At 39.8% G+C, this 144,179-nt stretch overlaps 3 protein-coding genes across 5 annotated transcripts; all 3 read right to left on the bottom strand.

The window, feature by feature from the left end:
• Nucleotides 1-9,147: 9,147 nt before the first annotated feature.
• Nucleotides 9,148-16,271, bottom strand: RPS15A (ribosomal protein S15a). Its single transcript, XM_045994346.1, has 5 exons — nt 16,179-16,271; nt 14,978-15,115; nt 14,275-14,354; nt 10,507-10,592; nt 9,148-9,280 (listed from the first exon to the last, which is right to left on the bottom strand). The coding sequence occupies exons 2-5, from the start codon at nt 15,108-15,110 to the stop codon at nt 9,187-9,189; spliced, it is 393 nt and encodes a 130-aa protein (XP_045850302.1). The 5' UTR covers nt 15,111-15,115; nt 16,179-16,271; the 3' UTR covers nt 9,148-9,186.
• A 6,792-nt stretch (nt 16,272-23,063) lies between these two features.
• Nucleotides 23,064-31,607, bottom strand: ARL6IP1 (ADP ribosylation factor like GTPase 6 interacting protein 1). The gene is made up of 6 exons (XM_045993906.1): nt 31,453-31,607; nt 28,948-29,081; nt 28,350-28,469; nt 25,834-25,951; nt 25,187-25,271; nt 23,064-24,788 (listed from the first exon to the last, which is right to left on the bottom strand). Exons 1-6 carry the CDS (start codon nt 31,486-31,488, stop codon nt 24,670-24,672), a joined length of 612 nt encoding a protein of 203 aa, XP_045849862.1. The 5' UTR covers nt 31,489-31,607; the 3' UTR covers nt 23,064-24,669.
• A 2,640-nt stretch (nt 31,608-34,247) lies between these two features.
• Nucleotides 34,248-139,707, bottom strand: SMG1 (SMG1 nonsense mediated mRNA decay associated PI3K related kinase). Of its 3 annotated transcripts, XM_045993957.1 has the most exons (64): nt 139,306-139,435; nt 115,556-115,613; nt 111,841-112,004; nt 111,212-111,367; nt 108,864-109,000; nt 107,598-107,656; nt 106,358-106,571; nt 103,032-103,157; nt 102,576-102,648; nt 101,328-101,425; nt 98,635-98,808; nt 96,468-96,692; nt 94,948-95,049; nt 93,442-93,711; nt 91,704-91,834; nt 91,381-91,542; nt 90,804-90,922; nt 90,265-90,352; nt 90,076-90,177; nt 89,256-89,396; nt 88,505-88,704; nt 87,898-88,094; nt 87,579-87,740; nt 86,623-86,777; nt 83,636-83,778; nt 83,292-83,493; nt 79,981-80,090; nt 79,166-79,313; nt 78,636-78,795; nt 77,502-77,622; nt 73,939-74,187; nt 73,331-73,615; nt 72,087-72,231; nt 71,815-71,953; nt 70,417-70,647; nt 70,137-70,314; nt 69,446-69,607; nt 68,669-68,886; nt 68,212-68,366; nt 65,721-65,943; nt 63,437-63,683; nt 62,813-63,042; nt 61,041-61,289; nt 60,414-60,552; nt 60,219-60,328; nt 59,879-60,097; nt 58,899-59,089; nt 58,012-58,184; nt 57,584-57,863; nt 56,842-57,114; nt 56,380-56,614; nt 55,888-56,114; nt 53,010-53,160; nt 52,721-52,910; nt 52,084-52,553; nt 50,090-50,227; nt 47,387-47,539; nt 46,110-46,289; nt 44,160-44,387; nt 43,277-43,488; nt 43,006-43,112; nt 41,803-41,982; nt 41,613-41,719; nt 34,248-38,750 (listed from the first exon to the last, which is right to left on the bottom strand). In XM_045993957.1, the coding sequence occupies exons 2-64, from the start codon at nt 115,567-115,569 to the stop codon at nt 38,673-38,675; spliced, it is 10,905 nt and encodes a 3,634-aa protein (XP_045849913.1). In that variant the 5' UTR covers nt 115,570-115,613; nt 139,306-139,435; the 3' UTR covers nt 34,248-38,672. The 3 variants fall into 3 exon arrangements, with proteins under 3 accessions (XP_045849913.1, XP_045849911.1, XP_045849912.1); XM_045993955.1 differs by lacking the exon at nt 115,556-115,613 and having other exon boundaries at nt 139,306-139,707; XM_045993956.1 differs by lacking the exon at nt 115,556-115,613 and having other exon boundaries at nt 41,803-41,979; nt 139,306-139,707.
• Nucleotides 139,708-144,179: the final 4,472 nt, after the last annotated feature.

Genomic DNA, 144,179 nt, shown 5'->3' with positions numbered 1-144,179 from the left:
TCCTCTACCCATTTTTTAACTACCTTGTCTTTTTGTTGTTATTGACAGCCCATAATATATTCCGGATACTAAACACTAATCAGATACATGACTTGCATTATCTTTCCCCATTCTGTAAGTTGTCCTTCACGTTCTTGATAGTGTCCTTTGATATATAAAGATTTTCGACTGTGATATAGTCCAGTGTATCTATTTTATTGTTGTTGCCTGTGCTTTTGGGGTCGAATCTAAGAATCCACTGCCAAACTCAAGGTCATGAAAACTTACCATATTTTCTTCTATGAGTTTATTTAGTTTTAGCTCTTATATTTAGGTCTTTGACTCATTCTCAGTATTAATTTGTGTATGTGAGTTCAAGCTCCAACTTTCTTTTGCAAATAAATTAACACTTATCTTGGCACAACTTGTTGGAGACTATTCTTATCACCCTTATCACCCTTGTTAAAAATTAATTGACCATAGATGTATGGTATTTGTGTGTTTATAGATTCTCATTCTATTGACCTACGTTTGCCTTTACTCTGGGACTCCCATTTATGCATGTTACATTCTTGGTGTACCACAGGTTTCAGGCTCTGACCATTCTTCTTCCTTCTTGTCTCCTTCTGCAATGTGGGCTGAATAATCTCAACTGACATGTCTTTAAGTTCAAGAGTTCCTTCTCTTACCTGCACAAAATCTACTACTAAGCCCCTCTAGTGCATGAATGTTTCATTTCCGTTACTATACTCTTCAGCTCCAAAATTTCTATTTGGTGTCTTTTCTAAATTCCTGTCTCTTTACTGATACTCTCTACATGCTGACACATTGTTCTCCGGGTTCCCTTTAGCTCTTTGAGCATATTTAAGACCACGAGTTTAAGGTCCTTGTCTAGAACTTAGCTAGACACCTTAGCTAGACACCTTAGCTAGATACCCGGGCTGCCTCATGGACAGTTTCTGTATTTTTCTTTATCCTCTGTGTAAAGCCGTAATTTCTTGTTTCTTCGAACAGCTTGTGATTTTTGTCGTTGTTGAATACTGGCTATTTTGAATACATGGCACTTCTGGAAGTCAGATTTTCCTTCCTCTCCAGGTTTACTGCTGCCTGTTACGGGTTCCTGGTGCTTGCCTGCATGCTTACAGACTTCTCAACTATTTGTGTGAGGTCTGTGTTCCTTCAGCTTATTGGATAGCTGGCATCTTGGCAGTTACCTTAAATGTCTGGAGCCAAAAACAACAAAATTTTTTATTTTTTTTAAGGAAAGAAAAAATACTCTCCTACATCTTTGCAAAATGGAACTGTGTCACAGCTAACTCCTTGAACACTTAGCATGGCTGCTTAGAATTCTGCCTTAGCTTCACTTCCTTCTCACACAGAGCCCGAACGCCAGCAAGAAATGAAAGCTTAGGGTCTTCTCAGGCCTTTGCTGAGTTTATGTCTCACTCTCTTATTTGCATGTGGCTCTTCTCAACTCCCAGGCATACATGGAAGCTTTGAAAAGCTGTATTCCCAAACATGGCTCTGTCCCAACTTCTTCCCAGGCTTCTTGTCTATTACTTGTCCCAAGTGTTGTCCCAGGCTGCTGAAGCCAGTACCTGTGCCTTTAAATGTTTTCAGCAAATGCCCTGGCCGGTGGGAATGGCCTGAATGAAGAAAGAGGAAGCCTTTCCACCTATCCTTGAGGGAGAAACCAGACAGGCAGACACCCACAATCACATTCCTTGAAAGTTAAGCCCAATCTTGCTTCTTCCAGTACCAGCAAGCAGCACCAGACATTTGGGTGACCACCCTCATGGCATTTAAAATGCCACAGCACTCTCTCACCAAAAGCTGCAGTGTCTCTCTTCACCACGTTTCCCATTTTAAGTTTTCCACTAGATTCCGGAGTTCTTCAAAAGATGATTCTGACAATATTGGTCAGTTCATTAGTTGAACTGGGAGAGGGACAGATTTCTCTATTCTACCATTCTTGGTTGCCCAGCACTTCTGGAGCACTGTGTGTGTGGAGAAAATCCCTACAGTAAAGATCCCCAGGGTGGAGGCCAGGGACTTGTTTTCCCATCTCCCTCCAGCCAGTAGTGCACTTAGATCCTATCAAGACTGGCCCTGCAACTCAGAATATATCAAAAAATGAATGTATTAAGGAACACAGAGTGCTCTTGTCACTCAGGATCATATGCCCAGCACTGGCTCAGCATGACCTATAATCCTAAACATCTCATTTCATAACTAACATTGTTCGGGCCCCAAGGAATGTTCTCACCTCTTGCCCTAAAATCTCTCAACAAAAGGCAATTGTATCTGAAGGTCACAAAGGTTTGTGGGTTGCAGCCTCTGCCAATGTTGTAGACAAACATTCTTTCAGAGTATAAGAAGGAAGTGTTGAAAACACTTAAAAGAAATGACAAATTAATTAACTTCAAGTGGCATGCATGCAACAGATTATAGCATAACAGCAATGCTGAGCATCCATTTTTCAGCTTCTCCTCATGTATTATACGCTTATTGTAGCTGAGGAACATTCTACAATCTATTAACATTTATACCACTAATTTGTACGTAGGAGACCCAGACACAAGACGTGTGAGGTGACACCATTTCTTTACATTAACTAGACTGACAATGAATACTAGAAATGCAAAGCTATGTAATTATATAAGATTATTAATAAAGTTTTCAAAATATTTAAATTTTCAGCTTTAAACAATTCTGATTTAAAACTTTGATACTGTACTTTGTTTTGTCCTATAATTTTACTTTTGAATATTTTAGAAAACTTTAGTTTTCTAAACATTAAAATTTTTACATTAACTCACATTTTCTATAAAAATATATTCAAAATTCTTTATATTCTGAAATTGTAAATTCTGAAAACTACATTTTCTTTTGTCCTTTAGGTTGTTACTGCCAATAGAACATAAATGACACAAAACTTTTAAAACAACGTATGTAGTGATTTTATTAAAGTGAGGGCAAGAGAAATAAATTTTAAGGAATAAATATATAATAGTTTATAACTCATGAATGTCTTCATTTTATTTCTCTTGCAACTATTGCTGGCCCATCAACTTACTCAGATATATACAACCATTAAATTGTTTTCTTGATATTCTGCCAACTTCATCACATAAAAAGATTTTGTTTGGGGTTTTGTTGTTATGAAGCTGTCAAGGTAGGAGAAGAGAACATATTTTACTAATAATCTTGTTAGCTTGAATTGTACCTTTTAAATATATGGATATATGGCACATAGGCCTATTTTTGAACTTGTGCCCTGGCACTGTCTGCCTGCAATTGGAGTGTGAACTTCTGATCCACAAAACACTGCTTCTCAACCTAGGGTGACTGCTCCTGGCAGGGGTATGTTACCACGCCTGGAGACAGTTCTGGTTGTCTCAAGGGCATCCCGTGTGGAGAGGCCACGAATGTTACCAAACATTCTACAAAGCACAATGATAGGTCCCCCTCCACTCCTACCCCAATGAAGAATTATCCAACCCAAAATGTCCATAGTACCAAGGTTATTCTAGTAAGGGTGACAGAGAAACCTCAGGCTTCTGGAAACAGCAGGGGCAAAGAACTCAGGAGCATGTGAGAGATATGGGACCACAGAGGGAGCGGTGGTGTCTAGACAAAGCTGCAGCAGTTCTGCCAACAATGGGCCAGAGGTGGGAAAGAAATGCCATGCCTAACCGCAAAGCCTCCAACCAATTCTCTGGCCCTTCCAGAGATTACATCCTTCAATAAACTAGCTTGAGGGGCTTCTGTTCCTTGCAACAGAGACCAGACTGCTAAAGCAGGTAGAACCACTATCCCAGCCCCCATTTAAGAGATGACAAGATTGTGCCCCATAACATCCCAGAGCACAGTAGTCAAAGCTGGAACTACAGCTCTATTCGTTTGTTTACAAATGAATGCCTAGATTTCAGCTCAAACCAGTACTTTCAGCTCAACCAAGTACTTCTTTTTACGTAAAAGAGGAGAATGCTATTTCTTGCTCACAAAATACAACATAGGAAGAGGTACACCATCTCAGGAAGAGCCCAGCCTCCAACACATGAAGATCTGCTCTAGGTTATCTGAGCTAATCTAGACAATCCTCTTTGTTATCGCCCAAGTAACTTCTTCCACATGGCAGAAATTATGACAACCAGGAACACTAAATATTTTGATCTTACAATTTCTACCATTCCAGAGAGAAAAACTTCACATCTTCCAAGTTCAAAATGTCCCCCAAGGCATCTTCGACCTGGTTTGAGGTAGGTGCCCCATTCAGGACTGAGTAGCTATCAAAGAGCTGGGGGTTGGGGGTATTTAAGATCCCTGTGGACACTTTGGAAAGTGGATAGAGGTGGTTAATGGGAATAAACCACATTCAGAGTGAGTGCTACAGTCTCTTCATATCCAGCCAAAGAATCCCTTTTGTTATTCTGTATCCCATCCTATTCCTTTTTGTAACTCAGCAAACCCTTACTAAATCTCAGAGATGGCTTGTTATCAGGTGAGTAACAAACCCAAGTCATCGGGTCACTTTTTGCTCTTCCTACCTCTTACTGCTGGATGGCTGGGTCTCTGCATTGCCACTCTGAGGTCTGGAATACTGGAGCAGCTACTCCTTGGTACAGAAGAAACAGACACTGAAGTCTCCCACTAGCCACTAAAGGCTCCAGCTTGGAAGTAACAGACATCCCTTCTGCTCACAGCAAATGCACTGGCCAGAATTGGTCACATGCAAACTGCACGTGTGCACCAGGGAAGAACCTGAGTGTTTTTGCAAACAGCTCCAATTTACCACTCCAGCATTTTGCAAGCACTGTATGTCATCTTTACAACCATCACAGGAAATATTACTATTACCCCCTTATTAAAGATGAAGAAACACACACATGAAGGCCAACTGGCCAAGGTCACACAGCCAGCAACTAAGGCCAGCATTTGATTTCCAAATCCATTCTCCTAAGCACCCATTTTTTTTACTGCCTCCCTTGGCTTGTGTTCTGTGTGTTCAGCAATTTCATTGCTCATTAGATAACACGAACATAAGAAGCGGGGACCTGGATGCAAGGACAATGACCTTGTAAAGTGCCACATCCCACTCTATTCCGGATTCTTGGGTCCAGGAATTCTATGCACTCAACATAGTATAGCACAGGCGGGAGAAAGGGCTCCACTTAAAAAACCACATGCTCAAAAAAAGAAAAAAAAAAAAGGCATAGTCTCCACAGCTGTGAGGGTCAGAGAAGACTTTAAAACACGCCTACATCCCCCTTGACAGACTACATGCTGGCCACACAGAGATGGTCATGCACATCTAACCTCTGTGTAGAGTTCAGTCTATTACAGGTTAACAAGCTCCAGTGAGGGCAGAGACTAGATGTTTGTACACCCTTGTACCCCAATGCCTACGTACAGTAAACATCTCATACTTACTATGTTAAAGACCACAAGGCATGACAGAACTTAAGGGTCAGGCAATAGCCTGACTTTGCCACTTTGTAGCATCTTGAACCAGTGGCTTCACAACTCTTGTGCTTCACTTTCTTCACTTAACAACTAGAGCCAGTTAATAGTAGCCATGACATGGAATGTGGAATCATAAAGGTTAAATGAGATGGTGTATGTAAAACTTAGTTCCACACCTGGCATACAGTAAACATTCAATAAGCACTAAAAACTATTACTCTAAGGCATTCATATTTTTAGGAGAAAAGATCAAGTTTAACAGCACATGTTCTTGTGGAGGAAGATTCATGGCAGAAGTGACTTTTTAAGCTGGCTTTTAGGAACATCTTCAGGAACACGCACTGGCCTAGGAACTTTAAGCAAAGGCTGAGATGGGGCGCATAGGGGTTCAATTTAGAATTAGGATTGGTGGGTGTTTGGAAAAACAGCGGATTAGACTGAAAGCCTAGTGAGAATCAGATTTGGGATCTCCCAAAGCTTGCTTTCTTTGGGGTCAGGAGTGGAAACCAAACTCCCTAGCCTTCAGTGAAAAAGTCATCTCTCCAATGTTGACCAGACCAAGAAAGACCCTCTCCCTTGCCCAGAGAACTCAGTGCTCTTCTATCTAGCATGTTAACCCACATTGCCCAGAGGTTAAAGCAAAACAGGCTTTAAATAAGAACATAGGATTTAATGACCATGGACACAGATGTCCTAGGAGGTCATCTTTGGTAGTGATTCTTGTGACTTAATTTTTTAGTTTCTCATCAAAGGCTCTATGCTCTATGGAATCCCTCCTGAAAAATGCATGGTTATCAATTTGCATGTTCTTTTCAGAAAGTTCATCTCTCTCTGACATCTGTCTATAGATTTTAGGTTAAGAACACAGGGTCTGGATAGGTGCTGAGGCCCCTTTTAACACTGCCTCAAAGTGCATCCGGTAGGCCCAGACGATGAAGATGCTGTCACTCCTCACCACCCTAACGCCCCTAACCATGCCCTACCTGTGGCAGTGGCAGGCTGGGAGGGAATGCTGGGTTCACACCACACCAGAGGCAAGTCTTCCTGCCAGGAGGAACCTAAACTGTCTCCAGACCCTCAAACCTTGGAGTCTAGCCTGGGCCAAACAGCCCACAGGTCATATTTACTGCATCTATTTACTGGGTCTCAGAAATATCGGCTAGAGCCATCTGCTTCCCCATAAACACAAGGGACCTGTGCTGTTAAATCTGTTAAATCCATCAACTGGCCACCCAATTTTCCCTACCTCAGCACCTTTTTTCTACTGCTGACCACTTCAAAGGATACTGGATCCCCACTAAATGGTGGGGACCATTTTCTTGACTATTTTAGTACCTAATTATCAGTGCCCAGGAAGATGAGGATTCAATCAAGATGTACTTACCCAACCATCCACTGTGCCAAGCCAGTTATGGGAAAGATACAACAGTAAACAAAACATGACCTGTCTTCCAAGTGCTTAGAATCTTAACATTAAGAGATCAATAATCAGCTTTTGAAAATTCTCCTGGATTCATTTCACCTGTCTTGATAAATTCAACTGCATATGATGGTCAAATGCTAATTAACTGTACTTTACATAATTTCATCTTTCCCCTAACAACTATTAAGTAGGTTTTCTATTATTCCCATTATGCACATGAGGAAATCAAAGCTACTTAGCAGAAAAGCAAACTTCATTTCTGGTCTGTTAAACCCCTAAAGCCCATGTTAATTATACACGGTCAGGGGCGCCTGGGTGGCTCAGTGGGTTAAGCCTCTGCCTTCGGCTCGGGTCATGATCCCAGGGGCCTAGGATGAAGCCCAGCATCAGGCTCTCTGCTCAGCAGGGAGCCTGCTCCACTCCCCCGCCCTCTGCCTGCCTCTCTGCCTACTTGTGATTTCTGTCAAATAAATAGATAAAATCTTAAAAAAAAAAAAAAATTATGCATGGTCATCTAAACAGAGCGCCAAACCCAGACACACTTGTCTACTGGCTTTCTTCTAACATTTTACCAAGTAAGGCCTACTAATCAGGGCCATTTCTTACACCTCTAAGGCCAGTCTTGGCATTCCTAGCTAGTTTCCACATCTTAGAGTAACCCATTTCAGAAAGTTACATTACTGAATGCCGGCCATGCCCCAGCCCTGGGTTATTTCAAGTGTGCTCTCATTGAGCATCACCATGGAGTAATTTCTCTTTTTACCTAACATGGGGAGTCCCACAGAAGTTGTCACATGCCAGAGAGGACCTTACAACCAGGGTAGTACTAATTTAACATCCTTACTCAGACTGAGATACCGGAGTGTTAAAAACTGACCTACCAGAAAGTCAGAAATAGTCTTCTAGATGAGTAATCAAAACAATCAAATCAGTGAAGTGTCCTTTTCTGAAAAGGGGAAAAAAAATATCAAACCTATACATCCAACAGCTTTTATCCTATATTATATCCTAATATCCTAGGATATTATACATCCTATTTGACGTTAGACTTCCTGGAATCAGGGCTGCAATCTGGCAGTCTCTTTTTTTTTTTTGAACTTTTCCTCACATGACTAAAAGACAGTAAGAGTAGTTGCTGTCTTTTTTATAAGGCTGTGAGCTGACCCATTCATCCCACTCCCCTGCCTGGCAAATTTGGCAGACCAGGTGCACAATGACATATCTAGGCTCTCATCCAAGCTTCCTTTCTCCTTGGCCAGACTCAGTCCTTCCAAGAATCAAGTCTAACCAGTGCTGTCCAACATGAACACCAGCTACATGCAGCTATGAAAGTGGCTAGTCCCAATTAATTAGCAATAATCGCGCCTCGGATAAACCTCATTGGCTACGATACTGCCGCTAGTCCCAATTAAAACGTGCTTTAAGTGTAAATGAATGTCTAGTATACATAATTTCAGACTTATTACAAAAATTCCATTATCTTAATCTTATTAGCAACTACATGTTGAAAGTATATCATTTTGGGCACTAGTGTTATTAAAAAAAACAATCCAGTTGTTTAATAGTTTTACATAGCCACTCTAAGGTTAGAGCATGCATGTGGCTCTTGTTCCACTACTGGACAGCAAGGCTTACAGAGGGGCAGTGGAGCCCACAGAAGCTCACCGAAGTCGCCCTCCCCTCTTCAGTGGTTGAGTTGTTACAAGCATCCCTCAGGTGAAGTGGCCCAGCAAACTAGTTCTTCTCAATTCCATGAATATATCTGTGACAGGTTTACAGTTAAAACTAGTTTTTAAAAGAGGTTTCATTTTTCTAACTGACATCTTACACATATTACTAAAATGTTACTAATATGCCATCCAAATTTACTGAGATGCAGCTTAGTGACCTGTGGGCTCTGTTTCCTGCCTGCTTCCTTATGAGCACTTACACAGTACTATAGCCAGGTCTTATTTTTTGGGCAGTTAACAACAGTGCAAGAAAAGTGTACTGTCAAGCTAAAAACAGGAAAGGCACCACTCCTTTCAGGGTTAATCTAAGACTCCAGAAGGGAAAGCTTCATCACCTGGACCCCAAGCCAGATTCAGCCGTCCAGGGCTAGATACAATCTCCTCTGGCGAGCCATGAGCATGATGGTGTGAGTTAGCACAAGTCAAGACTTCCTCCTCCTTCACTTCAGGGAAACAGCATTCCTCAATTAACACAAAGGCTGCATACTGTTCCAGACGCTCTTGCTAACTTTGCTGTAAGGTTCAAAACGACCGAGTGAAGCACCAGAGTCCACTGAGGCATTTTATTTGCACATATGTATTACATCCCTAGAAAAAGAATCCCAGGATTTTCCCTCCTGTGTGTTTTCGTCTTGCTTCTTCATGGTCCATGATGCCAGCTGAAGTTGTCAGTACAATGAAACTATGGAGAGTTAAAAAGAAAATGCTGGTGAGTTTTTCCTAAAAATAGTTCAACATAGAGCGGCTTTCTCATACAGAAAAAGACCAACATTCCTAAGTGCTTAAGACGCTTTCCCATAACAGGATGCAGAGACTAATGTTGCCTACTCAGGCTGGCAGTGCAGGCATGGCTCCTGGAACCCAAAGACCCAAATCCGAAGACCTCAGCTACACAACATACTCACAGCCCTGCCCTGGGCTAACACTGAGAGACACTGTTAAGCTTAACAGAAAACAAAGACAACTCCTTTAACCTCAAAATGTCACTTTCTGTTTTCAGGTAAGGAGACGGAGTTTAAAGCAATGAAGTGTTGATATAAACTTGACTCAATTGTTTCTGCCACTTACGTGATCACAGGCAAGCTACCTGTAAAGAGACAGTCAGATGGACAATGGAAATGCCATTTGGCCTGGCTACCTCATAGGTTACTATGGGGATCAAGGTAAGACCATAAGGTGGTATGCCAACTCTGAGGCATTAAAATTAGTATCATAAGTACTATCAAAAATGACTCACTTATAATACTATACCTGTAACGACGTAACCATGAAGTGGGAATAAATTCAACCACATCACCAACCATATGATTGGGGTGGGGGATGCTAACTTCTTAACCACAAACAGATAAACCTACTGTGTTGTGTCAGATAATAAAGTTCTTTATCAGAATTATACCACGTAACAGAATTTAAGAGAATTATTACCATTTTTACAGATAAAAATGATATGTAAATATCAATATGTAAATGATATGAAGAAACCAAGGCCATGAGATACCCAAGGCCTCACAGCTTTAAGGTACAAAACCAAGGATGTGAACTCCAACTCTTACCAAGAATGAAAAAGCTGAGTTTCTCCAGAGGTCTAGGGTTCAGAAGTGATTCTAACCATACAACGGGATCATAATGAACATAAAGTACCAACTATAAGCACTGAGCCAAAAGAGCAGACATTAAAGGGGACATAAATCTGCTGTCTCTGTTAGCCTGGACTCTCACAGGGCTCTCAGAACCTGAAGCCTAGTGCATGAACACCTAAGAACTGATCCTTGAGTTAAGATGGCTGGAGATGGAGACAATTACTACTGCAACAGTAAAAACCCAACAAACAAAAACTCAGCTCAAGTCAAACTACACAGACAGCAATCTTTAGCATTAATTTCTTTTAAATGAGGAAAACTGACTCACCCAAACTGGCGGGACGGGAGCAGGTTATTCTGCCATTTTTCTAGATCTTTCAGTTGTACATCAAACCTGGGGCTGATCACTCCACACTATAATAGCAAAACAGAAAACACTGTTCACGTCTTACCAGTAACAGAAAACCTTAGTACACAAACAGCATGTACATCTAAATAGTATACAAAGCAGCCAAATCAACATTTCATGGATAACTATTCTGGGCCACCTTGATATAAATGTCATCTGAAAAATATACTGAGGGGCGCCTGGGTGGCTCAGTGGGTTGGGCCTCTGCCTTCAGCTCAAGTCATGGTCTCACGGTTCTGGAATCGAGCCCCACATCGGGCTCTTCACTCAGTGGGGAGCTTGCTTCCCTCCTCCCCCCACCTACCTCTCTGCCTACTTGTGATCTGTCAAATAAGGAAGTAAAATCTTAAAAAAAAAAAAAAAAAAGAAAAAGAAAAATATACTGAAACAGGATTATGCCTGCCTAGGGAAAGAAATAGTATTTAGAAAGTCACTACATGATGTGATGAGCACTGCATGTTATACTGAACTACTGAATCACTGAACCAATGATGTACTCTACCTTGGCTACTTTAAATAATTTTTTTAAATATGCAAAAAGGAAAAAAACGGTCAACAGTAGGCCCGTCTGGGTTGGCTAAGTTGGCTAAGGGTCTGCCTTCGCCTCAGGTCCTGATCCCACGGTGATGGGATCAAGTCCCCTGTCAGCAGAGAGCCTGCTTCTCCCTCTCTGCCTGCTGATCCCCCTACTTGTGCTGTCAATAAAATAAAATCTTCAAATTTAAAAATATAAATAAATGAAAAGTCAACAGAGGTAGGGAGAACACAAAGCAATGCATGGAAAGGTCAGGTTCACAGTGTGTATCTCTATAGGCTAGGGAGCTGTCCCAAGACAAATGCCCAGATTTAAAGAGGTAAGATACCAAGCGTTCGACAAAACTGTAGTCAAACTTTTTTTTACACAGTAAGCCTGAAATGAATGTGCAGGGTCTCAAAACCTTCACCCATACACCAAAAATGCAAAGTATTCAAAGTATTAGAATTTTTAAAGAACAAATTCTACAGACACTAAACTAAAATCTAAGAACTGGCTGGTATACCTCACCAGCAAACTACCATGATACAGTTACAACCCCAGGCCAAATTTTCAAACTAATTGGGCAAAATTGGTGAAAGGCAGAAGGAGCAGATTCTTAGTTATCCCACCTGTTTGCTACCGGGACAAAGCAACAACTATCTTCCAATGTGAGAACTCTCCACAAGAGCCAAAGTACTCACTCGAATCATTGAATTATACGAAAAGCCTAAAACACAATAAATGTTCAAACATCTACCAACAGGCTATCTGCACTTACTCTAGTCTCATTCAAAGCTCTGACTAGATCAACTGGGTTTACAAAGTCAAAGCCAAGGAAATCAAGACTCCTTCATTAGAGGTAAACATGACCCCCGCCCCCCGCCACAGCCCTACTCTACAAATCACTAATATACTTCAGAAGTATCAATGCATAAAGGTTCCTACTACTTATATACCAGAAATGGACCATGTGAAAACACTCAGGATTAGTACCACTGAAGTGTAAACTCCAGAGAAGAAAGCAGGTATGAGACACTTGCGTGCCCACATTCACGCAAGTCCAAATGCTTAACAAGAGACTATGAGGTTAGAACTTATTCAAATCTTTAAAACAGTTAAGACGTCCACAGGCAGATGTGAACCCAAAGCAACTGAAAATGGCCCAAATCCCCTAAGTCAGGAGGTCCATTCAGGCTCTCCTTTTCATAACATGATCTTAACAGCTATGGTGTCACTTAATTGTCAAAGGCAATCCCACAATACAGATGTAGGAATAGGGAAATGCAGTCCTTTCTCCAAGCAAGTTAAATGGTAGACTTTCTGAGGCCTCCACTCCACCACACCCCGGCTTTTATTTATTCCAGCAAAATCCCTCACTCAGCTAACAGAATTAAACCTTTCCCAAACCAGAATTCTTATCTAACTTCTAACACTACCTTACTTCTCAGCACCACTAAATTTCCACAGTATGGGGTGTATCCATCTCTTGCATGAAGGTAACTGAGGAAACAGTGTCCTACAAAGGAGGAAAACTCAACTTTAGAGAAACTGAAAACTGAAGTTTGTTCTGGCCAACCAGAGTCAAATAGCCAGGGGTGCCGGGGTGGCTCAGTTGGCTGAGCATCTGCCTTTGACTCAGGTCACCTGAGATGGAGCCCAGAGTTGGGCTTTCTGCTCAGCAGGGAGCCTGCTTCTCCCTCTGCCTCTACCCACCCCCCCCCCCATTCTCTCTCTCCTCTCAAATAAAATCTGCATGGGGGGGGCGGGGGGCAGGAGACAGCTAAGGAGCAGGGTCTGGATTTCAACTACCTCTTAGCCAGAATATTTCAAATTACTTTACCACAGAACAAGGATGCCCATAAAGGAGGTCCACTTGAGAAATACTCTGCTCAAACTTATTTCTCATGTTTTACATATAGTTGAATGGGTGCACATGACTTAGCCAACTTAAGTTTTTTGGGTTTTGTGGGTGTTTTTTTTTTTTAAACATCAAGTCAATCTTCCCCAGGACAGATTTAAGATGATCTATCAACTACATACTGGAACCAGCTCCTCCACTGGTTACCAGCTAGTTGGGAGACCTTGAGGATAACTCCTATCTCAGCATCCCAACTCCTAAAATTCAGAAAAAAACACATCCTTTTCTACTTCAAGAACACACTGTGAGGGTCAGAGTGAGAAACAAGGGTGAATTCAAATTCTACATTGGGGCTGGAGTCTAATAGGTAACAACTAGAACAAAACAAAACACAGTCTCATAATTAACCTGAAAACTCTTCTAATCCCTCAGAAAAACTTCACACCCAGTAGTTTTCTCTAACATTAGGTATCAATCCACACACCAACAAAGTTCACTATACAGGGAAACAACTTTGTAAAACAAATTGGTGGACCAGACAGTAACCTTACCAATCAGTCTGGCCCCTGCCACTAACCACGACTCATTTCTGGGCCTGTTTTCCCCTCATCTGTGTTGGACCACAGGATGTCAGGCTCCATGTAAATCTGAAAGCTAGAAACCTGAACACAAAAAGCAGGGTAGCAATTCAGGGACCCTAACTTGTTAGAGACACCTATCCCCAAAATACATGCAGTAAGTTTAGCCATGAAGTCAACAGATCAAACAGATCCACTAGGTTATGCTGACAAGTCAAACTGAAAGGGAGTACAAAACACCCATACAGACAGCAATACAGCCCACGACAGCAAAAATTAAAGTATTAATATTGTTAGAGAACCACATTCTGTTCAAAAAACACAACATAAAATCACCAAGAGGAGGAACGAAGTTATTTACAGCTAGGATTAAAGCGCCACCTCCCCCTCGCCCTGCCACATCACAAGTTCAAGCCAGTGGGTGAGCAGCAGACCATCCAGTATTCAAACAAAATCCTTTCACCCCACCCTACAGCAACTCCCTTCAGATAGCCCACACTCCACAAACATTAGAATGTCAACTAACAATCTGGAGCAAACACAACCCTGGACAACCAATCAGTTAAAATGTGATATAAAGATTAGTGATTTTAATCAACTCCCTTTTTTTTTTTCACCCAGACAGAGCTAGCACACCACTAATTTGGTTTTGCAAGGGAAATTACAACATGTTTAATACCATGAATGATAATTCTAAAGAAGAATCTTCTATGTGGAAAATAAACAATTCTTACCTTGTTCAACCTGCCTGTGAGGTTCACAACAATCTTCCCAGCTCTGTGATCATCAATGATTTCAAATTCGCCAATGTAACCTACAGAACATAAGTGGTTGTATTAAAGGCAGACAGAAATTTCAGAGACCTAAGTATCTATGCTGTAGTATTCCCACTTTGCCTACTTGATGCTTTCACATCATCTCAGTGACTGTTTCTCTAACTGGTTTAGGCTAAGACAGTTGCTCCAAACCAAAATTGTATAGCCTAGTATTTTAAACTTGGGGGCCAACACCCCAAAACAACCCCCTCTGCAATTCTAACGGGGATTATTTTCCCCTTGCTCCTCCCAAAGGCTGCTTTGTGCCCAAGACATAGAACAATTCTCCTTTCCATTCCAAAGCCCTTAGAAGAGCTCAGGACACATTTAGTGGCATGTTGCAGCCACAGTATTACACAAAAGTGGCCAGGTTAGCTCTCAAACTACTAGCAGAGTAACAGTCACAAACTTCCTCCTCCAACAGTCCTAACTTCCTTGGTGCTTCCTGAATAGCTTCTGTCCAAACTATCCCACCTACAGTCTAATTCACCTGCCTTAGTTCCCCAATGACTGCCATCGCCCCCCCCCAATCTTCCCAGACCTCTCCTGCACACTTCATTTCTACAAAACTGATTCCTTTAATATCCTCCCATGAAAACACAAGACACAGCAACACACTTACCGTGCTTCATCATCACAGTAAGAAACCGGACGATGACTTTGGAGCACGGCCTAATAAGAACCTGGCGTTTGCCTCTCTTTTCAGCATTGTTGATGCTCTTGAGAGCATCTGCCAGGACATTCATGCGCACCATTATGGCTGTTCAGGGAAGGAAAAAGAATGTTTTACCAGCATTCTCAACCTCAAAAAGCACCCCCAATCATTCCAGGGCGAACGCCTCCTTTCCTTTCTGCCTCTATCATGAAGATTTCCTATCTCTAAGCAGGCAGGTCCCCGAGCGCAATGGCAGCTACCAAAACAATATAAGCTACTACGGTCGGTCGGTTATTCGAAACGGGCGCCTGAGAATCAACAGGGCACGTTTTCCCAACTTCTCAAATCCGGCAGCACCTGTACTATTAACGTTGTCCTCTAAGCTAACCAACGCAACGTCAGCCTTGTCCCAACATCCAAAAGACACCACTGTCACTAACACAACTAATAAAGCGCCCGTTCTGGAGCCAGCGACAATCGTGCCCCGACGGCAACCGTACCACAGTGGCAAGGAGGAACTTTTTACGTGCACCGGATTCGACTCCACCCTAATGGGCACCAAATCCAAGATACTCCGGTAACGCTGGGAGAAAAAGGATGGAGACCCACGCATGCTTCAAGCTCCAACTCTATGGATCCAACCTGCTTCCTCAAGCCCAATCAAGTACCAAGGGAAACCCTGAAACCCACGAGACCCAGGTTAGTTCCCAGCAAGCTGCCATCCCAGGCAGAATGCAGTCTTCCCTGCTGAGTGGCCTCAGTATCCTAAACAAGCTCACAGAGCGGCGACGTAAGGGGAAGCTGCAGAGACCATAGGGGCCCCCAGGCACGATGCTTCCCGCCGCGCGGAGGCAAGGTGCTGCCTCAACCACTGAGAGGAGGTCCTGCAGCCGCCAAGTTGGGGCTACCGCCTCTCCGAACGGTCGATAGCGCTCCGGTTCCCGCCAGTGCTGCGGCCTGCACTTCACAGGCCGGCCTCCCCAAAGTGCAGAGCGTGGGGCGGACGGGCATGACTCTCCCCTACGCCCGCCCAAACCCCCGCAATGGCAGAATCCTCGGCCCAAAAGGACCCTGACATCATCAGAGAGCACCGAAATGGAGGCTTAGACCGCAGGATGGCCCAGATAGCCAACGGATGATGCTGGGTCCCTCAGAGAGAGACACTCACCGGCAAAGAAAGATGGCGGAAAGAGGACGGGAGGGGCGAGCGCACGGAGTTATGGGAAGCAGGTGGCCTATCGCGAGACTTTCAAAGGAGGGCCAAAAAAATACTTCGCCTGGTAGAAGAAGGCGGATGAAGGGGCGGAGCCTCTTAAGGGGTGAGACGTAGAGAGCCGGTAGAATCAATCGCTCCAGGAGAGACCAAGGGAAAAAGAGGTTAACTTCCTTCTGGCACTAAATCTGTAAAAATGAAACTGAAAAGGGTCTAGATATTTGCTAATCTCGGTTGTAATAAGCGTTTACCATTTAGAATAAATTTTTATATTTGGGTTTTTATAGTTGCGGTTCTCAAAGACCCGCACAAATCGGTAACTGCCTCTGCAGGGGGCGTTTTAGAAACTGAGACTTGCTTTTCTCCCCACACAATTTCGGTTTGTTTTTTCAAATCTGTGTATAGATTATTTTTTCAAAGTCAAAAATATATTTTTAATTCTGTGCTTCCTTTATGACTCTCTCTTTTTTTTTTTTTTTTAAGATTATTTATTTGAGAGAGAGCGGGGGCAGGAGCGCAGGTGAGGGCAGAGGGAGAAGCAGGTTCCCCACCAAGCAGGGAGCCCTGGGGCTCGATGCCAGGACTCAGGGATCATGACCTGAGCTGAAGGCAGACACCCAACCGACTGAGCCACTCAGCTGCTCAGACTCTCCGTAACTGTTACAAATCATTTACTGGGGTTCCAAAAGTCTTCTTTCTCCTTCTGGGATACAGTTTGGAAGGAGCTGCAAATGTTTCCAAATAAACACTCAGGATTCTGAGCCAGTAGTTTTTAACTATAATAATGCACCCAGACAAGAACTAATTTTGGTAAGTCTCTTATCTTCTCTGAACCTTTCCTATATGTAAACTGAGGGAGGGGAGTTAATAATAATAATGATAATACTTACATCTTATAAGTTATTGGGGAGGGGCACCTGGGTGGCTCAGTTGGTTCAGCGTGGGACTCTTGATCTCAGTTTAGGTCATGATCTCAGGATGGTGAGTTCAAGGCCGGCATTGGGCTCCACACTGGGCGTGGAGCCTACTTTAAAAAAAAAGTGATTGCCAGGATCAGATGAGATAATGGGGCAAAGGGCTTGCACAGTGTCTGACATGTAGAAAATACTAAATGTATTTTGACACTGGAAACAACAAGGAGTTTTAGCTATTACTTGAAAGCCAGGTTCTGATACCCTGGACTGGAGTAAATTCTGACTCAGCCCTCTCTGGAGCTGAGTGATCTGAAGCTAGTTACCTAACATCCGAAATACTTGCAATAGTCTCCTTACCTGGTGACTTTCGCCCTTGACCTCCATCTACCACCCCTGTTTTTCCCACATGGTAGCCAGAATCACCTTTTGAAAACCTAAGTTAGATCACACACTCTCCAAGGGTTCCCATTACCCTCATCCAAATCCAAATTCCATACGAAAGCCAAGATCCTCTGCGATATGCACACCTGCCTCTTAGCACCAGCACACCAGACCATTCCCCACCATTCTCCCCTAGCTCGCTTTTCTTTGAACACTCCAAGAATACTCCACCTCAGGGCCTTTGTGCTTGCTTTTCCTTCTAACTTGAACATTTCTCCAGTTTGCCAGGAAACTTGCTTCCTGACTTCCCTCAGCTCTTTTACTCAGTTACACACTCACTCATAGAGCCTTCTCCCCATTCTCCCTAACTCCATTGTCCTGCTTAAGTTTTCTCCATAGCACTTACAACCTAAAATATTGGAAGTATATTTACCTGTCTCCATTAGGTTCCAAGCAAGGACAGATTTGGTCAGTATTGTTCATGGCTGTATTCACAGCTTCTAGAAAAATTATCTGGTATACAGTAGGCCCTTCATATAGATTTGATGAATAAATGAATGAGCAAATCAGTCTCCCCATCTGTAAAATGGGAATGATGCTCACAATCAGCTGAAGTTGCTGTGAGGATAGACGAAGTAATTCGTATAAGAGGTTAACACATTATAATAATGTCATATGGTGACAGTAACTACACTTACAGTGGTGAACACTGTGTAATGTACAGAATTGCTGATTCGCTATGTTGTACACCTCAAACTGATATAACATTGTACATCAACTGTACTTCAATAAGAAAAAAAATTAATAAAGAAATTAACACAAAACCTGGCAGAGTGAGGGCTCAATCAACATTAGTTATTGGTGTAGTCACCCCACCACACCCCAACCACTTCTCAAATCCTAAGTGAACCTTGAGGGGTGCCTCGCTGGCTCAGCTGGTAGAACATGTGACTCTTGACCTGGGGGGTTGGGAGTTCAAGCCCCAAGCTGGGTGTAGAGATTCCCTAAATGAACCTTAGTAAAGTAAAACTCTCTGTATATCTCCAGGGTATAGAATTCTCTGGTTATAATTTACATTACAGGGCCGCCTGTGTGGCTCAGATGGTTAAGTGTCTGCCTTCAGCTTGAGTTATGATCTCTAGGTCCTGGGATCATATCATGTCAGGCTCCCAGCTCAGTGGGGTGTGTGCTTCTCCCTCTGCCTCTCCCCCTGCTTGTGCTGTTTCTCTCTCTGTCAAATGAATAAGATCTTTTTAAAAATTTACGTTACAAAAGGACCATTGGCTTATTTATATATTTATTTTTAAAGATTTTATTTATTTGACAGACAGACAATGAGAGACACAAGCAGGGGGAGTCGGGGAGGGAGAAGCAGGCTTCCCGCTGAGCAGGGAGCCCCGATGCAGGGCTCCATCCCAGGACTCTGGGATCATGACCTGAGCTGAAGGCAGATGCTTAACTGACTGAGCCACCCAGGTGCCCCCCCCTTTTTTTTAAGAGAAGGGGAAGGAGGAGGGGCAGAGGGAAAGATCTTTTTTATTTATTTATTTTTTTTTAAAGATTTTATTTATTTATTTGACAGAGAGAGATCACAAGTAGGCAGAGAGGCAGGCAGAGAGAGTGAGAGGGAAGCAGGCTCCCTGCCGAGCAGAGAACCCGATGTGGGACTTGATCCCAGGACCCTGAGATCATGACCCGAGCCGAAGGCAGCGGTTTAAGCCACTGAGCCACCCAGGTGCCCCAAGATCTTTATTTTTTATTTAAATATAATTAATTAACATATGGTATATTATTAGTTTCAGAGGTAGAGTTCAGTGATTCATCAGTTGCATAGGACACCCAGTGCTCATTACATCACATGCCCTCCTTAATGCCCATCAGCCAATTACATCAAGGAGAAGAGAGAATCTCTCTTTTTTTTTTAAGATTTTATTTATTTGACAGAGACACAACGAGAGAGGGAACACAAGCAGGGAGAGTGGGAGAGGCAGAAGCAGGCTTCCTGCCGAGCGGAGAGCCCGATGCAGGGCTTGATCCCAGGATCCTAGGATCATGACCGGAACCGAAGGCAGACGCTTAACGACTGAGCCACCCAGGTGCCCCTAGAAGAATCTTTTTTTTTTTTTTTAAGATTTTATTTATTTGACAGATAGAGATCACAGATAGGCAGAGAGGCAGGCAGAGAGAGGAGGAAGCAGGCTCCCCACTGAGCAGAGAGCCCGATGTGGGGCCCGATCCCAGAACGCTGGGACCATGACCGGAGCCAAAGGCAGAGGCTTTAACCCCCTGAGCCACCCAGGCGCCCCGCCCCTAGAAGAATCTTAAGCAGGCTCCATGCCCAGCCTGAAGCCTGACTTGGGGCTGGATCTCAAAACCATGAGATCATGACCTGAGCCAAAATCAAGAGTTCGATGCTTAAGCAACTGAGCCACCCAAGTGCCCTGTTTCTTTTTTCCTATTTGCTTTTTTTTTTTTTAAGATTTTATTTATTTATTTGTCAGAGAGAGAGAAAGAGAGAGAACAAGCCCAGGGAGCAGCAGGCAGAGGGGGAAGCAGGCTCCTAGCTGAGCAAGGAACCTGATGTGGGGCTCAGTCCCAGAACTCTGGGATCATGACCTGAGCAGAAGGCAGATGCTTCACTGACTGAGCCATGCAGGCGCCCCTCCTATTTACTTAATGATAATTATTATGATTAACTGATTCTCTGTATACTTGTTTTGTTTACTAAAAATATGGAGTTCCCCTTAACTTAGGGAATTAGCAACAGTGGGGAGTTAACCCACTTTCCTTCAAGAGCCTTCCTGTACGTAAATAGAAAAATAGCACCATCCCCTATCTCTTTATATACTTCATTCATTCAATATCTGAATGTCTTCCATGTGCCCTGTGTTGTACTAGACCATGAGGGGACAAAGATATGTTTCTGACCTTAAGAGGTTCAGATCCCAACAGGGAAAACCTCTAAGAATGAAATACCAGGCAAGTTTGCTATATGGGATGCCATCGTGAAGTGCTGTGGGGATGGCATTGGCCTGGGAAGTTGCTAAAGATTTCACAGAAGTGCCATTTGATCTGTCCTGAATGGTACTAACACTACCAATTCAAGCCTGCTATATGCTTCCACGAGATGTACTCATAGGATCCTCAAAACAAATGTATAATGCCCCTGTGAGATCTTTACTTTTACCCCAATTTCACAAATGAGAAAACTCAGTCTGAAACTAACTTAATATAATCTCAATTTAAGAAGTCAGGGGCAACTGGGTGGCTCAGTCAGTTGAGTGTCTGCCTTTGGCTCAGTCCATGATCCCGGGATCCTGGGATCAAGCCCTGCATCAAGCTCTCTGCTTGGCAGGGAGCTGCTTCTCCCTCTCCCTGCTGTTCTGCCATGCATGCGTTCTCACTCTCTGTCAAACGTATAAATAAAATCTTAAAAAAAAAAAAAAAGATTATCTGGGTGGCTCAGTCGGTCAGGCATCTGACTCTTGATTTCAGCTTGGACCATAGTCACAGTCACAGTAAAGATCAAACCCCACATCAGGCTCTGTGCTCAGCAGGGAGTCTGCTGGAGAGTCTCTCTCTCTCTCTTTTGCCCCTTCCCCCACCCTCGCTTTCACTCACTCTAATAATCCTAAAAAAAAAAAAAGAAAAGAAAAGAAAAGAAAAAGGGCAAAGCAAAAAAGTGGTTTCTTGTTTAAACTACTGGATAAATTACTTAATGGGGTTTGAATCTAGGACTGCCTGATCCCAAAATATTAAGGAGCGTGTGTGGGCATAGATATTCTAGGCTTCTAACAGCTTCAAGAGCTGTTAGAGGGAATGGAATCATGTAAAGAGCAATCGAAATCTCAGAATAGCTGGGCTGAAGTTGGAGAACAAGGCAAAGGAACGGCAGTGGACCAGAGGGCAGTTGTAAATTGCCTCACAATTTTGTGATTTATGCTGCAGACAAATTGGAACTTGCTTGCTCAGAGATCTTCATACAGGACTAATCGTGATCTGAGTGGTTAAAAAGTCAAATGTGGAAGATAAATTGCTGGTAAAAACCAATTGCTAAAAACTCAAAAATCCCTCCCCCCGCCCCCACAGGGCACTTAGAGTGACTTTTTTTTTTCTAAGTAGGATCCATGCCTAACCCAACCTTGAGGTCAAGTCACGTGCTCTACCAACTGAGCCAGCCAGGCAATCCCAATTCTCTTCATCCAACTAACCCCAGGTGGCCTCCTCTCAGTATCCTGTGAACTCTTGGATGATAGAACCTCCACTGGTGGTGCCAAGGCAAATGTTAAAAAGGGTTTTTTGTGTGTTTTTTTTTTTTTTAACTGGCCAGAGCTGGTGCAAGAGTAGCCAAGCTGGCCTGGGAAGCCAGGCAAATGAGACTGGCCTGAGAATGAATCACAGCTGCATGGTAGAGGACCAGCACTTCAAATTTCAGGTGACCATGGGGAGAGCTACAGTGACTGGGTTAAAATGTCCCTTTTCTGGTTATCACCAAAACCCCAGGAGGCTATAAGGAAGCCAGATTTGGGGGGAAGAGGCAAGGGTCAGCGGGATTATAACCTGAATCTGTTCTCAAGACCCATTAAGTATAAACAGTGAGGCCCATGGAGAAAATATCCGCTTTTTAGGGGGCGCCTGGGTGGCTCAGTGGGTTAAAGCCTCTGCCTTCAGCTCAGGACATGATCCCAGGATCCTGGAATCGAGCCCCACATCGGGCTCTCTGCCCAGCAGGGAGCCTGCTTCCTTTCCTCTCTCTCTGCCTGCCTCTCTGCCTACTTGTGATCTCTGCCTGTCAAATAAATAAATAAAATCTTTTTTTAAAAAAAATCCATTTTTTAAGTAAACTCTATGCCCAATGTGAGGGCTCCAACTCACAACCCAGGATCAAGAATCGAATGCTTTACCGACTGCGTCAGGCGGGTGCCCCCCAATTTAAAATTTTTTATAATTAAAGTCCAAAGTGCAGACAGAAGTCAACCACCAGTAAGCGAGCACTAACTCTGAGCTGGGCCTCGATGGAGAGATAATCTTTTTTTTTTTTAAAGATTTTATTTATTTATTTGACAGACAGAGATCACAAGTAGGCAGAGAGGCAGGCGGGGGGTGGGGTGGGTGGGAAGCAGACTCCCTGCTGAGCAGAGAGCCGGATGCGGTGCTCAATCCCAGAACCCTGGGATCTCCACCTGAGCTGGAGGCAGAGGCTTTACCCCACTGAGCCATCCAGGCGCCCCTGGAGAGATAATCATGCCAGGCAGTCTCTAGCCTCCATTGCTCCCTGCCTGTTCTTCCTGCGTGGCCCCCTCACACTCCTCTTTAGTGATCACTTATTCATTGTTATCTCCTTTTCCATCTAGCATGGTGCCTGAATGTTTGCTGGAGGAATTAATTTTTACCATTTCTTTCATTTTGTTCTTAAAAGAGAACCGTGTAGGCCTGTAATGATCACCCAGGGTAGATCATTAACCAGATGCACAAATCCAATCATGTAAACAATGTAAACACCTTAATGGCTAAGGTATAAAAAAAAAAGTAAGACACACAAGGAGGGATTCCAGCTTTTTTTATTTTTCCCCTTTTACACAAAACAAAGTAGAAGAAATAATACAAGATTAAAACTGCAAAAGTAGTTAATTGGTAGATCACATATACACAAAAAAATCCAGAGAGCAAGATAGGCTTATCTACAGTGAGGAAACACATGTAAAAATTAAGGTAGTTTGTAGTTTTCATATGAAACATTAAAAACAAACAAATCAAACAAACGCTACAATGGGCGCTACTGTTTACAGCAGACTGAAGGGGAGCAAACACTTATTTAGGGACAGACACACCGCAAGGTCCAGCATCAGTGCAGTAACTTCACAAAACTATATCACAGCTAGTTAATCAGAGTTTAAGAACTGTTCCCAAATGTCACATTTTCGGCCCTCAGAGGTTCATTCCTACAGATTTTAGCTATTCTAAATTTCTAGCTACCGAGAGGGAGAATGATTCTAAGACATGTTCCAAGCAGTTACAAACTCTCTGCAGACCAGAGGCCACCTATCGTCACCAAAAGTCCGCTTTCCCCAGCAGCCCTTGCGTTCTTCAGAGAGAGAGATCAAGGAAGAAAGTCAGATACCAGTCCACCACCTCCTATGCCAATCTCTGGGGACCAAAGCAGCCAGCAATTACCTTCAAATGAGAATCTTGAGGCTTACCTTTAAAGGCTTAGTCTGGTCTTGAAAAATTAGTAGGCTAAGATTATTTTCTACTGAAGTAAGTCTTGACTAAGTACAGGAAGACTTCTGTCCTTTATTGGCTGGTGTTGGAGTGAAGGTCATAGACCTGAGTCTTAACCTATTACATACGTTAGCTTCAGTCAGCTGAAAATCTGAAATTAAAAATATGCTAAAAATCCTAAACACAAGTTTCCGGAAGCCTGCTGTTAAAAAGCTTCTAAGGATCTACTAACTTGAAGTCTAAGAGCAAGGAGAGACGAGCTCGAAGCCTATCCTGTTCCCCATTTGGGAGGAAAGAACAATGTTTCTTACAAATTACTAAGTTTTGCACAAGGCAGAAACCAACATATACTAGGGCATGGAATTGGTTTCATTTTATTCCAGAGGATTCTTCTTCTACAGTTTAGAAACAGCATGAGGAATGAATCTTAACTGGTCTCTTAATTGGAAGTGGTAAACTTGGTCTCTGTATTCATGAAGCCAGACAGTGTAAGCAGACTGTGGAAGCAGACAGTAGAACCAGCTTCCTGTAGCCACAGACCACTAGCCTATATCTAGCTAAAGCAAAGATCAACTGGAACAATTATCCAAAGTCACAGTTAACTGTACTAAAAGGTGAAGTTCACCACTATATTATTTTAAAGGAAGTTGCCTAAAAGTAAGAATTCAATTAACCTGGGTGAGAAAAATCAAAACAAGTACTCACGAATGAGTTGTCCATAAAAGGCCAACTGATGAGAAAGCATCTGCTACGCTTCACATGAAGACATTAAAGCCTTACTTGGCAAGTCTGAATTTCTACAAACTAAGGGCAGAACGAGGGTGAGCAAAGAGCTACTTCTGTAACATTTTAGTATCCAGACAGCGTAACAGAAACTGTTCCCAAGGACAATGTATATGCCATTCATTACACTGAATAAAGCAGATGCATTATTCGTTTTTCTTTTCTTTTTGTTTGAGAAGCTTATTTATCTCCCTTTTGGCCATTCCAATGTACTTCAAAATGATTCCATGCTGATTTAATCCAGGAAGCAACAGTAAGAACGTCACTTAAAAATAAACAGAATGAGGGAGACAGCAATTAATTTCTATAGATTATTAAATTTTATAGAAGGTAGTTTCCCAGACTATGAGGCACTCTAATGGGAGGAACCAATATAAAATCCATTTCTCTCACTGTATTTATCCCTGGGAACTTCTGCTATCACACCTCCAACCTCAGATAACACACACTGCTTGCTTTTACCTCTGGCATGTCACTTTCTACTTTGGTTATTATGTTCTGTCTTAACTTACTGTAGGACCACAAACTCCCAGAAAACAAGGACATGGGTTTTAGTCATCTCTCTATCCTCCCAGTTCCTCCATCTGTGCACATATTTGTGGACTAAGTTCCAATCAGACTTCAGTGGCCAGAATATGCCTATAGTTCTTCCTCGAGACTTACCTATCAGATAGGTGAGCAGCAGGTTGTGGACTTGCTGTCCCACCCAAGCAACCGCAGCAAGAGAAATGATCATGGTCATGAAGTACTAATAATGAAAACAACAAAAATGTATCAAATCCTAGAAAAAGACTAGGAAGCTTAACTGTAAAATGTTGTTTCAAAGGTTGGAAAATAATCCAGTATTTATTACCATTTTTCTTTAGATTTGGTATTTATATATTATATAAAATCCACAGAAAACTCCATTAGATCTACTTTATAGAATTTACATACATTCCCTCCTAGAATTACTATAATTCTCAGTATAAATTATATTACTTTTACAATTAATACTTCATATTGTGACCTTATGTGAAGCTAAGAGGTAAGAGAACAAATTCTTTTTATTTCAGTAAGTAAAAAGAAACAAAAATGTTGCTCTACTAGAGTACAAAATTAAATGCAAAACTTCCAATAATTCAGTCTAATTCATACAAACACTTACGAATGTACTGAAAGGAGTTAAACCAATGGAAAATGATAGATATCAAACGACTGACTATAAATATCAAACTATTAAAAAGCCCATCATTAGACTATAATGAAGTAAAAGTAGACCCAATATTAAAATTTTGCTTTACTGAAATCAGTCAAAACAAAAAAAGTACCATTTTAGGCTTTTCTTCCTTCAGTGTAAAGAGACGTTTCCACCAGCCCACAGTTCTACGTCGAGTCTTTACCAGATTGCTACAAATTTCATGGAATCTTTGCTGTTGCTCAGTGGTCCTACAAAAAAAATTTCCCCTTCACTATAAGCAAGTCTTTATAGTCAACAGAAATATATCATCCTCTCAAATTTAAAAAGCTATCTCCTAAAGTAAGTTTAAATAAAAAAACAATTCACATTATCTTATAATCATGAAAAAGTTTCCGTATCATTAAGACAGCTTGGCAAGCTCAGGAATAAGTTTTTACATAAAGATGTGTATGTACAAAGCAATGGTAATCCATACTTCTAAAACCACATTTGGTTAATTATAGTAACAAAGACTCAAGGCTACTAAGGGTCATGCAGAAATCGGTATTAATTTCTCTATGCCTGTATTATTTTTCAAATCCAAATGAATTCTGGGTTGTAGCCCATCAAGGTCTCACTGTTTTGAAGACGACGTGAAGATTCTACCACACAGCTGTATTTGAGTACTCGCCGCTAAGATAATAAGTCCTGCGTTCCAAGCATGATACCCTCAGCTGGGCTTCATACACTTGATGCCAAGGCAGCAACAAACAGCTCAAATCCAAATTCTTTGTAAATTTAGTCCCAGTGACGGAAAATATAAACAAAACAGCAGTAAAAATATAAAAAGATCCTCCAGGAAAGCCTTTTTTCATATTTTTCTGGATTCTGATTAAAAAAAAAAAAATTCACCCTTATACTGTCTTTGCTATACAGATACATTGGCTGCTGTCATGAAGTACAACTTACACTGTGGGGCGGGGGGTGGTGGTTAGGTTCCTTTTGCTCTTCTAGCTCTCGTCCCTGTAAAACTGCAGTGATAGATACAGCAGAAGGGTTCCTTATGAGCCCTGGAACTTCTTGTAAACAACCAGGCCTTATAAGCTGGCCATGGTCAAGGCTGAATTGTGGCTATGAACAGTGTTCTTCCTTCCTCATTAAGATCAAAAAATAAAACTGCTCTCTGAGCCACGTACTGATTACCATGAAACCACTACTGTTTATTTCTGAAAACTTCTCTCTAGGAGTTATGAATTAGCAGATCAGAATGTCATCTGACTAATAAAGTCAAGGTCAGGGGTTGATTTCCTTTAAGTTGCTACATTACATGGTTACAAAATTGCCCGAAAAACAGCAGTATAACACATTACTACATGTGAAAAACAAATCAAAGGGCATTTTCTAACTAATCCATTCTGCTAGAGTGAAAACATTTTTTAAAAAACATGCTTAATCATCCCATAACTTAAGAAAATTCACCTAAAATGCCCAAAATTGTTCTTAAAAATCCGTAAGACATGTATTTAACAGTATTATTTTATAATTTGCTATTATCAGGGGAACAAACAAACAAAACCTAAGGGTACATGTAGACTACTCATCAAATTAAAATAAACAACCAAGGGAGAAAAGCAACTAGGACAAAGAAAAAATCTACTCCAACATCTAGTTTTGTTCATTATTTTGATCAAAAGTGAGAAATGCAACATTGCAGAGGAAAGTTAAAATACTTTTATGAATCTGTTCTGAAGCACTTGCTATGCATTTAGCTAGCTACAACTACAATGCATCAACATCAACCTTAAACACAAGATCCATTTTTTTTTTTTTTAAGATTTTATTTATTCATGAGAGACAGAGAGAGGCAGAGGGAGAAGCAGGCTCCCCACTGAGCAGGGAGCCCAATACGGGACTCGATCCCAGGACCCCAGGATCATGACCCGAGCTGAAGGCAGATGCTTAACCAACTGAGCCACCCAGGCACCCACCACAAGATCCATCTTAAGAATCAAAATATTTCACAGCACTCAGAACAGTCCCTAACACAAAAGTAGACCTTCAATAAATAGCTGCTAAATAAATGGACAAAAATTTACATTACTGCTTTCATATTCATTCAAAAACAGCCTGCAAATTATACTATCTTAAATATCAAAGAAAATAAATGTAAAATGTAAACATGCTGTTTCTCTGGAAAGCTCATTACGAGTTCTGCAATATTTGATGAAACATTACCTCAAAAAACCTCACTTCAATAAAAATGTCTAGAAAGGAGGAAAAGGCGAAATTAATGGTAGAGTGCAAGGGTGCCTCAGTTAGGTACGCATCTGCCTTAAAGCTCAGGTCATGATCCCAGGATCCTACTCAGCAGGGAGTCTGCTTCTCCCTCTGCCCTCCCCCAACCCCACACTCCTGCTTGCACTCGCAAAAATAAATAAAATCTTCAGAATAAATAAATGCTGAACTATAAAAGAACTGTTAAGATGTAAGTACTGGAAATTCGTGATTTATAACTGAATCAGAAAAGAAATTCTTCATATAAAAGCAACAATCCTAACCCTAGGTATCCAATTGTTAGACAATTCTCTGCTTAATTACAGCATACCAATCACAGCCACCAGGCTCAGTAACTTTACAGAAACTAGACAAAACTATTATATGACCTACCATTTATTGGAGCCAAAAATTCTAGGAGCTAGAATGGGAACAAGGTAGTCAGCCAAGCACAAAAACATAACAAAACAGGAAACACCGGACAGAACAGATGGATCTAGATAGTAGATAGTCCTGTTTAAAAAAAAAAAAAAAAAAAATTTAATGAAGTTGAGAAAAACACAGTCATTTTTATCCTAGCTGAAGATGTTTATTCACTTAGTCTTTTGAGTCTCAAAGATGTTATCTGCCCTTTTTATTCTCAGTTTCTCACAAGTGGTTTTCTGGGAAGCTTCAGAAAGTGATGACATCATAGCTGCAATGGTTAATGTAAATATCAAGAGACAAAAGCTCCTTGCGGTCCTCAATACTTTTTAGGGGTGTAAAGGGTTCTAAGACCAAAAAGTATGAGCGCCACTGATTTTTTCAACTGCTCCAGGTTTACCTAAGTACTACAGATTCTGAAAACTAGGAGAACTGCTCTAAGAAAAGGCATTCTTTACAGATTACACATTACAAAAGATTTAAGGCACTTTCAAAAGTGGAGGCTGTGTATTACCTGAGCCCTTATTAATAACAAGCACAATCCACAGTAATTTAATAGCTCACTTACAGAAACACCAAAGAAACCACACCCATGATGGCAGGTGGAAACCAGGCTCTTTCCCATCTGAGGACTTTATCAGCCATCAGCATCACTTCTCCCCATCCCTGCAGCTGCTCTTCCAGACTTGCAGTCTCTGCAGCCTACGTAAGACCAACATGTAAAGTGATCATTTCCAACATTTCTGTGCTTCCCAGAGTTAAATTTTTTTAAGACACCAAGAACGTAAACCAGTCACTACCTTAGTTTCTAAATATTGTGCAATTTTGGTACCAAAGACAGAAATCAATTAAGGGGGGGGGGTGGGGGGGACACCCTAGCACTGAACCCCAACTGGGCTACTCTTCATACATAATGTAACAATCTTTATAGAGCCCCTCAAAGTGGGAATAATGAAATCTATTTAACAAAGAAAGTGACCTCAGAATGGGTAACTAGCTTCCTCAAAGTCATCACTACTAAGTAGCAGCACCCAAAATATAAAATTAGATCACTTCAGTTTGCTCGGTTTTCAGGTGGTTAGAATTGATCTGTTGTTCTGTCATTTCACTGATTCATACCCCTACTTCTACATCCATTAAAAAAGCCTCTCCCCGAACAGCATTCAATTTTTAAAATAGCTTTGTGTAATGGAATCATTTAGATGCTGGCATCGTTTGCACAATTAAGTAAAACTACTTTCTCCAAATTACATGAGGTATCTTAAGCTCAATGTATCTCCTCAATACAATGAATGCTTCTTACACTTATCAAGACATTGGTTAGACTTCAAATTTCTCTGCAAATCTGACAATCTGCTGAAAGGAGACTTCTAGAATGAGCCAATGTGGCAAAAAGCCCCTGAACTGACTTTGGTACCAGGAAAAGAACTGAAAGAAACCCACCTGCCCTTATAAATGTTACCACTGGGAAATAAACAAAAGACAGAGGACAGTGCAGCCTCCTCTCAATAAAGATGCCATCTATCTGTGCCGCACTGATCACTTGGGTGACTTCAACATTTCTGACTTTATAGATCGTGCTTGATATAGTTAAACATGGGACTACTATGGGCCAGAAACTACGTATTTTATATACTTATTCTTTAATTAATCTTCCCAGTAAGCTAAAAGTACTGTTAATGAAGTAACAGATAGAGAGAGGTTAACAGATCTGAACCCAGGAAATCCAAAGCCAAAGGCCTTGTTCTCCTTAAAGTTACACTGCTCTCCTGGAAAGAGCAGTTGAACTCCAGGCCAGGATCTGTCATTTCAAAAAACTGTTGTGAATTTGGGCAATTTCTTTGTGCCTCAATCAATCCTCTTAACTGGAACCTGTCGGGGGCAAACCTTGCTAACTATAGAGAAGTCTGTGTGTGTGTGTGTTTAAAGGAACAGGTCACGCATTTTGAAAATCTCGCACAATCAAAACTGCCCTGCAAAGTCACTTAAGTCGCTAGCATCTGGAATATCAAATATGCTATCTGGAATAGCATCTTGGAATATCAAACGTCAAAGATTAAATTCTTTGATTCCTCTATTTACTGTGACAACGGACAAAAGGATTTCTCTCGATTTTGCCTGGATCGTGTAGTGAGGTTCAATCTGTCCGCCTGTGATACGTCACTGCAGTTCCTTCAGACCCCTGCTTTTTTTTTTTTTTTAAGATTTTATTTATTTATTTATTTGACAGAGAGGGAGAGAGATCACAAGCAGGCAGAGAGGCAGGCAGAGAGGCAGGCAGAGAGAGAGGAGGAAGCAGGCTCCCCGCGGAGCAGAGAGCCCGATGCGGGGCTCGATCCCACGACCCTGAGATCAAGACCTGAGCCGAAGGCAGCGGCTTAATCCACTGAGCCACCCAGGCGCCCCTCCTTCAGACCCCTGCTTATTCTAAAGTGATCCTGTATGTCACACACACACACACACACACACACACACACACACACACACCCCACCCTCCCTTACAAGCGCCAGACAAACACAAAGTCCTCCCATTGGCCCTCCTGCAGGACCCTAGTCCCAGTTCCTGCGGTGAGCTCAGAGCTGCCCTGCGGTGTAATCCGTGCCAGCTGTAATAAATTCTCGGCAGCAGCCCTTTGACCCTCCACGCTGCCCAAGTACTGGGGAAAAAGAACGAAGGGACAGCCTGGTTGAAATCAAAGAGGGGAAACCCGGATACGACAGGGGGCCCGGGGCTCGAAAGCGCTCGATAGGCGGCCCCTCGCGGCCCTGTGCCCCAGGCTTCACCCCAGGCTTATCGCAGGCCCCCTTCTCCATTTCCTCTTCATCCCCTATTCGTGGTGCCAGATCACGCGCCCTCCTCACCCCGTCTTGTACCTTCCCCAGGGGATGTAAGGGGTCGACACGTCTCGTGACCGCCGCGCCGCACCTACCCAAGAGGCTCAAGGGGCAGGCGTCGCCACCCCAACCGGCAGGGAGGGCCGGGCCCACCAAGGGTGAGGGGAACGAGGCCGCAAGCGCCGCCAGGCCAAGCCCACCCAAGCAAGAGGCCCTGCTTGGTTCCCTCACGACTCACCAGCAGGTTGGTGCTGCGATTATCTCCCTCCGCCATCGTCCCTGAGGTGTTTCCTTTGTGGGCGCAAGCCGCCCCCCAAAACAAACCTCCCAGCGGCACCCACACAGCTACCCTGCCGCGAGGGTACGCCCCGCAGGCCGCTAATATAGGCCAGCCGCCTTTCCCGACAGTCTCCGCGAAGCCCGCTCCTCATTGGGTGGGTTGAACTCAAGTTTCGACCAACCGCTGCCCAGCGCATGGCTTGAAATCCAGGTCAAAGGAAACCGAGGCGGCGCAGGGCGAGGGAGCGGAGACAAGGGAGGACCAACCAAAGCCCAAAAGCTGTGTGACGCCCCGCCCAGTCTTTCGGAAGCGGTTGAACGGTCGCTGCCGGTCCGCCCTCTTTCCCAGCGCGCTTTGGTCCGTCCGCGGTGTCATCAGTGGAGGCCGCCATGGTACTCATGGAACTCTTCTGAGGGAGTTCAAAGTAGCTAAGATGACTGGAAGAAACTGGACACGCATTATCCGGCGGAGAGCAGAGATGGGCGCGTGACACTGACCTCGCTGTGATCAAAGGGCCCGGTGCCCGTCGCTCTCGCTGCGCCCCCCTGCGGCCGTTTCGCCTAACCCCTGCTCTGGCCGACCTGGCCCGGCTCCTGGGCACTTAAGCCCAAGCTTGAGACGCTGGACACTCGTGCCCACCCCATGAGGTTCTGAGGACGAGTTGAAAGAGCTGTTTCTGTAAATTGTCGGCAGTTTGCCCCAGCTAACCATTAAGAGTAAGGTCTTAGCTAGATTGGGGGGGGGAGGGGAGGGGACGGGAGAACCTGGGCATAGTTCTTCAACTTGGGGAAAGTTCGCTTATTTATGTGGGTCTTCAGGGAAGTCTTTTCTGGGACAGGGCGTTTCTGTTACTTACGAAACGACGAGCTCCTCCATAAAGGGTCTGGTTTTGACAAACACTGGAGGTCTTGCTAAGGAAAGATGTAAACCCACTCTTTATGCAGTGGAATTCGTCAGCAATTTAGAACTAGAACTACTAGATAATATTAAGATGAATTACTTACACGTCTTTTCTCTGCAAAATTTCAAAATGCATTAAGTGCTTTGATTTTCATATACACGAACAAAACCACGCCAAATGTTGACCTGGTCAGAGGTGCAGGAAAACGTACCATGGCTTTTACTTCTCAGCCTTTTTTTCTTTTTTATAATCACCTGTATTATGCCACAAATTTACATTTATTTTAAAAGAATTCCTTAAATAACTACCCAGATTCTTAACAGTTCAGGGTAAGGCATAAAGAAATGTGAGAGGACACAGCTACCCCTAAGAAAGCCATTGGGGGGGCACCTGGGTGGCTCAGTGGGTTAAAGCCTCTGCCTTCGGCTCAGGTCGTGATCCCAGGGTCCTGGGATCGAGCACCACATCGGGCTCTCTGCTCCACAGGGAGCCTGCTTCCTCCTCTCTGCCTAGTTGTGATTTCTCTCTGTCAAATAAATAAATAAATAAATAAATAAATAAATAAATAAATAGCAAGCCATTGGGGATAGGAGCAGTGTGAATTTCATGGAAGGGTGTGAAATTTACCATGGATCTTTGGGGGGCGGGCGTCTGGATGGGGGTAGAAACACTCAAGAGGGGAAAGAAGGCCTTTGCGAAGGAAGGGGACTCTTCAATGATGTGCCACTTTGGGGGGAAAATAAGTTTCTGTAGGTAAGATGCAGCCAGTTGAAACAGAGATCCCATTTGGGGAGATTTTTAAAGCTATTAAGTTTGAGGAGCAGGCCCTCTTGTCCCTCTTCAAAAGAAAATTAAAAGTTCCCAGTCAGCAGCCACATAGTGAGTATATTAAGCACCCGGTACAAAAATCTTGTTATAGACCCAAGAGTATCTCCTTCCAAAGCCAAAGAATTTTTACGATTTAAAAATGACATCTCTAATTTGGGAAAACAGTCTCTGCTACAAAATGCTGCTGGTTCACCCAAGTTCCCTATATACTACTTAAGACCTCAACACCAGCTTGTGAAATTGAGGTAGGTGAAAAAAAGGGAAACAACTCAAGCAGCACAGTCTCCCCACTCCCCAATATTTTTCTTACTCAAGGAAAGTGCTCCCAGATCTATTTGCAACTTCACAGTCCAGGAGCACCTGTACAAGGTCTGTCAACTTCCAATTGGTTTAATTATTTAAAAAAATACCTACCCTTAGTGCTTTCTTTTGAGCTTTGTTTTTCAACTACAAAAACAGGATGTGATCTTTTGAAAGGTGCCCCATGACGACACAGTTAACACAAATCCTCTTATAATCTAGCAACAACAAAGTGCAATCTGATTTCCTGATATTTAAAACAAGCCAGACATTTTAATTCTATTTTCCTTCAGAGCTTTCAAACCCAAGGGGAATACACACACCAGTAAAGTCCTGTGGTTTGTTTTCAAATACTAATAAAGTTAAGCTTAACAAATTACACACAATACTAGAACTTACCCATAGAAGTAAAATTTTCACTGCTGCTCAAAAATACTATACTACTTTGAAGATTTACAAAAAAGAAAAAAAATTACTTTGAGGGGTGCCTGGCTGCCTCAAGTTGGCCAAGCATTTGACTCTTGATGTCAGGGTTGTGGTTTAAGTCCCATATTGGGTGTAAAGATAAAAATAAATTCTTAGAAAAATGAGAACTAAGCTTTACAAAAATTTTTGGAACTATTAATACTTAAAAAAACCAAAAACCCAAAAACTCTACCCGTATTCCAAAAGCAAGTTTTCTGGAACCAATACTACTTCAACCAATAAATTCAGAGCTTAAATGCTATGTCTTATTTGAAGACTTTATTTTCTGAAAAATGTATTTCATACAATCTTTGCTGTGTTAATGCAAATATGCACAAAGTAGGCATGTATTTTTGTTTTCCAAAAGATGCATTATGAACATTTTCAGGAAGCTGGTGTGATTTATTCAACTTTTAATCTTAAATACAATCACAAAATTATATCCATCGGGAGGCATTACAACCTTTTGTACAGAGATGCCACTTTATTTATACAATGTTAGTAGGACAAGGAAGATTCAGTTCAACTCAATTTGCTCTTATAATGGTAAATCAACAAGTGAAGTATGATACTGCCACTGACATTACAGGTGGAAATATAAGAGAAATTTAAACCAGAAAAAAAACAGACAAAAGAACTTTAGATAGGAGCTGAAACTTGGACTGCCAGGAAAAGAACAAAATCAGCCTGTTTTGAAAGAAAAACATTCTACGAGCCTGCATTTCGCAACATGCAATTCCTTGAGTTTGCTATCTTCAAAAAAAAAAAAAAAAAATCAAACTAATTGTATGACAGTTTTACATTAGCACAACAAATAGCTTTCCCCTAGTAAGCCCAAATTCCCATAGAAAACAAGGGACTTCAAGGGGTTCCCATTGTACAACTAACCCCTGAATCTTTAAAGTTTCTCAGAGTTCACTGCCCTTTTGTAAAAAAGGGATGGTGACACTGTTACCCAGGCCTAAAAAGCAGGAAAAGTGCAACAAATCCTTAGAGGTTCATAATACAGTAGATTTCCCCTTCTGCAATGTTTGGAAAAATTTGTAACGCTAGTTTCCTCCACTGAAGGAATGTTCCTAATATAATCCATATATTGAAACAAAATCTACCTTCTTTAAGTGACCCTTACATTACTAGAAGTTTGCCTCTCTGATTTAAGGAGGCAGACTTATAGCTCTAAATTACTGACATTTTACAAGCCCAAGATAGAGAATGGAAGGTCACTGGTTTTCACATCTAATTCTGTCTAAAACAAAGGTGCGTGTGCTAAGAGTAAAGCAGTCACTGATTTTTGATGTGTATGAACAGGACTAACAGGCTAATTGTAGGTGCTTCCTTTAATACGAAAAGAAGAGAAAAGAAGAACCAGCTCCTTTGATTTTAGTACTGCCAAAACAGGTAAGCCCCCAGAGTAATTACAAATATGTGGAGGATAATAGGCCAGGAAGACTTTTCAATTTAAAGTACTGCCTATAATACCCCAGATTTAAAAGGACCTAAGATTGCACATCAACTCTAATATTTGGCTGTACTTGCATTGCCCTGCTCGGCATTTTTTAATGGCTCTTTCCTTAAATTTCACACATCAGAACAACCACAAACAAAAACAATGCAGATAATACCAAATATAGACAATATTAAGAAAACTACATACTAAGCTTAGGTAATAGTGGCAAGTGTTAAGGGCAGAAGTGATGAAAGTTTTTCTTTGTGACACAAACCCTCACCCTGAACCTGGGGTTTGGGCTCTAAAAAAACAATGTAGGGAAGTAGATCAAGAGCTTGATTATCAATTCACACACAGAAATCTCACACAGCTCAGAACTCACAAGCGCCAGACACAAAAGAATGTTCATAATCATCTAGCAAACTATGTTAACAACTCATGACCAGAAAGAACGAGATCCTGCAAGACACACCAAAGAAAAACGAAGAAATACACACAGCTCCATAAACCAACTAAGCCTCCACAGCTTTGTAGAGATACCAAGTAAAATTCAAGCAATGTTAGAAAATCAAAGACAACAAAACACTTAAGATAAACTTCAATTTCCAAGGGTACTCTGAATTGAAGAGGTTGTAGGTTATTCTATACCCCCTGAATCTTAGAGAGAGAGAGAGAGAGAGAAGAGAGAAAAGAGCAGATCCCTGGTTTTCCACAGGTGTTTTATATCAAAAATGTATGACTAACGAAAACACTCCAAACTTTATTTTACAAGATAATACCCCAAATATAGCCCTGTCTTCTCAATCTGCTCTATCACCAGGGCTGAATTTCACCAGTGATTACATCTGTGGAGTTTGCTTATAACTGTTCAAAAAGCCAAGGCTGCTCAGCAGAATGACTTCCCAGAGGAAGCCAGAGCTGCACGGACTGGGGTCTCACTGTCCAGAGTGCAGTAAAGAGCAAGCTTTCAAGTCCTCAGTTATGTCTGCCCCACAACCAAACATGTACATGCCACACTGTTCTCTGAGGGACCATTCTGAAATAAAAGTGATGAATAATTTACCAGAGGCACAGGTTTTTGATATAAAGCTGTTTTGTTTTTGCTCGGATAAGGTGCCAGATACCTCTGAGGCCTGAAATTCACAGGCAATAAAATTCACCTATTACATTTATCTTCTTTACCAAAGAAAAAGCAATCTCTGAATACTACCTGTAGGGACAAACTAGTGTGAACTTGTTTTATCACTGTGATAAAAGTTTCTTCCTCCGACAAAGATGTTGCTGAAAAAGACTTTACTTTTGAGAGAGCAGAGGTAATCAAGTGGTAAGTGCAGTAGCTCCCACACAGCCTCTAGGAAATAAAGCAGCGTGCATAACACAATATGGCATTGTTATTCCAGATAGGTTGTTTTGATTGTGAAAATAAGGTTCAGATGAATGAAGAAAATAAAATTTGATGCACTAGGTTCCTTAACTTGCTATTAGACACCTGGGTATTTGAAAATACCACCATTCTGGCAATACTTTCCCAAGTATTAGAAAAGCACTGAGATGCATTCTCTCATGGGTATGTTAAGATTATAGATTAATGTGGCAATCAGAATACAGAAAAGGCCAGAGCTATGTGGAATCTTTCCTTAATACCCTTTAAGTTTGTCTGTGAAGATTGGCAACCAGAAATGATCACAGTCCTAACCTCTAAAATGCAGGAAAAAGGTACTCAAAGAATCAAGATTTTGTGTTCTACTTTGTGTTGATACGTGATTTTACAAATCCTATTCTAGTCTGGATTTTTTATTTTGGGTCAACAATTCAGTTTACAGTACTGAAGTGTAATACTAAATTTAAGGAAAACCTTGATCATGAATTCACAGCAACTATTAAAATTGTGCAAAAAGTAAAGTACTTCACAGACTAAAAACTGAACTTAAGAAAAGATGGTGGTGGTTCTCATTTTTGCTGATGTTTCATGTACATGTCCTAAAATGCCGGGTAAACCAAAGCACTTTTAATTTACACAGTGTAAATTAAAAGTATCAAATGAGAAAACAATTAAAAAACATCTCACTCTACCTCCACCAGAACATCACTTTATTGTTAATCTCTCATCAACAATGTAAAACTCTAATAGCACTCTATCCTGGTTTTAAAAAGGTAAAAGATTACATTGGATTAGCTACTTTCTATGAAAGAAACTACAGCAATCGCAGAAGAGGGAAAATTTGAATGACCTCCCAAAAATGCACACTATAAGCAAAGGGGAGACATTAAATCAAATGTGTGTTAGATTCATTACTTTTGAATGCACAGTGACAATTCTGGAAACTGTACATGATAGAATCACAGAAATGACTTAAATAACCAGAATTATATTTTGTATGTGATCATCACACCTTTAAACAATCCTTGAATTTTCCATGTTACCAGTTGTTCTGGAGAAATTTCTGTTTGTCACTCCAAATATAAGTTGTTAAGTTAACAACATCGAGATGGAGGCATATGAAATATAAGGATTGAAATAAAAGTAAATTGAAAGATGGCTAATCTACTAGATCAGGTAAAAGGGGAATGGGTAGATGGTGTGGGATTGGGGAGGAGGACGATGGGTAGTTTTTTTTTTCCCTTCATTTCAGAAGTAAGTTCTTCCAATGTAGTGTGTCTGTTACATAGCTCTCCATTTCCAGTCCATTTCTGAAATTCTTATCGCATAGCCTTTTTGTACCTACTGGTCAACCCAACCAGTACTGTTGCCAAGCAACAAGTGTTACACGAGAATCTGAATGCATCAAATCTTCCTTGGCTGTGATTTCTTCGCGGCCCCAGTTTTCTCTGTTTCTGAGCGGGGTTTGTTTTTTCCTGGATTGTACACACAGGGTCAGGTGGAATGGAGTTCCAAATCACTCTGTGCTCCGCAGCATCCCGATTTCTTTCTGCAGCTAACCTCCTGACACGTTTGCAGCTGTTCTGTGGCAGAAAGACAATCTCCATGTTCAGGCGGTGAGCTTTCTTTCTTTCACCCTTGACCCTGGGGTTGCAGGCCATGGTGTTGGGCGTATCCCTGAGTGCAGCTGTCCTGCAGGATTCACTTCCTAGCGCACCGAGATTTCCTAGGGTTCCTCAGAGTAAGCCCCCAGTTGCATCACCACCGACTGTGGTGTGGCTTTGGATGCCTGAGGCTGAGTTGATTCTGGTGGATGTCTGACCTCGCTTAACCAGACTCATCTACTGTCTCACCATTCATACCCAGGCTGTCCAACCTTCATACAGCTGAGCCAAGTTATCTAGATTAGTTGCTTCCTTAATGACATAGTCAACCTGTAAAAGTAGGCAGGAGAATATTTTAAACCACTTAGACCTTTAAAGAACATATATGAGTTCTAGGAGTTGTTTAAGATTAAGTTTCTATTCACCCAGACTACCCAAAGGATGTGTAGTTTTATGGTAGAAATGTTAAGTAACCTGAGCTTCCCTCATAATTCCACAGAATTATGTACAAGATGTGTGTCTTGGAAAAGTTACAACCCCTTTGAGCTTTATAAATCCTTAGATGAAGACAGAGCCCCCACTGACCCCACAGGTGCTCTTGGGGTTAAACACATGGAGTCACTAAGTAAATGCTTAAGCAGTATAAAAAGAAGTGCATGGCAGATTCTGAAATACAGTTAGGTGCTCGACAAATGTTTATTGATTCTGACTCAGCTAAATTTTCTTTTATAGTAAAAGATACAATCATCTCTACATCCAAAGATTCCAGAGGGCGCAAATGTATGCTAAATGCTCCATATACAGCTGCTGAATGATGACTTATACCAAAGTTGTGCACCAAGATCTCTATACTTACTCCACTCCTGTTCTCCTTCATATAAAATTTAATGACTGAAACAGTAATAAGCACCATAGCCAAGCATCCTTCAAACAAAGAGACGGACAGCCAAAGACAGACAGTCATGGAGTGCCTGCCTGATGGCTCAGTTGATTAAGAATCTGCCTTTGGGGGCGCCTGGGTGGCTCAGTGGATTAAGCCGCTGCCTTTGGCTCGGGTCATGATCTCAGGGTCCTGGGATCGAGCCCTTCATCGGGCTCTCTGCTCCGCGGGGAGCCTGCTTCCTCCTCTCTCTCTGCCTACTTGTGATCTCTCTCTCTGTCAAATAAATAAATAAAATCTTAAAAAAAAAAAAAAAAAAAAAAAGAATCTGCCTTTGGCTCAGGTCATGATGCCATCATCCTGGGATGGAGCCCTGTGTCCTGCTCAGCAGGGAGTCTGCTTCTCCCTCTCCATGTACCCCTCCCCTGGTTCATGTAAGCTCTCTCTTTCAAATAAATAGAATCTTAAAAAAAAGGGGGGGTGTGCCTGGGTGGCTCAGTGGGTTAGGCCTCTGCCTTCGGCTCTCTACTCGGCGGGGAGCCTGCTTCCCCTCTCTCTCTACCTGGCTCTCTGCCTACTTGTGATCTCTCTCTGTCAAATAAACAAATGCAGTCTTAAAAAAAAAAAAAAAAAATAGATGGGACTATCCTGAAAGTACACAAGCCATTAACCTACCTGAAAACAAAGATACCCCTGAGTCATTATTACCAGTGTGTTTTGTTTTGTGTGTCCTCCCCCCCGCCCCCCAAACCTGACAATTTCTAAGGAAATTAATTTTTGACCAGGAGGAATTTACTTTCAGGTCCTACAGAGCAATGTAACAACCATTTAAAATATAAAAAGGACCTTTTCTTGCTGATGTTAAAACTGAATTGTAGATGTCAAAACATTAGAAAATAAGATATTCAGTCTCAAATTTTTACCCCATAGAAGAAAAGGTACATCAGTAAAGGAGAATTCAGGGAAATATTACCCTTGACCAAAGGACCTAACTTAGTAACACAAAAGATGGCACACACAAAGACACATCACTGACATAGTATCCCTGCCGAAGATGTTGATTCTGAATCTAATTATAAAGAAAATATCAGACAAATACACAGCCAGCCACATTCTACACAATGACTGGTCTGAAAACATCAAAAAGGTCCATGTCATAAAAGGAAAAAAAGAGAAAATGCTCAGGAACTGTTCAGACATTAAAGACAAGTAAAAGTAGAACAAGCATATATGAAATGCAAGATGAGCCTTGACTAGATCTTGTTGTGGAGGCGGGGTGGCAGGGGGTTAAAAAGAGAAGGGCTAAGCAATAAAGGCCAGTTTGGGATAACTGGAGAAATCCGAATGCGGACTGCATGTGAGGAGGTAACAGTGAATGTTTTTGTTTTTGTTTTTTTTAAAGATTTTTTATTTATTTATTTGACAGAGAGAGAGATCACAAGTAGGCAGAGAGGCAGGCAGAGAGAGAGGAGGAAGCAGGCTCCCTGCGGAGCAGAGAGCCCAATGCGGGGCTCGATCCCAGGACCCTGAGATCATGACCCGAGCCGAAGGCAGCGGCTTAATCCACTGAGCCACCCAGGCGCCCCGGTAACAGTGAATGTTAACATCAATGGTAAGTTTCCTGAGTTGATAATGATGTTTTGTTTAGGAGACATATATTGAAGTATTTAAGCATGAAGTGTTGTGTCTGCAAATCTCAAATGGCTCTAAAAAACGGTGTATGCATACACAATACACAGATGAAGCAAAAGTAGGAAAACAACTGGTTTACTAAATCTAGGTAAAGAGTACATGAGCATTCCAACATTTCTGTAGGTTTAAAAATTTCAAAATAAACAGCCCCGACAGGCGGTGGATATTCATTCCCAAATTTATATGTATAATTTTAATAACACTAATGAGAAAATTTCAGAGTAATGACTTCAGACAAACTGACACCCCCGAACGCTTTATAGATACTATTCCTGCACCTAAAACCTCACCCTGGTTTAGCTGGAAACCTTCAGATAGTCCTCTTTAAAATGCAGATTAACTGCTCTCTGGTGGAGCAGAGAGAGTGGCTGAAGTCACACCTTAAATTTCTGTTAGAAGAGGGATGGGGAGAAAGGAAATGTGCTAAAAGGATAGAGTCAGAATAAAACAGTGACTATGTGACAACTCCAGAGCCACCATTATTCCAATCTTCTGAATTCTGAAAATAAATGTCAGTTCCTTATTTCTTGATAAACACCAAGGATATGGGTGAGAGTATCTTTAAGCCTGTACTGTTCAGCAGCATTAAAATGGATAGAGCAAGTTTAAAAAATGGTCACCTGTTCAGCAACCGACATCCTTCTATTCGGATCAACATCGCGGCCCTCTAGCTTGGCTTTCACCCTCTTCCACACGCTCACTGCATAGGAGTTTCTCTCTTGTACAGCTACAAAGCAAAGGAAAGTTTATAAGTAAGTCAAACCACCACTCTGTATAAATATTTCATGCATCCTTATTCTAACTTATTACCTTTCCCTGTTTTAGGGTCTCTGACGGCCTTTTTAGGACTACAAGCAACACTCTTGCCAGTTCCTGGGATGGCGCTTGGTGGAGTATCTGCTGATGTGGCAAGGTTTTTCTGAATCAGCTTTCTAGCATTCTGTGACATGACATCGGGCTGAGTCTTCTGGCCAGTGTTGCTCCGGACTGCTACAGAGAAAGAGTGGGTAGCTCAATTCACACGTAAACAAAAGATGGAGGGAGACAAAGAGGAGAGGGCAGAGCAGTGCTCTCTCAAATATCAACTACAAATGTAGAGCCATGAAAATAAGTATGATTTTACAACCTTCAAGTCCTTATTCCTTGAAACAGACAGTCCTAAAAACACAACCTAAAGAATTAGACATTCAAAAATAAACTTGTACAATGATGCTCACTGCTTGTTGTGACATCAAAAAACTATAAATATATTAATTGTCCAAGAATGTGGGATTAATATGGTAAAGGCAGAGAATGACATATTAAACTGGGGCATTAAGTCATTTTTTTAAGACTGTTTGATGACAAGGAAACTCCCAATTTAATATTAAGTGGGAAAAGGCAACAAGAATTGCATTCACTGAATGATCCCAATTTGTGCATGTGTGTGTGCACACATACACACGAGCCCAACAAATATGTAATGGTTTTACCTCTAACTGGAATGAAGCCACAAATTTTCCCATTTTTAAAAAATTTTACCCAACAAGCACTTATTTTATATTCATAAATTATTTAAAGAGGATTTAAACATTAGATATTTCTACTTTCTCACCCAAGTACTTTTAAAATTAAACCAGGAGCGCCTGGGTAGCTCAGTGGGTTAAAGCCTCTGCCTTCGGCTCAGGTCATGATCCCAGGGTCCTGGGATCGAGCCCCGCATTGGGTTCTCTGCTCAGCAGGGAGCCTGCTTCCTCCTCTCTCTCTGCCTGCCTGTCTGCCTACCTGAAATCTCTGTCTGTCAAATAAATAAATAAAATCTTTAAAAAAAAATGAAATGAAATGAAATTAAACCAAAGAGTTTTCTTAAACTCTGTCACATTTGAATTGTGACAGAGTTTAAGAAAACTCTTTAAAAAGGTGCTGACTACAAACATATTAGACACTTAAAGTATAATTAAACATCTTAGCGTCAATGTGTAGATAATAAACAGATCAAGATTCGGGATTTTTTTTGAAGTATAAAAGTCATACCTGCAGCAAAGGATGGCTGATAAGTAGCAGATGACGTTGGACTCGAACACTCATTTGTTGCATCGGTGACTAAGGGTGATGCAAAACCCACTAAATTATTATAGATACTGAAATACAAAATAAAATAGCTTATTTGTGAAATGATTCACCAGGTAACTGCTTATAAATATGAACAAAACTGAAAAAAATTAGATGAATCAAACAAAACTTACTATACCACATGTTTTATGTTTTGACTACATTTCAAATTTAGGTCAGAAGGCATTCTTACCTCTGACTTTGTGTTTTCAGTTCTTTCAAGGTGGGAGTTATTTCCTGGAGCATTTCAACGTGTTCTTGACTTCGAACCTGACCCATAGCCTGGACTAATGTAAAGAGCACCGTCTGAATGTTGTCTTGCCATGATTTATATTCACCTAAGAACTGCCTAACACTATTCTCATAGGGAACATCTTCACCATCTGCCAGAGCAGCTTCTTCATCCTAGAATCAATATTGCAGTGAGTAAGAGAAATGGTATTCATTTCGACTATAACTCGTAAGAGTCAAATTTTGAATAACAGGTAATAAATGTTGTTCAAATATGTGCTTAATCTGTAAATTGCATTTTAACTTTTTCTACAGGAATCTTATTTCCAGTACAAAATAAAAACTCCAAGTAAAAACAACCCCCCAAGTTAAATGATCTGCTGTTATTTAGCCTTTTCTGGGGGCTCAGTCTCCTTACTATGCAGATTATGTAGGACACTGGAGTGAAGAGAGAATATTTCATTCATTTTGGAGGCAAACTCATACAAGCTTAGGAATAAGGGTTGGGAGGAGGAAAAGATGTGGGGGCAGATCGGAACACTCCGAGGCTACTACATTCAAGTTTCAGCTCTACTGTTAAGTTATAGGACTTTGGATGAATCAATCTCTTTAGCCCACAGTTTCTCTGGGTACTAAATCACAATACTACAACCTGATTTAAAAAGAAAAAAAAAAAAAAGTTGATAGAAACACAAATTATCTCAATTACAAACTGGAAGATGTGATCTGAGAGATGTTGTTTTTGTTTGTACCATTATTATCCCAAATACAACTATACATATTTTTATGTACTATAATTTTATGAAAGGAGGGAGTTAACTGTGTGTCATTGGAATTAGTCTTACCTTAGCCATTGCTTTCAGGAGATGTTTGACATCTCCAAGTTGCCGGTTATGACCAGTGAGCACAGTCTTTATATTATCAACCAGATTCTGAATTGTTTCACAGACTGTTTCTATCTGCTGCTCCTTTTCTGTCTGAATTGCCCTCTGAGTAGACATATCCTGGGTCAATTGTTTGTGTGCTGACAAAAGCCATTCAGAACTGCCAATAGGATGTTCAAGACTGGTGTCCTAAACAGAACAAGCATTGTTTGATTCAAGTATCAGATGGAATAACGTAAGATTCTTTCCTTTATCATCACCATCAAAAGGTATTAGTAACTCAAACTGACACAAAGAGCCTCATTTGCTAAATCATGAACTAATTATGTAAATAACAGTACTTAATTTAATAATCTATGAAATACAGTTTAAGATTTTTAACTTTTCTGCATTATCACACAGGAAATAAATGCTTAAAACTTAAGACATAAAAAATATACTTAGAATAACAAAGATGACCTGTATCTAGGACTCTAAATCACTCACTCTTTAAAAAGACACCAGAGGAGGGCACCTGGGTGGCTCAGTGGGTTAAGCCTCTGTCTTTGGCTCAGGTCATGATCTCAGGGTCCTGGGATGGAGCCTTGCATCAGGCTCTCTCTCAGCAGGGAGCCTGCTTCCCACCCCCCACTTCTGCCTGCATCTCTGCCTCCTTGTGATCTCTCTCTCTGTGTCAAATAAATAAATAAATAAAATCTTTTTAAAAAGGACACCAGAGGAGGGCCTGGGCGGCTTAGCTGTTAAGCGTCTGCCTTCAGCTTGGGTCATGATCCCAGGGTCCCAAGATGGAGCCCCACATCGGGATCCTGCTCACCAGGAAGCCTGCTTCTCCCTCTCCCACTCCCCCTGGTTCTGTTCTCACCCTCTCATTCTGTCAAATAAATAGGTAAAATCTTAAAAAAACAAACAAACAAAAACACCAGAGCTTCCTAATTAATACACAGCCTAAAACCTTCCCATAAAATATAAACACCAAATTTATCAACGTGCTATTTCTGGACTCCTCTGTCCAGCATTCAATTTCAACTAGCCCTCTGTCTGCTACCCTATTTCAGTGCATGTAAGTCATTTCCTATACACTGAAATTTCTCTTCTCCTCTGAACCTCCACAGTACTTCCAACTGTAGCTGAGAATTCTTTTAACTTTTTAATTCATTTTATTATTTATTAATAGGTTCCTTGGAGACTAAGAGCAAGATTTAATCATTATTTTTTTTTTTTAAGATTTTATTTATTTATTTGACAGAGAGAGATCACAAGTAGGCAGAGAGGCAGGCAGAGAGAGTGAGAGGGAAGCAGGCTCCCTTCAGAGCAGAGAGCCCGACGTGGGACTCCATCCCAGGACCCTGAGATCATGACCCGAGCCGAAGGCAGCGGCTTAAACCACTGAGCCACCCAGGCGCCCCAGATTTAATCATTATTTTTAAAAACCATTTTAAGTAATCTCTACATTCACTGTGGGGCTCAAACTCACAACCCAAAGATCAAGAGTCACATGCCCGACCCAACAAGCCACCCCAGGTGCCCCTAGAGTTAATCATTAGATCCCTTATAACAGGGGTGCCTGAGTGCTTCAGTTGATTAAGCGTCTGCCTTTGGCTTAGGTCATGATCCCAGAGTCCTAGGATCGAGCCCCATGTCAGGCTCCCTGCTTGATAGGGAGCCTACTTCTCCCTGTCTTCCCTGGTTGTGCTCTCTGTCACTATCTCTGTCTGTTTCTCAAATAAATAATGAAATCTTAAAAAAAAATAAAATAAAATAAAATAGATCACTTATAACAGTATTTTATATACAGCACACACACTGCACAAATGTAAACTGAGTGAATAGATTTACTTTTAGGGCATAACCCTGGCCTTATGATTTTCATCAACAAGTCTCTTTACTGCCACACCAAGATTCAAGACTCACCACTCTCTGTAGCAAACGAAGCTCTAACTCAGAGACCGAACTGTTAAACTGTGATGCAAACGAACACATTTGCTGACATCGTTTGATTAGTTCAAATAATGCCGCATCCAGGTTTAAGGCTTCTGCAGTTCTAGTTCGTAAACTTTCAAAATGAATGATATTGCTGCAGAGGAAAGTGACCTATGAAGAAGCAAAGAGAAATGGGACCATCACAATAAGGGAGGAAAAGCAATTTTAATTTGACATGAAAAAATACTACCTATTCATTTCCAGAATTCAAGACCACAACTGGTCCTAAAATATGTATGAATGACTCTTTTGGGAAATAGGTGTAATCCTGAAAAAGCCTATGAATAAATGCACCTTGTTTTGGTTGATGTCATTAGGTGTGAGATGGTTAAAAGCACCTAAGTACAATCAGGTAAAAGTATCTTCTACCTGTTTGCTTTCACACAGAAAATTTACTTCCTAATAAAACCGTTACCATATTCAGCTGCAGTTTATTTGTGCTACGTACAAATTTCAATTTGGAATGTTGTCCTTCTGCTTCTACTCTTGCCTACCTTTACAATAAAGATCAGAAAATACTAACTGGACACTTGACAATATAATGTGCATCTTTCAAGGTATGACAGTACTACTGTGATTATGTAAATAGTTCTCACCTTCATACACACTGAAATATTTACAGATAAAAAAATATTTGGGGTTTCATTAAAAATGGGATGGGCAGGAGGGATAGGAAGTATAGAGGAAATAAAGTGGGACTTAAGTTGACAATCACTAAATTGTTACTGGCTATGAAGATATGGGATTTACTGTATTAGTCTAATTATATACCTGACTGAAAATTACCTAAAAAAAAAAAAAAAAAAAAAATTTTTTTTTAACTTCTGTCCCCTTCCCCCAATCATAAAGATGTTAATCCACAATCTCTGGCAGAAAACATGGTCATAAATACATTTTATTGCCACGGAATCACCACAGTTGCATAAAGAGAACCATAGGCAAATATGGAATTAAACTCCTTATTTTCCAGAAGAAGCTAAATCCACTTTGTATTTTGCTAGGAGGAAGTAAAGTTCTAGGGAAATAATCGGCTGTGAGCTCAGCCTAAGGGATGCCCTTCCCACCAAGGCCTATCAGTCCCTCTTCCCAGTATTGTGAACTAGAGGGTAGACTTTTGAGCAACCCCTAGTTATCCCACATGTAACCTCCAATCGGTTATAGAATCCTGTAACTCTCATAACAAGGATGGCGCACATGCGTTGCAATACCTGGCTTGCTCTTTGGCTCTCTTTAAGGACAAGATTTCTTCTTTCGGCTATTGTTGCTTCAAAATCCTGCAGTACAGGTGCCAGTGCAGGATTGGCACCACCTGCCCACTTGAGTCGCTGTTCAATACTTGCTTCAAGGGCTGCTAGTTTCTCCTATAAAAGCCAGCAGAATCTCAGTGAATATTTGATTCTCTCCAATTCCTGGTGAGCATTTTATACAAATACGAGAGAAATTCAAAAGAAGCAGGATGGGATATACATAATTTCTTTTTTTGTAAGACTTTATTTATTTGACAGAGAGAGAGAGAGAGAGAGGGAACACACACAGGAGGAGTGGGAGAGAGAAGGCCGTCCAACTGAGCAGAGAGCCCAATGAGGGGCTCCATCCCAGGACCCTAGGATCATGACCTGAGCCGAAGGCAGATGCTTAAGGACTGAGCGATCCAGGCTCCCCGGAACATACATAATTCAGAAATCATTTTTAACATACATCTACTGGAATTAACCTTTATTTCACTTAGAATATTTAAGGCTAAATATGTCTGGGAAGGTATGAACTGGCTTTCAAGATTTAAAATTTTTTTAAGGATCCACGTATTTACTTCTGAGAAAGAGTGAGCGAGTGCAGGGAGGGGCTGAGGAAAGAATCTTTCAAGCAGACTCCCCACTGAGCACAGACCCTGATACAGGGCCCAACCCCATGACCCACGAGATCATGACCTGAGCCCAAACCAAGAGCTCAACACTCAACCAAATGAGCCATCCGAGTGCCCCAAGATTTTTTTCAAATAATGCAGTCTTTAAAATGAAACGCCTGCTACAAATTCCTAATGCCCTTATGTGCAATCTATAAGAAAACCCATCTACCATTTGCAACAACATGGATGGAGCTAGGAGTATAATTCTAAGTGAAGTAAGTCACTCAGAGAAAGACAAGTTTATGATTTCACTCGTGTATGGAATTTGAGAAACAAAACAAATGATCCAAGGGGGAAAAAGAGAAAGAGAGACAAACCAAGAAACAGACTCTTAACTATGAACTGCTGGTTACCCAAGGGGAGGTGGGTAGGGGAAAGGTGAAAGAGACATGGGGATTAATGGGCACACTTACCACAAAGTGCACTGAGGCATACACAGCACTACTGAATCACTATGCTGTACACTGGAAACTAACATAACCCTGTATGTTAACTCACCAGAATTAAATAAAAAACTTGGGGCACCTGGGTGGCTCAGTCGTTAAGCATCTGCCTTTGACTCAGGTCATGATCCCAGGGTCCCAGGATTGAGCCCCAAGTCCAGCTCACTTCTTCCTCTTCCCCACCCCTTGTGTTTCCCTTCTAGCTGTCTGTCAAACAAAATCTTTAATAAATAAGTAAACAAATAATTCTTTTAAAGAAAATAAAAAACTTAATTTAAAAATCCATTTATATTTATAATTATGAAAGAGGAAAATCAAATTCTCCCAAATTCAAGTTTATAAGTAACAGTAAAAATCTCTCCATATTACCACGATAAGGAAGGTTTTATATAACAAAGTTATTTCATTATTTATTCAACACTTCAGGTGGAAGAATTCACATCCACTATCTTTCCTGTGCTGTTTCTCTCCCTCCTTCTCTCACAGAAACATACCTCTAAAATCAGAAAGGACAGGTATTCATTCTCCAAAATTGAAAACTAGGCCTAATATACGTAGGAAAAAGGTATTTCACAATCTTCAAAGAAGCAAGCTCCAGAAAAGCTTCATTAAAAATGTAAAAAAAATTGGGGTGCCTGGGTGGCTCAGTTGTTGAGCATCTGCCTTCAGCTCATGTCATGATCCCAGGGTCCTGAGATAGAGCCCCACATTAAGACTCAATTTTTTAGTTTTATGAGCTAAAAAAAAAAAAAAACTCTGCTTGGTGAGCCTGCTGCTCCCCCTGCTATGCTCTTTCTCTCTCTCTGCCAAATAAATAAAGTCCTTTAAAAAAAAAAAAAGAAAGAAAGAAAGAAAAAACAAGTAAAAAAATTACAGAAATGATTTTACTTGATTTTATAAAAATAATTTGTAAAATGAACAGAAAAATGTCAGTTACTATTGAGTACATGAGATATAAGGAGACACAATATAGATATATATAACCATTATCAAGACCTGTTTCTTACTTTAAAAAGGGAGGTGAGATTAAATATTAGGCAGAAATGGTAACTCAATAATAGTAATCAAGAAAACATTCTACTGCCTTTGACACCATAAAATATCATTAACTACACATAAGAAATGCCTAAGCTGGGTGCCTGGGTGGCTCCGTCAGTTCGGTGTCCCATTCTTGATTTCGGCTCAGGTCATGATCTCAAGGTTGTGAGATCGAGCCTGCGTCAGGGTCCATGCTGAGAGTAAAGCCTGCGTAAGATTCTCTCCTACTCATGGGGACACGCTTGCACACACTCATCTCAAAATGAAAATGGTTCAAAATACACTGCTACCATAAGATTTGGTTACTTTGGAGAGTAAGAAAAAAAGATACAAATTACAAATAAAAGTGCAAAAAGAAAATGCCCCTGTGGCTTAGCATCCAAGGACAAACATGTAGATAGTGAACATCTCACCACAGCATAGGTTATTTCTGAAAGTGAATCTGTTGCAAATAAGGTCTGGCAAAACACACCTGAACTAAACAACAACAACAACAACAACAACAACAACAACAAAACACACACCTGAACTGTTGCAATTGAAGTTTCAATTTGGCTCAGAGTATGGAGTTTCTTTTTCATGCTGGTTAGGATGGCAGACCGAGGGGGAGGTGTGACTGACATGGCTTGTGGTCTATTGATAAGGAGGTCTTCATGCTGCCACTGTTCAAAGAAAAGGCAATGTAATACAATCAGCAAGGGTAAAAAAAACCAAAACCAAAACCAAAAAAAACCTTAGATAAAGGGAGGGGAGGTGCAAATTAGGACTGGGGGAAAAGAAAAAAAAAGCCCAGCTGCTGCAAAGTGAGGTAGGCAAAAAAGTGTAATTGGAGAAACATTTCAAAAGAATCACAACCAGGTGAAAAATTTCCTAATGTAGAGAATGGCTGATAAATGTCTTGAATCAGTGAAATGCAACATCTAAGTAGTAATTCTGAAGATGTTTCCAAGGCTATATAAAAGTCTAGTATACAACTCCAAGAGATATCTCTAGTTAAGAGGCTAGAAAAGGCATGAGGCGATAGTGGGTGGAGAGGTGAAAACTGTCCAGCATGTGACTAAACAAGTGATTGAAAGAAATGATGGCAACAGTCACAGAACAAAGTGTTCTCCAGACAACCTTGAAGTTGCAGAAAGGAGCAGGCAACTGCTCAGAGGATTGAGCCATCTTGTATCTTTTAAGGGAGGCCCCAGATGGCCCAAGAGACCTTTGGGCTATAATTTAAAAGTAATACATTGTATTTAGGGCTTAAAATGATGAGTATTTGTTCAGATAAACAAAATTGTAAGGATTTTTACAATATTTTCTATACAGTTGTCAATTTTTTAAGGAAATAAACTCTAGAATGTGTAAGTAAAATGTTCAACATTACATTTTTTAGAAGAAAAAATACAAAAAGATTCCAATATATTAGAAAGAGTTAATATATAATAAACACAATTTCAAAATGTGAATAAATTACTTTTCTTAATTTATGAGCTAAAATAACCAGCTCATGATAAAACTGCAAAGAGAAGGAAATATGCTGATTCCATGCACCGAGCTGAAGCCACCAACTCCACCTTTAGGAAGCAGCTTCAATATAAATAATACAAACTAACGATTGTTGTCTAAAGCTACAAACAATACTGAAGCCTACAATGGAAAAAGAAGAGAAAGAATAAAAAGAGCTACAATTTATACTGTGCTTAGTTTCTTATATAAAATTATTTTTAACCCTCATAATCCTCTACCTTGGTGGGAGACATGGTCCCCACCTCAGGGAGGAATAAACTCAAGTTCATATAACTAAACCCAAATCCATCTCACCCTCAAAGCCTATGTTGTCATACTGCCCCTATATAATCAAGGACAAAAACAGGCCTCTAAAAACAAATTCCAATTAGCAATAATCGCGCCTCAGATAAACCTCATTGGCTACAATACTAAAAACAAATTCCAAATGATGACAGACTCGTGCACAAAGCTGTTATCACATCATTAGAGCACTGGGGAAACAGAAGTCATTTTAGAACAATCTTAATTATATGTTAAATAATATAGGAGGTATATTCACATAAAACGAATAAATTCAAACGAGAAATATTTACAAGTAATACTTAATGATACAGATAATACCCACCATACCCACCATACAATACCCATTCAAACAAAGTTAGAGGTTGCAGAGTGTAAACACAAAATAATCTCAAAAAATACACACACATACATATATATGAAGAATATTATGAGAATAATTTTTGGAGAATATTTTATTCTCAAATTTATTTATTCTCAATTATATTTATCTTCAAATATTTCTCATATATATATATATATATATATATATATTCTCAAATACATAGAACAGAAACAAGGAAAAACTGTAAAGAAATACCAAAATGCCAAAAAGCTGGCTTTGCTGAAGGTTGGCACAATTCAGGATGTGTAAGTATTTTTTCTTTATATTGTTTAATATTAATTCGCCCCAGTTTTCAAATTCCTGTAGTGGAGAAAAACACATTAGAAAAATACTTACTTGAAACATGGCAATATGCAGCTGAACACGCTGCAGGCTTGTCTTACAAGAAGAAATACTGGTTTCCAGCCTGCGCACCAAGTCATGCTTCTTCCAGGCAGTATCATAGGAACTTGCTAACACAGTTGCCCTGTTCATGACCAACTGAGAAAACTTCCCAATCTGAATGTTGTGCTCCACTGCTTTCTTACAAAGATCATCAACAGAAACTTTGCTCTCAGCGCCAAAATCCTTTGCATCCACTTGAGCAATAATGTCCACCCCCAGAGCACTGATAAAACTGCAGAGGGTGAGTCCCAGGGCTTGGTTCGGTAGTCCAATCAAGAGCTGCCTCACGAAGTCAGCTGTAAATGCCTTTATAGGTTTGGCCATCTGGTCTTCACTGAAACAAGAATTTCTAAAAAGGGTTTTCACATTGACTATCTGTACAGGTCCATTTACAGTATTCTGATCTTCAAGTGAACTCGATCCTAAAAAAGGAAAATTTTCTTGAAGTATTTCATGCAAAGTAAAATAAGGTAATAATGATGCTTTTTAAAAAACAAGACCTTACGAACACACAATTAAGCCCACTGCATCGTGCCCCTTCCAAAGCTCTACCCAAGTAAATCCAGCGTGTTTACATGTGAAAGATTACCTGATAAAGTTTTAGAAAAGGTACCACAGAGCCTGAAGAACTCCTTAATTGTCTGTAGTCTTTTTAGAAAGAAAATCTCCTCTAGCACCTGCCGGTGATTATCGTCATCAAAAAAATTGACTTGGGTACTCCTGGCTTCCCTTATAATGTCAATCTTTCGCCAAGCTATGGGAATTTCCATCTTGTTTAACTATGTTAAAAAAAAAAAAAAGTTCATTTCTCCCCGCTTCACACAGTGAATAACTACTTTACCACACATGCATTATTTACTCATAAAATCAGTATTTACCTTTTCAACTAATAAGCCAAAAGCAGTTTCGACCTGGGCAAACATGCCATCAAATGCTACCAAAAGCATCTGGCCAGCTGACATTTTTGGTGTTTCATCAACTGAACCATTTCTTGGTTGGATTAATTCACCATATTGAGCATGAAGTATTCTAGAGAAAAAGAAAAACGAATTAAAATCCTAACTGAATAGTAATAAATTTTGGGGAGAACACAAAAGGTCAACAAGAATCACAGCTAGCATGCAATCCAGAAAATAAATCTTTTTTTTACAAGGTTTATTTTAGTTATTTGAGAGAGAGAGAAAGAACACAAGAGTGGGATGAGGAACAGAGGGAGAGGGAGAGAATTCTCAAGAGAACTCCCCGCTGAGTGCAGGGCCCCACATGGAGCTCAATCCCAGGACCCCTAGATCACTACCTGAGCCGAAATCAATAACCAGACACGTTATTAACTGACTGATACACCCAAGCACCCCTAGAAATCTTTTTACATGCAGAAAATGGTGTTAGGATAAAATGACATGTAGTACCATCACAATGTGAAGTTAATGGTTCCAATTCAGTATTAGTAACTGTTCATGTGATTCAACTTGAATTATGACAATTTTTTAAAAAACTGTTTAAGATATTACAGTCTCACTTTACATAAAATAATACAAGCCCCCAATAAATGTCAAGAATCACACAACTCTAAAGCTGGAAGACTTAGCAAAAATCGTCAAGTATGTTCACACTGTTACATACATACATGACAGAGCCAACTGTGGACCGTAAGCTCAAAAGCCTGCCGTCTGTAGCACACCTGGTTTTGAATAATGCACAGTTTGAGTCTAAGTCTTCAGAAGTTCACCCTGTACATCATCATTAACTTAAAGCTTATTAGACAGTGGCTTAGGTATCTGGACACTATTTTAAATGTATTATATAAAAAATCAAAAATAGCATTCCTGCAACTATTATCAGTTACTAATGTTAACTAGATTTTCAACTTTATCACACATACAGAAATAACTATAAAACTAATAAGAGAATTTAAAAAGGCTAACCCAGAGCAATTTCTCCTGGAAAAAAGAGCTACAAGATGGTATACAATTTTTTAAGGTAATCAAGTTTCTCCAAAGTGGGGTACAAACAAAATGTAACAGAACCAGACACAAAGTTCGTCACCCAAAACATCCATAAAAAGTAAGTAATCGTCCATTTGAGGGTAAGAGGAATCTGAATTAGATATTGAAGGGAGTATATGAGGGCAGAAATTTAGTGAGAAAGAAAGGTGTACAGATTTAGTATCTAACGTCTTAAATAACGCTAGAATTTTTTTTTTTTTTTAAGATTTTATTTATTTGTCAGAGAGAGAAGATACACACAAGCAGGCAGAGAGGCAGGCAGAGAGAGAGGAGGAAGCAGGCTCCCTGCCGAGCAAGGAGCCGGATGCGGAACTCGATCCCAGGACCCCAGGATCATGACCTGAGCCGAAGGCAGTGGCTTAACCAACTGAGCCACCCAGGCGTACCTAATGCTAGAAATTTAAACGATAATGCTGTTGTGCAAATAATCTAAATCACCATCTAGCTAACATTCAGTTTATGCTATAATAATTTTTTTTTTAACTGTATGGAGAAACAACTACAAAGAAACATAAATAGGAAAATTTTAAATGCAGGTAACAGAAAACATTAAAGAATTATTGTTACTTTTGGGGTGAAGTAACAGCACCATGACTAAGAAAACTAAGTTTACACTTTAGACATATCTACCTTCCTGTAATATTTAAAAATGAAAAGATACCTGCTTCAAAATAACCGGGGTGGTACAATTTAAACAAGATAAATAATTTAAACAATTCAAGCAGGTGCAGATAATTACCAAAGGTGGGAAAATGAAGGTCCATTATACTATACTACTTTCTTTTCTTTGAATTTTCTCACGGGAGGAAGCATGGTAGATCAACCCATTTCTACTCTCCCAACTACACTTTCTGGAATAAACCTGATGCCAGAATGCCAAAAAAGGAAGTCTCAAGTCACCAGAGATAAATGGGCTTACAGCCTAGCCAGGGACATAGTGCATGGCTGGAAGAAACACCCAACCTTTGCAGGTTCCAGAATCAAACTGTTTTTCTAGATTTCAGAGATGAAAAACACCATGTTCAGTATCTAGAACACACTTAGAAGCATTCACCTGAAGTACGGCGTACACTCTGTGAACTAACTAAACTGGCTCAGATGCTTCCATGGAGTCCAAGGGCTGGCTTAAAAAACTACCACACTCCACTTTGTGTGTGTGCAGCACACACACAGTGAAAGAGCAACACTAAGGTATGGTGTGCATGGGATAGAAGTGCACGGAGCTCCACACCCAGTGCATGCTGGGTGCATCTGTGGAAAGCTCAGTGAGCTCTGTCAGCCGCACTGACATCCCCTTTGTGGTGGTGCCACAGTACTGTACGTGTGCAAGATGCTAGCACTGCAGGAAGGACGGAGCCTGCACAAGACATCCCTGCACACATGTACTGTGCAGCCTCCTGTGAATCTCTAATTATTTCCAAATAAATACACCATGTTATTTATTTGAGAGAGAGAGAGTGAGTGAGTGAGAGAACAAGTGGTGCGAAGGGACACAGGGAGAGAGAGAAGCAGACTCCCCGCTGATCAGGGAGCTGGATGCGGAGCTCGATCTCAGGACCCAGAGGTCATGACCTGAGCCGAAGGCAGAGTCACTCAGGTGCCCCCAAATAAATAAACTTTTAAAAAAGATCGGTGTGGAAGCATTTGTAAGGAATTCTATCTGCTATAAAATTAAAACTAAGCTTGTAGCATGTAGCCCAGAATCTGTCATCTGGTTTCCCTGGCTCCGTCACAGCTACCATTCACTTGCCTGGCAACATCGATGTAATGAGCATGCGTTTCCTCCTCCAGTCCCATAGCCGCATTTCTTAAATAGGCCTGAAGAGATTCCACTAGAGTCTGCAGGGGAACGCCGTCAGTTGTCTGCTCAATAAGACTGTCCAGCTCATGAAGCATACTTTCTAATGTGTATTCTCCTTTCATTAAACATCTCAGTGCTTCTGGAAATATGATTTGCCGGAAATTTGAATTTAATTCCTATAAATATGTGAGAAATATATTTTAATGTTCTCTGAGTTTAGATAAGTTATACACCTAGAGGTTTAATGCCATGTACTAAGAACAAACCTATGCAACTGTAACCAACCTCCGGCTACAAACCTCACACTGATCTTTACGTGACTGGTGAAGCAACATTAGAAGGAGAAAAATAAAAATTGCTTTTCTGAACAAGCGGTAAGAAGTACAATGTTCAGTATCTAAAACAAACTTACCAATTTTAAGCTAACTTAAAGGCACTCACCTGAAGTGAGGTGTATACTCCATTAGCTAAGTGGACTGCCTCAGAAGCTTCCATGGGGTTCGGAATGTCTAAGTCCTGTGGCACCAGGTGGCACTGCTTCAGTAACTGCACCAGGCAAGTGACGTTCCCGCTCATACTGCAGAGCTCTTCCAAGAACCAGGCTCCATCCCGAGAGGTCAGATCCACCAGCTGCTCCCCAGCACTTGAAGCGGCACCTTCCATCATCAGGTTACGCCTAAATGCAACAAGGTTTGTACAGTGAAATCTCCTCAGCTACGCTCACACAGAAAAGCGGATACCTCAAACTCAGAAAGGAAGTAAAGCACCCGTAACGGTGGGCAAGACTAATAAAAGTAAGAGAATGCCTCAAGTCTGTATTAAAACAAGAGCACAGGCTATCTCAGTAAGTCTGAGTGTTTTCAAGACAACGAAATGGTCTCAGTATGAAGTTGGCTAACTCACCTTGTAAGAGTACAAAGAGCAGAAATAATAACACTTGCTAGACTCAAAGATCCTTCTTCTCCATTCTCATGAAGGAAAACTTTAATGCAGCGTTCAATTTCCTTCAACTGATCTTCACAGACAGGCACAGTGACGGCTTCCTGTTTCAAACGTTCCACCTGTCTGATAAGCCTGCTGTTGATGTCGGCTGCGTATCGCTGCAGAGTCATTTCTGTGGCGGTGATGAACTGGCACACCGTCGGGGGAGGCTGGGGAGCATACTGCATTTCGTACCTGCACAGAAAGAAAGGTGCTTGTTTACAATGTAACCACTTCCTGCTTGTAAAGAAAGTTCCCATTTTACACTGGAGAGTATTGCCTTTGATCCTCAAACCCTAAACAGTAGAAACCATGATTTCCATTCTTACAGATAAGAAAAAGTCTCAAGAACTCAAGTAACTTTCCAAAACGACTTGTTAGTGAGCAACAGCTCAACTGAGGTTAGCCCTCTATACTCCGATCCCATCACTCTGACACTGGGATACATTTTAATTAACTAGGAAAACCACACCATCTTATAAGGGAAAACATGACCTCAAATCCTCTTAAAATCAAGAAAAAAACCTGACCCCATTCAGCTTCCATCCATCAACCACTTCCTTCAGAAAAATGAAATATCACACATACATGATAATAATAATGTAAACACAACTTTGCATCTAATCCCCTAAGAAGTCAAGAAAATTAAGTGTGATCAACGTACTTCCTGTAGAGTTCTTGACAGCGCTCTACTGTGGTGTTACAGATGAGTTCTTCCATCCAGGTCTTCCACTGCTCGATTCGGTGTTTCTGAAATATGGCCTTTGGATACTGCAGAGCTACGGTTGCATAGTGATGTAGCTGTTCCAGACAACCTCGGAGAACCGAGCGCCTCTGCTGGAGAAGAGCGCCCACTTCCCCCTCCAGCTGCTCACACTGGCTAATCAAGTGCGCCTGGCCAGCATTCTGTAGAAAGGCTGTCGCTGGCACATAGCTTGGAGGACCTTTTGGTAAAAGACGATTATTAATCACGGTGAAACTATTCCAAACCAGCAGTCATTTAAAGAAGCACAAACCAGAACCCCACACATAAACACACCAATACAAAACTCACACGCTCAACATGTGTATCTAAGATAAATCAACCCATACCAAGGTCCATTTGTGAGCTGATCTCCTGAAGCAAACTTGCAAGCTGTGTTGCTTCTAAATTATTGAACGCAGCCTGATAATGTGTTATCCACTGTTCAAATTCATTCAGCTTCACCTGGATTGCTTCCTGAACAGCCCTTTGCTGAGTCTGTAGTTGAGTGTGTTCAGAATACCTAATAAGAGGGAAAAATGTTTGAATTGCTTCTACCTTCTATATAGTTTCATAACCTTGATTTTGTTCATACTTGGGACTACCTGGTAAGCTCCTTTTCAATCTTGAGGGCACTGCTCAAATGTCCCTTTCTTCTCTGGTTTTTCCCATAATTCTCTCAATTATACTCACATTTTAAATAAAACATTTTCAAAACCCACCACACCTGCCAGGTGTTGTTATCTTTAGTGTAACCGATGGATACTTCACAAATCTTTTCATCTCAGAGACTCATGCAGTGTGTGGCATTTGCGTATTTACCCTTTACCAAGCACCTGCACTGTACAAGGTTCATTCACTTAGATCATTCTTTAGTTTCATGCTTAATTCAGCAAAGTGGGTAAAATAACTGCCACTTTACTAATGAATAAGGATCCAGACACAAACTGTAGAGACAAACTCAAACCTCAGGTTTTCTGAAACCAACTTCATACTCTAACCCACTATATCCACTTATCTCCCATAATTACTCAAATATTTCAATCAAATATAATAAAGCAGAAAATTTAAGTGAATTTCTGTGTATTAATAATTTGGAACTGCAGTCCTTGGGAGAGGTTTTATTATTTATGTAAATTGCTGTAATAATGCTAATTCAAGTTGACAATGTTTACACAAATACGAAAATTCTCCTTAATGGCATATATTTAGAAACAAGTGTTCAACACTTTTAAACCTGTGCTGGAGAGTGTGAGAAGGATGGTCCACTCCTTCAGCTCCTTCTAGAAACTCTATTTCTTCTAGTAGTTTGCCTTGCAGTTTTTCCACATCTGTCAATTGCTCTTGCAAGCTTAGGTATTCATCTAAGCTGCTGTCCAGCTTGGGAAGCACAACCAGCATCTCATCTCTATTCTTAAACCAGTTGACCTATGATAAAACAATTATGATTAGGGAAATTCTTACAGGGTGAACTGTGAGACATGATGACATTGCCACAAGGATCATATTAGATGGACATCTTATATATATTTTTCTTTCTTTTTTTTTTTTAAGATTTTATTTATTTGACAGAGATCTCAAGTAGGCAGAGAGAGAGAGAAGGGGAAGCAGACTCGCTGCTGAGCAGAAAGCCCGATGCAGGGCTCAATCCCAGGATTCCGGGATCATGACCCAAGCCAAAGGCAGAGGCTTTAACCCACTGAGCCACCCAGGCACCCCTATATATATTTTTCTATTTAAATCTCTTATTTAAACACTGAGGATGATGGCGCCACATATATTTTACAAATAACGATAACCAATGCAAGTTCACACAGCCATAAGCTGAGACTCAAATCTCACACCATGTGGTTACCACCATGCCACACAACGTTAAGTGTTAGCATCACTGGCTAATATGATATTAAAATTAAGACTGAGGGGAGGCTATCCAAGTAAGGAACACCTATAATACTCATTGGTAAACATGTTTCAATATATTAAAAAAAGTGTAATTTTTTTTAATCATTAACCCACCTCCAACGAGTAAGAGTGTGATTATCTGTCTTTGTATGGGAGCATTTCCTACCAAAAAGATATCAAATTGTCCTATTTCAGTAACCTTTTGGTATATTCATGATAGTTTTCCAAAAATATTTTTTAAAAGATAGCTTTACCCAGCTTTTTGATGGACACGTTAACACTAAAAAGATGGTGACCACTTATCATTGCCCTCACCTTAATTTCAGCTACTCTGGAAGAAAAGAGGCTGCGGGTGATCTCTCGCTCCATCTCTCTCTTGCTCTGCTTGCTCTCAGCTTGCTGGCCCCCTCCACCGTAAACAGCGCCAGCAAACCCCGCCTCGCCCCCAGCCGTCCAGTCCACCAGGGGGTCATACACAAAGGCCTCCAGCAATGTCAGCAGAGTCTCTCTGCCACGTCGCATGATGTGTAGAACCTGTTTTCAGAGGTGTTTTAATCAGGATTTGCACAAGTTTCCTTGCTCAATTGTCATTTTTCATTCCACGGGATTTGCTAATTTAACAGGTACATTAAAAGGTATAAGAGAAACAGCGTACCTGCTCGCATGAAAGCCTAAAAACACCTTCTACTCCAGTTACACCCAGTGCTGTTTCAATATTCTGTGTCATTCGAAAAGGTACTTTCTCAGGAACTCTAAGGCTTTTACCTTGAAAAGAGAAACTGTTATATTTTTGTCCTTTCATCAAAAATATCTGACCCTCACATAAATGTAAAGTCCAATTTAATTTTACCTTTTTCAAAGCAAACATTGTAATCTATGTGAACCACCTCTCCAGTCGTCATATCAATGAGAACATTATCCAGATGTCTATCTCCAAGGCCAATTATGTATCCGACCATAGACATGACTGCAGTAGATCTGGCGTAAGACTAAACAAGGGGGGAGAGGGGGTGGGGAGAGCAAGTTGTAACACCATCAGCAAATTTCCTTCCAACTTGTACTTGATGCTCTAAAATTTACAAAATTCCATAATCCCACTTGTTTCTAAATAGCACTCCTCAGGGGTGCTACAAGTGGTCCCAGAGGCTTTGCAATGAGCAGCAACAAAACTGTGGTACCTGTTGGGCTACTTAGTATTTGAATACTGGATTTAATAAAAAACAAAACAACTATTTTCAGCCTCCCTAGTTTTTCCTTTCTCAAGCTTTTACTCTTCATTTCACCCATAATCCCCTCTGTTCTGTCTTTACAGTCATGGCCATGCCTTAGAAAACAAACGTAATGTAAGACTTGAAGTAAGAACTACCAAGTCTGCAGTGAGACGAAGGGAAGAGGAGGAAGGTGAACAACACAGACTAGAAAGAAAGCAGACAAAAGGAACATGAATACTCATCACAGCCCAAAACAAAACACATACCTGTGTGACTCTCCACCATTCATCAGGTGTGGTGCAAGATGACCAAAGTTCTTTAGCAAGGAGATTTGGGGGAGTGGCCTCCATTAACTCTTCTAATACCGCCTTCATTACATGAAGAGGCCAATCCCGTCGGGACACATCCAGACTAAGTCCAACTGCTTTTAAAGCAGGGCCAATTTTACTATAATAAAGTTCACTAGGACGAGGTACGATTCCAGGATTCTGAGGAGTCTGGTAAGAATCTTGGGCCTTAAAAAATTTTTTAAAGAAAAACATCAACTTTATTTAAATATAAATATAAAAAGATTACTTTGACTATATAGTAATATTTTAAAAACTGTGTGTGTGTTTTTTTTAAGATTTTATTTATTTATTTAGGAGAGACAGAGTGAGAGGGAGAGCACGAGTTGGGGGGGAAGGGGGAGGCAGAGGGAGAAACAGACTCCCCACCAGGCAGGGAGTCCAATGTGGCACTGGATCCCAGGATCCTGGGACCACGACCTAAGCCGAAGGCAGACATTAACGACTTAACAGCCGAGGCGCCCTTAAAAATTGGTTTTTGAATGACATTCTCCACCTTCCCAGCCAAACTGCACAGACCAAATAGATAATTCTTCTGGACAATGCATCTTTCTCTTAATTAAGTACTACCACTTTATTGAAAACGTGTTCTACTGTTCTATTTTCTTGAGCTTCAATTCAAACTCAACATTTACATTCTTCTTTATAACATATAATTCTACTGAAACGTTATCATTTATGCACAAATTTCATTCTTCACTGGTATGACTCAATCATCAACATACAATTTAACAGTATTCAGAGAAAAATTTAGATAGCCCTTAATTCCCATCTCTCCTTTAATGTTCAATAATTGTTCTGCAGTCTCCTACGCTTATTTTTTAAATTTGACTCCTTTCAAACTCATGTTCCTTCCCATACCTACCCTAATTAATTATTTTGGCTAGATATGGACTTCTGAGGTTGAGACTGTATTAAAACTATCTTTATTTCCATAGCACTTAGTACTATTCCTGGCATATATACTAAGAACCCAGATGCTTAGCTAGAATGAATTCTAAATTAAATCCCTAGTCTAAATCAAAATCATAAATTTCACAGGCACGAAATATGACATCACAGCAATTAAATATAATGTAAGGTTGTCTCTTTTTTACAAACTTAAAAGAAACTGGTTGTCAAAGCTCTCTTATTTGTAAATTTAATTTAGAAGACCCTGGGGCATTGGGTGGCTCAATTAAGCATCTGCCTTCTTCTTGGCTCATGATCCCGAGATCCTGTGGTGCTGTGGTTCTGTGATGGAGCCCCACATGGCCTCCCTGCTCAGCAGGGAGTCTGCCTCTCCTCCCTCTATGTCTCCCCCCCATTCATTCTCTCCCATTTGTTCTCTCTCAAATAAATACAATCTTTAAAAAATAAAAAGACCCCTAGTAAGCCCAATAAAAAAATCATTAAGATGCGAAATATCAGCTTACTGATTAACCACCACAATACCACTCTACCTGCTCCCCCTGTATTTGTCTAGAATAAGATTGACCAAATGTCACCATTTCCGCCTCTTAAAACTTTATTTAAATAAGCCTCGGAAACACTTTCCTAGATACTTCAAAAGTCTGTTCTAGAACATTTATAAATTTACCAAAATGCTCAAGTACAGAAAACATATGAGTATTTCACATAGAACAAGAAAGAGATTAATATGTTTTTATGGAAATTCAAGTAAAAGTACATGTATATCTGAATTTATCAACCTTCTGTGCTTGTAGGGCAGCTTCCCGTTGTTGCCATCGTTTGTAAAGACCAAATAAGGGTGTGGCTCCATCCACCCACTGGATTAGTCCTGATCGTGTTCCTAGTGGCGTTACAGAATAGTGTCGGGCATGGAAACGGGGTGTTTCCTGGCGATTGATTGTAGCAAACATGGTATTCACAATAGACAGGAATTGCATTATTCTCTCATCCAGATGTAAATCTTCTAATCCTATGGAAACAAAATTTAAAGTAGCTAGAGTGGTGACCAAATGGTGTAGGGATGGGGTTACAAATATATCACCCTTGTGTTTCCTCTCAATAACAGCAGCAGTCAAGAACTGAGAGCCAAGGAAGCATAAGGGGAGCATAAGAGAACATTCCATTCAGTCACAAGGTATTAGCCGCTAGCATTATTAGCTATACCTCAGTTCTGCTTATATAGGTTCTTAAGCAAAGAGAAGATAAGGAATAGAAAATCTTACTACATAGCCTCTAACCACTTCCATTCAAAAATCATGAAAGATACAAGACAATCCAGGCTATTCACCTGGAATAAACCTCTCCCAGCACATTCATACACAAAGCATTCACAATCAAATTAAGGCTCTTCTTTTAAATCCCACCTTTGAAAAGATAAGGATAGCTCTTGCCATCTGACCCTAGAAAGAGAAGTTTCTTTGGCTTGGTTTTGGTAGGTAAGATGGTGATGGTTCCGCCCACACTATGGATTGTGACGGTGTCTCTGGCTGACACTTCTCCAGGAAGAGCAATTTCAGTGTTTGTCATGGCAGCCAGCCATGGGCTGATTTCTTCCAGACGCAAGATATAACTTGCACGTTTCTGTGCTCTCTGTTGCAAACTCAGCATTATCTATAAGATGGGGAAAAACAGGTTTAAATTATCACCACAACACTTACTTTCTTCCACATTCAATCTGGCATAAAAATAAACTCAAAATACCAATACAGATACCGCATATTGTAGTTCCTACATTTAATTTCATGCTACATACTTGGGCCATCCTGAGAGAGGAAATACTGGTGTGCTAATATGATCTAGGTGATTCCTACTTTGTTCAGACTTAGCTCTTCTTCTCTGTCCAAACAACCTACGCAATCATAACAGATGGAAGGAAAGCACTGCTGTGATCACAAAATTCAGGGCTGGTAGCAAGCTAATTCCCCACATTAAGCTATGTCTTATCAATGCCAAAACAAATCAATTAGGTTCTTACAACAGAGCAAAAGGTAAAACTGACAGCTGCTGGGTGTCAAGTAGACACACCCTTAGTAGCCACTTGAAAAGCTGGTAACAATTTAGAGCTCTGACCATTTGAAGTATGCAGAATTAACACCACAACCCCTTCTAATTACTCATAGGGAGCGGATCACATGTATAGTTTGTATCCCCACTTGTAGCTAACTTAATAATGTGCACCAGAATTAATTCTGAGCTCCGCTTTCATGTGAAAAATGTTTTATCAATCCACAGTGAGCTTTGTTCCATTAAAGGAAAAAGACAACTGGACACACCCCAAGTATTCACGGACAGGACACAATGGATAAACTGTAGCATCTTTCCATGTTCAGCTGTATACAAAATATGAATGAATCATAAAAACCAAATGCTGACCCACCAATTACGTAATAAACACAGATATATATATATATATACATATATACACACATATACATATAGACGTATGTGTATATATATATGATCTCATTTATATGAAGTTTAAAAAGAGGCAGAAACTAAACAATACATCTTTTAGAAACACATCAGTAAGTAACTTTTTTTTTTTTTTTTAAGTATTCCTCTTATCTCCTCCTCTGGTTTTCTTAGTTTATTGAAAAGGAGACAAAGAAGCAAGAAACTGCTCCTGGAATGCAAGCAAACAAGTTTTGGCTAGGGCTCATATAATAAACTTCATCCTTCACATTAGGATTCTAGTCTTGTGCTTCTAGCTATTTACTATGAATTTAGTATTCTAGTTTCCTCTAGATTGCATTTACTAGTTAAAGTCAGATGTCCTCTTTGTTTCTACACTGTACCTTTTAATAGTTTTCTCATTGCTAAAGTAAGGAAATCAGGAGCAATAAAGTTAAGGGATAGAGAAAGAAAGGATAAAATAAGAAAAAGCTACAAGGTAATAAATAGGCTCCCTAAATAATGGTGCTGTTGCTATACCAGATAAAAACCAAAGTAAATACAGACTAAGAGGACCAAAACATAAAAGGTAAGGATTCTCAGGTGCCTGGGTGGCTCAGTCTTAAGGTTAAGTGTCAGCCTTTGGCTCAGGTCACGATCCTAGGATCAAGCCCCACACATTGTGCTCTCTGCTCCATCAGGAGCCTGCTTCTCCTTCTCCCTCTGCCCCCACTCCTACTTGCTTGCTCTTTCTAGCGCTGTCTCTCTCTCTCTAATAAATATAATCTCAAGGAAAAAAAAACACAAGGATTCTCAAATATTTAAATATGCTAATCATTCCAACAGCGTATGGAGAAGTGATTTTTCAGTTACTTATAAATATTGATGTTGTTATATGTGATTATTTGGTCTGTCAGAATCCCTAAGAGAGGCTACATAGGTACAAGATCAAATTTTATAATCTTTTATAAAGATAATAAAGCAAGTCATTAATATTTAGGCCAAGGCCAGACCCCTTCATTAATGACTTTCTTACAGTATATCCTTCCCTAGTGTGAACCCTCTATACATAAAAGTTTTGCTGCCCTAGGCCCATTCGCTCCCAAATTCTCAAAATGAAGAAAATACCTCTCCCCACATTCCTTATATGGACCTACAAAATCTCTCACATTCCAAGTAAGGAGAGTCCCCATATTTGAGTTGTGTATCTCATATGGAATTTCCCATTTTAGTAGCATTCTTGAGATTTTTCTGTACCTCTTTAAATGGAATCCAGCTGCTTCCAGGCTTTGCAGGATTTGATGGTGTCTTCAGCTTTTCAAGAGCATTTTCAATTGCTTCACCATAGTTATCCTGAAACCACTTTTCATGAGGAGTTTCTGCAGGGGCTGCAGTGATGCTCCTTACATGCTCCAAAGCAAACACAATGGGCTTCATCAAAGCTGTGTGCTTTTCCCGCATGATTGCAATTTTCTCTTCCCTGACCAGGAAGACATAACGAGTTTTACAAACACGGAACAGTTTAAATGCATCTACTGTTAAGTAAACAGTATAAAAGAAAAAGCTAAAATAAATACTAGCACAATAACTTATAAACACGTGTCAAATAAGTAAATAAAATCTTTAAAAAAAAAGACATTATTGGGGCGCCTGGGTGGCTCAGTGGTTTAGGCCACTGCCTTCGGCTCAGGTCATGATCTCAGGGTCCTGGGATCGAGTCCCGCATCGGGCTCTCTGCTCGGCAGGGAGCCTGCTTCCCTCTCACTCTCTCTGCTTGCCTCTCTGCCTACTTGTGATCTCTCTGTCAAATAAATAAATAAATAATTTTTAAAAAAAGGGACATTATTAAGAGAGTTAAAAGAATGCACGAAATGGGAAAAAATATTTGCAAATCATTTATCTGAAAAAGGGGTTAATATCCAGAACACAGAGCAAACTCCTAAATCAACAACAACGAAACCTCCAAATAACCCAATTCAAATAAACACAGCATTGTAGGGGTGGGTGCCTGAGTGGCTCAGTGGGTTGAGCCTCTGCCTTCGGCTCAGGTTATGGTCTCAGGGTCCTGCGATCGAGCCCCACATGAGGCTCTCTGCTCAGTGGGGAGCCTGCTTCCTCCTCTCTCTCTGCCTGCCTCTCTGCCTACTTGTGATCTCTCTGTCAAATAAATAAATAAAAACTTTTGAAAAATAATAATAAAATGAACACAGCACTGTAAAATGTCCAGCCCACAAAAACACAGCTTTTAAACACCTGGTACTGGGAAAACTGGATGTCCACTCACAAAAGAATGAAGTCAGACCCTTACCTTCTTTACACTATTATGTAAAAAAAATAACCCCAAATGGATCAAACACCTTAAGACCTAAGACTCTCAGAAAAAATGTATGGGAAATGCTTCTGGACACTGGATTTGGCAATGACTTCTTGGATATGGCACAAAGCATGGGCAATAAAAGAAAAAGTACAGAAAAATGGGGTTAATACATCAAATTCAACTTCCATGCAACAAAAGACACTATTAGGGGTGCCTGGGTGGCTCAGTGGGTTAAGCCTCTACCTTCTGCTCAGGTCATGATCCCAGGGTCCTGGGATCGAGCCCCGCATCGGGCTCTCTGCTCACTGGGGAGCCTGCTTCCTCCTCTCTCTCTGCCTGCCTCTCTGCCTACTTGTGATCTCTCTCTCTCTCTGTCAAATAAGTAAATAAAATTTAAAAAAAGAAAAAACAGACATTATTAAGAGAGTTAAAAGAATGCATGAAATGGGAAAAAATATTTGCAAATCATTTATCTGAAAAGGGGGTTAATATCCCAAATACAGAGCAAACTCCTAAATCAACAACAACGAAACCTCTAAACAACCCAATTCAAATATGGGTAAAAGACTTGAATAGACATTTCATGTAAGAAAATATTCCAATGATCAAAAGGCACAGAAAAAGAAGCTCAACATCATTAGTCATTAGAGAAATGCAAGTCAAAACCACAATGAGATACCACTTCACATCTATTAGGATGTCTACTATGTTAAAAAATAAATAACAAATACTGGCGAGGATATGGAGAAACTGGAACACTCATGCACTTTTGGTGGGAACGTAAACTGGTGTAGGAAAACCGTTTGGTTGTTCCTCCAAGTTAACAAGAGAGTAACAATATGACCCAGGCAAATCGACTGGATCATATACAAAATAATTGAAAACAGGGGGTCAAACAGACACTTGTACACTAATGCTCACAGAAGCCCCGTTCTCAATAGCCAAAAGGTAAGAGCAACCCAACGTCCATCGACAGACAACTGCTAAACAGAAGGTGGTATACGCATACAATGGAGTATCACTCAGTGCTAAAAGGAAGGAAATTCTCATATGTTACAACATGCATGAACCTTCAAAACATACTAAGTGAAACAGGCCAGACACAAAGGGACAAATACCTTTGACTCCACTTACATGGGGTGCTCAAAGTAGTCAGATTCAGAGACAAAAAGTAGAATAGCAACAAAGAGGTGCTAGGGTTAGGGGGCAATGGACAGTTAATGTTTAGTGGGTACAGAGCTTATGTTTGGGATGAATACATTCCTGAAATAAACAGAAGTGATGGTTGCACAATACTGTACATACATTTAATGCGACTGAACTATACACTTAAAATTGGTTAAAATAACAAATTTTACGTTTTGTATATTTTACATTAAAAGGGGGCTTGGGGCAGCTTCATCTTCAGAACAGAAGTGTATGAAAACATACTTGCGTAAGGTGTTGTTGTTCTGGACTCTCTTCACCTCATCTTCCAGCTGCTGGATCCGTCTCAGGACATACATGTGTTGCTGTAACAGAACTCCCAGCCAGAGCTCATCCCAGAGGACAGTGACCCTGCGCAGCTCCGCCACAAGCATCTGAACCTGCACACACAGCACATCCAGATATGCTCATCTACAAGTTCATATCCGGCAGTCGTGCCAACACTAGAAATTACAAGTTCCGTGTGTGCATCTTTTGTTCATTATACGATCAGAGAACCTGGACTAGTGATTCTATAAATACAGATTGATAAAACCAATCCTGAACTGTAAAGCCAATTTCAATTATTCTAAAAGCCTTTTTGTTCTTCAGGTATCATTTCCATGTTTTGTTTAGGTTGTTTTTTAGGGGAGAGGGAAATGTAATAAAAATTGTTTAAAAACATACAAACTGTGCTTTATACCTGTAACACCATAGTGGGGTTTGCAGAGGACAGCTTATCCACAATCTTGCTGTAGCAATCCTGCATCATGGCTTGGTCTTCATTCAGTCCACTTTTAGGTTCATCCTTATTGCTATCCTGAGAAGCAGGAGGACTCCCTCCCTCACATTCAGAAACTAGCAACTCTTCTCCTTGAATATTGCCAAGCAAAGTTGGAATTGCAGAGGAAAACTTATTTCCTATAAGAAAATGGAAGAATTAGGTAGGCTTTGGATGTTTCCCCTATGTGCATATGTTAAGGAAAACATTGGTAATCTATTCAACTCCAGAGCACTCACTTAACTAATTTGCTTTTCATGCATTAAATTAACCAAAGATCATGGACATTCTCCCTTGCCGCAGGTAAGCTTTTATATTTATACTATAAGCAAATGGAAGATAATGAAAAATAAATAAATAAATAACAATTCTCAACAAATTAAGAGTCTTCTCGCAGCCAGAACCTAAAGCTTGGTTTCATCCTTATCTACCATTTACTCAGCTCATCGGTGAACCTGAGAGCACTGGCACAGTTTTCTAAGCCTAAATGGGTTACTGTGAGAATGAAGAGCATGTGTAAAGCACATGCCCTAGTCCTGGACACAGCAGTAACTACCTCAATAAATGACAATTATTATTATTACTGAAAAAAACCACAAACTCCATCAACTCTGTAACAGAAAGCTGAAAAATTTACCTAACAGACATTATCTGCAGAATAGTTTATACTTAACATAGCAGTATTTTAATATTCCATACCTGAAGCCTGCGACTCAGTACTAAGTGATATGGTACCCACTATTGCAGGGTACAATATGAGATGTGGGGAATCTTGAGCCACTCGGCAGAGAAGGTTACAAATACTCTGGCGCACATATACTTCAGGATGGTTTAAGCGTGAGAAAAGTTGTGGGATAATTCCTTCAGGATAAGAAGAAAGAAGGATAAAGTTATTAAAAAACTGTCAACATAGTAGATGCAAAAGCATAAAACCTGGTATGTGTCAGAATCAGATCTAAGGGCCTCAGATTTCTCCCTGTGATAACAAAGAACCCTAACAATAGTTCTTGATTTGCAAGTCTGGTTAGGGTACAGAGCTATAATCAAAATGCAGAGCGATTCAACAATGTTCTGGCAAACTGTATTTTCTATGAATGCCTGTAAAGACAGATAATTTTTAACAAAGGGCATACAACAATTTTTGAAACTTATTTTCACCACTGTCTCCAAAATTCATTTTGTATCCATTAACGCTCCTGTCAACCTTCTAGTTCTCTGAGAGGTAGGAGAGGAGAGTATGTAACGTGCAGTTCCTGGTGTCCCATCAACTAATGTAGGTACTCTATAACACATTAAAATAATAAACATAAAGAAACTGCTATTTTTTTTATTGTCTTATGTATCCTACCCAGAAAAAATTGTTCCTGAAACCCTTTATTCAGACCATTACCTCTCCACGGAGCAGTAGGTGTTGTTTCCAAGCCGTGTTCCAGATACTGCCTGAGCTCGCCGGCATGCTTAACGAGCAACCTGAGCAAGCGCAGTGTGGCCATCACGATCACATCATCAGTGCTCTGCTCTGCTCTGTGACTCAAATGTAGCCTGGGGTCATCTTCATCTAAAGGAATCTAAGGGGGAAAGGTGAAAGGCAGAAATAAGAATACTGTTTTCGTCTGCTAGGAAGGAAATGTCATATACATTCTCTTAGACCCCAACGTCATGCTACCTACCTGACCAGCATTAAGTTTAAGGAAAGTAAAATAGGCGCTGCAAGACAGCTTGTACAGGCTGAAGATTCTATCTACGACCTTTCTCCATACTTTGATAACTCCTTCTGTTGCACTTTCATCAAGTTCTGAAAGCCACGGGCAGCTTGAAATTAACTGACGCCAGATAACATCAACCATGTCATCTTCCTCATTATCTTCACCTTCTGTTATCTGAAGCGTTATATCTTCATCCTGAAGAAAATTTGGGCATAAAATGCTACCTTTTTTAAAGTAAACAGAAAGGGGGGGGGGGGTACATGACTTTCCTATTCTATGAAAGCATTTTTTCTTGCTTATGAAAAATTAAATTTCATTTAGTTTCACACACGCTAAATTAATGTCATTATGCTCCTCTGTAGGATATATTTACTAAAGTAGCTAATGAAGGATTTCAGACTTTGTTTTTTGGTACTTTAAATGCTTCTAAGTTACAATACAGTATTCTGCCTGCAGAACATTAAATGTAATCTGTTCAAAAGCTTGAGGCTTGAATGTATACCAAATTCACTCACAACAGCCTTTACTCTCTTTACAGTAATGGGCACATACACAACGCCAGCTCTGGAGGACAGATATATACTGGTCTAGAGCAAGATGAGTCAGTACAGTTTAGCCTACGAAATAAAATCCAAATTTTTTTAAAGTCTATTTAAAAACTCAATAGCTCTAACATTCTAGAATTAACAGAACTCTGACCTGAGAGAGAATAAATCCTACAGCTCATTTAGTCTACTAGTTTTCAACTCTGGCTATGAATTAGAATTACCTAGTAAGCTTAAATACATATACCCACGTCCCACTCAGAGTACATGGGGTGGTATTCAGGCACTAATGTGCTTTAAAAGGTCCCAAGCTAGTGTTAAGAACCTAATTTCTGATCAAAACAATAATTAAAAGAGAAATTTAATTCACATAAAATAAATTTCACCTATTGTAACACGACCTTAAGGAAATGATTTCTCAAGGTATTACATTCTCCTCAGAAAAGTATCATAACTCACTTTCATCTTAAAACTCAAAGTTTTGATTTGTAACAGTAGCTGCCTAAACTCCATTCAACATGTAATCAAGTGTATGTGATCAACCTCTTCAAAATCAGTAATTTTTTTTTTTTTAAGAGTTGATTTATTTGTCCGAGAGAGAGAGAACAAGCAGGGGGAGTGGCAGGCATAGGGAGAAGCAGGCTCCCCGCTAAACAAGGAGCCTGATGTGCGACTCGATTCCAGGAACCAAGGATCATGACCTGAGCATAAGGCAGATGCCCAAATGACTGAGCCACCCAGGTGTCCCCAAAATCAATGAATTAAAAAAGTGATCTTGACACCGTTTCTCCCAAACACTATATGATGTTTTCCTTGCCTGAATCCCCGCTGGCCGACACACAGCCTGTCCAAGAATACCAAATATTCTCTCTTTTTCTTCTTCAGTTATAGTGTCTGGAAGCAGATTCTGAACTTCAGATTTTTCTCTAGGCAGCAGACGAACACCTTCTCCCTGACTATAAAAATAAACAAGTCACTGGTTCCAGCTACCAACACTTGTCATGTGAAGCTACCAAAACATGTCAGCAGACATTTCAAATCTCTATCTTTCAATGTATTAAATAAAATTACGCATTTCAACATACATACCTAGCATTATCAACCACCTTTCTGCCCCACCTATAAGCCCAACTAGCCAGTGCTGCCCAGGATTTGGCTACTTCAGGTGCCTGTACTGAAGATAGGTGATACAACTGTCCCAAAATGAAGTCAGGTTCTCCAACTCCAATATGCACTGCCATAATGGAAAAAAGAAAAAAGAAAGGACTCAGCAATGTTACATTCATAAATTTTAAATGGCATTCCTACCAACATTTTAGAATTTCGTTATTTGTAAGCTATCTCTAAGTCCCAGAATATTACAGTACAAAATTCGATCCAAGAACACATCTTTATTATGCTTTTCTCAAAGGCTAATATACTGAAATCATCACTCAGTTTTGCAAGGCAGCTTAAATTATCACCATGTGAACCACATAAATATCTTTCATGACACTGAATCTTATATAAAACAGTTCAGGCATCACATGTGTTGTACAAGGTCTTGAATTCTAGTTATGACTGGCTCTTTCCTTGTGATTAGGTTAAGCCTGAACATTCTGGCAAAAACAATATATAGGTGATCAGTATACAATCTCACTCAGTCAGAAATTCATGAGGTAAATATCTTTCAGTTTAGGAGTGAAGAAACCACCTGCTATAATGCCATTTGCCAATATAAGATTTATAATAATCACAGGACACATCCCTTATGAATATCAAGACTGTAAATTACATAGATTATAATTATTTTATAAGACCAACCTTCATAAAAACCAAAATCAAAGTACATTCTCATCAGCAAAGAGGTTGCCTACCTCCCAGTCTATAAAACCTGAACGGAACAGACACTCCGACACTGCACGAACTACCTATTTGTCAAGGACTTTTCTCCTACCACCACCAGTGTCAGAATGTGAAACTTTCATCTTTGCTAGAGCTTCTGTGCTCTACCAGCCAAGGAGACCACAGGCAACAACTGTGTACCTTTCTGGCTCTTTCTAGTGTGAGGAAGAACTCAGGTATCTGCAGTCAGACTTTCTTGCCCGCAAAAACATCTAAGTCCATAAAAGCACTGTGGCTTGGGAAAAGCCTGTGGAGCATTTAGGTGACTTCCACAGTGGCATTAGACACTAAACAAATGTGTTTTAGTTACTTCCAGACAGTATAATATATTAAATTTCCATGCAAACAATTTTTGTGGCAAATTACAGCCAGCATAACATTATAAACTTTAAAATAGTGGAGAAGTAACTTCTAAAGCTGGTATTTTAAAGCTAATAAAGAACTCCTACCTGTAGATTCGCTCTCAATCCGAGGATACTCTTCTTCCATGGTATTAACAGATGGCAGTTCTATTAAGGCAAGTATGTTTTTAGACAAAGTAGAAAGACCTGTGAAGTTCTGCTGTTGCTGAGCTCTGTAAACCTGTTTCAGCTGTCCTGAAATTTCTTTCCATTCTGCCTGGATCCATTTAGCCAGTGTCAGGATTGACTTGGCAACTGCATATTCAGCTTTGGCAGACTTGCAGAAAGATATGGCACAAGAACTCAACATTTCCATTGCATGTGTTGACTGGCCTATAGAACACCAAAAACCAGCTCTTAGAAGCCTTATCTGCAAATTATTAACAGTATTTCAGCGTAAAGTAACATTGTAAATTCAGTGGTAATCAATGATCTCTAGGAACATTACTTTGATAAACTGTAACAAAATCACCTTTTTCTAAAGCACCAAATTACAAATGCTATAAATTGATTACAAGTAATTTACTATTCAAGATCCAAATATTCTGTCACAGCTGAAAAAAAATAATCTTTTCTTTTATTGCCTTACAGCATACATATTTCATACACAGGATTTTCATTTTAGTCATACATTAAGCACAGTTCATTTTACTAACCTGCTGTATATAGCAATTTGGTTTTTTCGATATCAAGTTCAGGCCCCCATTTTTCATCCACTTGACCTTGAGTTGATAGTTTTTTAAAATGCTGGACTAAATCCTGTGCAGTAGTAGTCTTTCCCAGCTGAACCTCACTACACTGTGCCAGCAGTCTTGTTGCAAGTGACACATTCCCTCGTTTTCTAGCAAATTTTGCTGCTGTTAGACCTAATTCCATGAGATGGCTTCTAACTGGAACGGTTTGTTCTGGAGGGGGGGAAAAAGTTGCATTAGTTCTTTTTTTTTTTTAATATTTTATTTATTTATTTGACAGAGAGAGATCACAAGTAGAGAGGCAGGCAGAGAGACAGAGAGGAAAGCAGGCTCCCTGAGCAGAGAGCCCGATGCGGGACTCGATCCCAGGACCCCGAGTTCATGACCCGAGGCGAAGGCAGCGGCTTAACCCACTGAGCCACCCAGGCGCCCAAAAGTTGCATTAGTTCTTGACTGCTCTAACCCAGACTGCACGGAAACATGGCCAAAAGTTCTTCCCCAGCCATTTTCCCTTCCCTACCAACTCCCTAAATAAAGATAACCCATTTTTCGTTATCTTTAAATCCCTAGCAGCTAGCACACAGCTTGGCATATAATAAATGGTACTTTTGTTGAAATAAATGTATGCAAATGATGAAGCAGACAAAGCAAAAATCATTCACTGTAAGAAATTTGTTTTTCAGTTACTAGATCTTCTAACTAAAGAGCATAAGCCAAAGTGTGGGGAAAAAGCTAGACCATCTCCCTCTTGTTGTGGAAGTACCCTCTGCCCTCCTCTCATGCCATTCTCTTGGGAGAATTTCTGAAGAATCCTTCGTCTCCTTCTCATCCGCTACCCATCCATTAAAACTCATGGTCCTCAGGGTCCGTCCCAGGCTCTCTACTCTTCCCACTCCGCATATTCTCCCAGGACACTGCCGTCTGTTCCTGTAGCTTCAATTACCATAGGAATGCTAATGACTCTTCAATCTTTATCTCTAGCCAGACCTGATATCTGAGTCCCATCTGCCTACCAGTCACCTACACTCAGGTATTTCAAGGACACTTTTTACCTGTGTCAAGTGGAATCCATTTTCTACCACCCTCCAAACCTTATACTTCCTTCTGTTATTCCTTTCTCAAGGAAAGGCAAATGATCCACCTGGCTACCTAAGCAGGTGCCTGCCAGTCATCTTAAGACTCTACCTGCAGCCCTCATATCATATCATATCTACTTTTTTCTATCCTTACTGCCACTACCTTGGGTACCTTTAGCAGGAATTTCAGCCTAGCTGGTCCCTCTGACCCCTAAGTGCTATCCTCTTCTGGTTCATTCTCCAACTTTCAACTAAAATCATCTTACACAAAGCTAAGTCTTTAACACTTAACTTCCCTTTGATGGCTTCCCATTGCCCCTCTGACAAAACCCCAACTCCCAGATGTGCCTTGAAAGGCACTGATGCCTTCCATTTCATTCCAGTCTCAATCTCCTTCTACTTCCTCTCTTCCCACTCTCCCTTAGGCAAACTGTCACCTAAGAATCTTTCATTATTGCCTGCTGGCCTTCACATGTTGTTTTCCAACCAGTCTACTGCCTTCCATCTCATCCTTACCTCCCTCAAGAACCAGCTTAAATGTTACTTCCTCCTCAAATCCTGTTCTGACTGATCCCTAGGTCTAAATTCATACCCTCGTTGTACGTTCACCATGTACACGCACTTCCACTCAGCACACCATACTGCTGTCCCTTGAGTTCAGTTTTCCCTGCCAGACTCTAGAATCACTGTGGTTCCTGGAATGCAGAAAACAGGCTTGTCTCGTTGACCGTTACATCACAACTTCGAGCACATACTTCATAAGCACTTGCTGAAGAAGGGGGAAAAGCAAGGAGTGGAATTGTGTCTCCAAATAAAACCACCGTATTACTGACTTGGTATTCCCAATTTTAAAACTTGCTCAATAAGGGAAGGATGAGGAAAAAAGATGTCTATCTGTTGTCCTGTTACACGCCATCTGTGCTGGGGCTTTTATATGCCCTGCCTCATTTCCTAGAATCCTTAAAACAATCTCCTGAGTAAGGCAATATCCTCAACTGAAGAGGAAAGAGCCTCTTAAATTTAATGATTTGCCCTAAGGTCCTTCCATTTGCAAATGCTGGGCTAACAATCCAACCAAGGGTATATGGCAAGGAGGGTCCAGGTGAGTCACAGTTCCCAGTTATCACTGGGCAATCCCAAGTCCATACCCCAACAAAACCTTACTTGAAATTTAATACACAAATATATTAAGCTTAGCTACATTTTAAACTAACATTCTACAGAATTCTGTCAATTTTTCCATTTTCAAGCAATAAAGTAAATTGCTAGCATCCCTTTAACATGACAGACATTTCTTTCTTAAAAATCAATTAATCAATCCTACTTACAAAAGAGAGAGACCTACTAATATTTATACAAGTACTACTTCTCTAAGTATTCATTTGGAGTGTTTAAAAACTTAACATTCCCAGTACATTGTATCTGACAAAGAATTTGTATCCAGAACAAACAAGTCTATGACTTGATTAAAAATGGGCAAGATGGAAACACTTAACAAAGTAAGATATACAATGGTCACCATGCAAAAAATGCTTAATCTCATTAATCACCAGGGAAATGAAAATGAAACCACAATGAGGTACTACTATTATACACTGGTGCCAATGACTAAAATTAAAGACCAGCACTACCAAGGATGTAGATGCCAAAAGAAAATGTCCAAACACTTTCTAAGAAAATGCCAAACTATTTTTTTTTAAAGATTTTATTTATTTATTTGACAGACACAGATCACAAGTAGGCAGAGAGGCAGGCAGAGAGAGAGGAATGAAAGCAGGCTCCCTGCTGGGCAGAGAGCCGCATGTGGGGCTTGATCCCAGGACCCTGGGATCATGACCTGAGCTGAAGGCAGAGGCTTTAACCCACTGAGCTACCCAGGCGCCCCAATGCCAAACTATTTTTAACATTAAACTATATGACCCAACTTGGAGGTATTTACTCAAGAGAAACATAAATATACGTCCACTCAGAGACCTGTACATGAACTTCATAGCAGCTTTATACAGTAGTCCAAATTTTAAAATAAACAACTCCAATATCCACCAAAAGACCCAGAGATAAATTATTGTATATCCACAAAATGCACAGTACTCAACAACGACAGGAAGGATCATAGTACTGCTACACAAAACAGAGGAACCTTAAAAATAAAATGTTGAACCAGAGAAGTCAGACACAAGAGAGTTGCATGATTCCATTTATATAAAACTTTAGTAAAGACACACCTAATCTACAGTGACAGAGAACAAATCAGCAGTTGTCCAGGAACGGGAGAGATGGGAGAAGTGACTGGGAAGAGGCATTAGGAAACCTTTTGGGGTAAGACCAATGTTCTCTATCTTGATTGTATTGGCGGTTACACTGATGCAGATGTGTCAAAACTGGAACTGTGCATTTAAAATGTGTAAACTATATCTCAATCAAAGCTAGTAAAAAAACCAACCTAATTACCTTTTATCTTCTCCAACAACTGACTCTGGTACATGGTATATCTTAATGCCTGCATCCATGGTCTCACATCATGCTGTTTACATGAACGCAGAGCTTCACTGAAGAGTGGAATAAGACAATCCTGCCAGAGAAAAGCCAAAACTACTTAATGTAAACAGCCTCTTTATATGTTAGTAGGTTGAGGTAAGCTGTGTTCCCCATAAGCCAGCTGCTCCAGGCTCATCTATTAAACTCTCTACTATCTTCAATATCTCCTAATCACAAGAGGAAAGACACTCTAAGAGCAAAAATCTTTGCTTTGGGGGGGGGGGGGGAGTCCAATTTATCAATATACTTATCAATAAAGCACTTTTTAAAAAATTAAACACAGCATATTTAGTATAAAGCAGAAGTTGAATTACAGAGAAACATTAAACTATTGCTTTGTAAGCAGATTCTCAAAGACTATAATTCCCTTGGGAAGGGCCCATCTTTGGTTAAACTTTACCCTATCTGGGAAGAGGATGAAGTGTCTTCATTTTTATTTAGTTCTTTTTTTTAAAGTAAGCTCTTGGCTTGAACTCACAACTCTGAGATCACGAGCTGCACGCTCTACCAACTGAGCCAGCCAGGTGCCCCTGAGAGTCTTTGTTTTAATCAAATCTAAAATTTATAACACCTTTCAATGGAAAATATATTTACATACACCAACCCTTCTTTCAAAAAAAAGGGAAAGAAAGAAAAGAAAAATTAACCAATTAGCCATCCTTGAAATGATGTATCTTGGGTTTCTCCATCTGCCTCACACTGTCCTGAAATGAAAATGTGCCTGAAAATGACATTTTAGATTTCTTGATTTACTAGCTTGTCCAACAAATCCTACTTTAAAAATTAAAAAAAATCTTGGGGTGCCTGGGTGGCTCAATCACTTGGGTGTCTGATTCTTGGTTTTAGCTTAGGTCATGATCTCACAGGTCACAGGATTGAGCCCTGTGCCAGGTTCCATGCTCAACAGGGAGTCTGCTTGAGATCGTCTCTTCCCTCTGCCCCTTTTCCATGCTCTTTCTCTCAAATAAATAAAATTTTTTAAAAAAAATTCTACACGAATGCCTATGAATGTTCAGAATACCCTGATAAGGATACACATATACACACCTCTGTGGAAAGTCTGTTCGAAACTGTGTTCTCCAAAGCAGAAGAGCAATACAGCTGTAAGGTACTTAGAACTGGCAGAGACTGTGAAACTGTTAAAGTAGAAAGTCTCAGTGGTCCAATAGCTATGCGGGACGTCTGCTTCAAGTACTTTACCACATTCCTGAAACAAAATATTCACTGTCAATCAATAAATGAGATTTTCCAACCTGCATAATCACTGGAAGGATAAGACAGTTTGATAAGATGGTACTACAGTGGCATCCAAAGAGGAGGAAGGAAGAGGAGATGCCTTCCCTCTAGTAAAATGACGTAAGTCAAGACATGCTTCTGGGGATTTCTACAGTTTATTTAGTTTCAACCTCTACATATGTTGCCAAGTGGCATTCATGTATCGTATGACTTCTACAACTAAAATGAAGCTATCATGACTAACACCGAAGTGATCATGTAACTGACTCCGTCCCCAAAGTATATACGTTTACCATATGGCAAGACATAGTGCACATTAACCCCCTTAGGACTGAACTTACTCAGTTATGGACTGCCACTTCTGATCTTGTTCTATATGGTTTAAAGCAGTTGCCAAACAAACAGAACTTCTCAACAACTGAACTTCAATAGATTTCTGAAGTTCCCTTGGATCTGGACTTAACATGTTAGGAAGCAGTTTTTTCATATCTACAGAAGTTAAATAAAATCCATTAAGTTAATATGCTTTGAATATGTGATATTTTGACAGTATTAAAAAGTTATCACCAATGAATACATTCTTTCATATTTAAATTCAGGTAGCTGAACATTATGATTAAGCATTTCTGACAGCTATATAAAAATTATAGTCCACATTCAAATTATATCTCAGACCTGCCTCAAAACAGCTGATAGTTCAAAAATCAGTAAATCAACCACTGCATTTAAAGGAACAATCTAGCCTTACTTTGCAAACGTTACTGAATCTAGCACCTCAATGCTAATATACGAACTACTCACAATACTAACTTTAGGGTAACATTTTACAGAATGTTCCAGTTGTAGTAAGGAAGTTAATGAACCACATTAAGAGGTCAAGAAAAATATTTAGCTTAAAGACTACTTAAACTTTTTCAAATGTGGCTAGGTAAATCTCCAAGTCTTATAACAGCCTTTTTTTAGTTTAATTTTATTTAAACTGTTTTCATTTGCCAAACCAAATATAAGTAAAACAGACCTAAAGATGCTCCTTTACATAGAATTTGGCCCAAAATAAATGTACAAAAACGTCCAGATTTTCCAGGAAATACTAAGTCAAATATCTTGAGCAACTTGTCTATAAAATACTTAATTCTAAGATTATTATTTGAAATACCTATTTTCTCTTTTGATCCTCCAGCAAGTAGATTGATATTTTCTCCTGGTAACAATTCTAATTGCTCAGTACATTCAATAAATTCTCCAGATTCAAAACTGCTGAGTGACCTGTAATTAAAATACCAGTTGGCTTGTATTACACCTATCCAGCCCGTGGGATCATTCAAAAAAAGTAGAACAAATTCTAGAAAAACACAGCACAGCACAGTTACATAGCATTCTCTTGATGAGGTTCCTTCTACCTAGGCCTTCATTTTTTACTTCTGTTTTGAAGATGTGACTACCGACTTACTTAGCACTAAAACTGGAGTGGTGAACCAGAAAGCCACAGCTATAGTCATACACAGTCTAGCATAACCACCCCTCCATGTTTCCTTCCTCTTTTTGAGCCTCTTATCCTCAGGGGCCCATCCAACAAACTGACAGATCAGATCTCTGAAGGGCAATGCCAACAATCTGATTCTCCCCCAAACTATCTCTAAATTCGCTACATGGCCCCACCCCCACCTAAAGCCCAGGCCCCTGGAGAACTCCCGTTCTATTATCTCATCCTTCCACCCCATCCCACCTTTCACTGCTGGTCTTCCTCCCTCTCTCCCTTCTCCAGTGTGTTTCATGGAAGCTGTTTCTCTTCTTTCGAAGAATTCTTCCTTCCATCTCCTTATGTCATCTGAAAATGGTGGTGCCTCTTAAACTCCTTTAGTCTTGTGGCATCAATGCTAGGACGAGAGGCCTTCTAGCTCCCCACCTACTGCTGCTACTTTCAGAGCACTCACTCTGTTCCCATTCTTACTATAGCTGCTTTCCAACCAAGAAGATGACTCAGTTTCTTCATCTCTCTCTCTTTCCCATTAATCACTCATCTTTTCCTGTCGCTCTCACTATATCCCCTTCTTACAATGCAGCCTGAATTTAGCACTAGCAATGTAACATCAAAGACTGTACCTGCCTCCCCCTGATAAGCTCAAAGCCAGGACCAAGGCAACCAAGTGCTTCTCACCTGAGCCGCAAATGATGAACTGTCAAGGTTTGGTGACAACACCCTTATCATTCCTGCCACTACAGGGTCTGAGTCCTCTCCAGTGGCAGGTTCCCTGCATCCCCACTAGACTCTACAATGCCCCATTCTCTCTGCTAATGAATGACTCCTCAAAACACACACACACACACACACACACAGCCACACAGGCTTTCATTTCCTCTACTCTTAATTCACCATCTACCTGCTCCCCAAACTCTGTTCATATGCAACTACTTTCCTTGGGTTCAAAAAAAGGCAGGGCCCAGTTATTCCTTAAATCAATGTTCTTTATCCCGTTTCTTCAACCTCTGCTTTCCAGTCACTCCTTCCCCTAAGCTTAAAAGAACACTTAATCTCTCCAATACTTCAAGCAAATACACAAACTTCTCCTCTAGCCACAGCTTCCTCTCCTTGACTTCATGAAAAACTCACTACCCAAGTAACCTTTAGAGCTTTTGATTTCCAAGTTTCTTCACCGCTCAACAGTATTCAGCCTGGCTGCTTCTCCTTCTCTTCCTCTGCAAAGCTCTTCCTGCATGTCATCTCTGGAGCTCCTGACAAGGCGGACTACCCCAGTCTGGTTCTCCTACATCTCAGAGTCTTCCTTTCTCGGTGTCTTTGTTTTTATCAATGGCTTCCTCTCCCCTCCTGTAAAAAAGGATTCTGACCTTGGCCCTCTTTACTTTTCACTCACCCATCCCCAGAGCTTTATTGGCTACTTGGTAGCTTACAAAAGGCTCTGGAGCAGAGCCAGGGAAAAGACAGTCTTTTACTGTCACCTACATGCTAATGATCCCCAAATCATTTTCTAGCTTAGATACCTCTCCTGTGCTCCAAATCCAATTCTTCACTACTTATTAAACAGTCTCCTCTGCATGTTTCATAAGCACCTTAAACACACCTCATTGCTCTGTGTGCTCCTCCTTCAATTAATAGTGTCTGTTCTCCCTCTACCATTGTCCCACAGATCAGTGGTACACATGCTGCCGCCCTTGCCATCCACCTCCAGTCTCTTGACGACACAGCAGAGTGAACTTTGAAGACAGGTCAGAACAAGCCTCTCCCGTTCAAATCTCACCTAAGATTTCCTCTCTTATTAAGAATCAAAGTCCTCAGAGTTCCCACCTACTCTCTACCCTTATTCCTTATTATTCACCTGCTTCCACGAGATGGCCTCCAGGGCATTTCCAGAACACTACAAACACATCACTCTTCCATCAGATGTTTCCTCAAGTCTGCTCAAATTGTCATGCTGATGGCATTCCCAACCCTGTCTGTCTGTCTCCTCTAGAAGGAGCACCTCAAGGGTTAGAATTCATGTTTCAAGAAATGTTAAACCCCACTGACTGGCACACAGTACAAGCTCAGTGGAGAAATTACCCATTAACACCTTTATGCTCTAGAAGCTGAGCTTCTCAATGGGAAGGACACCTAATGACCCCTATGCCCCAGCCACTTATAAGTATACAAATTCTGAATTAAGGGATTAATTCAATACATACTCTCTGTGTTTTTTAAAAATTTAATATTTATATATTTAAGTAATCTCTACCCTCAATGTGGTACTCGAACGCATGACCCCAAGATCAAGAGCCGCATGCTCTACTGAGACAGCCAGGCGCCCCCGGTACCTATATTATGAATTAAGGGATTAATAAATGCACAGAGGAACAAGAAGGAAAAAAAAAAGACAAGAAAGGGAATTTACAAATGTTCATTAACTGCCCTCTTCAGATTATTTTCAATCAATCCAAACCTAATTTAGAAACAGTCATCAAGTGTGACCCTTTCTATTTTTTTTTTTTTTTTTTTGAAGATTTATTTATTTGACAGATAGAGATCACAAGTAGGCAGAGAGGCAGGCAGAGAGAGAGAGAGGAGGAAGCAGGCTCCCCGCCAAGCAGAGAGCCCGATGCGGGGCTCGATCCCAGGACCCTGGGATCATGACCTGAGCTGAAGGCAGAGGCTTTAACCCGCTGAGCCACCCAGGCGCCCCAAGTGTGACCCTTTCTAAAGCAGTAACAAATTTTTCTCTTTATAGTCATTTTGTAAGCTCTAAAAATCAAAACCAAAAGACTATTAACAGTGACAAGACTGTCTTCCCACTGCATGAACACTTTCCTCACCTCTAATGCTGGTTTCTCACTGTAGTAACTTTCAAACAGCAGTATTATCAGAATTTCAAATATCTTACAATAGTAGATGTTACCAATTTTAATATTTTTTCTGCCACAGAGGAAGACTTGGAAGCTAATGAAAATTTATTTAAATGAAAAAAAAGTCCTTACTTTATGTAGTTGAAATCAGCTTTCAGGTTGAGAGAAGTACTGCTGGTACTCTTCTTCAAGTCGTGGATAGCATTCTGCCACTCCTGTACGGCAGCCCAATCAGCAATGGAAATGTAGCACTCACACGCTTTATTTCCCAAATAATTTATCACCTCAGGGGAAGAGTCAGTTGGCTTAGACAGCACAGTTTTTCTGGATTCACCTGAGTGAACATATTTTATAAAACAGAGAGATCCAAAGCAATTATAAATATTTTAAAGAGCCAAGAAATCTAAAAATACACCGTAACATCATCAGTACAAAGTATCTGACTACAATTTTTTATTTATATTCCAGATGCTCACCGTTCAAAGAATGTTTGGGACTGGCACTGTTACGCCCAGTGTTGGCCAATGTGAGAACAGATTTGTCGAAGCTGGAGATGCAGCAATCAACACCCGTTATGGCGCACAAGTGCTCCTGATACTCCACAGAGGCCTTTTCAAACCTTTAGTGCAAATTCAAACAGTCTTTATTTTTAATTATCCACAGACATCACTTCCAAAGAATCAAACAAACAAAAAAATCACTCAACAAATTGAGCAGGGAAATAAACTGAGTGGAGACAATGAGTTAATAATTATTTTGTGTGGGGTTAGGGTACATAAAATTAGATTTTTTTCCCCCTCACACAAATGAAAAATAAATTTAAAAAAAAGGTAGGGGTGCCTGGCTAACACAGTTTGTTGGGCGTCTGACTCCTTGGTTTGGCTCAGGTCATGATCTGGAAGTTCTGACATCGAGCACAGGCACTGCGCTCAGCGCAGAGTCTCTTGAGACTTTCACTCTCTCCCTCTGTCCCTCCCTACTATATGCATATCTCTCTCTCAAATAAATAAATAAAATCTTAAAAAAAAAATGGCAGTGTAAAATATCAGAAGGGGTGCGTGGGTGGTTCAGTTGGTTAAGCATCTGCCTTTAGCTCAGGTCATCATCTCAGGGTCCTGGGATCAAGCCCTGCGCTGGGTTCCCTGCTCAGCAGGGAGTCTGCTTCTCTCTCTCTCTCCCTCTGCCCCTTCCTACTGCCTGATCTCTCTCTCTCTTTCAAATTAATAAAATCTTAAAAAACCACACACAAAGGTATCCTTCACGTTAAAAAATAAGTAACAGAAAATATTGTTAAGTATCTGATCTCAATGTACACAAAAGCTAAGTAGAACACATTTTAAAAAAGAATTCATAAAGTAACAGATACTAATGATATAACTTAAAATTTCTAAGTACCAAAAACACTATAAATATTAAAAACAAATTACAAATTAAGAAGCTGCACAGCAAAGGCGTGCCTGGCTGGCTCAGTAGTTAAGCATCTGCCTTCAGCTCAGGTCATGATCCCAGTGTCCTGGGATCGAGCCCCGCATCAGGCTCCCTGCTTGGTGGAAGTCTGCTTCTCCCTCTCCCACTCCCTCTGCTTGTGTTCCCTCTCTCACTGTGTCTCTCTCTGTCAAATAAGTAAATAAAATCTTAAGAAAGGAAGAAAGAAAGAAACCACATCATCAACAATCTTGCTGTATAATAAAATCTCATAGATTGATACAGGAAAAAATGAGAGGCCATTAAGACATCATCTATGTTTTTAAAAATCACAAATGTTCAACAGAACATATGCATAAAGTCTTAGTGTTAATCATTAATAAACAAATGTAAATTAAAACTATCTTCACTGATGATGGTGGCAGAGCTGTTATTTTTTAGTGATCCTCAGAATTCACAAAGGTGAAGGGAAGGGTTTATTATTCTATTGTTACAGATTAAACCGGAAACAGTTTTCCGTACAGTACTTAGCAAAAGAACATACCATAAGCCTTATGGTCTATAGCCTTTCTTCTAATAAATCAACTTGTAGGAGAATTCAAAGAAAATAAAAACAACTATAAACTGTAGTTTAAAGAATTAAGTGCCACAGTGCATTAAGGTTAATAAAAAAGAGGGGCACCTGGGTGGCTTGGTTGGTTAAGCCACTGCCTTCAGCTCAGGTCATGATCCTAGAGTCCCAGGATAGAGTCCCGCATCGAGCTCCCTGCTCAGCGGGGAGTCTGCTTCTCCCTCTGACCCTCTCCCCTCTCATGCCCTCTCTCTCACTCAAGTAAATAAATAAAATCTTTGAAAAAAAAAAAAAAAGATTAGTAAAAAACATCAAAAATAACCTTACTGTCCAAAAATAAGGAATGTTAAAAAGTATGGTGCACTCACAAAAAATACAACTCGGTCATTAAAAATAACACTGTAGATTATTTAACATGGCAAAATATTTTTTAAAATATTGCTGAGTGGCAAAAGGAAAATGAGGTAACCAGCAAAAATACAGCTATTTCTGGAAAAAGTGGAGAAAAGACTGAATATGAAAGAAATAAGAACTAAAAAGGCATGTGCACCAAAACTAACAGTTATCACCGGCAGATGGAATTATGAGTTCTTTATTTGCTACATTTTCCAGATTTGGTAAAACTAACATAAATATGTACAGATTATGATTCATGTTCCTTTACCTAGCAAAATCAAGTAAGTTTAAATGTTGAATGCACAGGGCTAATGAGCAAGTACTCTGGTTTGTACCAAACTCTGACATGAAAGGTTATCAATTAAGAATCAAGTTCAAGGGGCGCCTGGGTGGCTCAGTGGATTAAGCCGCTGCCTTCGGCTCAGGTCATGATCTCAGGGTCCTGGGATCGAGCCCCGCATCGGGCTCTCTGCTCCGCAGGGAGCCTGCTTCCTCCTCTCTCTCTGCCTGCCTCTCTACCTACTTGTGATCTCTCTCTGTCAAATAAATAAATAATCTTTAAAAAAAAAAAAAAGAATCAAGTTCAAAAATATTTATAAAACAAGTATGGGGTGCCTGCATGGCTCAGTTGGTTAAGCGTCTGACTCTTGATTTAGGCTCAAATCATGATCTTAGGGTCGTGAGATCAAGCCCCACGTCAGGCTCTGTGCTGGGCATAGAGCTTGCTTGGGATTCTTTTTCTCCCTCTGTCCCTCTTCCCTGCTCCCTCTCAAGACGGAAAAAAAAAAAAAGAAAAAGGAAGGAAGGCAGGCAGGTTGGTTTAGAAGACAATTGGCAGACCATATTTTGAGGAAGATTTCTTACTAATGCATAAATAAGAAAGGCATCTAAGTTTTGCTGCTACTTAAAAGAACAGACTAAAGACAGCTCCTTAGTAAAGTGAATTACACCAAGTTCCGATTGCTAAAACTGAACAAAGCTGTTTTAACATTTAACTACAAAGTTAGCCAGGAATACAGAGGATTTAAATGTAAAGATTTCCTATCACCTATTTCCTTCCTACCAGCTTACCTCCCTTCAGCCTGTTGGGCCACTGAATTAATCCAGAGAAGATTCTTTCCAACAATGGAAGATGACCAGACAGCAATTCCTTGTATAGCTTCAGGACAATGAAGCTCACACAGTGCTTCTACCACCATCATGATGGTTACTTCCAACTCATTCCCCTGAAAGTTCATTCAGAAAAATAAATCACAGACTCAGTAAAATTAAAATTCAAGTATCTACTAAATTTACAACTACTGATCATAATCTAAGCCCATTTAAAGGGAAATGTATTTAACAATTATTCTTACAACAATAGCATTATATTCCTAGAATATAATTCTTAAAAATTTACATATATCTACAAAAGGTAACTAGCACAACCTTAACACATTGGTGTCCATCTTTACAAACTAAAAAATTACCCAAACATTTAAACTGCGGTATCTATAAAAGTAACATATGAATTAATAAATACAGAACAAAAACCAACTATAAATAACCATGAATTAAAAAATGATAATTTTGTCTGAATACTACTTATTGATATTATGTCTAATTATTAAACATTAACTATTCTTGGAATCTATTTACTGAACCCATTTATATACCAGTACTTTCCCCTTGTAACATTATATATTACTTATGTATGCATTATAAATTATATGTACTTTCCTATACATTATATAATTCTTTAAAATTATGATGAGAATTATTTCTTCTACAAATTTCTATGAATTACCTTTAAAGTTCCAACCCTTTAAGCATAAGTAATACATACTTTGACATGTTCTAAGTACAAAATATGAGTAGGTGACTTTGGAAGTTACTGCTTTTACAAAAAATTGAATCAAACCCTTTGAAATAGAAGTCTGAATGAACAGAAATTTTAACTTATTTCATCCATAGATTAAATCACAGTAAAGGAATTAAACTCAAATTTTCCTAATTAATAGATTTAAAATGAACTTCAAATACACTACCTGAGAGAGATTTGTCTTCATTTCTGTAAGCAAGTCAAAGCCATGTCTCACTGTCACAGCGGGCTGGCCTGCCAACAACCCAACCCTCATAATGGAGAGTCGGATCCGCGTCAGCCAGTCTTGGCAAGTTTGGCGATTGGTATAAAAGAAAGTCCTAATGACCTTTAGAATAAAGAAAAAGAAGAGCTCAGGATTGGTTAAGATTCTAGTATAGATGTATCAAATACACAAGAGTATTATAAATTCAGCTCTACAAGCACTGCCAGCCAGGCTTGCCCATGAAATCACTACAAACCAACCCTTAGCCCACTGAACCAACCTTGGGAGGTGATGTTAATGCATTAGCACACCCCTCATATGCATTATACATTAACTTCTCCAGATTTTCCAGATACTGCAGAAGAAGAACAAGTCTAAGCTGGTTGCTACTGTGGCCTTCATCATTGTCTGCAGTTGTCCACTGACTAACATCTTGATCAGGGTTTAACGTGTGAGCTGCAAGACTTCTAATGATACCTTAAAGCAGAGATAACATTCCAAATTTAAAAGAAATCTTTAAAGATTCTAGAAGTTGGAGATAATTTCATAAAATCACATTTATCAAGTATCTCCTGTACAGCCATCATTTAAAAACAAAATGCCCAACATGAAAGATTTCTTATTTTTTAGGGGAAAAAAATGTTTTCTCTATACAAATCCCCTAGTTTTTGAACAAAAGTAGACAACCATAATGTTGTCAATACAATTATTCAATGAAAGTTTATTCTCACAAACAGTACCTGAAAGACTAACAGAGTATTAAAGAAAAACAAAGCATATACTCTCAAATTTTTAACAAAGATTAAGAAATCCACTGCTTCTTAATATAAAAAGGGTTTCAAAGTATTTATATGACGAAGTTTGAAAAAGCACAAAGAGCTGATTACCTTCAATGGTCTGGAAGGTATCCTGAGCTCTGCCCAATGGGGTTCTCAATTTAGAAAGGACAGTGAACTGTGCTGCTTCCCAAATAGCCCACTGCCAAAGGACAGCATCTGTCTTTAGAAGATTTCGGGGAATTGTTGATTGGTCACGCTTATCCAGTCTCTGGCAGCTATAGAACAATCTTTCTAACCAATTGTCCTTCCTGGGAAAAGCAGTTTCATATTTAACAGACAATGACAACTTCATTTAAAAATTTTTAAAAAATTGCCAGGGGAATGGGAATAGGGGACTATAATTTTCCTACCTCAGAAAGGCAAAACCTTTACCAGTGAGAAGCATTATATCCCTTTCATTGTGAGGTCTGTTATAGTTAAAACAGGGTAGGATATGGTGTGGATGGGTTATTAGGGTAAATGGCTCATGACACTGGCTATCGAGGTAAAACATTCACTGCAACTAAGCATCTGCACAATGTCTACGTCCCTAGGCCTCTCCCCAAAGCATTCATGACTAGGCAGAGCAGTTAACTGTCAAACACATTTCATCACTCAATCTCAAAGCCCATTTTTGTTTCTTCGGATACTAACATCAAAGCAATTCTTACTGCTGAAAACAAAAATGATCCATTGGAGAAGATATCACTTCCTACTCTGCCACACTGGACATATTTTCTCTGCAAAATGGGCATGGAGTCAAGATATTCAAGAATATTTAAGTTACTTTCGCACATGAAGGAGTCAAAAAAAATCTTACCCCGTTCTGTGAGAATTCCCATACAAAATAAAACTAATAACATCAGAGAAATCTTGTGGGTGGAATGTGTTACTTGGTGCTTTGCTCATGTGACTTCTTAATGCTAAAGAAATTTCTTGAATTTCTGTGTGATTATTATTGCTGTAGAAAGAAAATAAAGTCACTGTTGTACAAAATGTTTCAATTAAAAGGTTATACTGTAAATGAACTATTTACAGTAGTAAATAAATAATGTAGAAATAAAAAATTAAAACTGAGCTTCAAAACAGAAATGTTGTTACAACTTGAAAATTAACTTAACCAGGGGTGCCTGGGTGGCTCAGTGGGTTAAGCCTCTGCCTTCAGCTCAGGTCATGATCTCAGGGTCCTGGGATCGAGCCCCACATCGGGCTCTCTGCTCAGCAGGGAGCCTACTTTCCCCCCTCTCTCTGCCTGCCTCTCTGCCTACTTGTGATCTCTCTCGCTGTCAAATAAATAAATAAAATCTTTAAAAAAAAAAAAAAAAGAAAGAAAGAAAGTTAACTTAATCAAAACAATAAAGATTATACTTGAGTTTTTCAAATAACTGAACTACTAAGAAACACATTTTGGCACTGTGTTACATAAATTATTCAGTACTTATTATCATGAGCTTCTAAATTTATAAAAAATATAAAACCTTGTTACTTTCTTCTAGACCTGCACAACTTGACCCTCTGACATCTCTTCAGTCACTAAGAGATGCCATACAAGATTCACTAATAGGCAATTTGTCTCTTCCTAAAGGACTACCAGGCAGTCACAACCCTGGGATGTTTTTGTTCTAATGCAACCGTTATACCTCAAAACAACATCTAAAGGAATTGACTTCAACAGCTTTCCAAATGCTTGTCGAATACGAGTTCCACTATGGACAAGTTGAACACGGCAAACATCAACACACCTACAAAAAATGAAACAGATAATACGAATGTGGAACCAGCCTCAAGTTATTAGGACTAGGGTCAAAGATAGGATCTTTAGTACATACCTCTGTAAAAGATCATCTGGCAAAGAAGACGACAAAGCATGTAGACTGTTGCATGCTTGCAGACAGATATTGACATCTTCAACGAGAGCTATTAAAAATAAAAAGACACTTTCAGTTTGCCAAAAGAAATTATATGCCAGCATGTCCTAACTTCCCAATCCCATTCACTCTTTCAACAAACAGTAAATGCCTCCCATGGATGGACTAGGCCCTGCTCCTGCCTAGAACCCTTGCTGGTGGAAGGAAGCATTTAGGAAAATGACACATTCATCAAAAGCCACTTAAAGTCACGAGTTTCACCTCAACCATTTTCTGAAGGGAATTTTAAAAGTGCATAAACATTCACATAAGCTTAAACAATCACTTTAAAACAACTTACATATTAAGAATAAGAAAAAATTAAGACATATTATGCATCTGCCATTGAGATGGGAATTATACATTTCATGTTATGAAAATGTTCAAGTGACTATCTTTCATTACCAAAGATCTCTTTTAAGTGCAGAATAACAAAATTTTTTAAAATCACAGAGTCTTACTGTTGGCTAAAAGGCCTTTGCAAAATTTATGGAAAGATGGAAGAGAGAATAAAGGTGCATATGTTTCAGACTTCTTCATTAACACAGCCACTTCCAAAGCCCAGGTCATTAACAGTTTCCTGAAACACAAAAAAAACCAGTTGATTTCGTAAGAAGGAAAGAAAGAAAAAAGATATATTCTTTTTACATTACTTTGTTTTTGGTTTCTTTAAATATCTCAAGCAACAGGAAAGAAAAACTCAAACTATAGAAATACCTTTGTCAAAAAGTTACATGCCTTTTAAGAAAATGCCCCCAAACTAGCGTAAGTTGTAGCAAAGATTATAAAGACCTCTACAGATAACATTCTTCAACTAAACACTGCAGGTTCCATTTAATGAATTAAATGAGGTTTCATTTAATTCTTTTGGGAAAGAACAAGAAATCCTAAACTAAGTAATAAAGCTGTATTTTGAAGTGTTTATGAAGCTGCTCCACCCTACTACGTCGATAATCTGGATTTCCTACCCTCAAATTACATAACTAAATTAATAAAAGTTCAGAAGAACACTTAAAATTAGGAAATATTATTGATTACCTTGTATCCTGGTTAAGATTATCTTTCTTAAGCAATATTCCCAGAAGATTCAGTATAATTGAGAAATGTTTTTTTGTGGCTGTAGTTACAGTACTAATCACAGCGCCATCAAACAAAGATGGGGACGAAGAACTAAGACTACTAGATATAAAGTGATCATGCCTGGAAGACAAAGGAAAAAAATCACCTTTTCATCTCTAATTGAAAAAAAGAAAGTAATTCCAAAGTCAACACGTATTTTAAAAAATCTACTCTTATAAGAACCCACAAAAGTTAAAAAAAACAAACCCTTGTTTACAAGAAGTATCTGTACGGTATAGTACCTGGTACAATGAGAATACAACGTGTAGAGCACGGCGTACTGAATGGCAGGGAAGTGAACAGCCAAGTCACCATGCACAATCATCAGATTCTTACTCAGCAGGGCAAAGACAGTTGGAGACAGCGCCCACATCTGATGATGTACAAAAGAAAACAATGTTTGGCTCCTCCAAGACACCTATAAGCTTATTCCTCAAAATATGTGTACACATTTTTAAAAGGTAAAATGACAGGGGCAACCAGGTGGCTCAGATCACAACCTCAGCCGAAATCAAGAGTTGGACACTTCACCAACTGAGTCACCCAGGTGCCCCTGAACTGTACACTTGAAATGGGAATTATATGTTATTTGAATTACATATCAATAAAGATACAATCAATAAAGATAATTACATATCAATAAAAATACATATCACTAAAGATAACAAAAAAGAGGAAAAAACAGGAGTGCCTGGGTGGCTCAGTCGGTTAAATGTCTGCCTTCAGCTCAGGTCATGATCTCAGGGCCCTGGGATTGAGCATGCCAGGTTCTTTGATAAGCGGGGAGCTTCGCCCTTTACCTTTACCTCTCCTCCTGCTTGTGCTCTCCTGCACTCACTCTCCCCACATAAAGGAAGTAATTTTAAAGTGAAAGAAAAAGGTATTGAGCTAAATTTGGCCCATAGGCTGTACTCTATGGAATCCTGATCTAAACAAAGTCCTCTGTACCTCGCCAATGTAGCAAACAGCATCTCCTCAATTTTCCATATACTGAACAGTAAGTTGCCCTGTCCGATGAGGAAAACAGCACATCTTACCACTTTCTTAAGCCCTTCCCATCCTTCCCTTTTGCTTCTACTGCTAATGTACTCCATTCCATCTGCCTGCCCCTTTCTGACCCACTCTGTTTCCAGACTACAAGACAAAAAAACCTCCTCAAATCTATATACAATGTGAATTCCTCAACAACGAAATTTTAGGTTCTGAGTAGAGTTTACTGTACACCATCAGCCATGACTAGCAGTGGGGGAAGGAACTGCTACTCATGGAGCGATACGAGGGAATCTGATCAGGAGAGCACGCAAATCTAAACATCAAAATCTGACTTTTCCCTGCCTTCTCTTTTAGAAAACCTAATCCTTTAATTATATCCTGTTATTTTTTTTTTATTAGAAGTAATGTCTTCCAATCATGAAAGGTCTAACAGAATGGAAAAAATAAACACATTAAAGCAATAATTATCAGTCAAAAGGAAGGTCACATCAAATTTCTTAAACGGAAGAAATCTTTATTCTTTTCCCAAAAGAAAGAATATATGAGTATTCCTAGAGAAAAGTAGGAACTCAAAAAGGACGACCATATGTAAAGCACTAACATTAGTGAAGAGGAGAAAAGCAGGGAAGAAGAACCTGCGTATTAAAAGAACTACACAAATCTGAACTGTGGAAAACATTGACAAATTTTTTTATAAGCATGCTAGAATACATATAAATTCATAAAAGACAGTTTTTTTTAAGAATAAGACAAATATAAGAAAAGCTTATAAGTGTTGTCAAGGAAAGGAAGGGATAAGGGAAATACAACAGCAAGAAAACATTCCTGTCAATTTTAATGATCCAGGCATGTCCTACATACATATGGCAGTGTGGTCTACAGTGACTCTGGAGATACTGACATAACGGCAGTAAATAACACAGGTAAACATGCAATGAAGAGAGGCTTAAGTAAGAATAAAACAAAGCAATGCAAATAAAGACTCACCCCAATTAGTGAGTTTTTGGCATTTCCAATTGTAGTCAGGGCACTGAGGTCAAATATAACTACAAATTTTGCATTGTCTACATTGAATACGTGATTTTTAAAAGACTCATGTTTTATTTCAGAGCAGGCATCAGGAAGTTGTAGACTATGTAGCAGGTTGTTTAGGGCACACGTCATTTCTCCCAAAATTAATTTATAGGCAGTCTCCAAAACAGGAATATTCTTCAGGCTGAGCACTGCTTGATAAACAGCATGGGCTACAGCAACAACCTTTAAAGAGAGAATTCAAGAAAGTGATATTAAATGGAAAATAAAATTACTAACTGCATAATGTGATGGTACAAATGAATTTTAAGAAAAATAAATTCACAGGGCGCCTGGGTGGCTCAGTGGGTTAAAGCCTCTGCCTTCGGCTCAGGTCATGATCTCAGGGTCCTGGGATCGAGCCCCAATTGGGCTCTCTGCTCAGCGGGGACCCTGCTTCCTCCTCTGTCTCTGCCTGCCTCTCTACCTACTTGTGATCTCTGTCAAATAAATAAATAATTTTTAAAAATTGAAAAAAAAAAAAAAAAAAAGAAAAAGAAATTCACTGTCCACAACACCAAAGACATAAATTTTTTTAAAAACCAACCTTAGGGAACCTACATGTGTAAGTAAACTTATAAAAATCTTCAAAACTTTATTACAGAGTCCTCTAAATTTAAAGTTCCTAAAAGGTCATTTTTTTAAAAAGACTTTATTTATTTTGACAGAGAGAGATCACAAGTAGGCAGAGAGGAGGGGGAAGCAGGCTCCCTGCTGAGCAGAGCCCCAATGTGGGGCTTGATCCCAGGACCCTGAGATCATGACCTAAGTCGAAGGCACAGGCTTAACCCACTGAGCCACCCAGGCGCCCCAGAAGGCCATTTTTAAAAATGACCGGTATCAAAACACACATAAAAAGAGCAATTTATGTAGCACCTAAGGGCACAGTTGTCAAGCGTCTGCCTTCAGCTCAGGTCATGATCCTAGGGTCCCAGGATCGAGCCCCACATCGGGCTCCCTGCTCAGCGGGAAGCCTGCTTCTCCCTCTCCCTCTCCCCCTGCTCGTGTTCCCTCTTTCACTGTGTGTCAAATACATCAATAAAATCTTGAAGAAAAAGAAAAGAGAGAATATTACAATTCATTTTCTTCTGTCTACTTGGAAAGCCTATAGTGGTTCTGACTGGGAGTCAGATGAGAAGCTAATAATGAAATTTATGATATACTATACTTCCGATTTTATAACTTTATAAATATAACTTCTTGTTTTATGAAATATTAGTAAGAAAAATTTAAATTACAGAAATCTGAAAAGAATCTGGCACACCAGTATGACAATCAACAAATACTAATAAATCATTTAATCACTGTATTTTAAAACATTTATCATTTCATTCCCACTTCATTTATGTAGCCTAGTAAGCAACTTGAATAAACTCTTCTATGACTGAAGTTACCAAAAGTCCTTCTCAATGCAACACTTACCTCCTTTTCTTTATGATAACGCAAAAAGAGTAGTTTAGATGATGGTATGAACAGTTTTTCTACAAACGATGATGGCAGTTTTGTATTTATCTGTTCAACGATCTAAAAGAATAAAATAAAAAGAAGTGAGCTACCAATACACAACAGGATATGGGGAGACTTTAAATGCATCAGGCTAACTGAAAGAAGCCCATCTGACATGGATACATACTATGATTCCACCAATATGACATTCTGGAAAAGGCAAAACTATGGAGACAGTAAAAATATCTATAGTTACCAAAGGATTAAGGAGGGGTGAACAGGTGGAGCACAAGGGATTTTTAGGGCAGCAAAACTCCTCTGTATGATACTACAATAATGAATATGTGGCATTATTCATTTGTCAAAACCCATAGAACGTACACTCCAGAGAATGAACCCTAAGGTGAACTATGGACCTCAGTTAATAACATGTCAATATGGCTCATCAATTGTAATAAATGTACCACACTAAAGCAAGATGTTAATGAAGGAAACTGGGACACCTGGGTGGCTGAGTCAGTTAAACGTCTGCCTTCAGCTCAGCTCATGGTCCTGGGATTGAGTCCCCACATCGGGGTACCTGCTCAGTGGGGAGCCTGCTTCTGCTTCTCTCTCTGCCTGCTGCTTCCTTGCTTGTGCTCATGCTCTCTCTCTCTGACAAAATAAATAAAACCTTAAAAAAAATAATAATGAGGGACACTATTGTGGGACAGGGTATGGGAACTCCGTACTTAAAGCTCAATATTTGTGTAAACCTAAAAACTGCTCTAAAAAATATCTATTAACTAAAAAAGTAATATATCTAAACTGCATCTTAAGGCCTTAACATGATGACATTAAAATATTTAGATCCCTAAATAGGATACATGTATCTATACTTAAACATGTGCATTTTTTTTAATATTGGCAAAGAAAGGTATAACTTTAGCAGAAACGTTCAGCAGAATATCACGTAGAATTTGCTTTAAAACAATCCAGTTGGGGATGGAAGCAGAGCAAGGAAGAGCCAGAGCGTCAGAGAGGTCTAGATGAAACCAGATGGACCATGTGTTTCTAATTAGAGAAACAGTATTGAGTATACAGAGATTTATTATACTACTCTTTTTTAAATATACTTCAAAATGTTCATTAATAAATGGTGGAAAGGAAGAATACTATGGTTAAGAATAAAAACTATTAAAACAAGTTTCATATGGAAAATAAAACACAAGGTCTTTCAAAATAGTTACCAAGTATCTATATATTTATCAGGAATACTAAGTAGTCTTATATGAAAGACAATGTTTCATCCAAAAAAAAAAAAAAGGAATAAAAGCTACACTAAGATCAAACACTAAAAATAAACAGATAACAGGGCAAAAGCAAACTAGATTATATAAATAAGACTAATGCACTCTTAAAAAAAAGTAACAACCAAGGCCTTCATTTCTTCCACACTAATTTAAAGGGTTTGAAAAAACAACATATTAATAAGCCATAAGAAAGAATTCACATACCAATGTGAGTAAATTCAAGACTGAGATGATATAATCTGTACCGCAAGTCTGGCAGTTCTCCAGCTGATCTAATCCATATGTAATGACCATGTCACAATGTATAGTCATGCTAGGATCCAAGCTGCCGAGCAAAACACCAACACACTCATTAGCAGCTGTCAACACAGCCTCAGAAAAAAACACTTGGTTTGCAGCCGTCACACATCTCATTACTCTGTATAGAACCTGCAAATGGGGAGAACAAGCAGCTTTTTAAAAAAATTCACAAGCTTCCACAGAGCAAGAAAAAAATAGTTTTTATTTAATGCAATTTCAAACTGAAAATTAACCGCCTGCCTTGTCAGTAGTCTCTTAATATTCTACCTCTCAGTGGCTGAATAATAAGGGTATCTTTAGTAAAATATGCATAAATGATCTTGCTTAAAAAATTCTCAAGTACTTTTGTGACAGAAAATGGAATATGCTATCCTCTATATCCCTTAAACCCAATTCCTATCACCCTCCCTTCCCCAGCCAAAGTGACCAAATGGCTAAAGCTCAGAATTTTTATATTCATGAAATACACAAGTACCTGGAACAGTAACATTAAACAGAGGAATAACCTGCCATGAGAATAATCATCCTGCACTTGGACTTATGGTAATCAATCTTTGAAAGCTAAATATCCAAGTCACCTTAGCTTATGAAAGTTCATGTATTGATGGTCTCTTTGGAAAGGTTAAGACTCATTCATAACATGTACCTATTAGAGGATTATGAAAATCATGGAATTTCCAAGCAAAACCCTACTATAGTAGTCAATATTAATGCACTAAATTTCTAGTAAAAACTAGTTAAGAAAAAACAAAGTGATATAGTATATTTTTCTGTAATATTCAATAATCACTATACATATATATATAGACATTAAACATATAGGTTAAAAAGGCCTAAAAGACCTTCATACAAGAATACATTAAATAGGGCGCCTGGGTAGCTCAGTGGGTTGGGCCGCTGCCTTCGGCTCACGTCATGATCTCAGGGTCCTGGGATCGAGTCCCACATCGGGCTCTCTGTTCAGCATGGAGCCTGCTTCCCTCTCTCTCTCTCTCTCTGCCTACCTCTCTGTCTACTTGTGATCTCTCCCTCTCTGTCAAATAAATAAATAAATAATAAAATCTTTTAAAAAGATTAAAAAAAAAAAGAATGCATTAAATATATAACTATCCTGGGAAATGATTATTTTCTTTCCTTTTGTTTTACATCTGAGTTTACTGCCTTTATTTCAACACTGACACAGTCACCAAACCACGAACTTTTAGAAAGGAATAAATAAGATGAAGATATTATATCATCTTCAGGTTTAAAATATCAAACCGCAGTTTTAATTATCCTCAAGACCTGACATTTCTGTTCAAATACACAATTAACTTACCAAAAATTACATATAAAATTAATATCCTATTTTATTTGGCAACATGTTTAACAGAAATAAATAAAAGCTACACTCGTATCCTAACAGTAAAATTTTAATCATTTAATATCTTATGTCTGTATCACGCATGTCTCTCCCTTCTTATTCAAGCACAGTACAGTGACAGGTTCATTTCTCATGTCTATTACACTGAACCACTCACTAGGTTTAACAGAGTACAGCTAATGTTTGCAGCTGCTGAAGTGTGGTAATCATGCTGCCTCTTGTGACTGATTTCAGACTCCTATATATTTAAGTTCTTGTATCTTTATAATCTTGGATGCCACACTATCAAGTTGCTTCATCCTGTCATGCTCAGGAAAAATTATTCTTCCAGGCTTTCTCTACAGTGTGTTATTCTTAGTATGTTGAAAAACTAACCTCAGTAATTAAAAACAAATATTAAAATATCTTTAAAGAAAGATTTGAAAAGAATATAAAGAATAATGAATCTATAAAGGATCTCATGAGAAAAAAGTTTATGCATATTTTAAAATGGAGTGTAGCCTTTTTCTCACATAGGGAGGGACAGAAAAGGGACAGGATGTAATAGGATTCCCCACTTTTCTGGCAATTTAAGAAAGTAACCACATATGTACATATATACTGAACAAACGAAGGGTTAGTCACATAGTTCACTTGGTAAAGAAAAGAAGCACTTACAATAGACAACATTATTTTTGAATGATACTTAAAACTCCTAAAAACACTTACATCTGTTACATATGCCTCAGTAATTGGAGGACCCCGAATTGGGCTGAAGCGTTCCCCAATGCTCCTCACTACAGTACTGAACACCCGGAGAAGCGCGGCCAGCTTTGGTAGCGACACTGATGGGGGAGGAACATCTTCATCCACTGACTCCCCAGAGGCCACATGGCTGAGGTCCTAGATGTGCAATCACAGCACTCTTATTTAAGGAGGACAATGTTCAAAACAAACAAACAAAAAAACTCCCAATTTTTAAGTGAATTACCTTTATTTTTATAAATAAAGTCATTTTAGCCTATAAGAAAAAGAAACATGAAGGACGCCTGGGTGGCTCAACTGTTTAAGCATCCAACTCTCGGTTTTGGCTCAAGTCATATCAGGTTGTGAGACTGAGTCCCATACTGAGCTCCGCGCTGGGCATGGAGCCTGCCTAAGATTTTTTCTCTCCCTCTATCTCTGCCCCCATCACCAAAAAATAAAAGAAAAAAATAATGTTAAAGAAAGAAACGTGAATCTAAACGTAAAAGTAAGTTATACTTCACTAATTAACAAACCTTTATTTAAATAAACCAAAAGTAATCTCAGCAGGTTAAGAAAATAATTTCTCAGGGCACCTGAGCGGCTCAGTGGGTTAAAGCCTCTGCTTTCAGCTCAGGTCATGGTCCCAGGGTCCTGCGATGGAGCCCCACATTGGGTTCTCTGCTCAGCAGGGAGCCTGCTTCCCTCTCTGCCTGGCAAATAAATAAAGTCTTAAAAAGAATATAACTTCTCAGGGGATGCCTGGGTGGCTCAGTTGTTAAGCATCTGCCTTTGGTTCAGGTCACTATCCAGGGCCCTGAGACTGGGTCCCACATCAGGCTCCCTGCTCAGCCTGCTCCTCCCTCTGCCTGCCACTCCCCCTGCTTGTGCATACTGTCTCTCTCTCTCTCTGACAAATAAATACATAAAATCTTTAAAGAAAATAACTTCTCATACCAACTCAGAAAGGTAATGGGGGCGGGGATAAATTCTAGTACACATGCTCTGTTACAGAGAGATATAAATGGAGCCAGAAACTTTTGCCATTCCTAAACTGGTTTCTGCTAAAATCTTATTCCAGGTATTCTTTGAGCCACTCAATTCAATAATCCTCCCCATACCAGCATTATGCACACAAAGGGCAAATGGGGGAGGCAAAATATACTCAAAACACTAGCAAAAAAACGGGATACTAGAACCAACATATACCTATATATAAGAAGAAATTCTCCTCTATTATTTTGGTGCTTAGTTATATGTAGATATATGTTGGTTCTAGTAACCCGTTTTTTGCTAGTGTTTTGAGTATATTTCCTTAACTAGATTTGTAAACCAGATTTTCTAATTTTTTAACACTTGCCTTCCCCAGAAAAGTATTAAAAATAAGGTGAATTGATATTGTATAAAAGCCTCTAAAGACTTTTCTCTTACATATATTGGGGATCTTGGATCATGCTTTGGAGGAAAAGACTTGGCTCCAGAAAATTTTTGTGGCTGTACAAGTACAGTATGGTGACTTCATGGGTGCTGCTGAAGTCTCTGGTATCGGGTCTTAGCTTTCTTATCCCCACTGGTCATGACTTAATCGGCCATGTCCTATGAGAACCTCTTTGTGGTTCTTCTCTATTCAGACCTACCATGATTCTTGTCTGGTGTTTAAGGCTCCTATAACAATTTAACTTCATCTATGCTATTTTGAGCCTTCAGAGAAAAGTGGCAGGAAAATTTTGTCTTCCACATGTTTCTTTCCCTCCACACCTAGAATATCTTTTTTCATAGCCCATCTTTATAGCTGATCTACCTTGTTGAAGCCGCCCATTCTGGTTTGTAAAGACTCCCCCTTGGGGAGCTTCAGCGAGGTAGATTAGGTATAAAGACGGGGTAGCATGATCCAAGATCCCCAATATATGTAAGAGAAAAGTCTTTAGAGGCTTTTATACAATACCAATTCACCTTACTTTTAATACTCTTCTGGTATCAAAAAATAAAAATGAACTATAGAAAATGTCTTCAGAAGACTACTGACAGGTGCCTGCGTGGCTCAGTTGGTTGGGTGACTGCCTTCGTTGGGGTCGTGATCCTGGAGTCCCAGGATCAAGTCCCGCATCTGACTCCCAGCTCCACAGGGTGTCTGCTTCTCCCTCTGACCTTCTCCCCTGTCATGCTCTCACTCAAATGGATAAATAAAATCTTTAAAAAAACAAAAAAAAAGAAGACTACTGGCTACCAGGAGTATTTCAAGCTTTGCAAAATGAGGCCTACTACTTTTCTTTCAGTCTTTCTGGTAATTCAGCTGGTACCTTAAAAACAGTATCTAAAAAAATTTTTTTAAATATTGCAATGGTTTTGTAATTTCTATTTATATGTCAAGCGGTCTGAACTATTTTAAAATAAATCCAGCACTGTTAGGGGCGACTGGGTGGCTCATTCAGTGAAGTGTCTGCCTTTAGCTCAGGTCATGATCTCAGGGTCTTGGGATGGAGACCTACATCTGACCCCTACTCAGCAAGGAGGCTGCTTCTCCCTCTTCCTTTGTTCCTCCCCACCCCTGTGTGCACACTCTCTCAAATAAAATCTTTAAAAAAATAAAATAATAAAAAATAAATCTACCACTGTTTTAACATTGTTTTGTTCTCAACTATATTTTAGGAAAGTAACTTAGCTTTCTACATACTCACCTCAGCATATGCCTCCATGTCCTCTAGAAACTGACCAAGAAGAGTGGTAGAAAATGCCAGATCAGCTACCCAAAATGGCTCCAAACTCTGCAACCACCCTAGGAATCATAAAAAGTTCGAGAGTAAAAAAAAAAACAAAAAAATCTAAATTAAAAATATATCTAAAAGCCTTGTTTTCAAAGTCTTCTGGTTTTCAAGTTGTGTACCCCTAAACAATGCCATATTTCATAAAATTAGGACTGTTAACTAGTGAACATGCTGATCATGATTAACCAATGTCTCTTTTAATGCTGCAAAAATGAACAGTTTCCAGAAATTAAAATGTGATTCTTAGTCCTTATTTTTCATTAGATTTAATACCCATATTGTCAATATATACAAGGCTTAAAATGCCACAATCTGCCACTAGCCTGGCTTTATACTCCAGAACCCCAACTATCCACTAAAGGCATCCACTAATCTCCCCAATGGAAATGGGTCAGAACCACTCTCAGTGCAATATCCTATTTTCAGAAGTCCATTGCACCAATTAAGCTAAAAGAAACTATAGCACCTGAAACAAGCTGAAATGTCCAAAGGAGTCAGGGTACTCATTCACTTAAATAAAAACAATTTTTTTAAATTTATCAATTATACAGTTTCCCAAACTGATCCATTTGTTTTTTTAATAACAAGGAAAACAAGTCACAAATATCCAGGATCTTTCAATCTATACTTGAGTATTGCCATGGTAGTGTCTCCTGCCACCAGGACACACCACAAATGACTCGTGGATAAGTCCCTTCAATTTCTCGCAGGTGCAACGTTATAATCTGTACTTACTCTCTCCTACCTACTTCAAAGTACAAAATTTATCCTCTGAAAGGATAAATTCTGCTAACAAGTAATGTTCATTTATAATAACCAAATTATTGTGGTGCCTGAGTGGCTCAGTCAATTAAGCGTCTGCCGTCAGCTCAGGTCAGAATACCGGGGTCCTGGGATCAAGTCCCACACTGTGCTCCTTGCTAGGCAGGAAGCCTGCTTCTCCCTCTACCTACTGCTCCCCCTGCTGTGCTCACTTGCTCTCTCTGATAAAATAAATAAAAATCTATAAAAAAAAAAAAGAAAAAATACATAATAAACAAATTATTTCTGTGAAGAAATTATTTTTATTGCATTATCAAAGAAACGGTATTGGCTAGACTTTAAAGAACCAGAGCTCCTTCCCACCACGTTTAAACAACTGGTATATGCTGAATAACTTACCAGACACCTGCTGTGTGAGCGACGGTTTCTGAGTATGATCTATATGCCATCCAACTAATATATCAACTGTATCCTGGTTGGAGACAAAAAGAATTGTTTTAAGGTCTAACTGCTACTTTTCCTGTGACCACTCCGGATTAAAAATCCTAGAAAAAGCATCTGTGTTCTACCTATGTGACATTATACAAACTTAGAAAGGGAAAGGGCAGGCCAAGAGAATGGAACTTTATGACCTTGAAAAAATGTTTTTTTCTTTAAATATTTTAAGGTATTAATGTCAGAAAGTACAGACGGTATTTACAAAAACATATTAATGCACTATTCTATCTTGGACCCTCAAACATCACTGATTATACTCCAAGAAGAAACTTTGTGTTCTTTCTGATTTCCAAGGTCCTTAGACAAAAATCCAATCCTTCACCCCATCATCTGAACAGAGGGAGTCAGAGAACTCACCCTAAAATTAGTGCTGAAAATATGAGGATAACATCGAGCCACCAAAAGAATGCATTTAACACATTTGCAAAGTAATTCTGGTGTATCCACATTTTCAAGAATAGACTGTAGGCTGGTCATTACAAGCTAAAAAATAAAAAAGTTATAAAACATGAATATTCAACAAAACAGGAGGAAAACAAGCATGTTGGGTTCATATCAAAAAGTGACATTATCTTCAGCTCAGGTAATAACCCCAAGTCCATGTTGGGCTCTCGGCTCTGCGGGGAGTCTGCTTCACCTTCTGCCCCTCACCCCTTTCATGCAGATCATGTGCTCTCTCAAATAAGATCTTTTTTAGAAAAGTGACTTTATCTAAAATTGATTATGATACCAAAGAAAAGAAAGTCTAAAGTTTTAGCTCAATAATAAGTTGAGGGGCGCCTGGGTGGCTCAGTGGGTTAAAGCCTCTGCCTTCGGCTCAGGTCATGATCCCGGGGTCCTGGGATCGAGCCCCACATCGGGCTCTCTGCTCAGCAGGGAGCCTGCTTCCCTTCCTCTCTCTCTGGCTGCCTCTCTGCCTACTTGTGATCTCTGTCTGTCAAATAAATAAATAAAATCTTAAAAAAAAATAATAAATTGAAAACATTTCATTCCACCATAAATAGGCTGAAAATAAACATTGTGTCCTCTTATTTAATGTCTCTTAATATTATTTCTAAGTAATGTCTATTGACATTATTCCTAAGTGCTCTCTTTACCACCACAGACTTGATTAAATTTCAAGAACAGAAATTAAGATGTGCTTGGAAAACTTTTCTTTAAAGTGTGACAATTACTTTTCAATTCAAAATTTATAGCAAATTTTATACAACTTATGCGTTAGGATATTAGTACTTGTTTCAAATTTGAATGACTTAGAGAAGATAGGCATGGCCTGACCACATGAGTAACAGACATGCAGGCTCATGTTACCACTTTATATAGATCTATTTTTTAAATAAATACATGGCATGCCATTGATAGAATATTTTGCAGCTGTTAGAAACCAATTTTTCCTAAAGAGTAAAGCTCTTCTTTACAAAAGAATGAGGTTATAACTACAGAAAAAGTGCTAGAACTGGAAAAGCCTCTAATATTTTGCATAGCCATGTGATTAGTCTATACAGGTATAGAATATGAATGGGAGCCAAAATCACTGAGTGAAATATAACTAAAAAACAGGATATTCAGAAGGTCTCAAGGTATCATGCCCAGATCACTAACTAGAAAAGGAGAAAAATAAGCCTCCACAATGGAAAGATGCTAGTAGTCATCATCTCAATCAGGTGATCAAACTCTTCATCCCTGATAGGAAGACAAACTGAAGTTATGTGCCTGCTGGTGTGATGCAACAAAAGAATGAACCCAGGAAGTGTTTGTGACCAAAAGGTTTAAAATCAGGAAAGAGCAATCAGACAAACTCATAAAATAGAACATTCCACAAATAGGAGGGAGAAAAAAGATGTGAACTGTTCTAATTAACGGAGATTAAAGAGGTACAGCACCGAACAACACACAAGTCTTGAAGGAACCCTGGGTCAGTTAAGACAAAAGCTGTAAAAGATATCTTAAGGGCAGAAGTTTGAATATGGATTGCATTATATAATAAAAATAATTTTCTTAGGTATGATAATAATTGTACTGTTACATAAGAGAAGAGCCTTATTTTTAGGGGATGCATGTCATGACATGTGTAATTTATTTTCAAATGGTTCAACAAAAAAGTATACATGCCTATATGTGCAGAAATAAAACAAGTGTAGAAAATGTTAATAAATGACAGGGCGCCTGGGTGGCTCAGTCGGTTAAGCCTCTGTCTTCGGCTCAGGTCATGGTCCCCGAGTCCTGGGGTTGAACACTGCATCTGGCTCCCTGCTCAGTGGTAGTCTGTTTCTCCCTCTGACCCTCCTCCCTCTTGTGTTCTCTCACTCATTACCTCCCTCAAATAAATACATTAAAAAAAAAAGAAAAGAAAATGTTAGTAAGTGATAAATCTAGATAAAAGATAATATGGGTATTCATTACACTGGTCTACCTATTCTCCTGTGGATTTGAAAATTTTCAAAATAAATATTTGAAGAAATGTTCAAAATATAAAAACTATGTGCAGAATAAGCCCAATATGGTGTTATGATATTTAGTTATAATTTTCTGACTCTTTCCCAAAATTTCTCATATAACCTCTATAATCAGAGAAAAATGGATTTTTAAAAAACTGACTGTAAAAAAAAAACACAACAAAATGACTATAACTATTATTTAAAGTGACTTAAGCAAAATAAAGCATATGATGAATTGTAAAGAGCACATACAAACAAAAGACATCTGGAGCGCCTGAGTGGCTCAGTCGGTTAGGCATTTGACTTTAGCTCAGGTCATGATCCCAGAGCCCTGGGACCGAGTCTGGCATTGGGCTCCCTGCTCAGCGGGGAGTCTGCATCTAGCTCTGCCTCTCACCCTGCTCTCTGTTCTCTCACACTCTCAAATAAATAAATAAAAACTTTGTAACAAAAATATTTGATATTCTAAAAAACAAATCAAACCCTAATTTTTAAGAACATTATTACTTAACAAAAATTTAACTGCTTATAACTTTGTTCAAAATTAAATTGAAGAGCACCTGGGTGGTTCAGTCATTAAGCATCTGCCTTTGGCTCAGGTCATAATCCCAGCGTCCTGGGATCGAGCCCTGCATCGGGCTCCCTGCTCAGCAGGAAGCCTGCCTTCCCTCTCCTAGTCCCCCTGCTTGTGTTCCTTCTCTCGCTATGTCTCTTTCTGTAAAATAAATAAAATTTTTTAAAAAAAATTAAATTGAGAATGATCTTTTAATATACTTACACACAAAAATGAAATAAAGCTAAGGAGGGCTGGTTTTCATTTATACAAAATTATTTTACATCATCTGGAATAAGAATTTCTGACATATTATTAAACCTAAGAAGGCCTAGAATGAGTGGTGTTCAGTTTTTGTCTCCCTCAGAAAAGTCAAGTCCCCTCATATCCAGCTGTCCTCACCAACTCCCTACTATCAAATGTGCAAATGATTCCAGTACTAAGCAAATTCAAAGGACAGCTCCAAAAAAGCCAAAAGACAAGAAAAAATCTAACTTATTTTAAACCTAACTTTAATTTGTATCCTTTAACTCAAACTCAGAAAGACAAATGTTATTTATACCATATTTACTATCAGTAGATAAGCCCTATACTAAGTTTTATTTCTCCAAGTTCCTCTTCAAAAACATTGCTAGAAAATTGTTAGGGACAATTTTGTTCCCAAATGCATCAATTTTCCCCCTCATTCTCACCTGCATTACAGATGAAAAGGCTTTCTTCTCTCCTACAGTCTCCAATGCTTTGTAGGTGGCACATAAGTAGAGAAGTTTAACTTCATCTTTTGCAGATGAGCTAAATTTGCTAAAAATCCATTTGAAGATCTTCTCAGCCTCATAGCTCAAAGAAGCACAAAGAAGGCCAAGACAGCAAGCACCCTCCTGTCTCAACTCCTGAAGCAATTTGCTACTGTGTTTATTTCAAAGCAAACAAAACAAAACATACAAAAGATTTAAACTTTCAAAGATGATAAGAATGACACGTTTTACAAAAGAATGTCTTCAACGATTTTAAATTTTCTATTCGAACTACATAAAAGATTGAAATTTTATCTTTAAATATGCTCTTTACTTTCCCACAGTGCCCAAAAGTACCTTTGTTAGACATTAGGTTTTCTTTTACGGAATCAATTATTCACAAACAGTAAGGAAAGGACCAGAAATACTAAAAATCAGGCTTCACATTCCATCTCTAGCTACAGTAAATAATCCACAGAAAAAGGCAGCAGAACAAGGATCCGATAAAGCACTACAAATACTACACACGATGTAATGTTCAGTAGGTAAGGACTATAAAACAAGAAATGGTACTAGTTAAAGCACAACAAACTTAACAGGATAACAGTACTGATTTAAGTATTTTAATAACTAACTATACAAAATGAGACCATCAAAAAGCAGTAAGTTTCATGACCTGCTGAGATGAGTTTTTGGTGCTTTCCAACACTGCAATTCTTTGGGAATCCCCATACGAAGAACAGACTGCACACCTTTGTGGAGAACCCCAGTAGCCTCGTAGAGCAGGTGGTGTGAATCCACTGTCGCCCAAAGAAGGAAGCTCCCTTTCACCTTTATTCTCTAAGCAGTTTCAAAGTTCTCTAGCTTACAAAAGTTAATTGCATTCATTCATGCCTGCATTAAGAGTTTATGGCATTCCACAGGTCAATGCTCAACTACTCAGTCATGTTGACAAATTAGGAAAAAAAAAAAAAAAGAAAGAAAGAAATAAAAGGCATTTCCTTTCAAGCGGAATCCATTTGCATTCAATGGAATTAACATATAAATACTTTAAATAGATAAAGATGGCACAGAACCCAGAGAAATATTAAGTCCACATTCATAAGTGAAGCCACTGATGGGTTTATCTTCTTTTGTATTTTTAAATAATTTCTAAAAATATATTTTAAAGTCTTAAAATTACCCATTGTTTACTTACCTTTCATTAAGCACATCATGTACAGCAGCCAAGATATTATCCAATTGTTTAACTAGTACCTTAAAAAAAAAAAGTATAAAAAACTTCAAATTCCTATACTTTCAATAATACTGTACACTTTCTTACTCGTGTTCCCCTCCAAATTCTAATCAAACAGCACACCTTCCTTTTCTTATTATTCCCAGTCCACAATTAGCATGTATCAGTGTTAGAAGTTTCCTTTCAGATTCTAAAAGAAGTTTCTCCATCCTATGCACTGCCATGATCATCAACGAAAAAAATAAACTCAAGGGCGCCTGGGTGGCTCAGTGGGTTAAGCCGCTGTCTTCGGCTCAGGTCATGATCTCAGGGTCCTGCGATCGAGTCCCGCATCGGGCTCTCTGCTCAGCAGTGAGCCTGCTTCCCTCTCTCTCTCTCTGCCTGCCTCTCTGTCTACTTGTGATCTCTCTCTGTCAAATAAAAAAAAATAAAAATAAAAAAAATAAACTCAAAAAGCTGGTTTTATTTACTCTGAAATACACTACGTGATGGACAGATAGATGAAGAAGTGAAGAGATACGTAACAAAGCAACATGATAAAATGTTAACGACAGAATTCAGATGGCAGACATATATTCAATATCAATATAGATTCAAAATTTTTTCAAAAATTTCATTTGCTATATATTTGAACTTTTTCATAATAGGGGGAAGACAGAAAAGCTGCCTTGAACCAAATATTGTTTGAATCCTCATACAATTCCCATTAATTTTTTCCTGCTCTATACCAAGTTCTTAATTTCACATTAGAATTACTCAGAGTGGAGAGAAATTTGTAACTGCTCCTGAACTTTTTTCTTTAAAGGATTTTTCTATTTATTTAGCCCTGGCCACCAGACCATACCCACCCATGAACAAAATACATACACTCCAACCCCAATTTCACATATGAAAAACAAAGACACAGTCTGTCCCGGCATATAGAAAATAAAATTCAAAAAAAAAAAAAGAAAAGAAAATTCTGAGGACAACAGAATAAATATATTAAAGGTTAAAAGCACTTAATTGTAGAAGACACCAGTGTGGATCCACCAATGGCGGGCAAACTACACTCAGGGTCATCAAGTTCTCAATCATTATAACCTAAGCTAAATTAACCTACAATAAGGAATTCCTGTCACATTTCCTGAGAAGCAAAGCTTTTCCTTTCTTAAACCTCTCCAGACAGCATTATCTACTTTATTATGGAAACAACATAAGTAATCAACATTTCCATACTGTACTTACCAGCTTGTTTTCTGGTTGCTGAATAAATTCTTTCAACTGCTTCACAGTAGCCAGTCTTCGGTCTCTGTCGTCTTCCCGGGTGATCCTCCGAAGAAGATTCGACAGTCGAGACTCATCAGAATAAGACATCGATCGCTCTTTGAAAATAAACATGTATAAACACAGAAGCTTTATAGCCCAAATATTTTAAAGTACATCAAAAATCACAGTCCACTGAAGAGTAAAACTACAACTGAACGCAGGTCCCGTCACACTTTTTTGTCACTATAAACCAAATTCCAGCAGACTGCTACACACAAAGCCGACCCTGAAAAAGATAAACCTAAGCAAACGCTCATTCCAGGGGACCAGGTGAGAGGAAAAAGAAAGGCTCAGAAATTACTTTCTTCAGATTTGCTCCAAAATCTTTTCAACATTCAGGTAAAGACCAGAAGTACCGGTAAGAGAAGTCTACAGGTTAGGGATAAAGTCTCAACCAGGCAGAAAGAGGCTATATGTTTCTATTTCTCACTTGGTATCCAGTGGAGGGAAGAGTCTCTTGTTCACATTAGCATTATTTTCCTAAGACAAAGTTTCTGTGAATTGCAAACCACACATTCAGTTCAACAAATATCTAATTACCACCAGCCACGTGCAAGGCATGATGCCACTAGAGAAGTGGCAAACCAGACTGTTCTGCCCTTTATTTTTTAATGACAAGAACAAGCAACAATGCTGAAACAACTGCCAATAAAAATACATTTAAGTACTAAATTTTTCTTTTTATATTTTTAGCTGTGCTATGTAATGATTAACCAATGTACAGTAAAAACAAACCACATTGAAGAGTCTGATAGTTTCATGTCTCCCTAAGCCATGGAAAAACTTAATAATAAAAGGAATTACAACATCCGAGAGAAGGAAAATGATTCTTTTTTTAATCCCTAGCCCACTGAGTATTTTAGTAAAGATGGATACTGAAAATGTCATTAGGTTACAAGCCAGGAAATCTATGCTATATTTACAATTCTTCCACTAGCAAACTACTTAATTCTGAGCCTCAGAGGAGAAAGAACTGGACATTATCTTCGGACTCACTTTCTAGTTTCTATCGTACCAAAATCAAGGGCTTCAAACACTCTTAAGAAACAGCACAGCGGGGCGCCTGGGTGGCTTAGTCATTAAACATCTGCCGTCAGCTCAGGGTATGATCCCAAGGTCCTGGGATCAAGCTGGCGTACTGGGCTCCCAGCAACACAGGAGGCCTGCTTCTCCCTCTCTCACTCCCCTTGCTTAACTCCCCTCTCTTGCTGTGTCTCTCTCTTCTATATTTATTGAATAAATAAATAAAATCTTTAAAAAAAAAAAAAAAGCCTTTGACTAGTGGATCCACTTCTGAGAATTTATCCAAAAAAATTCATTTTTAAAAAGCCATATGCAAAAAAAAAGCACCTAGATGCACAAAAATATTCACCAAGATACATACAACACATACATATACATATACACCCCCATGATAGCAAATGGTCATAAAGTAAATATATCCAAAGAGTGACTAATCCAACAAAGCATATAAGTATAAGAAATCCTGATTTCGGGGCGCCTGGGTGGCTCAGTGGTTTAAGCCGCTGCCTTCGGCTCAGGTCATGATCTCAGGGTCCTGGGATCGAGTCCCACGTCGGGCTCTCTGCACTGAAGGGAGCCTGCTTCCCTCTCACTCTTTCTGCCTGCCTCTCTGCCTACTTGTGATCTCTCTCTGTCAAAATTAATAAATAAAATCTTAAAAAAAAAAAAAGAAATCCTGATTTCATGCTTAGCTTTACCAACAAAATAAATTTCTCTTTTAGAAAACTAATGATCACTACCTCTAATCCCCTGACATTAAAGGCACTTTACCTATACAGTTAGGCTGTGTGATAACGCAGAAGGTGATATCAGCCTCTTTAACTTTAGAAAAGCATCCATATCATTTATACTGAAATCCCCAACAGACCCTGGAGTCCAAGGACTTTGCTGCAGGAAGAGCCCACCACACACTAGACATTCGTTACCCACTATGATCAGGAAAATTGTTTCTTTCAACTTACCTAGTCTTCAAATCTTACTTTAAGAGAATTCTCTAGAAAGTGTACTCTAAAAAAGTATTAAAACCTTTCCTGTGAGGATTTAGTCTAAGAAACAGTTTACAGGAGAAAGAATGTGAACAATTATCTTCTGTACATTTTTCAACTCTAAGTAAACAAACCAACTCATGTGTGCAAAAGCATTAGTAAGAAATACGATGTCCAGGAAAAAGGGGATACAGGTATTTGTAGAGCAATACAAATGTGGAGGCATTTGTGACTGGCCCCCAGTTTGCCCAATCTTACCCTGTGATTTCCTCATGTCTTTGATGGCTAACGCACGACTGCCATGCTGAATACTGGTGAACTCAGGGCTGGTCACATTGTTAACCCTCAGCTCTTGCCCCAACGACTTCCGACCATAAGTATTTTCCCCAGATCCTCCATTGACACTGTAGCCACCTAAAAACAGCAATATTTACCTTTTTAATAGGGCTCTTTGCTCTACTCAATCAATTTCTGACAGTTCAGGACCGTACTACCCACATATAGCCTTTCTTCTCCTACACTTCCCTCGTGCTACCTGCTTTGAAATCATCTTGTTTTCATTCTGTTCATCCGCAGAAGATAAATGTAACCGCACTTTAAAAACTTTTAGAAGTCTGGAGCCTTCAGCCTTTGTAATATTTTGGGTTACAAGGAAACTGCCTATGTATATTATAATGAACGAAAGTTTTAAAATTTTTTTAATGAAGGGAGTAAACTTAAGAAGTTTCAAAAACAGCACTGTACTTAAATATTTATATTTTAAGCATATTAAAAGAAAGAGAGAAATAGGGGAGAAAAAGAGAAGGAAAGAGGAAGCAAGGGAAAGGCTGGTACGTTAAAAAACCACCCAAAAGACATGCCTCTAACAATAAAGGAAGCATATATACCCTTTTCGTCATTCTGTATGTCAGTGTGGACTCTGGTATCATCGTGCCTTTGCCGAGACACCACAGCTGAATTTGAAGGTTGCAGTCCATAAGAAGAAGACCCACCCCGATCTCTGGATGAAGAATATTTTAAAGTATCTGGGTCGGCTGATGCACTATCAGTTCTGCAAAGAAAGAATATAAAATTAAACTTTAAACAAATATTTTCATAGCCCAATTCATAAATCTTTTATTCAAGCCTCTCCTACCACTCTAATTTTTAAATCATTACTATTAATAAATAAGCACTCCAATTACTAATAAGTCTTTCAAGAGGGAAGGGATTGTCAGTGAATGCAAAAATGCCAGCTTTTTAGCCCTTTCTATTCTACAGACCCACCAAGAAATATGGATAACTACCAGGATTAGAGTGACCAACTCATCCTTCTGTGTTCAAGAGTTAACAATTTCAGCAATGGAAATTCTGTGTCCATGAACCTCCTCCCACCCCCGACTTTCAGTCCAAGGCAAACCAAGACATTTGATCACCCTGGTCCAGGATTCTCTTCACATGATTTGACAAAAGGAATCATTCTTCCTCTGCTCTCCTCCCAGGAGAGGTTGGTCAGTGGAAATATTACAGTATTCCCAGTCATAAAAATAAAAAGCACTGGCAACATACAAGGGAGGGGTAATGTGACATATTCTCTCTCTCTCACCTGAATTCCTAACTTTTGGGGGATTCTCTGGTGGGAAAGGAAATTATAGAATGATTTGAAAGCAAACTTCATAGGATATAAAAACACATTAGTTGAAAAGTAAGATTATTTTAATGTATTGGAGACTTCCCTGAAGATTCCTTAACTACAGAGACTATCAAAATTATAAAAAGTGAGAAAAATAAAAATAAGATATCAGGAATCCAATAAAGCTGAATTTGAAGGTTGCAGTCCATCATCTATTTAAAAGCCAAGTACTGTGAAGAATAATCCCTGATACTCAGTCATTAACAAACAAGTGGTACAGCCCCAGGGTAAAACTAGTCCTTATCCTTATCTAAGGATCAGTTCTATGCTTCATTAAGACAACGAGGAGCTGAGTTCATAATTTTTCATGAGCCTTATTCTTCCCACCATCAAACATAAAGCATCAAGAAATACAAAGAGAATCCTGTTGATTCTATTACCGAGAGGAACAACTTTCTGGAAAAAAATCACTTTTATGGTATGTACTTTTTAAAAAGAAGGTTCAAAGGCTGTGAACCCACAATTAAAATTTGGGAAACTTGAGGACACTGGCAAAAGCAGAAACTAGCCTATTCCTCAATCCTTGTGATTCCTCCCTCTTATATAAAAATGACTTCAGTGTTTGTTTATATATTTCAATGTATCATTTTTTCTTTGCCTCCACTCACAAAAATTCTAAACATGAAACTTAGCATAAGCTCGGTCAGACAACCTGGTCTATACTTACTGAAACCACTGTTAATACAGAAAGCAAACAATAGGTCCAATTAAACTTGGGTAAGTGGCACAAATCTAAATTATTCCTAAAGGCTCTCAATTGCAAACGTGGTAAAATTCCATGATCCTAGCATATGAAAATAACTAAGGCTTCATAATGGAGCCTCTTCTTCAAACATCTAGGGTTCACTTGTCAAGAAAGCTCAGTATTTCCAATAGGTGAAAAAATATAACTTTTGGAATTTCAAAAAAAAAAGGTATGAGAACCTTTGTCTAAGCATACTGAATCTATAGCCATTTAAGTACCATTAACACTAAATGGAGCATGAGAGCTTTTTTAAAAACAAATGTAATGGCACCTCCCATGTTTCTAAAAATAGCACATTAAATGTGCACCTACAATAAACCATAACATACCAAAAATTTCTGGACAGGAAATGAAAAATAAAAAAGGGCTTAAAGAGCTTCTCTGACAGGGGCGCCTGGGTGGCTCAGTCGTTTAAGCCGCTGCCTTCGGCTCAGGTCATGATCTCAGGGTCCTGGGATCGAGTCCCGCATTGGGCTCTCTGCTCGGCAGGGAGCCTGCTTCCCTCTCACTCTCTCTGCCTGCCTCTCTGCCTAGTTGTGATCTCTCTCTGTCAAATAAATAAATAAAATCTTAAAAAAAAAAACAAAAAAACCAAAAAAAAAAGAGCTTCTCTGACAGATTCTGAACTTGTCTATATGTATGACACCTAACTGAACCTGGTTAAGTAAGCTGCTAGCAAATGAATGCATACAAGATAATGAAAATCTACCAGTATTTAAATGTCTGAATTTCCTGCTTAAATTATGTTTGTTTATCACATATATACCCTTACGACTAAGAGGTAAGTATTAGAATCATTTTTTTGGTGACATGGCTGTAAACATAAGTCAGCAGAGAATATGGGTGAAAAAAGATCTGGCTCAAATCCCAGCTCCAACACAGAAAAGTTAAGTGGGACTTTGTACAAGGTAATCTCCAAGCCTCAGTTGTTTCTTGAGTAAAATGGGGAGAATACCTATCTCACCTGTAAAGTTGTTGTGAGGCTTAAATCAGATACTAAATTCTTAAGAAATACCTAGCTTACAGGGTATGCTCAAAGTTATGAAGACCCTGGGGGCACACCTGGGTTGGTGCAGTCGATTAAGTGCCCGACTCTTGGTTTCAGCTCAGGTCATGTTTTCAGAGTTTTGAGATCAAGCCCTACGTCGGGCTCTACACTCAGCAGACAATATTCTTAAGATTTCCTGTCCCTCTGCCCCTCCTCCCGTGTTCTGTCTCAAATAAATAAACAAATCTTAAAAAAAAAAAAAGTTATTAATACCATAATACTAAACTGAAAATTTCCAGTCTAACAGACAAATAATATATAAGCAGCTCAAGAGCATAGGAATACAACCAAAACAAGTTTTCATACCCAATATGGTTTTCAGTTCTTCAGTGAAGAAATTAAGCAATCTCCTACCAACAAAATCCCTTTCTATCTACAAAAGCATTTGATTTCAAACTAAACTGGAAAAAAAGAAAAAAAAGAATGGGAACAACTTCCCAATTTATTAGAAATACAGGTTTTAAAATCCCATGAATTATGAACACCAAGTGTTTCCCCCCACTCAGAGTTTGGGTTTTCAGAAATATAACAACAACAAAATCACTAGGGTTAGAACTAGTCTCAGAACTGTCTAAAACTCACCAGTTGCCACATTCTTTTAAAACAAACTAATCAAAACATTTCCAACCAGAATTCAAGTTATAGGTAGTCTATAAAGTCAAAAGCACAAAATGGTTCCGCATTTATATGAAATCTTGATTTTTTTAAATATCAAGACTGCTAAGGTCTCAAAAAAAGTCAGTACCAGGCTGTTAGCACCACCACCACCCAGTCCAAGAAATAGAAAACTGTTAACAAACGGAAATGAGCACTTAAAATGAGGCAATCAAAGGCACAAAAAAACAGATTTGAATTCAGAGGCAGGTATAAATGTTAAGCCAGTTATAAGGGCTGAAAAAGCTATCATCTGCCAGAATTAGTGTCTGTTTAGTGATAAGGAAAAAATGTATCTGTTAAAACTAGAATTATACTAGCAAGGATCAAAAATACCTCCACAGCCCCTTTAATATTCTAAAAATATTATGGAGAGAGAGAGAAAAAAAAAAAAAAGAAATGCATAAATTTCCCCCAAATGATTAAAGTGAAGTTAAGCCTGATGTACATGCCACATGAGAGGTAAGTTTCTAAAGCTCATACCTCAAAAATCGCATACTGTATAATATGGAGCCTTTGTGATGTTTTGCATCAAGTCAATCTGTAAGACAGTAGTTACAATATTAGTGAAGACAGTGGGTTAAAACATTTGTTGTTCAAACATGAAGCAAATATCATTCATGGGTTAGGTGCTTTTAGTCATAGTATGGCCCTCTAGGGTTCGTATGTTGAAGCAAAAATTGAGATGGAAAGCCACTCTGTGCCTCTGAAGATAGAGAGGCTGAAGGTGGCAACCAAAAAACTTTTTAGTACATAAGAGAATTTAAATGTTAACTGTAACATACAAATCACATGCAAATATAGTCACTGCTCATTTAGTTACCTATTCTCATTGTACTGAAATGTAATAAATCTGAGAGGCCATTTATTTTGAATGACCCAAATCCTCAGACCTCACATCAACAATCCACCATGTGCTAGGGGATGCAGTATCTCCTGGCTACATGTGGTCTCATCCAGTTCATGTAAGCACTAAAAGGCAGTCCCCCACCCCCAAAAAAAGCACCACTCTGGAAGTATTAAGTTAGGGAATTCTCTATCAGGAAGCATTTCCATAAAGCACCCCAAAATGACTTGATGCAAACAGCACACCTAGTGGTGCCACTGGAATAAGCATCATATTGCTTCAAGTTGCTTTTAACTAGGCTTATTAAGGGATTTTTGCTCTGACGGTGAGATCTAATTGGTAATGGATATCAACCAGGAAATGAGATTTGCACTTAAGCCAATGAGGTGGGAATGCATTTATTCTCTAAAGCAATGGTGCGCAAAAATATGTCTCTGTCATAAAGAAGCTGTAGAATATGCTGTGAGTTTTTCATTACTAGCAGTTAATACCACTTGAAAAGGATTTATCTTGTAGAAATAAACTCAAGGTCATCCCTATGATGCCTGTTACTCACCTGGATTCAGATATGCTTTCATGAGGAATAGAAGAAAAAGTGCAACTATGCTCTAAAATATGAACCTACAGCTAAAAAAACTCATTCAGGAGGTTCATGGACTTCATTATTCAAAACTCTTCCCACAAGAGAAAATGTGAATTCAAATTTATTAAAATAGAACTGAACCACCATGCCAAAATTATGAGTTTATATCAGTTTTGAAACACTGAAATATTAAGTTAACATAATTTCTTGATGAAACTTCCTTAGCTACTTAAGTATTAAGTGTATGTAATACCAAATCTTAATGATTCATGGGTTCTTTGTTACCAATTTTCAATCACTAATCAAACTCAACTAACAGTAATGTAGACTCAAAATATTAAAATACATTTAACTATGTTTGTAAAACTGTAAATAATTTCACCAACACCAAAGGAAGTCTGTCTGGCCTTTACCCTCAGCTTCTGGAAGGTAATCTCTGAAGTCCTAGAATGTGACACCTAATAAAAGTGTCCTTATTCATCTGGGGGTTTTGGGCCACACCAGAACATGTAACAATTGTGATTTATGAGGGTGAAGGGCTCTGAGTCCCAAGGATCAATTCAACCTCCAAAAGTGCTGGAAACTAAGTTCACACATGTAGGCAGTCAGTCATGTAGACCCAATGAAAAACCCTAAACGCCAATGCTGGGGCGAGCTTCCATGCTTGATAATACTCCATACGTACTGTGTATCACACATCAACACAAGAAGAGTAATACTGTGTTCATGACTTCACAAGGAAAGGACAATTGGAAGCTCCACATCTGAAACTTTCCTGGACTCTTGCTATACATGGGCTTTTAGCAGTAGCTGATTTCACTCTGACTTTTGGCTGTAATAAACTATAACCATGAGTAGAACAGCTCTTTCTTCCTTCCACTTCCTTCTTTCAGCTTACAGTTTATCTGTAAGCTACTGGTCTATCAGTTTAGTAACACTCTTGCCAATCCCCTTAACCTTCCTTAATATTTTTCCTCACACCAATCTGTTAAAACTCCAACCCTGGATAAACCCTAGCATCAATTATCCATCATCCCTAAGTAAGCACCATATCCCCAGGTCCTCCAACAGTCATCTCCCATTCACTACATGCATTATCCAGACCTGCCCCATTTGGGGGGGGGGCGGGGGGGGAGATAATATATCTTTATTTCTCAAACTCAATGCTTTAATTTCATCAGTTTCTAATACAGTTTGTATTGACAAGTGATTTCACCTTCATCCCATGAGGTGGTCAGTGACCATCACACCAAAGAGGAAACCACCAAATCTTAGGCATCACTAAGAAGTTAGTATTTTGAAGGTAAATCCAGAATAACAAAAAGCTTCCAATTCAGTCTAATGAGTACCTTACTCTTCATCTATATTAATTTGGAAATTACTAGATAAAGACTTAATTTTCCTAAAGCAGCTATGTTATTTCTCCTTGGGCAGGGGAGGGGAGGGTGTGGGGGGCATGGAGACCAGATTGCTTGAGCTTTAAAACGGCCACATATCCGTATTATTTAATGACTTACTACTCTCCTAACCCCACTACACACACACACACACACACACACACACACACAAATTCTCTCACGTTCTATGTCACTAAGGAAAAAAAAAAAAGACACCATCACATATCTGGACCTAGGCCTCGAATGGGATTCCATCTACTTCCACCTTCTCTTAACTTTGCCAATACCTTTATCTCCTTTCCCATTGAACTGATTCTTCTCTTTATACACGTAAAATTTTCTGATGTCTCCCATTTAAAAATACAAAAACATATTTTAACAAATATTAGAAAACAAACAGAAAAATTCCATTAATGCCACAAGACCCTCCACCAAACAATCTGCCATCACTCTGCAAACTAAGAGTTGTCCCTACTCCCCACCGTTTTTTCACCTTTACTGGCTCCTCAATTCACTGATCCAACTTCTGCCCCACTACTTTCAGCAAAACCAACTATGAGCCCAGGTTGCTAAACTCATACCTCAGGCTTTATCTTACTCATCCTCTCAGCAGCTTTCACAGGGCTGCTAAGTAGAGTAAAGCAGGTTGTGGCCTGCAGAAAGGTGCCTTGCAGAGGAATGAGGTGGCCTGAATGAAAACCTCTTTTTAAAATTCTTACAATAACCCTCTGTGCTGAGATCGTGAGAATTCAAAGTAATCAAAGATTGTTCCCTTCCTCTGATTTATGGGAGGAAGTACTCTGTATTTCTTCCTACCTTCCTTTCTACTTTCTCGGGAACTTCTGAGGGCTTGCTCAGTCCTCTACCAAACCCCAAAATCTTGAGATGTCTTGAACCTGACCCTAGGCTCTCGATTCTATCTCACTCAATCCATGCCGATGGCAATATTTACCACTTGTATGACATCAAATCCTAGATCTAGGCCTCCATCATTGATGTCCACTCCGAGGTCCAGATCTAACCCAACTGTTTAAAAAACATCTCCGGGGGCGCCTGGGTGGCTCAGTTGGTTCGGCGACTGCCTTCGGCTTGGGTCATGATCTCAGGGTTCTGGGATCAAGCCCTGCATCAGGCTCCCTGCTCAATGGGGAGCCTGCTTCTCCCTCTCCAGCTCTGCCTGCTTGGGCTCTCTCACTCTGTCAAATAAATAAAATCTTGGGGTGCCTGAGTGGCTCAGTGGGTTAATCCTCTGCCTTCAGCTCGGGTCATGATCTCAGGGTCCTGTGATCAAGTCCGGCATCCGGCTCTCTGCTCAGCAGGGAGCCTGTTTCCCCCTCTCTCTCTGCCTGCATCTCTGCCTACTTGTGATCTCTGTCAAATAAATAAATAAATAAAATCTTTTTAAAAAAATCTTTTTTAAAAAAAGAGTAACTTTCATGGGGGTGCCTGCATGGCTCAGTCGGTTAAGCATCTGCCTTTGGCTCAAGTCATGATCTTGCGGTCCTGGGATGGAGCCTGGCATCAGCTCCCTACTCAGCAAGGAGTTTGCTCCTCCCCCTTTCTCTCCTTCCATTTGTGGGAACATGCACACACGTGGTCTCTTTTTGTATCTCTCTCAAATTAAATAAATAAAATCTTAAAAAAAAAAAAGTAACTTGTACGGACACAGAAAAGCCATCAAAATTAGAAAGGGCTTGTCTCAGCAATATATTTAAATGAATTCTGAATTTTTATTTTACAAAAATAATTTTTATAAAAATAAGCACTTTAAAAGTCTTATTTTTATCGCATCAAAGGGCACTCTCAACAAAGTGAAAAGACAACTCACAAAATCAGCAAATGTTTGTAAATCATATATCCTAAGAGTCTAATATCCAAAATATATAAAGAACTCTTATAACTCAACAAAAAGACAATCCAATTTTTTAAATGGGCTAAAGATTTGGGCAGCTGTATTTCTCCAAAGATAGACAGCCAATAAGCACATGAAAAACTGCTCAACATCATTAGTGATTAGCAAAATGTAAATCAAAACCATACTGAGAAATCACACCCACTAGGACAGTCATAAATTAAAAAAAGAAAAAAATTTACCAGTGTTGCAAATATACTGAGAAAATGATATCTTCATATATAACTGAAGGGAATGTAAAATGGTACAAGCACTTTAGAAAAACTTGGCAATTCGTCAAGTTAAGCAAAAAATTGCCATTTGACCCTGCAACTCCGCTCTAGGTATATGCCCAAAAGAGCTGACAACAGGTCTTCTCGCAAAAATTTGTGTGTGAATGTTCACCACAACACTATTTACAATAAACTAAAGGTAGAAACAAAAATGTCCATCAAAAATGTGGTATATCCATACAATGGATTCCATAGGATTCCATAAAAAGGAATGAAGTATTGATACCTGCCACAAGGTTGTGGCAGGTATGCAGGTATGAACCTTGAAAACATTATGCCAAGTGAAAGAGGCCAGAAACAAAAGACTACATAGCATATGATTCCATTTATATAAAATATCCAGATTAGGTAAATCCACAGAAAGTAGATTTATGATAGCCAGGGGCTGAGAGAAGGGGCGACTAGGAAGTGACGACCTAAAGGGTACTGAGTTTCTGTCTGGGGTGATGAAAAGTTCTGGAACGAGACAGTGGTGACAGGTGCACAATATCACGAATGTACACCTGACCCTTGGACAACACGGATTTGAACTGGACCAGTCACTTACATGCAGGTTTTTTTTTTTTTACAATACATACAGCACAGTACTGTAAATGTACTGTCTCTTCCTTATGATTTTAACATTTTCTTTTCTCTATTTTATTGTAAGAATACAGTAAATAATGCATACAACGTACAAGGTATTTGTTAAGTGACTACTTGTATTATTGTAAGGCTTCCAATCAACAGCTGGCTATTAATGGTTAAGTTTCAGGGAAGTCAAAAAAGTTATACGAAGTTTTCAAAAGGGGGCGGGGAAGATGTCAGCACCCCACCCCTACACTGTTTAAGGATCAACTGTACTTGGTATACTGATTGTAAAAATGGTAAATTTATGTGCATTTTACCACAATTTTAAAAAAATTTAGGACATTCTTGAAGCACCTGGGTGACTCAGTTGGTGGAGCATGCAACTCTTAATTTTGGGGTCAAGAGTTCAAACCACGCAGTAGGTATAGAGATTTCTCAAGAATTTAAAAAAAAAAAAAAAAACTTTTTTCTTTTTTAAAGATTTTATTCATTTGAGAGACAGCATCAAGGGAAGGCAGGGAAAAGGCAGGCAGAGGGAGAAGCAGGCTCCCCAATAAGCAGGGAGTGGATCCCAGGACCCTGGGATCATGACCTGAGCCAAAGGCAGACACTTAACTGACCAAGCCACCCAGGCGTGCCCACCCTTCCACCGCCAAAAAAAAAAAAAAAGCTTCTTTAAAAAAATTTATGGCAGGGGCGCCTGGGTGGCTCAGTGGGTTAAAGTCTCTGTCTTCAGCTCAGGTCATGATCGCAGGGTCCTGGGATCGAGCCCCACATCGGGCTTTCTGCTAAGCAGGGAGCCTGCTTCCTCCTCTCTCTCTCTGCCTGCCTCTCTGCCTACTTGTGATCTCTCTGTCAAATAAATAAATAAAATCTTTAAAAAAAATAGAAAAAATTTTTTGAAGATTTTATTTATTTATTTAGAGAGTGTGCACAAGTGAGAGGGAGGGGCAGAGGGAGAGGGAGAAGCAGGCTCCCCATGGAGCAGGGAGCCCCATGCGAGTCTGGATCCCAGGACCTCGGAATCATGACCTGAGCTGAAGGCAGATGCTTCACGGACTGAGCCACCCAGGCACCCCAATAAATCTTAACTTTAAAGGAAACAGATCTTTACAGTAAAGGTATAAAAGATAAGGGAAAGGCAGTTTATTTACTTTTAATATTCAGTATTTCAGGTCTTATATTGCCTACAATATTTAACCATTCTAAATGGAAAAGCAAAACATGGGACCAGCTTTAAGTCACTGTGCTTTCCAATGAAACCAAAGACTGTTAGCATCTGAATTAATTAATCAGGTCTAAGGACTGTAACTTAAAGCTCAGAAAGCATTAACCTAGCCAAGATACAGAAAGAAACAAAACAGCCCTTATATCAGTAAAAGAGAACTATTACCAACATTAATAGTAAAAAATTCTAAATTCCTCATATAACAGCAATTTCACTCTATCCATGCCTGAGAAATACATAAGATAGTCCCTATATTTTTTTTTAAGAAAGAAATGCACAAAAAGAAATGCACTATAAAGTCTTAATATTTTATTGCCTACCCATTTTGGTAGCTTTCAAAATTGTTCTGATTAATACTTATTAACTGACCACCGAGACAGCACAAGAACATTGTTGTAGAAAAAGTCAAACCACTAAAGTGGGTAAAATCAGAAAATCACTGGCTGAGACAGAGACATGAGAAATCTACTGCTAATTTAAATATACCAAGGTTCCGTACTTCAACTAGCATAAATTCCTACCTTACCAGGTATTAAGAATATTTGCAGTTACAAAAACTGGTATGCTTTCAATCTCTAATACAAATGTGAATTCAGGATTCAGTATTTAACAGAAATAATGTTGTTTATGTTAAATAATAGTTCACGTAAAGGCTCATGAATCTGAGGCACCATGTTAATTTGACTCACTTTCTCCTGGCCTTTATTTTTAACCTAAGCTAGCTGAGCGCCTTAAAAAGAAACCCTGCTTGAGCTCCCATTTGTATCACTTATCTTCCTCTTTTGTCAGCAAGTCCTGGAAGTACTTTAGAAACATCCCATTCAGCCTGGAAAATTGCCAAGATTGAAAGGAAATCTCTTACTCCATGACCTCCCTAGCGGAGAAAGGACAAAAAGACAGAAAATCTACAAAGAAACCTGTCCACCTCTTCACCCACACCCCTGAGGTTCTCCAGTTAAATGGCAAACACAGTCCCCCTTAGGACAGAGAAGGTTAGAGACGAATGATCACTAACAGTTTACTACAGAAATCCCAAAATGAAGAGTCTTGAAACCAAACTGGGACTCTGTAACCAAGGAAAGGCAGAGTGTTTTAGCAGTATAAAAACGTGCGCAACCATCTTTTTAAAAGTCCTGATAATAGGCAAATACTGACTGTAGAGTTATTCAGATAAAGTTCCTCTAACAGACTCAAACATATCCCCAAGGGACTGACATGCTTGTGAGATCCTCCAGAAATTACATTAAATCTTCCCTCTAAAAATAATCCTAAAAGGCACTGTAGTTTCTGTCAAATACAAAAGTACTATGTAACAGGTAAACATCATTACAATTTTTTGAGGTGACACTGTCAAGAAAAATGACATGGTTGCCAAGAATCACTTGTAATACGTTAAGAAAAAACATTACACAATTTAGACATACATACTTTTTTTTTTTAAAGATTTTATTTATTTATTTGGCAGAGAGAGATACAAGTAGGCAGAGAGGCAGGCAGAGAGAGTGAGAGGGAAGCAGGCTCCCTGCCGAGCAGAGAGCCCGATGCGGAACTCGATCCCAGGACCCTGAGATCATGACCTGAGCCGAAGGCAGCGGCTTAAACCACTGAGCCACCCAGGCGCCCCTAGACATACATACTTTTAAAGAAAGAAAAGTATTATCAAGTTAGGCACAACTCCCACAATGGTAGAATATACCCTACAAATCTTGGGCATAGTCAAGCTTTTAGGGTATCAAAAGAGCAATATTCTACTATGCAGCCCTTGACATGCAATGTATCTTAAATACGATAGCAATTATGGAAAAGACACTTACTGAATTTCATATTCCACACCAGTAAATTCCGTTTTTTTTTAAAGGAGAGCCTTCTTTTTTTTTTTTTTTTAAAGATTTATTTTAACAGAGAGATCACAAGCAGGCAGAGAGGCAGGCAGAGAGAGACGGAGAAGCAGACTCCCTGTTGAGCAGAGAGCCCAACATGGGGTTCGATCCCAGGACCCTGAGACCATGACCTGAGCCGAAGGCAGAGGCTTAACCCACTGAGCCACCCAGGCGACCCCGTTTTTTTTTTTTTAAGATTTTACTTACTCATTTGACCGAGAGAGCACACATGGGCATGAACAGCGGGAGCCACAGGCAGAGGGAGAGGGAGAGGGAGAAGCACTGAGCAAAGAGCCTGACGCAGGGCATGATCCTAGGACCCCGGGACCATGACCTGAACAGAAGGCAGACACAACCTACTGAGTCACCCCGGCACCCCTCCACATTAGTAATTCTTAAGATGAGGAAGAAACTAACAGAAATATCTTTAGGACATTCTCAAATTATACACATAACCTCTGCCCCAATCCTCATAAATCTATCTTAAAGAAGAATCTAAAAAAAAAAAAAAAAAAACCCAAAAACAAAACTTTGTTTTATTTCTAACTTTACCAACATTGTACTGAGACAACGGCTGGACTTTTAAATGGACTCTGATTCCTTTCAACACCCACTGTAACACCCGTAAGACCCAGCTCTTTAGGTCTCCTGGTGTACAATGGTAAAGAAACATAATATCCTTAATCAGAGGTAAATACAAATGGTAAACTCTCCTCCTTAAGCACAGGGACCTTTGTTTTAAGGGTGATCTTGAAATAACCACTTCCTACTATTTAAATATAAATAAACAGAAAGATCTCCTAAGTAAATCTCAAAAGATATGGCTTCCTAAATCAATCAGCTGGGAAAGGAAGATTACTTTTCAAATTAATCACACTGTTGTTTTACCTGTAGGAAAATTCATTAAAGGAAGACAGATTTGGTTACCGAAATATACTAACAAGCAGCAACCAAGTGCTGGGAAACAGTGTTCCCACTGTGCTCAGTAGTAACAAGAAATAGACTGAGGTATTTAAAAGTATTTAGCCTTGGGGCACCTGGCTGGTTCAGTTGGTGGAGCCTGCAACTCTTGATCTCAGGGTTGTGGGTTCCAGTCCTACACTGGGTATAGAGATTACTTAAAAAAAAAAAAAAAAAAAAATTAAGGGGCGCCTACGTGGCTCAGTTGGTTGGACGACGTCTGCCTTCGGCTCAGGTCATGATCCTGCAGTCCTGGGATGGAGTCCCAGGATGGAGTTCCAGGATCAAGTCCCGCATCCCGCTCCCAGCTCAGTGGGGGTATCTGCTTCTCCCTCTGACTCTCTCCACTCTCCTGTACTCTCTCTCATTCTCTCTCAAATAAATAGATAAAATCTTCAAAAAAAAAAATTTAAGACCAAAATAAAAATAATCATTTAATCTTAAGTTTAAGAAAGCTATGAAGCAGTACAAAATCATCACTTAAGCCACTTTAAACCCACAAGGTCTTTACAAACTGTATCTTTTTATTGTCAGATTTTATACTAAACACACCTGAATCAGACTGATTTAAGTGGTTTAAAAATAGAAATTTTCATAATTCTTTTACAAAAAAAGAGAAAAATCAATGTTTCTACATACAAATTTCTTAGGAAACAGCATTTACTCATTTTGAGTAAGTTTTTTTTTAAAGATTTTATTTATTTATTGGACTGACAGAGATCACAAGCAGGCAGAGAGGAGGAAGCAGGCTCCCCACTGAACAGACAGCCTGACGCGGGGCTAGATCCCAGAACCCTGGGATCATGACCCGAGCCAAAGGCAGAGGCTTTGACCCACTGAGCCACCCAGGCGCCCCTTGAGTAAATTTTTAGTGCCATAATTTAAACTAGTACCAAAATCTCATGATAGCTTAATACTGTATACATTCTCATAATGGCATAAAATTTCATTAACTCCTATCTTTGTTCTTTTTTAAGTACTTCAAACTATTACACTAGCAGAGTATATCCTTTCTATGATCCCATGATCCATCCTCTCTACTCCCTTTTTTTCTTAAAGAACTCTGATTCTTTTTTTTTTTTTTTTTTTTAATTTTATTTCTTTATTTGAGAGAGAGAAAGCATGAGGGAGTGAAAGGGAGAGGGAGAAGCAGACTCCCGGCTAAACAGGGATCCCGATGTGGGGCTTGATCCCAGAACCTCAAGATCATGGCCTGAGACAAAGGTAGGTGCTTAATATACTAAGCCACCCTAGCGCCTCCCCTCCACTCCCTTTGTGGCTCGGTGGGTTAAAGCCTCTGCTTTCGGCTCAGGTCATGATCCCAGGGTCCTGGGATGGAGCCCCACATCGGGCTCTCTGCTCAGCAGGGAGCCTGCCTCCCCCTCTCTCTCTGCCTGCCTCTGTGCCTCCTTGTGATCTCTGTCAAATAAATAAATAAAATCTTAAAAAAAAAAAAAAAGAATTCGTTCTTTAAATTCCAACTGTACAACAAAAGCTAACCAAGGTACAAACACTATCTTTTAAACCACACCTTCCCTACTTAATTCCATTGGCACCTGCTCTCCAATATATACAAGTGGTCACAAAGATTAGATTTTTCCTCACAAATTCAAGTGACAGCAAGTTCTCTAAGTGTGAATAGTAAGATAAAGAGAAAAAATAAAGAATGATGAAGATTTACAACCAAATTCCTCATTAGCCAATTTGAAGCAGACTTACATAATGGAAGCACACTAAAAAATGTAGAAAGAGAACCACTATTATACTGGAGAGCAATTAATTGCATAGCCACACATTTTTTTAAAATAGTATTATTTATCACAATATTTCATATAAATATAAAAAAATAGCATATAACACACCTAATAGAAATTTAACAATTATATGTGCTCCCATTCGTGTATCCTGAGACATACTCTCTATGAAATTTTTACACACGTGCGGACACACACAAGTACTAGAAGAAAAAAAATGTACCAATGAATCACTGAACTCTACCTCTTAAACTAATAATACACTATATATTAATTGAATGTAAATAAAATTTAACAAATTTTTTTTCTTTAAAGATCTTATTTATTTACCTATCAGAGAGAGAGAGAGTACAAGCAAAGAGAACAATAAGCAGAGGAAAAAGCAGGCTCCCAGACCAGCAAGGAGCCCGATCTCAGAACCCTGGGATCATGACCTGAGCCAAAGGCAGACACTTAATTGAGCCTCCTAGGCATCCCAATAAAATAAAATCTTAATTTAAAAAAAAGAATGTGATTAGAGTGTGTGTGCATGTGTGTAATAAATTCTAAAGGAAGAGATAAAAGAGGGAGAATCTTTAAAAGTTCGAATTTGATTCAGATATGGCAACATAAAAAGCATCTGTGTAGCATTTAAATAATTTTAAAAGTAATTTTCCAAACTTGAACCCTCATAACACTACATCTTAGGGAAGGCAAGAATTACCTCCTCAGAGGAACAGCTGGGTAGTGCCAATACAAAGGACTTTTGTCTTCCCACTTTTAGTCCAGTTATTTTCATGACACCAGTCTCCCCTAAGATAAATATTTGTGAAGGATCAATACGAAAAATGCACATATTCTTATAAATAAATACACCTACAAGAGGAACATAAAACACACCAGCGTTCCATTTTTAACTTCTCCAATGCAATTATACTAAGACAGCAAGTAGATTTTTAAATGAACTAAGTGTGGGGAGAACAGCACTACTGGTGTTAATTTTTATATCCTAATAACGGGGAAAACATAGGGAATATTAGCCTTCCAGTAACTACACAAGATAGGCCACTTACATAAAGGTTTCTTTTACAAAACTTTTATAGTCAGTCATTTGGTTATTCCCCACACATACAACCTTTATTAACTTCAATTTTTTTTTTAATATTTTATTTATTTAAAGGCAGAGAGGCAGGCAGAGAGAGAGGGGAAGGAAGCAGGCTCCCTGCTGAGCAGAGAGCCCAATATGGGGCTCGATCCCAGGACCCCGGGATAATGACCTGAGCCAAAGGCAGAGGCTTTAACCCACTGAGCCACCCAGGCGCCCCTATTAACTTCAATTTTAATTTCAGTAATTTTTTTTAAGATTTTAAGAGGGAGAGAGAGAGAGAAAACGTGTGCAGGGGGAGGGGCAGAGGGAGACAAAAAGAATCTCAAGCCAACACTGTGCTAAGCACAGAGCATGACTGGGGGCTTGATCTCACAACCCTGAGATCATGACCTGAGCCGAATAAGAGATGGACACTTAACAGACTGAGCCACCCACGCACTCCTTCATTTCAGTATTTTCAAAAAAGGGAGTAAGATACCACACATTGAAATGTTATCAGGGGCACCTGGGTGGCTCAGTTATTAGGCATCTGCTTTCTGCTCAGGTCACAATCCCAGGGTCCTGAGGCTGAGCCCCACATCAGGCTCCCTGCTCGGTAGGGAGTCTGCTTCTCCCTCTCCCTCTGCTTGTGTTTCATCTCTTGCTGTCTGTCAAATAAATAAATAAAATCTTAGTAAATAAATAAGCAAATAAACAAGTAAAATGGTATCAATATTTCAAGTTATGACAGAATTAATCACTTATAATGGTCAGAATTCTAACAAGTCCTCCAGAAACAATACAGTGTCTTAAGGTGGATTCCTTTCTTTTTTTCTTTTAATTTTTAAACTCTGTTCTCCATTTTTAAAATTTTTTAAAGGTTTTATTTATTTGACAGACAGAGATCACAAGTAGGCAGAGCAGCAGGCAGAGAGAGAGAGAGAGAGAGAGGAGGAAGCAGGCTCCCCAATGAGCAGAGAGCCCGATGCGGGGGTTCGATCCCAGGACCCTGAGACCATGACTTGAGCTGAAGGCAGAGGCTTGACCCACTGAGCCACCCAGGCGCCCCTCCTTTTTTAAAGTAAACTCTATTCTCAACATGTGGCTTAAACTCAACGCTGCGATGAAGAGTCACATGCTCTACAACTGAGCCAGCCAGGTGACCCAAGGCAGATTCCTTTAAACCCGACTGAAGAATAAACACTGACTCTTAAGTTTCAGTCCTGCTGTTGGGAAACCTGCTACACTTCCATTTTTCTTCACACTTACCCAAGGAATATAAGGACAGGAAAGAAAAACAGCCTCTTTTGGAAAGAAAATCCATGATGTATTTTCTTTTCAATTAACTATATGTTAAATTAACTGCACCACACGATGTGATACTAGTGACCATCTTTGGGATTTTTTTAACCAGAATCTAACATAATCAGAGTCCCATTCTATAGAGGACAAAAATTTGATCCTTTCCTTCAATTAACAGGTTTTTGTCTGAATTCTGGCAAATCTCAGGAAGCCAACACAGAATCTGGCATTAGAGCAATGAATCTGAATGTCCAGAGTTAGAATCAAAACAAAGAGTCTGGAAATAAAGTGTTGCAGTTCAGACAAAGAATTCCAGGATTCATATTAACAAGAATATAAAACAGGGAGACCCTCAAGAAGCTGAACACCAAGAACTGCTGATGGGTTGCTTCAAAGTACTAAATATTCCAAGATAAAAGTTAAAATTTTAAACACACACACAAACACATCTGTCTTTTAAAATCAGACTTGGGGGGCACCTGGATTGGTCAGTGGGTTAATAAGCCTCTGCCTTCAGCTCGTCATGATCTCACGGTCCTGGGATCGAGCCCAGCATCCGGCTCTCTGCTCAGCGCGGACCCTGCTTCCCCCTCTCTCTGCCTACTGTGATCTCTCTCTCTTTATGTCAAATAAATAAATAAACAAATAAATAAATCTTGGGTGGGAGGAAAGAAAGAAAATAAATAATATCAGATGGGGGGCATCACCTGGGTGGCTCATTTGTCTGGGGTATCTGCCTTTGGCTCAGGTTATGATCTCTGGGTCCTGGGATCCAGCCCAGCCGTTGGGCTCCCTGCTCAGTGGGGAGGCTGCTTCTCCCTCTCCCTCTTCCTCGTTCATGCTCTCTTCTCAAATAAATACAAATACTCTTTTATAAATAAATAAATAAATAAATAAATAAGTGGAATCAGATTGGGGCACCTTGGCTGGCTCAGTCAGTACAGCATGCAACTCTTGATCTCAGGGCCATGAATTCAAGCCCCATGTTGGGCATGGGGCCTACTTAATTTAAAAAAGTAGTAACATTCGTTCACATTTTTTTTGTCTTTTTTTGTGGCTTCGGCTCGGGTCATGATCCCGGAGTCCAGGCATCGAGTCCCACATCGAGCTTCCTGCTCCACCAAAGTCTGCTTCTCCCTCTAACCTTCTCCCCTCTTATGCTCTCTCACTCTCTCAAATAAATAAATAAAATCTTAAAAAAAAAAAACAAAAAAAAAAAAACTAGTAACAGGGCGCCTGGGTGGCTCAGTGGTTTAAGCTGCTGCCTTCAGCTCAGGTCATGATCTCAGGGTCCTGGGATCGAGTCCCACATCGGGCTCTCTGCTCGGCAGGGAGCCTGCTTCCCTCTCACTCTCTCTGCCTGCCTCTCTGCCTACTTATGATCTCTCTCTGTCAAATAAATAAATAAAATCTTTAAAAAAAATAAAAAAAAAAACTAGTAACAAAAATAAAATCAGAAGATTAAAATGCTAAAGAGGAAATAGAAAAACAAAATTTCAATGAAAGTTTAAATAAAAGGGAAAAAATTAAACTCAAACAGCTTTAGTAAAAAAGACAAATGTTGCCAATGCTGTCATATATGAAGGAAAAATGAGTATTTTGTCAGTATTTAGTCCAAGACATACTTATTAGTGGAGTCTTCTACCCATTGAACAGAAAAGTTATTAAGTATTTTGGATGACACCCAAAATAAAGATCTAATAAACACTAAGTTAAACAACATTTTCTAAAAACCTGCAAGTGCACGAATATACAATTACCTTAGGCCATTGCAGAGTCGTTAGTAATTTTTTTTGTGAACTGTAAGAGCGCTGTTGAGGTTCTTTAAGATGCTAAAAACAGGAGCACCTGGGTGGCTCAGTCGTTAAGCGTTAAGTGTTTTGGCTCAGGTCATGATCCCAGGGTCCTGGAATCAAGCCCTGAATCCTGCTCCCTGCGCAGCGGGAAGCCTGCTTCTCCCTCGTCCACTCCCCCTGCCTGTATTCTGTCTCTTGCTGTCTCTCTCGCCGCTGTCAGGGACATTTCCGAAGCCAGTGTCTTCGACGCCTATGTGCTTCCCAAGCTCTATGTGAAGCTACATTATTGCGTGAGTTGTGCCATTCACAGCAAGGTAGTCAGGAACCGCTCTCGTGAAGCACGGAAGGACCGAACACCCCCACCCAGATTTAGACCCGCGGGTGCTGCCCCACGACCTCCACCAAAGCCCATGTAAGGAGCTAAGTTCTTAAAGACTGAAGAAAAGCTGTTCTCCAGAAAAAAAAATAATAAATGGCAATTACACTTCACAAAAACAAAAACAAAAACAAAGGACAGATGCTAAAAATGGAGAACCTGGGTGGCTCAGCTAGTTAAGCATCAGACCCTTGATTTCAGCTCAGGTCATAATCTCCGGGTCATGAGACTGAGCCCCACATAGGGCTGTGCATTCAGCCTGAGTCCACTTGAGAGTCCCTCTCTCCCTTTGCCCCCCTCCTGCCTGCACGTGCTTTCAAAATGAATAAATAAAATCTTTTTTAAAAAATGATGCTAAAAAGAAAGAAAAGGACAAATTAGTCCCTCTTCTTATAAACAAAAAAATAACGTAACTTACAAAGTTCCATGCCAAAAAAAAAACAAAAAACAAAACAAATTTGTTGATACCAGAAACCTCTCTAAAAGTAAGAGTTTTCAAATAAATGCAAAAAGACTTTAGAGGATGGGGCGCCTGGGTGGCTCAGTGGGATAAAGCCTCTGCCTTCAGCTTGGGTCATTATCCCAGGGTCCTGAAATCAAGCCCCGCATTGGGCTCTCTGTTCAGCAGGGAGCCTGCTTCCTCCCCCCACCTGCGCCTGCCTCTCTGCCAACTTGTGATCTCTGCCTGTCAAATGAATAAATAAAATCTTAAAAAAAAAAAAAAAAAAAGACTTTAGAGGCACCTGGGTGGCTCAGTCAGTTGAGCTTTTGGGTCAGGTCATGAGCTCAGGGTCCCAGGATCTGGTCTGCATTGGGCTCCACACTCAGAGGAGAGTCTGGCATCAGGATTCTCTCTCCCTCTGCTCCTCCCCCTGCTCACTCTCTAATAAATAAATCTTAAAATAGATAAACAAATACAGAAAGCCTTTAAAAGATTTTTAAATAGGGGTACTTGGGTGGCTCAGTTAGGTTAAGCATCTGACTCGATTTCAGCTCAGGTCATGATCTCAGGGTTGTGAGACTGAGCCCCACATTGCGCTCTGCACTGGGTGTAGAGCCTACTTAAGATTCTCTCTCTCTCTCTCTCTCCCTCTCCCTCTGCCCCTCCCCTGTCCCTGTCTCTGTCTCTCTCTCAAAAATAAATAAAAGTTTTTAAAATAATAAACATGAGATCCTAGACATATCATGTTAATATGAATACCAACATTAAGCTCCAAAAAAATAATCTCCACCAAGAATACAATTCCCTTTTTTTAAAAGGTATGAAGATTAATATGAAAGAATAATTCACCATGTTGAGAAATCTGTTGATTCTGGATTTTTTTTTTTTTTTTTTTACTTTTTTTTTGGTAACTCTATTCCCAACATGGAAGTTCAACTCAGGATCCCAAGATCAAGAGTGGCACGCTCTCTATTGACTGAGCCAGCCAGGTTTTGATTTCAGTCATTCCCCAATCAGCAGGCATACAACAAGGACTCAGGCATTCTAGTGGAATGCCAAAAGGCACAATCCAGTGCTTAACTTCTCGGTGATTAGATTGTTTAAATAAGGTACAAATAGGTCCAACAGATATGGTAAGGTGTCAATGTGTAAAAGAACTTTAAATATGTGAGCAAGGTATTTTTTCCAAGATGGATAAAATCTATGAATCTTAAATGAACATATTTTTTCTTCTGTAAAAGATCTGGCCACACTAGAACAATGTCTTTTTAAACCTGTTCAATCAGCTTATTTAAATTGCTGCCTCAGGCTAACCAGGCTGCTATACAAGGTACAGCTTCCCTCAAAATGCCTCCCACCAACAGTGTTATAAACTAGAGTTAACTCTAAAAACAGAAACAAACTTGCAGAATTCCATTTTCATGTACTTACTTCAGGAAGGACGCTCAAATATCGAGTGCCTACTATTTTTTTTTTTTTTTTTTATTTGACAGAGAGAGATCACAAGTAGACAGAGAGGCAGAGTGCCTACTATTTTAAATAAGCTCTATGCTCAACTTGGGCCTTGAACTCATGACCCACATGCTCTATCAACTGAGCCAGCCAGGCATCCATAATAACTGATGCACTAGCAGGTATGAAGGGAAACAGAGGTAAAACCATTAAGATGCACGCACATGTGAAGGTCATGTTTTACTGGGGAAGACACACGTGAAAATTTCATAGTGTTAAGTGCAATGCAAAAAACCCAGGGTGAACTGTTAGAGAAGGATGCTTCTTCTCAGGGAGGGGTGACATTTAGGCTAAGATGGCCTGAGGGCATCCAGGTCACTACACTCTGAGAAGCGCAATCCAGACAGTAGCTACACAGGGAGAACAGTGGATGCAAAGGCCCTAAGGCAGAAATGAACTTTGGGAGTGCTTTAGGGCAAGTAAGACACAGAAGCAAAGAAAAGGACAGACTCAGCCTGCAGGGACTTAAGAGCTCAATCACTAAAGTGATAAGCACAAGTTGGCTTTCACTGTACAACTATTGCAAGAGAAGAGGAATCACAGAAGGCAGAAGTAGCAGGGTAGGGATTTTAAGGGAAGTACAAGGTTTAGACCAGGGAGAGCATGGAAAACAACTAAGCAACAGTAGGTATCCAGAGGGTAAGGAAAGGTCCATGAATTTGTAGTGACAGGCATAAACTTAGCCAAGAAGAGAAGATCTTGTGTATCCCAGTATCAAAGTGCCTAAAGAAGTTAACAAGGGAGCCTCCATCTGAAATTGTTTTCACAGGATCTTCGCATATGTTTATGCGAAAGAAAGAAAGAAAATGTTTACAGCAAAAGAAAAATACGTTGAAGACGACAAGATTATTAATCCACAGAAACAATAAGTTGGTAATAAACCATAAGAATATTCTAAGATTTCCTTTCTAGAGTAAATTTTAAGGCAAGATCTACCTGTACACAGTTGGGGAGGGCAGGGGGTGGAAAGAAGTGTAATCCAACTGCAAATCAATGGGTATCTGTATCTTGAGTAGGGTCATGATTACACAGTTGTATACACTTGTCAAAATTCACTTAAGATCTATACATATGTCAATGTCATCTAAAAAAGAAAAGTAACAGTGGAGTACAAAAAAGAATTCAAGAGAGGAAATATAGACTCAATCAACTAATACAAATGGAGAAAAACTAATACTATATAAACAAATGTCACAATAGGAATTTGATACATTACACTCCACACTTTTAAAAAATAAAAATGAATAAATATTAAAAATTTAAGAACGTGTGTATTTCATATAGAAATTAAACCACAAAATGCCTGCAATCTTTACCAGTAGGCCTCATATAAAAGGGCTATGTTTTACTCTGTAGTCCCCAAAATAAAATGGGTTTTAAGAAAACTTTACCATAGCCAAAGAGAGGTAACCAAAACAGTAACAACATAAAGAGACACGAAACAAATGACTGCTTGGGTGAATCCATAAAGGGAGGTCCACCGTAAAGAACTCCAGGGTTTATTTTAGGGGATTAGAATAAGAAAGAAAGGCAAGTAAGTGCCTACTATATGCCAGGCAGTGAAGGCAGGAAATCTTAAATTTAGAAGTAGTGAGAATTCAAATAAACCAACAAACAAAAAGCAAAAACAGACCCATAAATACAGAGAACAAACTGATGGTTGCCAGAGGGGAGCAGGTTTGGGGAATGGGAAAAATGGATGAAGTGGAGTGAGAGATACAGAATTCCAGTTCTGGAGTATGTCAGAGAAATAAAAGGTACAGCATAAGGAATACAGAGGAGGGAAGAAAAAAGAAAGGTTGTGAGAACTCAGTGTCCACAAAAGACCATGGACCACACTATATTTTTTGTGTATGATCACTCCATTGAGAGTTCTAACTTTAACTGTATTGTGAGTAGATAAAAATTATCATGGTAGCAACCATCCTCAATCAACACCAGATAACTCATGAGGGGCTTCTGCTTAGGGAATTCACACATAATGGGCTGAATACTTTTGTCTGATTTAAATCATGAATTATGAACAAAACATTCAGGTCTTTAACAGTCTCTTTAAGCTATGATTCAAGGCCTACATAACAGCTCCACCATAGCTCTGGACCTCTTTCTTATCTGTATCACTCCTCAAAGCTACCCCATCCTTCTGACCAAACTGAAAATATTTTGCCAAAGATAACTTGCACTTGCCACCTCCTTAATCACTTTGGGGGTGGTTTGAGACCCCCAAATTTACTGTCAAAATAGTACAGATCAATTTCATGGTCCTGCTGCTCCCTTCTCAACTGTACAACTTCCATCCTCTGATTCTCCAGGTTTTAAACTCTATTAATTACATATAAAAATAATAAAATCAAAAATTGTATCAATTAATATGCATGTAATACTTCACCTTTTCCAAGTTTTTTCTCTCTTATCAACCTATAACCTCCTTAAAGACAGTGGCTCTATTAGTCCTAAAAATCCTTCAAGGATATTTCCTTAAGTCAAATATTTTCATTGCATTAGAACGTTACAAAATCTCCTGTTATTAAAATACCCTCCGGTTAGAGTCCCAACTTAAAAGGAACCAAAAGGGGAAAAAAGGTTCAATATAAAGATATAACTGCCAAATGTTTCATGAAGCGTATGTTTTGTTTTATAATGGAAAAAACAAACTTTCCCCACAAATTAAATATCCATACACCGTTATCTGATAAACCACCACAATGTACTTGAAAATCTGTGGTACAGAACTGGTAACCATTCAATTCTACTAAAGCTCTACTCATAGTTATAAAATATGTAACTCCACTTCATTTTTTCTTTTATGTATTTACTGTATTATGTACCTACAGACATCAAATAGTATACAGACTCATAAAAGGGCTAAACAGACGGTTCTGGTTGCAAAAATCCAGCTTCTCACAATGACAGACATACCAGTTTCTGACTTTTCTATCTTCACAACACTCTTCCTGTTTTTTGGTCTGTGACAAGAGAATAAAGGTACTTGCACTGTTGAGAACTTTAACCTCTCTACATTCTACCAAAAATGGAAGCTATTTTTAATATACAATGTCATCATCTTAAGTTTGGGCACTGTAAAACACCCAATATGAATCAGTTAAAATCCGGGGCACCTGGGTGGCTCAGTGGGTTAAAGCCTCTGCCTTCAGCTCAGGTCATGATCCCAGGGTCCTGGGATCGAGTCCTGCATTGGGCTCTCTGTTCAGCAGGGAGCCTGCTTCCTCCTCTCTGTCTCTCTGCCTGCCTCTCTGCCTACTTGTGATCTCTGTCTGTCAAATAAATAAATAAAATCTTTAAAAAAAAAATAAATAAATCAGTTAAAATCCTAAGATTCCAAAGCATAGAAATAAAATCTTGTTTCCTGTTGACCTGAATGCTTTGGAACTCATCTATATTTCACTCCAATATCAAATTAGTCATGTCATTTTGGAATATTAAAATGTATAATAATTATATATTTCATTTTAAAACAAGTCATTCTGATCTCTATCTTGATTGGTGCAACTAGATTATATTCCAAAACAAAGTCAAGAAAAGGACACACTTTGGCTAGTGGCAATGATAAAACCACTCATTTGCCTAATCATTCTTAAATCTTAATTGAGAGTATTGTCAATGAAAAGGAAGACTATCAACCAGTGCCATATAAATGCTTTCTGCTAAAGGTAGGCTTCTAGCAAAGATGGGCTTGTTCTGTAGCCATCTGACACGAGTCTATTCAGCCACCTGTAACACTTCCTGTCAATGTGTGTGAAGTATCACATGTGGCCATGACTGACTCAACAGTCGGTTTCCAAACTAACTGACAAACTAACACTAAAAGAAACCAACAAGAACTGCTTTTTTAATACTCCAACTGTTCAAAAGTCTAAACCTAAGAAAATAAATAAAATCAGAGAAGTAGTGGCACAGAAAGGCAAATAGTTTTTCTAAAAACAAAATTATTCACATGCACCATAAGCAATCTGCTTTGTTTCGGAAAATAAATAAATCTCCATTTAAACCAAGAGGGAGATGAGGCTTTATTCTGTCTCAACTCACATATTACATGTTTCTGCCACAATTCTGAATGAAAAGCGGACAGAATAACAACCTCGAATTTAACTTACGAAAATTATGACTTGGCAAACAAAGTTCTTCACTGGCTATTTAACAAAACAACTATGGCAACCCCACAAAAAATCAAGTTCTGCTATAGGATACCGTCCTTCTACAACGAAACTTCTCCATTCCCTCTTCTACAAAAAAGTCAAGTATTTCCAATATCCTAACCAACTGTTATGCTACTCCATGTAATCAACTACATCTCACAGTATCTGTCTATGTAGGCAGTGAGTTGTGAGACTTTGTTACAAATAGCTTCAAAGAAAGCTTACATCCTCTCCTCAACAAACACAACACAAAGCCAAGAAATAGAACACATAGAAGAAGAAAACATGGGGGCGCCTGGGTGGCTCAGTGGTTTAAGCCGCTGCCTTCGGCTCAGGTCATGATCTCAGGGTCCTGGGATCGAGTCCCGCATCGGGCTCTCTGCTCGGCAGGGAGCCTGCTTCCCTCTCACTCTCTCTGCCTGCCTCTCTGCCTACTTGTGATCTGTCAAATAAATAAATAAAATCTTTAAAAAAAAAAAAAGAAGAAAACATGGATAATATTAACAACCCATGTATATATTCCATAAACATATAAGCCATTCTGCTTCATTATCTGTCAAATGAAGTCAAGTGACCCCAGCAGGTGGCTGCGACTTTGCTACTCCATTTATTTAGAATTACAAGCTACAATTTATTGTTTTCCAAAAGCTCAACAATTACTTGTAAGGAGCACTTTATTTAGTCTTCTAATTGGATACGAAATTATTTCATATTCACTAAGCACAATACTAAAAAATAATAGAAAATCCACCGTCAAAGAGCTGTCAAATTCAAGCTCATTTATCATCTAATTTTATTAGATGCAAGAAAAAAGAAAAACCTATTTCACAAATTTCAATGAAAGTATAAAACAACTAAGAATATCAATGACTGATAACAATTACCTAAACTAATCAACTGATTGTATTTAAAGTATTCACAAACCCTAAGCAGTAAAGGACAAGTAATGCTATGCTTTTCAAACAATTCTTTTTTAACTACTTAACATCCCAATTCTAGAGTCAGGCATTACTTTTAAAGTCAGCTAGTTATATAAAATGTTCTCGACATAGGATTTGGGAAGGTATAAGCCGGGTAAGATGTGTTACCATCATCTACCCAAATGATTTTTCTACCAAGTCTTAAATTGTTACAATCCAACATCTTAACAAATTATTTCCAGCACTGCTGAAGTTACATGTAGCCAGCCATCAGGAAGCCAAAGACATCCCACCAACCTGTCTTAACACTTATGTGGCCAGATACAGGACAATCGTAATTCTAGTGTGCTTCAAAGTATGAAAAACTCAACGAATCAACTAACTCTAAAATACTGTAGACATTTAGGAAGTTTTTCTAGGCACTCAGTCCTAAATTAGGCACAAGTACCCCATGATTAACCAGAAAAAAACAAAAAATGTACATAAAAAAAGTTGATCCTCCAAATACATTCAATTCCAAAGAGGTCTGAGACCAAATCCCCTTCAAGCAACTGTAAATTCTCTACTCCCTTAGTGCCTGCTCAAAAAACCAAGTATGAATTGCTCTCCGCCAGGTTAACTGCCCCTGCACTTGGGGAAAACTTCACTTCCCAGGAGGAGAGTGGTCGGCCTCATCAACACAGTCACAATCTCATTTCACGCCCCACAACTGCCCTGCCTAAAGTCAGAGTAAAGCCCTGGAGTGTTGGGGGTTTGGTTTTTGAAATATTAACACGTGGGGCGGGGGGGAGGGGGCGCTCATAGAAGGGATCATAGTTAAAGAGCTCTCTTACGTGGGGGCTGAGAGGGTGAGGGACCAAGAAGTGAATGGGTAACAGAGAAGGTCCTGGACTCCCAGGATCCCCCAACTCAAATTCCAACTTGGTGGGTGGTAACCAGAAAATCCCCCACCACCACCAGGCCCTTTTCTTCACCCTCCTTGACCCAACTCCTAGGCCAGTGCCTTCGCCGGGCGCCCCGGGTCTCAGCTCCAGCCCCGGGACTGAAATGCACAGAGGGGAGACATTTAGGCCTCGCCTCCCACGGCCTTCCTCCCCCAGCCGGGGCGGGAGGGAACCCAGGAAGCCGCGCTCGGTTCCCGGGGGGGGGGGGGGGTGGAGGGCCTAGGCCGCGCCTCCCGGCCGGATGGCCCTAGGCCTCGGCCGGCCCGAGGCGGGGCCCGGGGGTCGGGGCGGCGGACTGGGCGCCGGCTCACCCACCTGGGTTGCCAGTCATTCCAGCTCCGCGGGTACTTGGTGCCGCCGCCGCCGCCGCTGCTCAGCCGAGACCCCGGGGCTCTGCGGCTCATTACCTTCCCCGACACGACATGGCCAAGCGCCGCCGCCCAAAGAAGCGCGAGTCGCCGCCCGTACCGACCGCCGCGGACACTCCGCTCCCGCCCGGGGCTGAGGAGGAAGCCGAAGAGGAGGAGGAGGAGGAGGAGGCGGAGGGCGGGGGAGGCGGACGGCCGTTCCGGGTTCCGCCTGAGCCCGCAGCGCAGGACGAGGAGGCGGGAGTGGCGCCGCGAGGGGGAGGCGGAGGAAGGGGAGGCGACGTCTCTTCCAGGGCCGAGGGCGGCCCGCGACGCGGGGACCCAGGAGGAAGAGGACGGCGAGGAGGAGGCGGTGGCGGCGGCTCCTCACGCTTACAGAGCCACGGCTTCCCCGCCTCCCGGCTCCGCCCACCGCGCCGCCGCTGCCGCACGGCATGCTGGGAGCGAGGGGCGGTGCCGGCGCCCGCCGGGCCAGGAGGGGCGGGGCCGACTACGGGGGCGGGGCCGGCTATGGGGGGCGGGGCCGGCTATGGGGGGCGGGGCCGGGCGAGCGCCGCAAGCCGATCGCCCTACTGCGCCCTGGGCTCGCCTCCACTCCCCGGGGACCGCGCCAAGGTCCCCGCCCCGCCGTGGGGGATCATGGGAGAGGGGATCTCCGCCACCACCCCCACAAGCACACCCTCCCAAACAATCTCCAGAAAGCACCAGACCCCAGAGGGTTGGGCAGTCAGGTGTAACAGGCATCCAATCAAGGACTTGGGGTGCCCTTTGCGCGCGCGCACACACACACACGCGCGTGCACACACACACACACGCGCGTGCACACGCGGGCGTCCCCTTAGGGCTTACGTGTGCCCATTTTCCCCACCTTATACGGCAAAAAGTAAAAATAAAAGAGAGCCCTACCCAGGCTCCACCTAAAATGTGCCCATGGAGTCCTTACACCTTGGCCATCTCTTCACATTGTAAAAAAACTAAACTAAATAGAGGGGGGAAAGGCCCCGCAATCCGTGTCCCCAGTAATGTGAAATGTGCTAAGAAATTCTCACGCCTTAACACCTGCCCACCTTCCCCACTGGAAAGAATCTGGCTGATAGAGGCAGGGTTGCGCACCTGAGCACTTCTCCCCACCCCCAGGGTGCTCCGGAAAGATTTTACTAAAAGCATCTGATACATAACGTGGATGCAGATGCATAGAGGACAGCTGAGCCAGATGCTTCTCAAACAGCGGAGCGACCTTTGGGGTCCTTTGGGGAGGACAGTCAAAAGAATCTTCACACCAACCCAGAGGGTGTTAACCTATTTTACGTTGAAAGAAGACCGTCTATTTATCACTTGTGTAATTAAAAACGGTTACCTAAAGTATTTGAAGATCGTAAGAGTTTGATATTTCCACACGCAAATCAACCTTCAGCCTTGGGCTCCTTGCTTATGCCCACAAATCCCTCACTCAGGTATGATCCTGCCAGTTCGAAAAGATGGAAAAGTTAAGATTTTCAAAAGAACTTTTCTCCCCTCACTTCGCTTCCTTTCAGTGGGGGAAAAAGAAATCTCTGAACTGGGGCGGATATTTGACTCAATACAGAAATCCCCACACTAGGTCAGACCCAAGCATAGCCACCTACCTGTGTTAAAATGACAATAATAGTAGTAATAATAATAATACACTAAGGGGCACCTGTGTGGCTTAGTCAGTTAAGCGTCTGCCTTCGGATCGGGTCATGATATCAGGGTCCTGGGATTCAGCCCTGTGTCTGCTACAGCCTCCGGCTCAGCAGGGAGTCTGCCTCTCCCTCTACCTCTGCCTCCTCCCCCACTCCAGCTCTCACACTCTCTCTCTCTCTCTTTCTCTGTCTCTCAAATAAATAAATAAAATCTTCTTTAAAAAGTATGACTCTTGATTTTGGCTCAGGTCATGATCTCAGGGTGGTTAAGATCAAGTCCAACGTGGGGCTCCAGGCCCAGTGTGGAATCTCCTTGAGATTCTTTCTCTCCTTCTCCCTTTGCCCCTCCCCCCATTCTCAGGCATACATGCTTTCTTGCACTCTCTCTCAAATAAACTCTTTTTTAAAAGATTTTATTTATTTATTCGACAGATAGAGATCACAAGTAGGCAGAGAGGCAGGCAGACAGAGGGGGGTGGAGGGAAGCAGGCTCCCTGCTGAGCAGAGAGCCTGATTTTGGGGGGGGGGGGTGTCAATCCCAGGACCCTGAGATCATGACCTGAGCTGAAGGCAGAGGCTTTAACCCACTGAGCCACCCAGGTACCCCTAAATAAAGAAAATATTAAAAAAAAAAAAGACCTACAGTAAGAGGGATATACCTCACATACACAATCCATCCTAAAATTTGCCCTAGGTACACCCATACTTGCCTACCCCTCCTGCTGAGGAGAGGATATGAGGAAGGGTCCTACCACTTTGTAATAAAAAGTCCAAGGACAGATGTCCTTTCTTCCCTATTTATCATTTCCTCTTTCCTATTTTCCTATGAAGAGAAAATGTCCATCTTGAATAGAATCCCAAGATTAGGATCCCCTCACCCCATCCTCTCTGGGACACTATTATTCCTGCTACAAGATATTTGGGTTCTATTTATTTTAATTAATGTTCAATTACATAAGCAATAATAAATACATTGTCCTCCCATAAATTCTGAATGTACAGCCTAATCCTGATTTATTCTTTCATTCAACATTCAGCCAAATTTATTGAGTATCCACTAACCAAGCATTGGGGAAAGGACAATAACCAAGACTCCATCCACCTCTGTCCTCAAAGAACTCTCGGAGTAGGAGTCGGAAAGATACATCTATTATTTGAAATGACTAAAATATTTGTTTTTGCTCAGTTTCCCTTCTCTCCACCACCATGCAAGCCTGTCTTGCAATCTGCTAGAAAGGGCCCACTCCCAAAGCCTTCCCTTAATTTTAAGTTCCGAGCTTCCCTGGACCTGTTTTCCTCAGATCTTACACTTTTTATGTTCCAGGTGAGTTAATGCTCCTCCCCTCAGACCCATGAGCAAATGGCTGATGTGTCCAATTAATTATTTTGACTTCCTTAATCGTTTATTTTAACAATGGTACAGGAACCAAAGTATGTCAGATTCCAAAATGATTTGCAGCACAATAACCAGAACATTAGACCCTGAAGAAAAATGTCAGGGGTCCTTTAACCTTTCCAAATTATAGAACAACAGCAGAGTAATTCAAGGACAGGCTCTGGGTTCAAATTCCAACTCCTCCACTTAAAATGTCCTGACTGTCACAGTGCTTCAGTGTCTCATCTGTAAAATGGAGAGAATAGTACTGACCTCTTAAGAACGTTAAGAGAATTAACACAGATCTTGCCTGTAAAGTACTTTGCACAGTGCCTGCCCCATAGAAGACAATCAATAAATGTTAGCTAGACATCAGATCTACAACTTCTTTGAAGCACATGGCTATTTGGATAATATCTGACCAATAAAGAAGAAGGAAAAAAAAGTAGCTGGCCGGGGTTGTGTCCAGTTGCTCCAACAATTGCTTCTTATTTGCCATTTTCTTGTACTTCCCCAATAGAAATAATTAACCCTCAAAAGCACTCAGGATTGGCAAAGGGCAAAGAGGCTCTATGAGGACACAGAAGGTAGATGAATGCCATTTGGCAGCGATTTAAGAGTGTGTATTTAAAGACTTAAATTTGTTAATACCTTTCCCCCAGTAATTCTGCTTCCAGGAAACTATCCTAAGGAAATTTGCTGCGGTGCAGCCAGAGTGATTTTCTTTAATTTTTTTAAAAAGATTTCACTTTTGGGGGCACCTGGGTGGCTCAGTGGGTTAAAGCCTCTGCCTTCGGCTCAGGTCATGATCCCGGGGTCCTGGGATCGAGCCCCACATCGGGCTCTCTGCTTAGCGGGGAGCCTGCTTCCCTTCCTCTCTCTGCCTGCCTCTCTGCCTGCTTGTGATCTCTGTCAAATAAATAAATAAAATCTTTAAAAAAAAAAAAAGATTTCACTTTTTAAAAACAGGTTTTATGGGGCACCTGGGTGGTTCAGGGGGTTAAGCCTCTGCCTTCAGCTCAGGTCATGATCTCAGAGTCCTGGATCAAGCCCTGCATCGGGCTCTCTGCGCAGCGGGGAGCCTGCTTCCCTTCCTCTCTCTCTGCCTGCCTCTTTGCCTCCTTGTGATCTCCCTCTCTGTCAAATAAATAAATAAGATATTTTAAAAAAGGTTTTATTCATTTATTTTTGTGGGAGAGAGAAAGAGAAGAACACAAGCAGGGGAAGAGCAGAGGGAGAAGCCGACTCCCCAATGAGCAGGGAGCTCACATGGGACTCGATCCCAAGACCCTGGGATCATGACCTGAGCCAAAGGCAGACACTTAACGGACTGAGCCACCCAGGCCTCCTAAAGATTTCAGTTTTAAGTAATCTCTGCATGCAACGTGGGGCTCGAACTTACAACTCCAAGATCAAAAGTTACATGCTCTACCAACTGAGCCAGCCAGACACTTCACTGATTTTCTTTTCAAATAAAAATCAGATCATGTCACCATCCTACTTAAAAGCCATTAATGGCTTCCCATTCTTCTTAAGATATAACTAAGAGCCTACAAGAGTCTATAAAAGCTAGTTTCTTCCAAATCGTAAACATCTTACCCAAACAGCTCATACCCAGAACAAGATCCTAGTGGTGGTTATCAATTTTGTCTTCATAGTAAAATCCCCACACCTAGGCTGCATCCTGGACCAATTAAATCTGAATCTCAGACATCAGTCTTTTTTTTTTTTTTTTTTTTAAGTAATCCGTGTGCCCAAAGTGGACCTCAAACTCAAGACCCT

The sequence above is a fragment of the Meles meles genome, chromosome 21 (assembly GCF_922984935.1).
Source record: "Meles meles chromosome 21, mMelMel3.1 paternal haplotype, whole genome shotgun sequence".
Lineage (NCBI taxonomy): Eukaryota > Metazoa > Chordata > Mammalia > Carnivora > Mustelidae > Meles > Meles meles.
The sequence above is the reverse complement of the archived record's forward strand: the minus strand, read 5'-3'. Positions and strand labels throughout refer to the sequence as shown.

What these genes read in the sequence shown, in the direction of transcription:
- ARL6IP1 (XM_045993906.1), bottom strand. Translation starts at nt 31,488, where the DNA reads ATGGCGGAGGGAGATAATCGCAGCACCAACCTGCTG. An exon ending in ATCGCAGCACCAACCTGCTG is followed by an intron (nt 29,082 to 31,452) that starts GTGAGTCGTGAG and finishes GGTCTTACGTAG; the next exon opens with GCTGCAGAGACTGCAAGTCT. An exon ending in GCTGCTCACCTATCTGATAG is followed by an intron (nt 24,789 to 25,186) that starts GTAAGTCTCGAG and finishes TTTATTTTTAAG; the next exon opens with TGACGTTCTTACTGTTGCTT.
- SMG1 (XM_045993955.1), bottom strand. Translation starts at nt 139,394, where the DNA reads ATGAGCCGCAGAGCCCCGGGGTCTCGGCTGAGCAGCGGCGGCGGCGGC. An exon ending in CAAAGGCCTTTTAGCCAACA is followed by an intron (nt 90,353 to 90,803) that starts GTAAGACTCTGT and finishes TATTTTTAATAG; the next exon opens with CTCTCGTTGAAGATGTCAAT. An exon ending in AAGGTGGTTGATAATGCTAG is followed by an intron (nt 71,954 to 72,086) that starts GTATGTATGTTG and finishes TTATTTTTATAG; the next exon opens with TCAGGGAGAAGGTGTTCGTC.
- RPS15A (XM_045994346.1), bottom strand. Translation starts at nt 15,110, where the DNA reads ATGGTGCGCATGAATGTCCTGGCAGATGCTCTCAAGAGCATCAACAAT. An exon ending in TCACAGGCAGGTTGAACAAG is followed by an intron (nt 10,593 to 14,274) that starts GTAAGAATTGTT and finishes TTGCTATTATAG; the next exon opens with TGTGGAGTGATCAGCCCCAG. An exon ending in CTCCCGTCCCGCCAGTTTGG is followed by an intron (nt 9,281 to 10,506) that starts GTGAGTCAGTTT and finishes AACTCTCCATAG; the next exon opens with TTTCATTGTACTGACAACTT.